Source organism: Lepidochelys olivacea (assembly GCF_965140295.1).
Source record: "Lepidochelys olivacea isolate rLepOli2 genome assembly, chromosome: 4".
In the NCBI taxonomy this organism is placed as follows: domain Eukaryota; kingdom Metazoa; phylum Chordata; order Testudines; family Cheloniidae; genus Lepidochelys; species Lepidochelys olivacea.
The window spans coordinates 95641407-95785585 of record NC_140414.1 but is presented as its reverse complement, the minus strand read 5'-3'; the positions used below and the strand labels follow the sequence as shown (position 1 = coordinate 95785585).

The 144179-nt window shown below is 41.4% G+C and overlaps 2 protein-coding genes across 2 annotated transcripts; one reads left to right on the top strand and one right to left on the bottom strand.

Moving 5' to 3' along the window:
• Positions 1–33070: 33070 nt before the first annotated feature.
• On the bottom strand, positions 33071–127324 carry LOC311519336 (uncharacterized protein; the record flags this gene model as incomplete). The annotated part of the gene is made up of 11 exons (XM_084625755.1): positions 33071–33434; positions 39076–39123; positions 40384–40451; positions 46039–46155; positions 49759–49819; positions 93114–93197; positions 94355–94517; positions 101001–101089; positions 106978–107052; positions 112615–112739; positions 127297–127324. The coding sequence occupies 11 exons, from the start codon at positions 127322–127324 to the stop codon at positions 33207–33209; spliced, it is 1086 nt and encodes a 361-aa protein (XP_084481881.1). The 3' UTR covers positions 33071–33206.
• A 2336-nt stretch (positions 127325–129660) lies between these two features.
• Positions 129661–143027, top strand: EXOC1L (exocyst complex component 1 like; the record flags this gene model as incomplete). Its single annotated transcript, XM_084625316.1, has 3 exons — positions 129661–129781; positions 135363–135493; positions 142764–143027. The coding sequence occupies 3 exons, from the start codon at positions 129661–129663 to the stop codon at positions 143025–143027; spliced, it is 516 nt and encodes a 171-aa protein (XP_084481442.1).
• Between the last annotated feature and the right edge of the window lie 1152 nt (positions 143028–144179).

Here is a 144179-nt window from a genome sequence, read left to right as displayed (position 1 = left end):
AGCATTGCCAGCAGATAGAGGGAAGTGATTATTCCCCTCTATTCGGCACGGGTGAGGCCACATCTTGGGTATTGCGCCCAGTTTTGGGACCCCACTACAGAAAGGATGTGGACAAATTGGAGAGAGTCCAGTGGAGGGCAACGAAAATTATTAGGGGGCTGGGGCACATGATTTACGAGGACAGGCTGAGAGAACTGGGTTTATTTAGTCAGCAGAAGAGAAGAGTGAGGGGGAATTTGATAGCAGCCTGAAGGGGGGTTCCAAAGAGGCTGGAGCTCGGCTGTTCTTAGCGGTGGCAGTGACAGAACAAGGAGCAACGGTCTCAAGTTGCAGTGTGGGAGGCTTAGATTGGATATTAGGAAAAACAATTTCACTAGGAGAGTGGTGAAGTACTTGAATGGGTTACCTAGGGAGGTGGTGGAATCTCCATCCTTAGAGGTTTTTAAGGCCTGGCTTGACAAAGCCCTGTCTGGGATGATTTAGTTGGGGTTGCTCCTGCTCTGAGCAGGGGGTTGGACTAGATGACCTGCTGAGGTCTCTTCCAACCGTAGTCTTCTATGATTCTATGGTTCAATAAGACCCTGGAAAATATGCTCTAACTCTTCAGTACCATTGCTCCACCACAGGAACCAGCTTGTTCAGCCCTCCTTTTTGATGTCCAGAATGTTCCTCAGCCATCGACTAGCTTCTTTCCTTTAGCTCCCAAATAATGCCACGGCATGTACCCTAACAATACGCTTCCCAAGTGAAGCTCAACATTGATGTGGAATAGATGTGGCTCACCACAATGTGGAATTCCTCTTCTAGGAAGGAAGTCATATAGCATTTACCAGATGGGCCCATGGCTTGCTGGGATGGGGTGAAATCTCTACCTCCAGTAATGATCAAGAAAGGGTTAAAAAGGCCCAGTTAGTCACATTCACTTCACCTGGAAGCAGACAGGAAGGCTGGCTCCTGTGAAGGGCTGAAGTGCTAGAGATTGTTGGAGCGTAGAGGCCTCAGCAGGACTTACGTTGGGCAGGACAGTGCTCAGAACCAGAGCTGGGGAAATGTAGTGAAACCCCAGGAAAGGGTTGAACAGATAACCCGGAAGATTAAATTGATTCTTTAGGACTACACCTAGACATTTGGTTACCCCTGAAGGTGTTTGAACTAAACACTTCTCAGACAGAGGGCTGAGTGGTATGCAAAGACAGCCACCCTGCAGGGTGCATCAGAGATGAAAACCTCTGTAATATTGCACTGTGAGACAGGTGGGTGGACTTGCAGTGAGCAGAGGTCATTACACTTGCTCATGAGGATGACTGTGTGTGATGGGATATTCAAATCACACACTGGACCAGGGTCAGAAAGGGTTACTAGTCTTCTCTGCAGAGTGTTGCTGCAGTTGGCGCTGCTGTGCAACATCTGTCATAAGTGTCCAGTCTGAAGGAATGAAATAAGCAGAAGTGGAAGAAGGGAGAAAGCGGATTTCATGGGGCTATTTTCCATGGTAGAAGTAGGAGGTCTCTTGTAGTCCTAGGAAGGATTGGATCCTAGAGCCCTGAGAACTACAGTAGAACTAGAAGAGAGTGAAGGAGCAATAGAGCTTCCTGAGGGGAAGAAGAATAGTCTGTAGCCTGAGTTTATTTCTACTGTAGATGGAATAACTGGACAAGTTTCCTGCAACAGCTGGGAAAGTCTGAGGACCAGATGTACATGCTGTTTTTCCGGAGATACGTTCACACATTTGAAAGCCCAGTGAATGGGAGAGACTTTCCCTTTCCCCAAGAAAAGCCTGGGAATGGATGAGAGGGATCATACTGATTCTTGTGTTTCTGCAGCTAGCCCCAGTCTATACCCAGCCCCAGGAGCTGACCTTCTGTTGAATACTCAGATTATCATTTTGATAAAATAGGTTTCTCCTTTAAACCTCCCCTGTGGCAAAAACTTTCCTTTTGGCTTCTGCTGTGGCTTTTCTTGTCCTAAATTTCAAACACCACATTTACCATTGGGCTGGAGGGATCAGTGTGCAGCTGCTAACAAAAGGTCCATCAAAGTATTATATGGAATCACTGAGGCTGAGGCTATTTGTGGGGTAGTGGAAGAGGATATAACCTAATATCCATATCTAATTTTGGGAGATGGACTGAGACAGTAAAAAGTAGAAATTATCTGAACTGGATTCAAGCTTTTCTTGCCATTCTCTTCCATGTATCCTACTGCCTCAATAATGAATACAAGGACTTTATAGGGAATACATTGCTTCATCTTCCCCAAAAATTTAAAAGGAGCTCTGGTCACTCACATTCACTCTCTTTTTCTCTTTCTTTCTCTCTTCCTTCCTGGAGATACAAAACCCATTCAGGTGAGGGAGACATTCTACAACTTGACACAGAGATAACCAGCTTTTAGTTTCAGAGCCAGGCTTGATCTTCCCATGTGCGATTGCTCAGGTATCTAAACTATACTGTGAAAGAGAGGTTAAGAACCTACTTAGCAGGGCTGTCTATGCTGTCAAGGCAAGTGAATATTTTGCTTATCTTTTATTTCAGGATTTCTTCTCTCCTACTGTAATTTGCCAAGAAGTAGGATCTGAATTATGACAATGTGACCAAGGGCTTGGCCACTGTTAGTGAGGGACAGTGAGTAACTGACACACTCTGGGCCTGATCAACTCTCGATGAATTGCAATTTCGATCCAATAGTAACGTAGCAAGCAAGAGGGTATGCACCACCCGGGGCATTGAGAACTGACTGGCCAAAGGGAAGAAGCCTGGTGCTGTTGTTATTTGTGCCCTTTATAGTTAATAGTCAGCAATATAGCTAAAACATGTGAGTTTTCCCTGTACGTTCTCAGTGTAGTCTTGAGGAAACAGTTCCATAAAGTTCCCCAAGATCATGTGGCTGATGAGGTCTTTTATTGAGAATACTTAGCTCAAGCTTTTGTTTAGCTAGAAAAACTCATTAATTTATAAAATGTGAATTGTGGTAGGGGAAGAGGAGGAAGGAACACTGCTGTGAACTATATTTTGCAAAGATTTGTGAACTCAGATTTATTCCGCAAACCCAATAGAACAGACAGAGGGTTGGAAAATCTTTAGGTGTTGCCATCTTTAGCCTGCTTATATTAATTACTGAAGGCAATCTCAACTCACGAACAAGCTGAGTTAACTGCTAAGTGATTTAGGACACTGGGATAATTGTACCTTCATATCTAAGAGTTTAAGTAACAATATTTGAGTTCTTATTGGGCTGTGAAAGCCCACTGACTTCAGTGAAGTTGCACTGTCCTTACTAAGAGAATTCAACCATTGGTTTAAATTCACACATGGTTTAAGAGGGTGCATCCTCAATTACTTCTGCTAAGTCACACCCACTTACGTCAGATCTGAATTAAGCTCATTGTCTTTAAGAACAGACAACCCTGTGAACAAGGAGTTGAGAGCTTTGGCATCCTATTAAATGATATCTGTTCATATTGTATTGTCATGTCAGATAGAACCTATCCTGATTGAAGTCCTAGGAACCTAAACCACATGATCAGACACATGCCAAGGATAGGGAAAATAGCACTTGCTCTGTTTGAAGAGACAGTTAAAATAAACTGGAATTGAACAACACTGATTCTTGCAATTTTATTTTTTGTTGGCTGAGAACACTGGCAGTTTGTACTAAGAGTTGCAGTATCTTTGTGAATAAATTAGGGTATTTACTATTTATGATCCATCTATGGTCAATGTTATATATACACAGGAGCAACTGTAGGTATATATTTGTACATAAAATAGAGTAGTATAATTTTGTGGACTCACACATCTCTGCTAACAGGTATATTGCTTAGAGATTACTAATAAAAGATCACTATCAGCTCTACTATTCTGTGGTATCTTAGGTGTCTCAGTGATTTCCTGATACTTCAGTGTGGTAGCAGTTGCCAGTTGTTCACTTGTTTTAAATTGGTGGTTCCTGAGTTGTGTGAAGTCATGACAGTAACATCTGTGCTGACAAAATAAGCAGACCTGAACAGAGAAAGCAATTCTGCATTACTAGAATGAGCTTTCCACTACATCTACAAACCTGTTTCTTTCTCTGTTTTCCACTCAAAGTCTCTAAAGAGATTATTAGTGATAAACAGATATGAATTTCCACAGGGTTTCATGTTATTTCCAATAAGCTTTAGTGAAAGCAAAGGTACAGGGGGAAAATGCCTCTCTTTTTTTGTCAGGTTTCAGAGTAACAGCCTTGTTAGTCTGTATTCGCAAAAAGAAAAGGAGTACTTGTGGTACCTTAGAGACTAACCAATTTATTTGAGCATGAGCTTTCGTGAGCTACAGCATCCGATGAAGTGAGCTGTAGCTCACGAAAGCTCATGCTCAAATAAATTGGTTAGTCTCTAAGGTGCCACAAGTCCTCCTTTTCTCTTTTTTGTGTGAAGAGATTTCCAAAATAGCCATAGAAGTACAAACATTTGTATCACTGTCACACTTTGGCTTTTTGTGGAATTTAGTTAGTAATACCCATTGTGGAGCTAAATGGAATAATCATTTTAAGCATGGTTTGAATGCCTTTCCTTTATAATATTAATAACCCATTTACATTTTTAACAATTTCAGTTGTTCTGTTTGGCATGGTAGGACACTAAAGACTATCTCAGATTTATAGTCTTGACTCCACAGACTAATATTCATCCCTTTTTTGATACTTTGCTTTCTTGGCACAACTGGTAAATATTTAATAATATACTGGCTACGGGACTATATTGTATGATGCAAATTAATTTCTCTTCACACTGCTTATATGGCTTTTTTGTTGTACTCTGAGGAGATACTACATACACAAATGTACAGTATTAATTTGTCAAAGTTCCTGATGTCTGGCAAGAGCTGGTGGAGCAGATGTACATAAATAACTTGGGAACATCCAAATTGGACAGCTATAACAAAGCAGACCTCATTCGTCTTTAAATAATATTTACTGACCCTCAGTGAAAGGCCTGGAAAACCTACAACAAGTTTTCTCAGTGCCAGAAGCATTACAAGGAAAACACAGCAATGATTTGTCCCTATTACACCCAGTCCTACCCAGAGTGGCCTTTTCTGACAGCAAGCGCAGAGATGTATTTCAGACAGCATTAAAAAACCTCAAACCCCTCTCTTTGATTGATACCATTTGTTTTTAACCCTATGGCTCTTCTGAAATGTGGACTATCAAAATCCACCAGGCTTGTGTTGCATCCAGGACTGTCCAGCCCCATCACTTTCTCTCCATACGACATACCCTTTTAAGAGATAAAGTTAAAAACCCCAAGTCTGTCCTGTTTGAAGTCTTTACCCTCTCTTAACAAACAAAATAAGTTGAGGTGTCTCTTACACTTCCTTTCCTGGTCTCCCCTGCCTTATTTCCCCTCACATCAATCCCTTTTATGGCCCCTTTCCCTTTCCTTATCTTTCTGTTTAGTGAATCCCCCTTCTAACTAAACCCCACTCAAAGAATTAAAAATAATTGTGGAACTAACATAATATTTCCAAACCATCCGCCTATTTGTAAGTTCTTTCCCTTTCCCCTACCCTTTGTCTGTCTTGTCTATTTTAATTGTAAAGTCTTAGGGGCAGAGACGGTCTATTGCTCGATATTAGTAAATGCATACCGCAATGGAGTCTCATTCTCAATATGCCCTTTGGCACTAGCTATAAATAAGGCCCTACCAATTTCACAGCCCTAAAAAACATGTCATGGACCATGAAATTAGCCCTTCCTCATTAAATCTAATCTCCCCCTTGCTGCTTGGAGTACCCCAGCTGGGGGGCTCCAAGCTGCAAGTTGCTGCCGGGCTGGGGAGGGGAGGGGCACGACTTGTTCTTCCCCTGAAAGGCTAGGGGGAAGGGAGATCAGACCCATCTCTGAGTACCTTTTAAGTTGGAACCATCTGAGTTAGACCACCATGAAATTTCAGATATAAACATCTGAAAATGTGAAATTGACCAATTCTAAAACCCTCTGGCTGCGAAATTGATCAAAATGGACCATGAGTTTGGTAGGATCCTACCTATAAATAGATAATAATACAATTGAGAGTAGCAGATTCCATAAGATCTCAAGGAAAATAGTGATTTTTTTCAATCTTCATCCTCCTTATATTGCTAGAACACATGTAAGCCCTGTGACCTAACGCTCTCTGGGTAAGGAGCTGTCTGCTCCCACCTGTCGGTGAACAGGGAGAATGACCACAGAACCGCTTCATCTGCATAAGTTATTTTACCCAGAATGCTAGATGAGCAGAACTTCCACGAGGGAAGGAGCTCTCTTCACCCCATCTATAAGTGAACAGCAGATGAGGAAGAGGGAAGTGATGCTGTAATGGGATATTTGCCTATCGGACATTCACACTGGCAGGTGGGGAACAAAATTAACCAACTGCCAGAGTTAGAGTGTGTGTGTGGGTGGTGACAACTCCCTGTCATTTGCAGGCTCCGAACTAGAGGCAACTGCAGTCTCTAGGCTTGGGAGCACACATCTACTGCTCCCTTTGTGTGCTTTCATGGCTTCTCCTTGCCTTGGCCTTCAGGGTAGGTCAGGCATACGGGGGAAGCAGGCTGCACTATCCGACAATGTGGTGCAATCTCTAAACTCCCCTTGCACCTTAGAAGGGATTGTTCTTCCCCACATTCCCCTGGGACAGTGTATCTTCATACTACCCCTTACTCAAGACAGTACCTAAGTGACAATCTAGTGCTTACTGTCTAAGCGTTGTTATTTATATAAGAAATAAATGCTAGTGTAGAAATTACTGCAATTTCTAGGCTATTAGGAGAAGATATACAGGACCAGTGGCATTTCTAATCTGCATAGTTCCATGTGGAGGCCCCATGCTTCACATCTGACCAGCAAGCCATAGTACTGTCTGTCCATGTATCTGCCCGAGGGGCTGCTGGGAGAAGGTGGAATAGAACTAGCATTGCTGACTCTATCTAGCCAGGGGTACTCTCCCACTAGGTGAATCCCCACCTGTGAAAGCAATACAAAGAACTTTTATCACAGGCCAATTTGGTCTTGAGAGCTGGGGCACTTCCACAGATCCATTATTTTGAAGTTTGTTATAAATACTGTACAGATACATTTCCACATGAGAGAATAAATACACACTTTGCTTTGAAACTTTAACCTACACATTTGTCAGATGCAACATTACACATCTCCACATGGCAGCAGTTAGAACCTGTAGGGCTGGAATCTGCAACCATAGGCTTCGGAGCCACTGAGGTCTGCATCACCACAAGAGGCTGAGGCTGGACTCCTGTGGCAGGATGCTTTGGAGCTGGGCTCAGCAGGAAGTACCACACAGCAGGACCAGAGTGGCAGCCTCAGACAGGTCCCTGACTGGCCAATAAACCAGTAAGTCATGAAGGGGAGCTGTCAGAGGAACAATCTAACTGCCTGCCGCTGCTGCCGACCTTGCTTGCGAGACACCCTAGATTCTGGTTTCTGACCCTGCCTGCCTCCTGATGCCTGACTCTTGGTTTTCCCTCTGGCCTACCTGGACTCTGACCTCCTGCTACCTGACTCCTAACTCTTGTTCTGACCACTAGGTCTGACCACCCACACCCTGGTTGTGACAGCAGCAGTCTATTTGATTCCCCAAGTCTACAAAAGATTTAGCCACACCTGAGAAGTTTCACACTGTAACAAATTCTTAACTTGAGTTCTTATGGACTCCTTATCCATATTTCATCTCAGAGTTCTCTCTGGATAGGACAAGTAATTAAAATGGAACAGAAATTAGAAAATTTTATTATAAAAATGTACAGGATTTGCCATCTTACAAATACGATCCCACACTGGAGATTGTAAATAACCTATGCTCATTCAGACTTTTTTTTTAATATTGTAGAAATCTTCTAAAATTTTGATGATGAAATGAATTGAGACTTACATGTAGAATAATGTGTAATAAAATCTCCTCCCCTGTGGACTCGGGGAAGACTTGATGTACTGTATGAGAGGGCATTTCAGAGATAGAGCACCTTCTGGACAGCCTGGGATGTTTTATGAGATCTTACCATTTTCCCTCATCTTACTCTTACTGTGATGGACGAGTCTAATAAATCATTCTTACTAAAATATGGGAAGTCGAGTGCTTTTGGTGCTAAATCACTGACATCAGAGCGTGAAAGCAATTCTCATGTTGCAATGACATTGGTCTGACCAACAGGCCAGTGGTGTTCTGTTATTTTCCTTGTTGGGCCTGTCCTGTAGTGAGTGATTTCTCGGTACCTGTCTCACTCTGTCAGTCTTCTTCCTCACTTCCTCAGGTGGGTATTGTAGTTTTAAGAATGCTTGATAAAGATCTTGTAGGTGTTTGTCTACATCTGAGGGCTTGGAACAAATTCGGTTGTATCTTAGGGCTTGGCTGTAGACAATGGATCGTGTGATGTGTCCTGGATGGAAGCTGGAGGCATGTAGATAAGTATAGTGGTCAGTAGGTTTCCCGTATAGGGTGGTGTTCATGTGACCATCTCTTATTTGCACTGTAGTGTCCAGGAAGTGGATCTCTTGTGTGGACTGGTCCAGGCTGAGGTTGATGGTGGGGTGGAAATTGTTGAAATCCAGGTGGAATTCTTCAAGGGCCTCCTTCCCATGGGTCCATATGAAGAAGAATTCATTAATGTAACGCAAGTAGAGGAGGGGCGCTAGGGGACGAGAGCTGAGGAAGCGTTGTTTTAAGTCAGGCATAAAAATGTTGGCATACTGTGGGGCCATGCATGTACCCATAGCAGAGCTATTGACTTGACATTTCACTTTTTGTTATGTTTCGTTTTGGGTATTTTCAGGCAATCCCACAGAACGAAGGACATATGGAAAAAGCAAAGGTCGCTGGGTTTCCTGGTTTTTCAGGTTCTGGGAGGCTTCAAGCCAAGTCACCCGCCTATGTGGTGAGGTAATGCAGTCTCTCACACTGTGCCCAAGAGTGCACCGTTATTGTAGAGTTTCCTCACAAATCCTTTCTTTTGGGGAGGGAAGTGAATGCAATGTGGCAGTTGTGGGTACTGATGTAAAGGAGGCTTGCTATCAATCAGAAGTTTCTAATGTTCCCATCTCCTTTGGCACAACCAAACAATCCTATTCATTCCCTTTAACTTCAGTTTCACTATCAAGGTTCTTTTGCCCTCTGATTTTCTCTTGGTGTTGCAATCTCTGCTGGGGTGTGTAGAAGGGCTCCTGCAATATTGGATTTTCCTTGCATTTGTCACCATAGTTAATGTGCTAAGCACCAGTGAGTGACAGCTACATAGCCCAATTTCAGTAAGGTCAATGGATATTGAATAACAGCCATTTACCTTTAGATTTGATATCCAAATCTAGTGTTTTAGCTTCTTTAATTTCCCACATGAAATAAAAATATATATTTTGTTAAAAGTGGTCAGTGTAATTTAAATATTTAAAGCTTATTATAAAACTGGCCCTTGAGCAAGCAGAATGAGTGTGGTTCATCTGTATACAAGTATATATACAACTCAATAGAATATATATATATATATAATATGAAATCTACTGAGTACATGGTTCATCTGTGTAGGCATATTATACATATAGAGTAGAACTTCAGAGTTACGAACTGACCAGTCAACAACACAGCTCATTTGGAACCGGAAGTACGCACTCAGACAGCAGCAGAGACCCTCTCCTCCTCCCACACTGCATTAACTGTAAATTACTAAAAAGAAAAAGGGGGGGGAGTTTTTAAAAAATTGACAAGGTAAGGAAACTGTTTCTGTACTTGTTTCATTTAAATTAAGATGGGTAAAAGCTGCATTTTTCTTTTGCATAGTAAAGTTTCAAAGCTGTATTAAGTCAATGTTGAGCTGTAAACTTTTGAAAGAACCATAATATTCTGTTCAGAGTAACGAACATTTCAAAGTTACCATTCCAGAGATGCTCATAACTCTGAGGTTCTACTGTATAAGTATGATACAATACTCATGTTACTGTGAGTAACATGAGCTGAATATATTCAATATGTATATTGAATAGATATATACTGTATATACTTAGTCCGTTCTTGGGGTTTGACTTCATTGGCAACATAGAAAATAAAGCTAAGCTTTCTCCCTGAATACAACTGTTCTTAGGGTGTCTCCACAGTGCCTCTGACCATACGCAGCAGATATGTTCCACCCCTCTTCTACAGCTAGTCTGGTGCGGTGCTACATGGACACACCTGATTAAACCTCAGAGTCACTCAGCAAAATTACATCTATATGTTGGTCAAGCATGTGACATCCGATGAAGTGAGATGTAGCTCACGAAAGCTTATGCTCAAATAAATTGGTTAGTCCCTAAGGTGCCACAAGTACTCCTTTTCTTTTTGTGACTACAGACTAACACGGCTGCTACTCTGAAACCAGGTTACCTTTGTATACATGTCTGTTTATGCAACCCTTCACTTAGCTCTACAGAAATATAGTATAAAGTAGAAGTATCTTATGAAAAAATAAAGTTATTTGGGAAAAAAATTGATCTAGTGTTAAACACCTGGGATGCAGTACACATTTCAGACCATATATCAATTCATGTATAAATCTTAGCTGTCACAGGCTTCAATTTTATGTAATGTGTGGGTGATTTATATCACTGAAATGGAAAATAAAAATCTGTGAACTATTAAAGGCACAGAGAAGTTCCTTCCCCCTCCCCAATAATAGGTCAATTACTCACCACTAATTAATGTATAAATGGGAAATATCCACGGCTGATAAGTCATCTAATTTCTTATTGCTTTGAAGTTTTTCAAAAGGTTTATCAAAAGATTTAAATTTTAGTCCCTAATATTAAAATCAGAGTGTATGAATGGTGCAATTTAGTATCAATGACCTTTCCTCCTCCACATTAACAGTTATCCTGTCTTTGGACCCGATTTGTGAGTGGTGGCTTTAGTTCTATGACAAAGTACCTAAATAAGAGTTCTGTGCCCCTCTACATTCCTTCACTGGTTTGGATACACACAAGCTATCCCCCAATCTCTAGGAATTAAGTTATTCTACAAATTCTGCCCTTTCAGGGCTTTACAATTTCATAGTTACTGCATAATTATCTGTTCTTTCACATTAGGTAAGTGGTTAGTAAAGTTCTCCCCATCCACCCTCAGAAGCTATTCTTGAGTCCTTAAAGGCCTTCCATCAATATTTCTTTCAGAGACAGGGTTCTAGCTGGCAGCTTCTCCTTTGAACAATTCAGTGGAATTAAATATAAACATTAGGCCTGTGATCTACACCAAGTGGCGATGTCTGTCTCCTTGAATTCTTTACTTACATTATATTATTATTTAGTGAAATAGCAGAGTGAAGGAAAGCAGCTGCATTACAGAGTTCTTGTCAACTTTTTTTTCTTAAATGTATATACCGATAGTGAATGAAGTAGGTTTCAAAGGAGGATTAGAGATGATAGAATTCAATTAGCCTCTAAAGCCTGAGGGGAAGTTGAAATGCAAATATACAAGAAAAATTATAGAAAGATTAAAAGGTTTCTGAAAGCTTCAAAATCAGCAGTTCTGCTAGTTGGATAAGAACCTGTGTGCCTAGGATAAGAAGCCTGATTTAGGCAGGAGCCATGCTCCTGATGCAGGGAGATTGAGCTGGCAGAATTTCCTGCTGAGACTGGAAGCCTGAGCTAAACAAAAACTGTGCTCCCAGGGCAGGAATCTGGGTTAAGCAGAAAGTAAGTTCCTAGGGTAGAGAGCCTAAAGGGGGGTTCTGGAAACAGAATGGTTCTTGGGGAACCTACCAGGCTAGGGAGCCTGGAAAAAATACTTCAGGACAGGGGAGGACTCAGGAGGGAGAGTCACAGTGGGCAGACAGCCCAGAGGCCCCTGCCTAGTATTTGGGATGGCCCCTTTGAGAGACCTCCATAAATCCCCATGTCAGAGGGAGACTCCACCCAGGCAGCATCAGGATACTTGAGGTGAGAACAACCAGATGAAGTACCTGGCTGGAAGGGACTACAAAACTCAAGACAGGTGACAGACAGACTGGGACTCACTGAGTCCCTCAGCCAGGAAGCTGAGATAAAACATGTCCTGTATGCCTGTGGGGGACACTGTTAAATAAAGAGAGATCCTCCAGGAAGGTTGCCCTTTAATACCAAAAGCTGGTCTGCACTTGTTCATGTTCCGCATGAAGAGAAATCAAGGCAGGACTCACCTGCACTGCCATGCCTGAATGTATGGGGATGTGCTGGTGTATGCTGTCATGTTTGAAATTTCATCCATAGCTACAGTACTCAAAGTAGACTTATCTTATTCCAGTCATGATTCTGTAGGGTTTTCTGAGTAGTGAGACTAATTTTAAAAATTATATCCAGTCTCAAGAGGCATCTTCTACTTCTAGAGCCACATTGTAAAAGAATTAGACTCCTTAAGCCTGTTTCTTCAAGTAGCTCTTTAAAGCGTTCAGTGGAAAAAAATAATTTGGCTTTATTTAGTTCTCTCTTCTTGAGTTGTGCTGTTCTATATAGAGCTACATTAGAGTATCTTGAATGTGACTTTTCTTTTTGGCCTGGCTCTTAAAATGGCTTTGCATAAAAATTGAATCTGTTTCTCAATGCTCTGACCGTGAAACACTTGGAAAAATAAATTTGACATTCTAACCCCAATAGGGCATGTTTCATTATATCAAATGTGACTGTAGAGTAGCTTCTGGTGGCTATACATTGTAAAGAGTCTGTTTCACTTGCCTTATTCATGGGGAAAAGGCATATTATAGATTCATTGTGAAGAAAATTGAATTTCACTCTTCCCTTGGTCTGTCCTTCTTTTCATAGGAGTCTGTTTTGCACTATTCTTGTTTCCAGGGTGGCAATTGCTCTTCATTTTAAAGACAGGAGAAAACCAGAAGTTTCATGTATTTCTTAATCAATGAAGTGTCTGTCTGTCTCCAGCTCATAGCCCTGGGGCTACTTGTCGCCTTTGAGGCTCAAAACTAGTCTTGAGGGGCAACTGTGTTTAGAAGAAGACTTTAATGCATTATTGCCAACTCCCAGCATTCAAAATTATGAGCTGGGGCCCCCAGAAGTCATGGTACTGGCTTAAAAGTCCCAGGGTAGTGTGTTGTAATAAGCCATAAATCCAGTGTCTCTATTCAATCCAAAACTTTTAGTGTCTAACAAATTTGTGACTTTACGCTCCCAGACTTGTCTTTTGAAGGTGTTGTGCAAGTTTCCTTTGAGGATGAGCACCGAGAGATCAGATATAGAGTGATCACTTTGTGAAAAGTGTTCACTCACCGGTGATATGGTGTTTTTATCTTTTAGCATTTTTCTGTGAATTCGAGAGTGTTGCGAGTGTCTGGTTTTCCCCCCCATAGTTATTGGAGCATTTAGTGCACTAGATGAGGTACAACACATGTTGATAGGTATGTGTAGGACTCGTGGATCTTGGAAAGGTGTGTTGTGAGGGGTGTTGATTGTTAGGGGAGATTTTCGCAGCCCAGCAAAATGCCTAGGCCATTGCCAGTGCTGGAATATTGATTATTATGCTTATTTCCAAAAGCAGCTGTAAGACCTTTGTAGCAGCCTTAGCATAACTCAGCAGGCCAGGAGGGGAGGAGGAGTGACCACGAGAACTGAGCATGATCCTGTGCCATCCTGTCTTGCTACTTTCAAACCGGTGAAGTATGTGGTTTTGGAAAGACTGGAAATCTGTCTGTATTTGGCTTTTGTTGTGTGTGTGTTGGGGCCCATGAGACCGTGGACTCTGCAAAAACACATCTATATAACTAATAGCTTGAAACTTCTTGCTTAACAAACTGCTTGCTCAGTGGTTATTGGTGATTGACAAGCTATGTGACTTTTTGAACATAAAAAGGGAAAGATCTGAGTGATTTGGATTTGACCTTCAGAATATCTCCTGGAATCTCCAGTGACAGGTGGATAGCTGGCCACTTAAACTTTGTCATTTGACCACCAAAGGCCCCTCCAGACCCTGGATAACTATTGTTTGGGGGTGCTCTAACACTTTTGCATATCTCTGTGTGCTGGAGATCTAATAAAATAGTAATTTTGGAAAAAAGCACTTTAGGTTTATGCTAATCTTAAATCAGTGGAGACATTGCCCATCCATCTGATTGATTTTCTGATACCACCTCGCAAACAGTAAAGTTACCAAGAGCTTTGGGTTGAGAGAACCCCGGATAACATTGAGCAGTGCTGATATGTCTATAGGTTTTGCATCTGTTCTGGCAGGGTGTGGTGCTGCTTGGAGTTGGTGGGTCCTGGTCTGTGGGTATCTTGCTTCTGATGGTGTTTGGGGATTGTTTGAAGGCCAAAAGAGGGGATTCAGAAAAGGATTCCTTTCAGGATGTGGTCCTCATTGAGTTTAGGTTGTAATATTTGGTCATAAACTGTATGGATTCCACTGTGGGGTGGTAGGTGACAACTAGAGGTGCGTGGTCAGAGGGGGTTTTATTTCTGTATTTTCTTGGGGTATTTGGGTGGACCATTCCACGATGCAATCTACCTCTCTGAAGGAATGTCCTTATCTAGTGAAAGCAGGTTTACATGTGTTAAGGTGTATATCCCAGACTTTCTCCTCAGCGTATATTGTCTGGTATCTGAGTGCCTGGCTGTAGAGAAGAGATTTCTCGATGTGGTTGGGGTGGTTACTGGGTCTGTGAAGGTAGGTGAGGTGATCTGTGGGTTTCTTGTATATAGTTGTCTGTAGTGTTCCAGTGCTGAAGCTGATTGTGGTGTCCAGGAAGCTAATGCTAGCATGGGATTGATCTAATGAGAGTTATATTAATGGTGTCAGTGGTTGAAGTTGTGATGGAAATCTGAGGGAGTTTAGGTCATCTGTCCAGAGGATGAAAATTCAGGAAGTTGATGCTAGTGTGAGGATGAAAAAACTCATCCTCTAGGCAGATGACCTAAACTCTCTTTTAGATTTCTACCACAACTTCAACCCCTGCCACCTATCCATTAAACTCTCCCTGGAACCATCCTACTCCCACTAGGCAGGCCACTGGCTTTATACCAGACAGTCCTCTTCTTGGCTGGTTTGTTTCCCCCATCCAGTACTAAGACAAAATTATATATGGTTTTGTCCAGTATCAGATGGGGGGACACCATTTTGAATAGTAAGCCACTCTGCCCCCACTGGTGTGACAGCATATGCACACTGCATTCGAGATCATACTGGTAAGGACAGGCACTTACGGGAATGGCACTTCTGGGAATGGCATGGGCCACTCCACCAGTGTCACCTTGTATACACAGTGTGTGCAACATCATGGGGGATGCTATTTTATATATATAAAATATAGCACACTGATAAAATTTGCAGATGACACAAAGCTGGGGTGGGGTTGCCAATACTTTGGAGGATAAAGCTAAAAATGCAGAGGGAACTTGAAAAATTGGAGAACTGGACTACAGACAACAAAATGAAATTCACGGAAGACAAATGTAAGAACCTGCACTTAGGAAAGAAAAAACAAATGCACAAATACAGAATAGGGGAAAACTGGCTTGACAGCAGCACTGCTGAGAAGGATCTGGGAGTTGTGGTGAATCATAACCTCTGCATGAGTCAGCAATGCGATGCTGCTGCAGAAAAAGCAAGTCACAGGCGGTGATAGTACCACTCTACTCAGTGCTGGTTAGGCCTCAGTTGGAGGTCCAACTATATATTGGTCCAAATTTGCTCACCAATATATAGAAAGGATGTAGCAAAACTGGAAAGGATGCAGAGGCGAGCAACAAAGATGATCAAAGGGATGGAATGCAAGCCATATGAGCAAAGGTTGAAGGAACTGGGTATGTTTTGTTCGGAAAAGAGGAGATTAGGGGGGATATGATAGTGGCCTTCAGATACAGAAAGGCTGCCGTAAAAAAATGAGGAAAAAAATGTTTTCTCTTGCCACAGAGGGTAGGACAAGAGGCAATGAGTTCAAACTACAGCATAGCAGATTTAGATTAAATTTCAGGAAGAAAAATCCTAACTGTAAGAATAGTAGGACAATGGAACAGTCTGCCTCGGGAAGTTGTGGAAGCTCCTTCACTGGAGGTTTTCAAAAGGAGGCTGGATAGCCACCTGTCTTGAATTGTTGAGACACAACAAATCCTGTATCTTGGCAGGGGGTTAGACTAGATGACCCTTGTGGTCCCTTCTGGCCCCCTCCGTTCATGGCTCAAATGTTTGTGATGGGCAAGTCTGCAGCTGGGCTCACTGGGTAAAAGGTTTGCAGTGCAATAACGTCCTGCAGAGCTGTGAGAGTTTGATTTAAAATATTCCTGATAAGAATAGGGAGGGTTTTAGTGTGAATGGAGCTTCCCCAACTGCAGTGAAGCTATTGAAGGAATTGTTTTTTTGCAAGCCCCTACTCACAAAAGGCAAATAGCTTGAAAGGCGATAACTGCATGAAATGAAAGCCCTAATGGATTACAGAGCCCAGCTCCTGGACAGTTGCATCAACTTCCCTGAAAAAGCACATGACAGAGATTTTCAAGAGCTCTGACTTGTACGAGAAGGAACAGAAAGGGAAACTTTTTTCTTCTTTCCCTACGCAACATAGTTACTAACAGACGACCCATGAGGAATGGGAGTGATGGTGAGGGTAAGCGTTGGAGGTGGTGAGGATGGGAACAGGAGTGGGAACATGAGACAGCGTCATTACAGAAAGATTGGGATTCAGAAGAAAGAAGAGGTGGAAGATGGTAGGAGGCAACTGATGGAGGCAGTGTTAGTTCGTGTTTAATGGTTGTACAACTAGAATTGTTGAGAGAAAAACTCTTAACAAGGAAGCAAATGCCCCACTTTCCAGTTCACAGTTGAGAAAGCTCCTAATATTATAGAGGAACAAACAGCAAGATAAGGATATGCCCTGGGATTGAATGTGTGGGAGTTGAGAGGAGTTGTGCTGCTGGACAAGGAAAATAGCAGAGTGGAAGTAGGAGAGAGCTGACTTGTAGTGGACATAGTCTCAATAGTCATGGGACTGTCTCCATAGTGTCAGCAGCAAGAGTGAAACAAACAGAAGTTGGGGGTAAGGCAGGGTTGGTGAGATGGTCCTTTCAGGGAGAGAAGTGAAAGAGTCAGGTTTATGAAGAACGTTATCTCCCCTCTGTAACAGGGGTGATAGGAGGTTAAATTCATTGACTGTCAGTCATTCAGCTACTACAGAGATGGGGCCAAAGAAAAGCCAATAAGTAAATTCTGTCCCCTTCTCCCCCTCAAATAAGTCCTCCAGTAATACCAAAGAACATCAGACTTGATACTGCTTGGGGAGTGAACACAGATTTCAGGCTTTGCGTGTAAGACAGTAGCAAAAAAGTGCACAAGTCCAGGCTGATTTTCTCTATTAACATCACAACACAGGCTGAGAGTTAAGTGCCAGAACTCTGTTTCTGCTGGGTCTCTTTAAACCCTGCTTTCAAGGTAATGAGCTCCAGCTAATAAGACTTAACTGACTATTGGATTTCTTCAACATGCACTTCAGGAAAACAGCAAATGCCTCGCGGGGGGGGGGGGGCACTGTAGAAATAAACAGCTTATTATGCATCAGTCAAAGCTAAACTGCTTTGTTTCAAGGCTTAACTCTGAAGAGACTTGGGACTCCTGTCAAATTCATGGGGAGCATGCAAGGAGCAAGGTTCCATGTCTGTCAGAAACTCATTGTTCAGTGCCATGTTCTGACACTTTTCAAACCAATTACACAGCCTAACTTCTGGAATACATGACATGCTGAAACTGTTAATCCCATTTTCATTGCCTCTGACTACCCTTTGGCTTATTTGTCATGTGTCCTAATCACAAATTAATCATGTGGAAAAGCACAAGACAAAGCAGCCTGGATGAGCTGGAAAATGTTTTAATGGAGCCTCATTTGGTGGCCTCGCTGTTGGCATTCTAGAGAAATGGAAATTTGCTCTCTTCCCCCTGAGATGCTTACACAACTCATCAATCTGGACAACATGAATGCTTGTTATTTTCCTAAGGATTTGTGAGATGTCCTTCAAATATTTTTTTAAACTTTCTTTCTCTTGAACTCCCTTTTAACTTTAGACCCAGTGACCATGAAAGCTTAATTTATACTCAGGCTGGTATCTATTATATCATTACTATCATCAGATGTGTTTGACTACAATGGAAAGCTCTAATGGCACTGAAGTGTTGTATATAAGTTCTTTGGGGATAGACATCTTCTCTGTAAAGTTGCTAGGTGGTGGTCACTTCCATGGCTGTTGGTACTGGCTAACATTGCACCAGCAACTATCCGATGAGATGTTGGACAATTAGTGAGTACATAAAGATCATGGCAAATACCACACGACCGCTCCTCCGTGACCTAGAACACTCCCCTCATTGCTGACTTCTGGTCTCATGACACAGCCCTCTTTGCGGGAGATAAGGATGTTCTCAGAAGATCGTCTGAAGCCTGGTCAGCTGCTAACATACCAATACAAAGAAATCTGCAAGTGCCAGGCTTCTTCTCCAAATGGCATATATGGACAGCTCTTAACTCGTATCTGCACTCAACATGGAAGATGCATATACTTACTCCATAGATGGAAAGTGAGGGAATTACTGAACTGCAACTGTTGTGTGGTGCTCTGGGCTGGATAAGAGACCTTAAGATCCACCTTTAGTCACACCACTGCGTTCACTGTTCCGCTATTGCCATACATAAAAAGAAGGTGGCACTGGTTGCATCTATGGCTCAGCACAAATAAGAAATAAGTAAATGCAGTTTTCTAATTAAAGCAAGATCACAGAAGGGTCCACACATGAGTCCAATGTCTCTACAAGTGTACGCTCAAAGCTCTCAAGTTGCTCCCCAGTGGATCGTGTCATGGTTCACATTTATCCCTGGTAAAAAAACTCCATTGACTTAGTTGGAGTTACACAAGGCATCCATGTAGCACAATGTATTTAAATAATACCGCTTCATAATGTCAATACGATGAACAATAAAGTTAGCTTAGAGTGTAAGTGTTGATGGTTCTCTCATTGTTCTACTTCTTGGTTACTCAAATTAGGAAGCATTTAAATCCATCTGTTGCAAGAGCTCCACCGTGTACAAATACAAATCTGCAAAACCTGCCAAAGTCCTTCAATACACAGTTCAGCCAGAGACAGAGCTACCTCTTCCACTTTCCAGCTCTAAGACGGTCTTCTCAGAAGAAGTGACTGAGAGTTTGGCCTGTTTTCATTTGTTGTAACTTCTTTTCTTGTGTGACTGCCAGTTCCAATCACTTTCCGCTTTCTTCCCATGTGAAATGCTTGTTTCTGGTCCCCCTCCCCCCTCTCCCCCGCACACACTTTTGCTCCATACTCACCAGAAAAGTAATAGTAATGTTTCCCAGCAATGTGCACTTGTTTTGTTGCAAGAACACCCTGCCATTAGTAAGGTATTTTAACAATATCTTTACAGTAATGCAGAGATGCTGGGATGAAATTCACCATTTCTGCTCTTGAATAACCCACAGAAAATTTCTACTAATTTCAGCACAACATTTCTGATCAAAATTCTGATTCATCTGAAATGCACCACACACTTCAGTGAGCAAGACTCACCTCAGATTGTGATAGCAATCGAGCTGAGCCCCAGCTTTGGTAGGAATGCTCCACTGAGCTCATGAAGCTGAAACACGGATTGTCGTACAATTCTCTGTGAGGTGACACCTCAGCATGGAAAGTCAGAGCCCAGAAGAAGAATGTTTGAGTGAGTGAAGACAGGGGGGTATAATACCCTTCAATTACAGGCTTAAAAAGAAGCAAATCAATAGAACAATTGTAAATTGCCTTGCAGCTGGTAAACAGCAAATATGCAGAGATACCCCCTATGTAGTTCACAACTACACAGAACATCAGCTGGGCATGTTAGGAATTATACATTTTAAAAAAACCTATACAATAAAACTAAAATTGTGTTACATTGCTTAAGTGCACACATTTTGATGAGGAAAGTTACACAGCCTTCTATCACATTAGGCAAAACTAGTACCAGTAAAAAGGTAATTTCACAAGTTTCTAGTTCTCATGGTTTTCCTTCCATTAAAAATGTCCACTGAACTGAGAAAATAAAAGGATTTTTTACAACCAAATTCCTAAGTCATGTACAAGGATAATAAACCCTTTATATTGGGCACTCTTATATTGACTTCTACTGGGACAGGTCACAGTAATTTACAAACATTAGTGACCTAAGCCTGACAAAGCTCTTGTGAAGTAGGTAAGTGATGGTTTTCCCATTTTACAGATGAGGAAACAGTCTTAAAGAAGGTGACATACCCAATGCACACAGTAAATTGTAGAGTCATGACTAGGACCTAGAACTCATGACTCTCAATCCTCCTTTTTAGCTGCTAGGCAGTGTCCTGTCAAAAAAGTACAGTATAGTCAGCTTGAATGTTCTAAACAGAGGGACAGGAATACACTCAAGATCCCAAGCTCACCTCATAACATCCAAACACTCTCCTGTCCCTATTTTTGGCACAATGCCTCCAGTGCTCCTTTTTATACTTTAACACTTAGCTACGTGTCCTAAGGGTTATAAGGGTGGCCTCTCACACAAAGTAAAGTAAAAAGCAATTAGCATGTGCTGACTTTATCTTATTTGCTTCAGACCGTCCACTGGGCAATTACTCATTGAAGAGAATTAGTCTTCACTTATCACTGAGTACATTTTCGCTGGTTCTATTTGCAAATCTCTGGAACTTGTTACTTGTTCAATTTTGGCCCATCCTTCCTCAGATGGTATCTACTAGGAAGTTAACACTTCTTTTGCCAAGGGTTCTGCTTGTGAATGACTACCAGCAAAAGTACATCTATTCCATACACACCCCACAGAGACTATTAATAGCCCTCAACAGGCATATCACACTTCATATCTTTGAAGCAGTGTACAAAGGCTACATAATCACCTCCCAAACTTGTGAGGTGATTAAGTACGATTATACTTTCCTGTACAGATGGGGAAGCTGAGGCAAAGGAGCAAAGAAACTTGCCCACAGCATCATTAGAAGTCCCAGGATTAGAACTTGTGTTCTCCAGATTCTTAACCCTATGCTCATGCTGTCATACCATGCTGCCTCCCTAAAGTACTAAATACACTGTTATACTTCCTTGTCTGGGATGGTTGTTTCTTGCAGTGGGGGTACATACACAATGCTACAAGCCCTTAAAAGTACAAGCATGTGTATAGTCAATCATCTCTTTCTGCTATGTTTTACTGCCCATAAAATCTTTATAATTTAACTTGTGATAATTCATTAATGATTTCATTTATGTATAATTTATTCTTAATTTAATAGCTCTCTAGACAAAATCCATATTAAAACTTTTCATGTATTAAACTTGTATTTTAAAACTGTCATGTGCTAATTTGTTGAGAAGATCTGCTATACTTCATAATGCATGAAATTAGTTTTTAATCCAAATAAACCTACTCTGAGGTCATGATACACATTTATTTTTATCTTGACTATAGGGCATGCAAGCACACACTTTTAAACAAACCCTGGTCCATATGGACATGTTCTTTTATTTTGTATGTATAATGTCATTAAAATTTGAGATGCAGCATCTTAATCCAATCTCATCCTACTGCAATGATAGATCACTAAAGCACACGAAAAAATCAAGTTGTTTGCCTCTGATTATGGAGAACTCGGGGTTTCTCTGCCATCTCTCACAAAAAATAGCCCTCTCGAGTGGTTTGATGTAATGTATTAACTTTGTTTTACCACAGCTGTCTTCATTTCCAAAAGCAATTATGTATTGTGCTTACACACATCAACAGTTCCTGACCCAAAGAATTCACAATGGACAGTCCTGATCCTGCAAGTTATTCTGCATGGGTGGACCCCTGCGCTTATGCAGAACCCTACTGATGTCAGTGGGGCTCGGCATCAGCAGAGATGTCCAGCTGTACAGAGCAGATAGCAGGATCAGGACCTATGACATCCAAACCCTTAACTCAGAAGGTATGAGATTCAGAACTTCAAATACTTGATATTGGCCTACTCTTCTTCCAAGAAGCTAAACCAAACTTCCAGATCTGAGCAGCACTGCATTCTGGGAAAGTTGAGATCCAGATTAAAACGTAGTGGCTATGCCTCTAACAATAAGTTTTTACTTTGTAAGCCAGTGAGAAAAATGCAGGTGGTTGCGACCAGGGGTATATTAGGGTAGACTTCTGGATCTTCAGGTTCAGACCCTATGTCTGGAAAAGGCACTGGTGCTTTTAAATGGTGCTAATAAAGATCTAATGCGGTGGGGGGTGTCCACAGAAAATGAAACCATTAAGTCTGGAAGAGTAGCAGGAGGCACAAATGGATGTTGATGTTCTAGGTTGCTGCCTTCCTGCACTTTGCAGTCCTGCCCTGGTGAGGCAGCTGAGAGTGGGCAGGCTGTTGGCACCTGTGGGAGAAGAGGTTTGCCAAAGGCAGAAACAAGCCTCAAGGAGACACAAGGTCACAGAGCCGGTCTAACTCCAATTTCCCTTTGTGTGGGGAGGAGGATTAAAAGTGCAGCAGGCAGCAATATAACCTGCCCTACCAGAAATACTCAGCTTGCCTGCAGGCTAGCTACATCTCTTTCCCCTCATTTCAAAGGTTCTGGAACTGCGTTTTCCAAATCTATTTCTCATTTTTCTTATTTCTCATTTTTTACAAATAATTTTTAGTTCCCTGTTACAGTGTCTAATTCCTACAATTCAGCATATTCACTGCATTCATTAACATCACATAGAAATTTCCTGCTTACTGCCCCCTTCCCTGTTTAGCAATCCCAGCAGCATTAACATTTTCTCCTGAGTTTCCCCAGTAGAATGGTCAAATATTACATATATCCAAACTCTTCTCTTACCTCCCATCCATGCAAAGTCATTTCATTCAATTAGATGTGCATAGCATCTCAGTCAGGCCAGCCTTTGGTTCATACCATTATGTGTTTGTATATAGTATATATGGATATATATTCTTTTGACATATACAGTGTCTATTAATAATTCTCTAGGTTCAATCCACTGAAATTCGTATACAATAACTGACCAGTGTTGAAATGATACTAAAAGGATCTCTCATTCCCCAACTAAAACCCTCTTCTCTCAAGAAACACTGGAGCATATACAGTAGATGTGTATTTGCAGTATGCCCAGATTGTCAATGCACTCATATTTGTTGGACCTGTAGGAAAAAAGCAAATTCCAAAGTCCAGAGGCCTGCATTTTGACTATCCTTCCCCAAACACCTGGGTTCATAGAGATGGTGAACTTGAGCAGTCCAGTAGATCTCAATTGGCATGGTATTGCACCAAGTGGCTGCTTCCCCAAACCATCATTCATACAAGTAGTTGCCGTCAGTGGGACTACTCACATAAGAAAATGTTTGCAGGATGGAGCCCAAAGAGAGAGGTCTCTTAGCTACTCAGGGGCAGATCTTCAACTGGTGTGAATTGTCATAGCTCTGGAGCAATGGAACTATGACAATTTACACCAGTTGCCAAGCTTCCCTCGTCACCCCAGGTTTAAGTCACAAAGGGTTTTACAGAACAAATCTAACACTTTGGAATGCACCTGGAAACCCACTGGCAGCCAGTGCAGCCACTAGAGTTGCAATATGCCTTCCGTGCACACTGCTGCTGAGTAAGTGGGCAGATGCTGTGATGGTGCCCCCCCATAAGGCTTTATGCTTATGAATATATATGACATAACTGGAATATGTTCTATGCTACATATGCCATGTAGCATATCTATGTAAAGGTTATGATCTACTGAATCTATTAATCCTATTTGTATGCATGTATCATTTTTGTATTCGAAGTTATGAATATTGGCCGTATACTGGCTTGATTTCCAAATAAGAGCATTTGGTCAGTTCCTGGAGAAAGGAATGCGCAAAGTTAAGTGCCCAATCAAGAAGCACTTAAGGAACAATGCATCTTGGAATGCTCCAATCCACATAAGTCTTCCTAGAGACATTCAGGATACCATGTGGGCAATGGCTTCTGCCTGTAAAAACTGTGAGTCATGCATGGTCATGTGACTTGCCCAGGTGACTCCAGCACTCCATCTTGGAGCTGGACTTTGCATAGGAGAGAGGAGAGGGTCTCCATCCACAAGAGAAAGTCTATTTAAGCCTGTGGGAGACCCCTCCATTTTGTCTTCAGCTGGCTAAAGAGAGAGCCTCTCCACCCCCAAGAAAGAAACTGGAACAAAGGGCAATAACTACAGGGGGTGTGAATGATTGCTGGACCCAGACTAGAAGGAGATCAGTCTGTAAAAGGAAGCTTACTGGAACTGGTGAGGTTTTGTCTGTATTCAGTTTTATTAGACTTGTGGGTTTTATTTTATTTTGCTTGGTAATTCACTTTGTTCTGTCTGTTACTACTTGGAAACACTTAAATCCTACTTTCTGTATTTAATAAAATCAATTTTTACTTATTAATTAACCCAGAGTATGTATTAATACTGGGGGGGGGCAAACAACTGTGCATATCTCTCTATCAGTGTTATAGAGGGCGAACAATTTATGAGTTTACCCTGTATATATTCCAGGAACATAAAGGAACACTTCTGTAAGCTGCTTTCAATCAAGCCTGTGGCTTTGGGGCATGTGGATCAGACCCTGGGTCTGTGTTGGAGCAGACTAGCGTGTCTGGCTCAACAAGACAGGGTGCTGGAGTCCTAAGCTAGCAGGGAAAGCAGGGGCAGAAGTAGTCTTGGCACATCAGGTGATAGTCATGGGGGGGTTTCTGTGATCCAACCTGTCACAGATGCATTTTGCACATGCTAAGGTTTGTACTGGTCAAGGATAGGTGCAAATTAAAAATGGTGCAATAATCCAGTCTGGAATGACAAGGGCAGGGAAGATTTACATTGCACTTGCAAAGCACAGATGAAGAAGGCACTCTTGCTTCTGTACCTATTTAGAAATTCAGAAGCAGTTATGGGTACAATAGGGCTCCTTTAGTGTATATATGAATATATCTATATATACCGTGGACACATGTATAGATATATGGTATATAATTAACACCTAGATTTTTTTAACCAATCTGGAATGATAAAATATGGTAATTAATGTCAGAAACAAGATCTGTGCTATTCCCCCGTAAGAGAGCTCACAGCATCACTGACATCAAACAGCAGCTGCAACTAGCCAGCATGGCAGCTGACTGACCTCACACTTCCTGCTGCGAAGAGAAACAATCATCTTCCCCAATATTTTGTGCAAGGATCTGCTGCTTGCCCAGGGAGCTATCACAACCTGTTAGCGAAAGGAGGGGTTGGACTGGACAGCTACACTTAGGCAGGAGACACAGTTGGCTTGCAGAGTCTCACAATCTTCAACACATATCACTAAGTCACTAGTGGCTCCCTTTGTATACTCCACTTATCACATCCATGACAACTGCAAACAAAAAAGGGCTCAACACTGACCCCTGATGCAGGCCAACATTTACCAGAAATTCTCTCCTGTAGCCCCATTAGTTTTGACTATGGTAGCCTTTCCATCACACATATCCTGGATAAGACAGACATATCCTTCAGGCACTCCTCTCCATCACAAACTTCACCAAACTAGCTCTCTTGGTATACCATAATCATACGCCTTCTTCAGGTCCTCACAGCCCATATTCAGTTGCCATTTCTCTTCTCTGAACTTCTCCCATGAAGATTCATAGTGGAAATATGACATAAACTGTGCTCCTTCCTAGCAGGAATCCATACTGACCCTTCCAAATTTCAACTATTCCATGAAGACAATTTTCAATAATTTTCTCCCATACTTTCATATGATGTCATAGTATGTGACATCAGCTAAATCGGGCAATAATTAGCACAAAGTGTAATATCTCCTTTGTGTTTGCAAATGGGCACCACAAAGCTTTTCCACCATTCATTTGGCATTTTCCTTTTCTAAGAATGTCATTGAACAAACTTGTAAGATATCTGATGCCTCCCTTCCCAATACCTTCACCACAGCCATGGCTAGTTCATCTGTCCCAGATGCTTCCTCCTTTTTCATTTTCCTAAGTACCTCTGCCAGCTCTTCCTCATGTATGCAATCTCTCATGCCCTGGTTTGGCTTACGTGTGCTTACTTCCTCCCTGGGATTCTCCTCATTCATCATTCTTTCAAAATAATCACTTCAAACTTTGTTGACTGATTCACCATTCATTTGCAATATACCATATTAATTTCTAATGTAAGCAAGCGATTATTCATCATTTCTCATATTGTTAAAAAGAAATCAATTTGGACTTGTGTCTTTGTGATGCAGTTTACAGACCCCATGCTAAACCAGAGCAAGGAAAAGAGCAGTACTGGGCTATAGAGGCTCCACTCAGGAGCTGCAGGGCATGCTCCAAGTGGAGGGGTAGTCTAAAAGGGCACTGGTAGCCCAAGGAAGGAGCTATAGCCTCACTTCCTGGTGCAGTCTAACTCCAGGAGCTGTGAGAAAAAAGGGAAGAAGGAGAATCCGGGGAAATACAGACCGGTCAGCCTCACTTCAGTCCCCAGAAAAAATCATGGAGCAAGCCCTCAAGGAATCCATTTTGAAGCACTTGGAGGAAAGGAAGGTGATCAGGAACAGTCAACATGGATTCACCAAGGGCAAGTCATGCCTGACCAACCTGATTGCCTCCTATGGTGAGATAACTGGCTCTGTGGATATGAGGAAAGTGGTGGATGTGATATACCTTGACTTTAGGAAAGCTTTTGATATTTCTCTTTCAGGTTATTTCAGTTACAGGGTCAATTGGGATTGTGTGTCTGGGGACTGTTTGAGCCTTTGTTCCCTGGATTATCCTTGACCAGCCTTCGTCAGCCTTGTGATCACCCTCCCCCGGTGTGATTAACGAGGGGGTAGGGCTGACCTAGGAGAAAATGCCTTAAAAGCCAGGGGCTAAGCAACCAAGGGGAACTAGAGAGGGAGTTTGTGGGAGGGAGATGTAATAGAATTACTACATTTAGGAAGGCCGCATAGCCAGTGCCAACACTGCTCCTGTCTCCTCCACCTGCACCTGTATCCAGACAGAGAACCGAAGCATGGGTGCCTCTACCCAGATCCTGGTGTGGATTTGCAGAGACTGTGGCCTGCATTTCCCACTCACAGAAAGCCAGGCTGGGGGAACCGTCCCGTGCAAAAGGTGCCTGCTGGTGAATCTCTCAGGAAGCAGGTGGGAGAATTACAGGAGGATGTGGCTAGGCTGAGGAGCATCCATGCCCACAAGGAATTCCTTGAGAGTATTCACAGGGAGACATCCAAGGCTGAGGAAGCTATCCAGCTAGAGAGGACTGCTGTTACACAACCAGGAGAGGAGGATATGGCTCTGGTACAGGGAGGACACTGACTGCTGGTTACTTCTGGCAGCAGGCAGTGCTTCAACCCTACTCCCACCCTACCCACCATGGTGATTCAAAACCATTATGCTGCCCTGGCAACAAGCAAGGAGGAATCACCTCAAAGGTGAAGGAGAAGAAGCCATGTACTGCCAAGGCTGGGAGGATCACAGCTACTACTCCCAGGAGGAAACGTAGGGTAGTGGTGGTTTGTGACTCTCTTCTGAGGGGGACGGAGGCACCCATGTGTCGCCCTGACATGACATCCCAGGAGGTATGCTGCCTGCCAGGGGCCTGTATCCAAGACATTACAGAGGGATTATCAAGGATCAAATTTGCGGGTAGCATTATTCTGCTCCATCACTGTAACAGGGGACTCACCTCTAGATCACCTCCAAGCAGCAGGGTACGGTACTAGAGTTATTTTCTTGCCCCTGGTCCCCATACAGGCTATTAGTCAATCTTGGAGAGTCAAACCACTGAAGACCCTGCCAGCCAAATCACAAAGTCCAAATGAACCCCTTCCAGAGTACTGAGTCCAATCAATAGACAATCTATTTGCCCTCATTAGGGTCTTCAGCCCTGGCTCTGGGCCCTTTAAACAGAGCCCTTTGTTCAGGCAGCTCCCAACTAAGCCCTGTCCCCTCATTTATGCCCAATTTATGCCACTTTACTTGTGGCCAGTAGGGGAACCCAGGCCCAACCACCACCCCAGGTTCCAACCTAGGGACCCTAAAACATCAGCCACATACTTGATTCAGTTCATTGCTGCTATTTCCCTGGGTCTCTTCCTGCCTTTAGCTTCACCCTTATCTCAGAGTTAAGGTTCTCAGGTCCTCTTCTCCCCTATAAACCCAGATATGCAAAATGCAGCCAGAAAAAAAACATTAGCTATCCCTCAAGCATCTTTGGCCAGAGACAAGCATCCTCCCTCATCCCTCTGTTTCCACCCAGCAACTGAACTGTTAATGCCGTGCAGCCCCTTTTATCTGAGCCTGCTGGGCTCTGATTGGCTGTCATTTGCCCTGTTAGCCTTTTGACAGCCAGGTCTCTCTAGTTTCCAAGATGGTTGCTCCAGGGAGGCCTCTTTATGGAGGCCTGGAGGACCCACTTTTTGCAACTCTTTCCCTCCCATTTTACTGCTTCCTGGGGCGGGGAGTAGTAGGGCTGTGGGGCCTCCCGTAGGGAGCTGCAAAGACCAGGTACACCCTGTTACAATCACCTTTTCATAAATAGATTTTCAAAATTTCTAGCACAGAACTCCACAAGGGATCAAGTGACAGAGTGGGAACAGTGATTTAGCAGAGCTTCTCAGGTGTTAAGCTAATAACAAAGGTTCTGATTTTGAGCCCTTTTTGTAACTTTAAGACAAAGAAAAAAATTCTCATTGACAATGTGAACATTTTCTGAGAATGTTGAATAAACTATATCACACTTATTGGGATTAAACATGTTTTAAATGACTTCATTTAGGGATAAAAATTGGTATCAATGTGTTCAAGGTAGAGCTCCATTATTAACTTAATTTCATCGCTTTTAAGGTTTGTTTTTTAAACGTGATAGATACCTACTTGTCAGCTAGCAACCTTAAGTGCTTTTCTTGAAATTAAATGTTTTGATTTTGCAACATGTTTCTGAGGATATCCCCATTGAAATTCTTATTTAAGTTCTCCATTCTGTTAGGATAACTTAAATAGAGTGTGGGGAACAAATTCAGCCCTAATTTAAAGTGGGTACCTAATACCAGGGCTAAATTTGTCCCTTCTTAATAAGATGCTTTTCCCTTTTAAAATCAGGACAGTTGCTCTTCCTGAAGACCTGCTGTTTCTGAAGGGATGGCATTTACTCCACCTCCGTTGATTTCTTCTGCTTCTGTCTCTTCCCTCCTTTTGAGTTCACTTCTGAGCAAGCATCATGCTGTCAGGAGCACTGAGGGAAGGTGCACAACAATGACTGTTGCTACACCCTCCAACAGGGTAGAATCATAGAATATCAGGGTTGGAAGGGACCTCAGGAGGTGATCTAGTCCAACCCCCTGCTCAAAAGCAGGACCAACCCTAATTAAATCATCCCAGCCAGGGCTTTGTCAAGCCTGACCTTAAAAACTTCTAAGGAAGGAGATTCCACCACCTCCCTAGGCAACACATTCCAGTGTTTCACCACCCTCCTACTGAAAAAGTTTTTCCTAATATCCAACCTAAACCTCCCCCACTGCAACTTGAGACCATTACTCCTTGTCCTGTCCTCTTCCACCATGGAGAATAGTCTAGAACCATCCACTCTGGAACCACCTCTCAGGTAGTTGAAAGCAGCTATCAAATCCCCCCTCCTTCTTCTCTTCTGCAGACTAAACAATCCCAGTTCCCTCTGCCTCTCCTCATAACTCATGTGTTCCAGACCCCTAATCATTTTTGTTGCCCTTCGCTGGACTCTCTCCAATTTATCCACATCTTTCTTGTAGTGTGGGGCCCAAAACTGGACACAGTACTCCAGATGAGGCCTCACCAATGTCGAATAGAGGGGGACGATCACGTCCCTCGATCTGCTCGCTATGCCCCTACTTATACATCCCAAAATGCCATTGGCCTTCTTGGCAACAAGGGCACACTGCTGACTCATATCCAGCTTCTCGTCCACTGTCACCCCTAGGTCCTTTTCTGCAGAACTGCTGCCTAGCCATTCGGTCCCTAGTCTGTAGCTGTGCATTGGGTTCTTCCGTCCTAAGTGCAGGACCCTGCACTTATCCTTATTGAACCGCATCAGATTTCTTTTGGCCCAATCCTCCAATTTGTCTAGGTCCCTCTGTATCCTATCCCTGCCCTCCAGCGTATCTACCACTCCTCCCAGTTTAGTATCATCCGCAAATTTGCTGAGAGTGCAATCCACACCATCCTCCAGATCATTTATGAAGATATTGAACAAAACCGGCCCCAGGACCGACCCCTGGGGCACTCCACTTGATACCGGCTGCCAACTAGACATGGAGCCATTGATCACTACCCATTGAGCCCGACAATCTAGCCAACTTTCTACCCACCTTATAGTGCATTCATCCAGCCCGTACTTCTTTAACTTGCTGACAAGAATACTGTGGGAGACCGTGTCAAAAGCTTTGCTAAAGTCAAGAAACAATACATTTACTGCTTTCCCTTCATCCACAGAACCAGTAATCTCATCATAGAAGGCGATTAGATTAGTCAGGCATGACCTTCCCTTGGTGAATCCATGCTGACTGTTCCTGATCACTTTCCTCTCACGTAAGTGCTTCAGGATTGATTCTTTGAGGACCTGCTCCATGATTTTTCCGGGGACTGAAGTGAGGCTGACTGGCCTGTAGTTCCCAGGATCCTCCTTCTTCCCTTTTTTAAAGACTGGCCTTTTAGCCTTTTTAGCCTTTTTCCAGTCATCCGGGACTTCCCCGTTCGCCACGAGTTTTCAAAGATAATGGCCAATGGCTCTGCAATCACATCCGCCAGTTCCTTTAGCACTCTCGGATGCAACTCGTCTGGCCCCATGGACTTGTGCACGTCCAGCTTTTCTAAATAATTCCTAACCACCTCTTTCTCCACAGAGGGCTAGCCATCTATTCCCCATGTTGTGATGCCCAGTGCAGCAGTCTGGGAGCTGACCTTGTTAGTGAAGACAGAGGCAAAAAAAGCATTGAGTACATTAGCTTTTTCCACATCCTCCGTCACTAGGTTGCCTCCCTCATTCATTAAGGGGCCCACACTTTCCTTGGCTTTCTTCTTGTTGCCAACATACCTGAAGAAACCCTTCTTGTTACTCTTAAACATCTCTCGCTAGCTGCAGCTCCAGGTGCGATTTGGCCCTCCTGATTTCATTCCTACATGCCCGAACAATATTTTTATACTCTTCCCTGGTCATATGTCCAACCTTCCACTTCTTGTAAGCTTCTTTTTTATGCTTCAGATCCTCTAGGATTTCACCGTTAAGCCAAGCTGGTCGCCTGCCATATTTACTATTCTTTTGACACATCGGGATGGTTTGTCCCTGTAACCTCAACAGGGATTCCTTGAAATACAGCCAGCTCTCCTGGACTCCTTTCCCCTTCATGTTAGTCCCCCAGGGGATCCTACCCATCCGTTCCCTGAGGGAGTCGAAGTCTGCTTTCCTGAAGTCCAGGGTCCGTATCCTGCTGCTTACCTTTCTTCTCTGTGTCAGGATCCTGAACTCGACCAACTCATGGTCACTGCCTCCCAGATTCCCATCCACTTTTGCTTCCCCTACTAATTCTTCCCGGTTTCTGAGCAGCAGGTCAAGAAAGGCTCCCCCCCTAGTTGGCTCCTCTAGCACTTGCACCAGGAAATTGTCCCCTATGCTTTCCAAAAACTTCCTGGATTGTCTATGCACTGCTGTATTGCTCTCCCAGCAGATATCAGGAAAATTAAAGTCACCCATGAGAACCAGGGCATGCGATCTAGTAGCTTCCGCGAGCTGCCGGAAGAAAGCCTCATCCACCTCATCCCCCTGGTCCGGTGGTCTATAGCAGACTCCCGCCACTACATCACTCTTGTTGCTCACACTTCTAAACTTAATCCAGAGACACTCAGGTTTTTCCTGCAGTTTCGTACCGGAGCTCTGAGCAGTCATACTGCTCCCTTACAGTGTCTGGCTAGCTCTATTGACTGAGATGGAAGGGAAGCCACCCCACAGTTTCTATTTCTACATCTGACCACTGAGCCAGGTGCAATTGTGATCCTTTGCTCTCCTGTCACACAAGGTGAGGACAAGCTCTTTACAGCCTTCTCTTGCCCTTCTGCACGCTGTCACAGGGCTAGACACAGGGATTATTAACTCTAGCAGGGCCATTCCTTTTTGCAGTTGCCATAGACTGGGTCTTTCCTGTGCACAAGAAATGCTATAGAAAGAGCAGAAGACAGGCCTGCAAAGGCCTTGCAGAGATAAAATTTAATCCCCACAAGGCTGAATATACAGAAAGCTGCATCTTAAGATACTGGAAGCCCTGCATACTGTATATAACACTTGATATGTTCAAAGCACTATATAAATATTCAGTAATTTATCCTCAGAACATTTCTGTGAAGTAGATTGTTATGCCCATTTTATAAATAGTGAAAGTGAGGCAAGGACGTGAAATGATTTGCTTAAGACCCTGCAGTGAATTAATAGCAAGCTCAAACTCAGACTTTAACTCCCAACCCTGTAGTCGGAATCATTCCTTCCTATGACAATAGAAAGAAGAAATATAAAGTGTATACCTATACAATGCAGAACTCCTTGTTTTATTCTAACATTAATATCAGCCTCAGCTCTACCTCTTCTATTGTTCCATCCATTTCCCCATAATGGTAAACTGGCACCACACGGTATTTGATTGTCTGCTCCCCTGACTTTTGTTTACAAGAGGCTTATCAAAGTTTTTATAATGGCATCCATCTAACATGAGTTTTTACAGTGTAGAAGAAAACTAAAATCTCCATTACAATGTGCTGGCTGGTTTGTTTGCACTGTGGCCACAGCAATGATACTCAGATACTGACTATAGCCAAACCAATAAGAATTGTGGCACACCTGGAGTGGTAGAGGAAGAGCTAGGAACTTCAACATACTATTTAAAAGAGAAGTGTAGGACAAAAACAGGTGATTTTTAGGCTCTGATCTTCGAGGGCAGCAACTCCCATTGGAATCTTTGTTGGCTCTTAGGATCAGGCCTATTGATCAGAAATACTTGCAGTTTTATACAAGGGAACAAACTTTATTTAAAAGGCATATAACATGTCTGCATTATCCTGTGTGTATATAGTCATGGACAGTACATATTTTCCCATTAGCACATGCTTGAGTATCATCATTATCTCATTCACTAAAAGAAGAAGTATCTGGCCATAAGGCACCACCATAGACACCTTAAAAAGAAAAGCGAGCTGAAGTTGGCATAGCTTGTCTCTCAAGCTGTTGTCCAATAAGCTTGGCCTTGTAAGTATTCCAAGCTTGATGCCTAGTATAGTTCTCCATAATCATGCTCTCTGAGGGGTAACTTTTCACCAGCTCGAGCGCCATCTTTCTCGACTTGACAGGTGCTTTGTCTAGAAAAAGTTTTTTGGGAATAAAAATGCACTCTGCTCCTTCACTGATCTGTGGGAAAGAAAAAACAAACAAAACCCCAGAATAACTGTATTGGTCTAGGCAGTACTAAAACTTCATACTGTTCTCTCTTCCTATATCTTCACTGTAAATTATTAATTACAAATAGGTTTATAAATGCATCTTAATTTATTACAGTGTGTTCTGTATTTATGTTCTGAAATTTAGATTAGAAATTAGACGAAGGTTTCTAACCATCAGAGGAGTGAAGTTTTGGAATAGCCTTCCGAGGGAAGTAGTGGGGGCAAAAGATCTATCTTGCTTTAAGATTAAACTCGATAAGTTTATGGAGGAGATGGTATGATGGGATAACATGGTTTTGGTAATTAAATATTCATGGTAAATAGGCCCAATGGCCTGTGATGGGTTTTTAGATGGGGTAAGATCCAAGTTACCCGGGAAAGAATTTTCTGTAGTATCTGGCTGATGAATCTTGCCCATATGCTCAGGGTTTAGCTGATCGCCATATTTGGGGTCGGGAAGGAATTTTCCTCCAGGGCAGATTGGAAGGCCCTGGAGGTTTTTCGCCTTCCTCTGTAGCATGGGGCACGGGTCACTTGCTGGAGGATTCTCTGCTCCTTGAGGTCTTCAAACTACAATTTGAGGACTTCAATAGCACAGATATAGGTGTGAGGTCTTTTTTAGGAGTGGTGGGTGAAATTCTGTGGCCTGCATTGTGCAGGAGGTCAGACTAGATGATCATAATGGTCCCTTCTGACCTAAATATCTATGAATCTATGAATCTATGTTATGTATCACATTAAGAATTCTTTCAAAATCAGTTCAGAAAGTTGATAGACAACATGTAAGAGTTGCCTAGCCATTATGTTTTTTTTCTGTAGCTCACAGATGGAAAAGACCAAAAACACTATTATCCAAAATAAAATGGTTTCCTCCTTTAAAAAAGGTTAGGTTTATTTTTTATCTTAAGGATAATGAAATCTGAGTTCACATTTATGAATGTTGTGATCGCTTAAACTAGGATTAAATGGAATTATCATACTGCTCTGGATAGAGAGTGATGCTGATTCGGTAAGAGAAATTGCTTGGATTTAAAATGATAGCAGGGAAGTAAATACATTCTCTTTAGCTTTTAAGGAAATTTGTCAGTTTTCAGGCCAAACCAGATTTGCTTATCCAAGTTCATATAGGACTTATAGTGGACACTGGCTGCAACCTTAAATAGAAAGGATATCCCTCCAAAACAAATGTCAAACTTAGCATGTGTGTAACACTGTTTTTTTAAAGCTCTTGTAGCAGGGTGGCCTGCCCCTATCAGGGTGAGATTTTTAACTAATCAGATGCAGCTGAGATAAAACTGGACGTGGTTTTGTCCAATATCAGATGCCATTCTGAAGAGCGCATTGCTCTCTCCCAGTCACTGTGACCTCTCATGCATCGTGCATCTGAGGTCATGCCGGTTGGGGCAGGGCAGTGCGCTATAAAATAACACCCTGTTCGACATGCTCTTAAAAATGGTCCAAGTCCAAATGTCTACACCACAATTAAACAACCCCTTGGCCTGAGCCAAGTCAGCTGGCATGGGCCAACTGCGACTGTGCAATTGAAGTGTAGACATACCCTTACAGCTCTCTATTCAGTTTTAACTAAGGGCTCATCTACACTGTGCCTCGGTGTGGAATATGGGAGCTTTGAAGTAAATTGCAAAGTGCATTAAAGTGTTGCATTGTAACTGCCCTGAGTGGACAGTGCTAGCGCAAATGAAGAGGTTCCTAGTTCTTGGTAACGTACTCTTTGAAATGGGACAATGAACGAGGCACCTCTTTGTTCATGCCAGCAATGTACACAACAGATAGTTACACCCACACTCTGATGCTCTCTATAATTTACACACACCACTCCACAGTCTGCGCTACAGTATAAGATGAGCGAGAACAGATTAATTCAAAAGCAGAGAAGGGGAGCACAAGCAAACAATGAAACAATACTGGTCAGCATGGTAAGCCAGTCACATAACTTCTATCTTGACACTTTTTTTTATATATTCTTAATGGAAAATGTCACTTTCTGTACTTTTCATTTTTATCTAATGTTAATCTCATAACACTACTGCCCTCACAAGCAAACATTCCTTATTTAATTTATTATCCATTTATTAATATTAAAAGCACTTGTTAACATTTTTATCTCTACCATCTCTCTCTAAACCTATCTTGTATATCTATTTATATATGTTAATGAAATTAAGAAATCTGATATTATTTTATAATGGACTAGAACCTCTATTTTCCCACAAAGTGAATGCTTCTGAGTAGCCTTTCAGTATGACTATAACCAGATCCTACTGGTTGGTTTTTCAGAGGTGTTCCTAGTAAAGTCATTGGGAGTTGTATGTGCTCAACATCTTTGAAAATCTGGCCATATAGTCTATGTATGATTTAATGGCAGCATCCATAAAACCTTGAGAAGGAGTCCCATATTTACTAGATTCATGAAAAGTTGAGCTCTTCAAAACATTGTCTTTGCTTCATTATTAATTAGCAAACAAATACCCCAAGTACTCATTTTCTTAACAACATACTGATAAATACAACAATCACAAGTAAACTTCCAACTGTGGCATACTAAAAGAAATTTGCTCATAACATAAAAACTCTACCAGTTCCAGACACTAAGAATCTTAATACAGTTGTGTGTGTTTATAGAAATGTACTGGAGAAACCAACAAAAAAAATTACTGGGACAAAAATGATGGTTTTAGAAGACAGCAAGCAAGTCTCCTTGATCTGCTGGGACAAGTCAAGCCCTGATTCTACAGCATGAATCATTAGTTGTCTCTGCATTGATGAACATGTACAACAGTACAATGCTCTGAAGAGAGCAGAAATGTCAATGCTTGCCAAGTAGGATGCAAACTGAGCAGTTAAAATCATCCCTACCTCTCCTACTCCTAGTCCCTACTTCAGTACTCAATCTGTTTTCTTTATAGTTGTTCTTTCCCAACTCATAAGAGCTTGAAGAAATGACATTTCTTTTTGTTTACAGCTCTGTATGAGTTTATTGAGCAGCTCTTAGGCCAATGAGGAGAGAAGTATCTGTGGTTCTTTCTTCAGTACACTGCTCATTATTACCAAACAAGTTTGTCTGCTAATGATGAGCAGTGCACTGAAGAAAGAACCTGACCAGGCTTGACATACTTACTACACCTAACAAACTGTTGTCATGATATATACCGAATGGGTGGCATGATATAATTCATTGGAAAACTAATAACTCACTGATCATTAATATTTTTGCATGTAGGTATGGAGTATGTACAAAGAGTTATGGATATGTGCTAGAATTATATTCTTAAAATGTGTTTGGCAAGCACTGCTTAAGCCCAGTCTGTCCTAGACAAAGGAATGAGTATTTTGTGTCTGACCTGCCTGATTGTCAGGCAGAGACAATGAAGGCACATTTACTTAGAAGGTAAACAAAGCCATCAATCTAGTGAGTGGAGGAGATAGCCTCTGGTGTATAAAGACAGGGAGTCTGAACCACTACGTGAGGAATTATGAATATTCAATGATACTATGCTTTAAAGTCTGTGACCTAACACAGGGAGAAACAGGTTTCCCCCAGACAGGTGGAAAGGCAGCTATTTACCTGTCCCCATTGAAATTAAGCAAAGTGTGACCAAAAACAATGGAAAACTCCATTTACACACAAATCAGCAGGGGGATGGGAAATCCACAGGAAGGAAAGGACAGCATGAGGTAATCCTAAGTCTGGGGACAAAACAGTGGGTTTGTGAAGATATAAGGAAAGAGAAGGAGCCATCTGGACATCCATCACTAGACAGACACAAGGGGCTGGAGCTCTTGCGAGCCTAGAAAGATGGGCCCTTCAGCCAAGGGGGTTGAAGTCTCTGGGACTGAAAGACTGCTGCGGAAACTACCTTGAACAAAGATTGCTGAAGTTAAGTCTTAGTAACTAGAAATCACTTTCCACATTTATTTGCTTGTAACCAATTCTGACTTTATCCCTTATACTTGAACTCACTTAAAATCCACTCTCTTTCCATTAGTAAACTTGTTTTACTTTTAATCTAAACTAACCCAGTGTTTGTGTTTGAATTGAAGTGATTATTAACTCCAGTTAAAGCAACACATTGCTGTTTTTGTCTCTTTAAAAGAGCAATGGACCTTACTACTTCTCTAAACATTCCTGGGACTGGACATTTCAGGGTAGACAGTTATGAGGAAATCTGGGACTGGAGGTGTATTGGGGTCACTAGGCTAGTAGTAACCAAGACTGGTGGACTCCAGAGTGTGGCTGTTGTGTAACAAACAGGCTGCTAGAGTCAGAGCTGCTGAACTAGGGCTGCTTAACACACAGACACTCAGTGCATGCTTATCTGTCCAGACAGGAAGCAAGCACAGCAGAGCATTTTAAAGCACTCAGAGTTACAGGACCAAGTGGTGAAACAACCTTTCACTGGTCTGAGTTGCACCCCAAAATGTGACACCTGGTCAATGATGATCAAACTACAGGAAACTGCACACAGATGTTAGGAGGCTTTGATAGTATTTTAGCTGTAATGCAATCTCTGTGAACTCAAGAGATGCAAAGTGCAGCTTGTTTTTGAAAACCACTGAATAGCTGAGACAATTGCTTTTTGGAATAACACCCACTTGTTGAGCTAGTATAATAGGCCCCATCTAAACAGCTATAACAACTGTGTTGTGACTACCATGTTTAAATGTGGTATAAACTCTATTATAATCTAAGCAGGTCAGACTAGTTTCACCAGACAATGTAGATGTGGCTAAAGTTATGGTTTAACCATTTAACAATCATGCTTTATCCCAGGTAGAGACCTAGGATAGAGCGTATTCTTTTTGAAGTGCTTTGGTCTCATCCAGATGTGTTTGCCAAAATATACTGAAATCCAGTTGGGCCAAGATCAAGTTTATATCCTTCTTGAGTATGGCTTGTGTAGAGAGGGCTTTTTTCTCTTTCTTTTCCCCGTGTCTTTTATTAAGTGGGATATAATGGTGTACAAACTGCAAACTATATTCAGGAATATGTTGGAGAACAAGAGCTGTCACAGGTAACCACAAGCCATAGCTTTGTCTATTTCAGTGACCATTGGTGCAGGTAATGGAGGGGATGAGGACTATTGTCATCAATTTCCTCTTTCCCAACCATTGGACCAGTCACGGCTTTCTTCTTCACATCTGCATGATCACAAAGAGGGAGAGAGCCCAGTGGTGATGCCTACAGAGCACATAAGCAATTCAAGATTACTTCAAGATTTTCTTCTTCTTTTAATTTTTAGGCTCATTTTTCTTATTAAAAGAAACAGGAACATTCAGACTAAGAACAAGTCCTACTGGAGGAATGGTAATTACCACACAGGCTTCACCTTGACACGCTCACAATTACTGGAAATGCCTATTTTTTACACATATTTTGGAACTGAATATGGTCTCAGCCCAAACTGCAGCAATTTAAGTACAGACTTACATTTGTCTAAATACAATTTTTTTAATTTCAGTGCAGAATGGCAGCTGCCTCCGTTTAAATAATACGTCCAGTTGGTTAAAATCTCAAAAAAAACCCAAAACAAAACAAAAAAAACCCAAAACCCCCAACATTTTACTACCCTCCCTTCCAATCTTCTTACCAAGCTGAACTGAAGGTGACAAAACTTGTCCATTGTTTCTCCCATACCCTACAATGATAAAGAACTTTTTAAAAAGTTAGCATGATTTAATATAGGGCCAAACTATATGAATTTTTTCTAAGTGGAAACCATTGCAATTTAGTACAGCACAAGAAAAGTATAAGCCAAATGATGTAAAAGTATAAGCCATCCTCTCTGATGGAATGTCTACTCCAGTGTAGTGCAATATTTCAATTTTTAAAAGTTGTTTTCTTCTCCTTGGTAATCCATGAGAGCTGGATAAGTGACCCTCCTCCCCCTTGCTTTCAGAGGAAGGATACAGTCACAGCAATATTTCAGGAAAGCACTTATGCATGCACTTTACTTTTAAAAAGTGCTTTAAGCCCATTGACTTTAATGGGAATTCTCATTTACTTAAAGTTAAACATATGCTTAAGTGCTCTGCTGAATCTGGGCCTATGTATGTTATCGGCATATATCACAAAAAAAACATATAGTGTAAGTGATGTATGGACTGATTTGAAAGTGACCATTACAATAATTTTTAAATATCCTGCTTGTTTGTTTTTTTGGTGGGGTGGGATAGGACAAACTGCTAAACACCAACAAAGTAATTTTCATATGACTTTAGATGTTATGTGGAGGAGAAACTTGTACCCAGGGACTAGCCAATATGGTCTCTGCCCTCCCTGTAGCTCAAGCACTACACAAAGGTTGTTGTCGGTGTTAGTGTCTTAAAAGTATGCAAGGAGGAGCTATGTAGTGTTCAAAACATGACCATTTATTTCTGCCACTGTTGCCTCATTGCTGCACTCTGTGATATGAAAAGTTCTCAGGACAACCATAGCTTAATCGAAGCTTTTGCTTATGCCACTCACGGCAGATGCTGTTTCTCCATAGAGATGTGTCTTACCACCTATTCTCTATCACTGTAGTTTTCACAGTAGTATGGATAGAAATTAAGAGTGAAGAATATGTCACACTTAATTACCTCTTTGCCTGGAATGTGTATAGAGTTGAACTTTTAAAAATATATTTTAAACATTTATTTATTTAGCTTAAGAGTTCTGAAAATATTTTGCTAAAGCACCCAGCGACTTTTGGTATGGATTGCCCAAATTCTAAATCTATTATTATTGGTATAAAAGCTAAGAGTAAATGAGGGAATGTCCTGGAATCAGGACTCCTGGGTTCCGTTCCCAGTTCTGTCAATGACTCACTGTGTCACACTGGGAAGGTTACAGCTATTTTTTAAATACACAAACCTACACACACAACTTCACAACAGATTTAATCACAGAAACTCACAAAAATGTCACCTTGTTCCAGAGCCCTTATCTTCAGGAACTGAGGAGCTGAGGAGCTGATGAAGCCACCTGCAGAGAGAAGACCACCATGAAACACTTATGACCATTAACTGGAAAGTGGTAAAGCCAGAGGTAAAATAGGAGCATGCTTGACAAAACATCTGAGATCTCTTTACACCATTAAAGATATTGTATATTGTCAGTATTATTTAGATGCTGCAATCCAAATGCATTGCTATGTTAGTTACACCAGAATATTAAATCTAGGGTTACTGATATGTATGTCTGTATTTTAAATATGTCATGTTTTGAAACAGAGTGGGCCAGATTCCCTGCAAGTGTAAATGGACATAGCTCTGTTAGCTGCATTAGAGCCGTGCTGATTTACACCAGCCAAGGAGGGTCCTGTCTATAGAGTGAATATGGTACAAACGATTTCCTTTATAGTACAAGGTAATCACCAGAGAAACTGATTTCTGTCCGAGAATCTAACAACCACTACAGACAATTTCACAGTCACACCAGTATATGAATTTAGTCTTTACAAATCCACACATCAATGTTACTTTTACAAGGAGAAACCATCAATAGTATGTATTAAATCATTTGGAAAATGACAGCTAGTATTCTTTCAGTTCAAAAGATGTATTCTTAAAACTAAACCATTAGGCATGTGACTTTCAAAGCAATAGGAGTAGCAATGTCAAGTTCTGAAGTATTCTATTAAGTTACAGCAAACTATTCTTCTGGCACAGATTTATAAAATGTTTTTTTAAAATATATCAATTACAAAACTAGCAAAATTTAATTATAGGATATTCTAGTAATTAGGGTAAGGAAAGGAATCTAGAAAGAGGAAACATTGTTTTGTAGTACTTTTGTAAGTCTCGGGCCCCATTTCTGCAAAGACTTTAAGCACACGGGTAGCCCTATTGAAGTCAATGAGGCTGCTCACTTATACAAAATTAAGCACATGCCTAAATATTTGGAACTGTGCTCTAATGGTGTCAAGAAACAACTGTACTGTGATCAGGTCACTCAGGAAGGCTGTGCTTGTAATGCAGATGGGGCTTACAGTAGAAATCGTGTTAGAAGTTTAGTATCGGGTAATAAAAAAGGGGAAGAAAATGATAAAAGCAAAAATGGGATAGCAATTTGCCAATAGTAGTTATTTAAATATGAGGTGAAGGGAAGTTAATAAGCAAAGATTTAGATTTGACTAAATTGGTGCAACAAATCCTAAGGAGGAAAATATCATTACAATATAATTAGAGATTGAGAAGGAAAATTGTGTACGTTTGTTTTAATCATCATAAGTAATAGGAAGGAAATGTCTCGGGAATGAAAGATTACCAAGAAACATATTCGCAAAAAGAAAAGGAGTACTTGTGGCACCTTAGAGACTAACCAATTTATTTGAGCATGAGCTTTCGTGAGCTACAGCTCACTTCATCGGATGCATACCGTGGAAACTGCAGAAAACATTATATACACACAGAGAATATGAAACAATACCTCCTCCCACCCCACTGTCCTGCTGGTAATAGCTTATCCAAAGTGATCATCAAGTTGGGCCATTTCCAGCAAAAATCCAGGTTCTCTCACCCTCTGTCCCCCCACACACAAACTCACTCTCCTGCTGGTAATAGCCCATCCAAAGTGACCACTCTCTTCACAATGTGTATGATAATCAAGGTGGGCCATTTCCTGCATAAATCCAGGTTCTCTCACTCCCTCACCCCCCTCCAAAAACCACACACACAAACTCACTCTCCTGCTGGTAATAGCTTATCTAAAGTGATCATCAAGTTGGGCCATTTCCAGCACAAATCCAGGTTTTCTCACCCTCCGCCCCCCCACAAACAACCGGAAAAGAAGCCCTTGAGGAATTCCACCATGATTTCAACAATTTGCATCCCACCATCAACCTCAGCCTGGTCCAGTCCACACAAGAGATCCACTTCCTGGACACTACAGTGCTAATAAACAATGGTCACATAAACACCACCCTATACCGGAAACCTACTGACCGCTATTGCTACCTACATGCCTCCAGCTTTCACCCTGACCACACCACACGATCCATCGTCTACAGTCAAGACGTTATTATCCATCGTCTACAGTCAATATTGGCGTATAATAATATTAATAATATTAATATAATTAATTATATTAATTAATATAATAATTTTATATTATTATATATTATATAATTATATTAATTAATATAATAATAACGCTCTGCGATACAACCGCATTTGCTCCAACCCCTCAGACAGAGACAAACACCTACAAGATCTCTGTCAAGCTTTCTTACAACTACAATACCCACCTGCGGAAGTGAAGAAACAGATTGATAGAGCCAGAAGAGTTCCCAGAAGTCACCTACTACAAGACAGGCCTTACAAAGAAAATAACAGAACGCCACTAGCCGTCACCTTCAGCCCTTCAACGCATTATTCGTCACCTTCAACGCATTATTAAGGAACTACAACCTATCCTGAAGGATGACCCAACACTCTCACAAATCTTGGGAGACAGGCCAGTCCTTGCCTACAGACAGCCCCCCAACCTGAAGCAAATACTCACCAACAACCACATACCACACAACAGAACCACTAACCCAGGAAGCTATCCTTGCAACAAAGCCCGTTGCCAACTGTGCCCACATATCTATTCAGGGGACACTATCACAGGGCCTAATAACATCAGCCACACTATCAGAGGCTCGTTCACCTGCACATCCACCAATGTGATATATGCCATCATGTGCCAGCAATGCCCCTCTGCCATTTACATTGGTCAAACTGGACAGTCTCTACGTAAAAGAATAAATGGACACAAATCAGATGTCAAGAATTATAACATTCATAAACCAGTCGGAGAACACTTCAATCTCTCTGGTCACACAATCACAGACATGAAGGTCGCTATCTTCCAACAAAAAAATTTCAAATCCAGACTCCAGCGAGAAACTGCTGAATTGGCATTCATTTGCAAATTGGATACTATTAATTTAGGCTTAAATAGAGACTGGGAGTGGCTAAGTCATTATGCAAGGTAGCCTATTTCCCCTTGTTTTTTCCTACCCCCCCCCCCCCCCGACGTTCTGGTTAAACTTGGATTTAAACTTGGAGAGTGGTCAGTTTGGATGAGCTATTGCCAGCAGGAGAGTGAGTTTGTGTGTGTGTGTGTGTGTTCCCGGGGGCGGAGGGGGGGTGAGAGAGCCTGGATTTGTGCTGGAAATGGCCCACCTTGATTATCATGCACATTGTAGGGAGAGTGGTCACTTTGGATAAGCTATTACCAGCAGGAGAGCGAGTTTGTGTGTGTGTTTTTTGGAGGGGGGTGAGACAACCAGGATTTGTGCAGGAAATGGCCCACCGTGATTATCATACACATTGTGAAGAGAGTGGTCACTTTGGATGGGCTATTACCAGCAGGAGAGTGAGGTTGTTTGTGGGGGGGCGGAGGGTGAGAAAACCTGGATTTGTGCTGGAAATGGCCCAACTTGATGATCACTTTAGATAAGCTATTACCAGCAGGACAGTGGGGTGGGAGGAGGTATTGTTTCATGGTCTCTGTGTGTATATAATGTCTTCTGCAGTTTCCACGGTATGCATCCGATGAAGTGAGCTGTAGCTCACGAAAGCTCATGCTCAAATAAATTGGTTAGTCTCTAAGGTGCCACAAGTACTCCTTTTCTTTTTGTGAATACAGACTAAGGCGGCTGTTACTCTGAAACCTGTCAAGAAACATATTGATTGTTCTTGTGGGAGAAGATTACAGTGCAGTAACTGACCAGACCTACAGCTATATGACTAACACTGGCATCACTTTTTAAACCTAGTCTGGGAACAAGATAATAAACTGGACTAACTGAATGATCAGTATTAATGTTTGCCGGGGTGCAGTATTAAAAGAAGAAAAAATGAAACCATTAAAATACTTTATGAATGTAGGGACTGGTACAGATATTAAGGAATAGGTTGTGTTATAGAATATATCCTGTAGGATATTAAGAATTTAGGTCCAATTCAGTAAAACTCTTAAGCATTTGCTTGAAATTAAGTGCTTGAAATTAAGCACATTAACCCTATCACTACTGAACAATGCACTTAAGTATGTTGCTAAAATTAAGCAGGCGCTTATGGGAATTGCTGAATCAGGGCCCCTCGGATTAACAAATAATTTGTCTTGTAAATAAAATTATTTTGACATTGTGATGTGTACTAATTTTTCCCCTCCCTTATTCTGTTGGTGATACCCTATGAGGTAAGATCACAGGAAAAGCAATATGAAATATGCTATGTTCTTTCCATCATTCCCAAAAGTTTGTCCCATACAGGAGATAATTCAGAAAAATGTCACAGCAACGGCAACTATAGGCTTGCACAATTATGTCATTGTTGGAAATAGACCTTTCTCCTCTCTCCAAGAATGCTATGTCTGGGAATGAGAACGTTCAAAGTAGTGAATAGTTGTAATACCAGGTTGGAGTGAGCATGGTAAAATCCCTGGTTGCTCCAATCCAAACCTAGCTATATCCTAAGCCCATTGATTTGAAATCAATAGAATGACTCCCATTGACTTCAATGAGCTTTGAAACTGACTCTGTGGGCTCAATCCTGTGAGGTGCTGAGCACTCTAGTCCCAATCCAGCAAAAAACTTAAACATCAAAGGGGCCAATACATGCTTAAGATTAAGCATATGCTTAAGCGCTTTGCTGAATTGGAACAGAGTGCTCAGCCCCTGAAGAACTTACTTAGCCATAAATTAATCAAAATCTTTTTCAGGTATGTATACATCACATATAGGGTTTGGTAGTAAACTATGCTTATTGCAGGTACAGCGTTCACACGGTGGGATTTAAAAGATGCCTTGTAATGATTCCCTGTACTGGCTTGTGCACCATTGCCTATGAATAGTTGTTAAAAGATCTGTTAAAAATTCGGGCTCAAAGTACGACAAACATTAGTCATAAATTGAAATACAGATGCTTACAGGATGATGGTAATAAAGTTAAATATTTGAATTTAACTTGCAATGTGCATAATGGGTCAAGATATTATGCTTATATGTGATTAATCCAGTGATTAAGGTATGACTTGTGTGAGAATATCCACATGAATAAAGTTAGGTATAGTCTTAAATCTTTGCAGGATTGGGCCCCATAGGGTTTGACTGGCACTTACTAAGGTCCTGTATTATAGGTGCCTAGTTTCAATATTGATAACAAAATTATCTTCTCAGTATAGAACCGAATTAGATCCCAATCCCACAAAGACTTTTGCACATGTTTAACCTTACATACTTTGTGAGTAGCCCCATTGAAGCCACTGATAGTGCGTAAAATTAAGTACATGCAAAAGTCTTTGCAGGATCAGGGTCTTCAATAGGATTACTACTTTTTGATAATACTTTAGTTATTCTATCAAATTTAATGATCATTTCTTGATAAATTTGCACATGCCAAGTTAAATAAAGATGTTGATCTTTCTTACCATCATATAGGCATCTTTAATTCTACTTTTATTTCTTTTAAAGGTTTTCTTAACCAAAATGTAAATTTCTTATAAATTTTTAACAGAGAATTGAAGTAAATTTATAAGAAAGTTTTGTATGGTTCATTTATTTTAATTTTATGTTGCAAACGTATTCTCACTTTCTCATTTAATGTTAAAAAAAACAGATTCAAGAGAAAAATGCAATATTTTAATGCCTTTTGTTTCCTGCCACCTCTCTTCGTCTCAGCATCTTTTTCACCTAGTCCTAAAAAAAAACAAAAAAAAAAAACCTCACAATCATGACTTTTAAATTCCCTTGTTTTCATAGATTCTGTGGGTGAATAATTTGTGAATTAGAGATTTTTCAGAATAATTGTTTTAAATTGCACAGAGTAGAAAACTAGCTATCGCTATTTTTGTGCAGAGAAATATTTTAAAATACAGAAAGGTACATCTACAAAAGGTAGGTGACAGCTCCACTTGCAGAAGAGAAAATTATAATATGCAGGGATAGAATTAGGATTTTGTGCAAAATAAATTAGGACAATGTGCAAAATAAAATGTGTAGATTAAACCATCATACTGATACTAGTTGACTTATTTAATATGATGTTCTGTGATAGAAGCTTTTGTAGAAGCAAATTCATCTTCCAAGAATAAAGGGATACATTTTCAAAATATTGCACAAGGTTTGTCTGTATGTTTCTCACTTAAGTTTAAATGTTACAGTAATAGTGGGGGTTGTTATGCAATATCTATCTGAACAATTGCAAAATTTACTTCCCCTGAATTACTCAGGTAGCCTGTCTGATTTCTTCACAAGTGAGTTTTGCTTGCAAGGAATATAAGTTTTATCAGACTTGCTAAAGTAACTCCAAACAAGAATGTGTTCTAAAAAAGTTCACACTGTAAAGGTAATTAAAATGCATTGTCTGTTCTACTAAGCACTAAAACTTATTTTTGACTGTTCAAATTAAACATAAGGCAGCTTTTCCAAAATAACTTTCAGCTGTCTGAAACTGTGCTAATAAAGGCCCCAATTCAGAAGAGCATTTAAACATAGTAATAAGTCAGCTATGGGATAACCATGAATGTATACCTGTGCCCCTAGACACACAACCTATTCAAATACTGATCCCCAGTAAAAAATGTTCACATCGGTGAAATACAGCACTTTGGAAAAAAAATTCACTGGATGCAAAGGGTAAATGTGTAAATCACATTACTGTTAATACCAGCTGCATTTGCAAATCTCCATAATTTGATATAAGAACGCATCTCCTTAATATTTCCTAGCAAAGTAATTTAATTATATAACTATTGGGGCAAGAACAACAGTCCATACAAGTTTTATTTTTAAAAAGGTTTTTGCCAGCATTTAAAACACAATTACTTTTGCCATTATTTATAAAAACATCAGTCCTAAAATTAGTTTCTCTTAATTTTGGTTACATAGTTCTTGCAGTTTATATCAGGCTTTCTAAACCATCTGTGGGTCTCACCTTGCTTCCCCAAACCCAGGGGGAAAATTTAACTGCTTTCCAAGTCAGGAAAATTATTTATATACATATATATTCCATGGTGTATATCAAAGCACACCAATAAATTTTAAATAAAAAGTCTTGATGTACAAGTTCTTACTTTCCACTAGGAATACACATGACATGACATTATAAAATTGGATATGAATTCCCCAGCCATAATTAGGATCAGATTTATAGTTTTCACATAACTCAAAGCTCTGTTTCAAGTCCTGATCAGCTTTTGTATGGGTTTCCTCTCTAAACTTCCAGTTAAGCAATGAACCATGGAAAAGGTGATGCAATTAGCATACTAAGGATTAATTAGGCAGCAGTCAGGCAGCAGCATGAAAAACAGTTTGCAGCACGAAAAACAGTTTGCAGCACATGAGCGTTTTTTAGACTGCATTAATACTGCCTCATTTATGAATGAATCAAAATATGTAGAAAAACAAGCCTTTAGAGGGAAAAAACACAGAGCCAGATTGCAATCCTTGATGCTCTGCACACAGGAGACCCTCCCTGCAAGGACTTCTCCTTGCCTAGCTGATAGGGGCAGGAATGCGGTTTCCGTGATACCATTCCCACCCATTTGTCCCATGCAGATTCCCCTTCACTGGACTCTGCGGTCTTCAGAGAGGAAGAGATGGGTGGTCGGTAGGGATGCAACCTGCCCAAAATTTAGAAGGCTATTTTAGCCTTTCCACTGAGTTCCTTCTGCACTATGGAGGCCTCCTTTAAAGAGAGTTCCAGTGGCAGAAGCTGTCAGACAGAAGGAAGGAAAAAAACACAGTGCGCTGGAGGGTGTTCACAGGGTCTCCACATGGGCAGAGCAGAGAAGGATTATGGCTTTGAGGGGCCCTGGGCCTGAGCAAGTGGGGGACCCTCTCCACCCCTTCTGCTTGCATTTCCCCTCTCCACGCTCCTGCCAGGGAAATGGGGTCAGGGTACAGGGGCTTGCCCCTCTCTGCCTGGTGCTCCTGCCGGGGACCCCATAGGAATGCTGGGCGGGCGGGCAGAGTGGGTTGGGGCACAGGGGTGCCCATTTTTATAGGGGCCCCCAATTGCCCAGGGCTTCTGGGGGCACAAACACCGTCGGCCCAGTAGCTAATCTGCCACTGGGGCAGACTGTCCTCCAGTGGATCTTGGGGAATGCACATACTATATTCTGGGGCATGTGGGGTCGGGGAGTTAACCTCTTTACCCCAGTGCAACAGTGTGAGGGAAACTCCACAATACGAACTTCACATACTATTCTGGCCTCCTTCCTCTCCACCACTGGTGTGTTTCCCCACAAGATGGGCAATTTGGCCTTTAATTCTTAAAGGTTTATTGTTCATTTATAAACTAAATAATACTTAGAATGTGTATGGTGCTTTGTATTTTCAAAGCACTGTACAGACATTAGCTAATCCTCACAACACCCTTGTAAGACAGCTAAGTATTATTATCCCCATTGTGCTAAAGCTGAGACAGAAAGGCTAAGTGACATGCACAAAGCCATGAAGTGAGTCAGTGACAGAGTCTGGAGCTAAACTCTGGACTTTTTGTCTCCCAAGCCTATGCTCATTCTGCCAGACCACACTGCCTTCGAATTCTGGGTTTGAAGAAAGGACTGATCTGCTAATAACATATATAGAAATACATATGTTAAATAGTGTTTCATAAACATGCAATCCTTTTAGGACAAGCCATTATAAACTGTACTCTGTGAAACCATATCCAAGATTTGAAATCTGAGAATATCATTTTCATGGTCTAGATATTTTTACAAGACTTTAACTGCTTGATTCATACGTGAATATTCTGGGCCAAGTTTTCAGCTTCTGTTTTGTGAGGCACAAAACCAATACAGGCTAAAAATGTAGCCCAATATGACTTGAGGTAGATTTCTTCATAGCTATAATGACTGAAAAATCTCTCAGACATGTAATGGATTAATAACATCTTTCAAAACACTGTCATGGAAAAACAGGATCCCCATGCTACCTCAGAATAGAATGAATTTACAGTATGTTCCTGATCCTGAGGTCCTTTCTCAAGCAAAGCTTCCCATTGTAGTCAAAGAGCTGAAAGTGAAAGGAAAGTCATTGAGAAGCTATTGTCTGAATGAGGAATGCAGGGTCAGACCCACAATGTAAACTAAAAAATGCAAGTAGCTCCCTATAGGCTGTATTCAAAGATTACATCCCCGCATGAGGCTAGCACCAGTTTTCACATGCATCATGCTCACAAAGTTTTCTTATATTCAGTTTTATTCCTTACTCTGACCTCCAGTTATCTGAGCTTTTACACCAGGAATTATAGGATGTCATTTCTGCCATATGATGTGTCTTTAACATACTTACCGATTTTACAACTACTAAGAAGTAAGAGTTTAAACTTTCTGGAACAACAGTTGTTCCTGTCCTGAAGACAACAGAAAAACGGAATAGATGTCAGTGCGTTTACAAACTCCTTCCACAGATATTCTGAAACAAAAGGGTCAGTGATGCCAATATCCAAAACTTTCTTATAGCAATTCAGTACCATGTAAGTGGACAGTGCTGGAGCTCTGGAAACAAGCCAAAAGCTTCAGTGGCTTAACATAGAATGTTTACAAAAATACCTTGTATTTTTCGCAAAAAAAAAAAACAAAAAAAAAAAACTCTTAGTTTCCCTTGTGGTAAAACTTAATGCTCATGAGTAGAAAAATACTGCTGTTCCCCTTTTTGCAACAGTGTTAGAAGTTATGTGTTATATGTTCTAGTTATGTAGGAAACTGCAGTTTTTAGGAGCAGATTCTCCATTCACTTAGCTCAAGAGTAGCTCATATTCCTAGTTACACCAATGTAAATCCAGAGTATTACTATATCAATCTTATTATTAATGTTTATACTGATGAAGTATGAAGTCCACACAAATACAATCTAATGTCTACAAATATAGATCAAAACAAACACTTCTTGAGTTATTAAAATAGGGCTACATTTGCACCTGCCTATAAAATAGCCTAACTAATTTTACAGGAAAAGTATTATCTATTCTTATTAAATTTTGTTGCATTTCCCTAACAACCACCTGTAAAATCTCTGTAGGGAGCAGTGAACAAGAAAGTCTATTTTTTCTGCTGGCCATAAAGAGAATAATGTGAGTTTCCTGTAGAGAAAGGAAAAGAGATATTAGAATTGTTAATAAACTCCTGCTCTACTTCTGAAACCCTCAGATGAAATTCTACTTTCTCCTGAATTAGAAATAAATTACTGTATTTTATTGAGACCTCTAGGCACTAGTGTAATAAAACAGTAAGTAATAATACTGAAAACTGTACTTTGTTGAACAAAAAACATTTAAAAATCTGCACAATAGCTTCTTTCAGTGCATTCATTTACTCAGCCCATCCAGTTAAACATACCAATATGTATTTTGAGGTTTTTCTTTTAACAGGTGAGGAAGGGAGAAAGAGGTTATTTGTACTGTTTGATTTTTAATTACTAGGGAGGCAATCACACACTAGAGATATAATGAGGTCCATATAAGTACCTAGAGAGAAAGACATTGCCTGCAGGCACCACCCCCGCAGCTCCCATTGGTCACGGTTCCTGGCCAATGGGAGCTGCGAAGCCAGCACTCTGGGCAGAGGCAGCACACAGAGCTGCCTGGCCACGCCTCCGCAGGGAGCTGAGAGGGGGGATGTCGCCGTTTCCAGGGAGCCCCCCAGGTAAGTTCTGCCCAGAGCCCGCCTCACCCTGTTCTGTGCCCCAACCCCACACTCTGCTGCTGGGAGTAAAGGGGAGGCGCGGAACCAGGTAGGAAGCCTGCCAGCCCCACCCAACCCCCTCACACCAGCAACAGCAGGGGTCCTGGGCCACACGCTGCCTCCCACGCCCCCTCAGCACCAGCGGGAGTCCCGGGCCGCCCCCTTCCCGCTCCAGCAGAGATCCCGGGCCACGTGCCGCTACCTGCCCCCTCCCCAGCACCTGGGACACCTTCCCCCTCCACCCACAGCCCACCGGGCAGCCCTCCCTCCAAGTTTTAGTCATGGGTATTTTTAGTAAAAGTCATAGGTCACGGGTAGTGAATTTTTGTTTACAGCCTGTGACCTGTCCATGACTTTTACTAAAAATACCCATGACTAAAACGTAGTCTTACTAATGATTTCCAAAGACAGCAACAAAATATCAGGGCATATTTCAGTGGCTCATCAAAATGCAAAAGAGGGAGAGAGAGTTACAACTTTAGTATCATACTCACAAATCTACAATATACAAGGTTTGCTAGGAAGAAGTACTTTACAGCTGAATCACTAAGATCATGTGAGATACTTTTAAGGACTAGAGGCAGAGGCCTAAATTCTGATTTATACTAGTGCCTTTTTACACACAGCTTAAATTAGTACAGCCAGAGCGATAAAAGGGGCCTTACCGTAAATAAGAATCAGACCCAGAGTGTTTTCCCCACTATGGAAGTCACTCACTCAGCCCACAGGTACTCATCTTAAAATGTGCTGCACAAGGCAAATAATTTTCATCAAGCATTTGTTCAACTATGGATCAACTAGAAGGAACTTTCTTCCCATGATTCAGGCTGTATGTTTTGGGAAACTGAATTTAATTAGTTAGTTTTAAATATATCATATGGTCAGTAGCCAGACTGATTGGTGCACAGAATTAAATACATGAAACAAGGTAACCTTTAACGGGAACTTTTAAATTCTATCCCAAGGTATCTTTCACTGTATAAACAATATCTATTTTTTCAATTTTACCAATTTTATTATACTTAGCATTTATAAATGTGTCAGAACAAAATACTATCAGTTTTCCATGTGACTGATGGATTTGCAGCCAGGCTGCAGTGCCTGGAAATTATACGTTCATAGGATAAATTTAAAGAGATCTGCAGAGGAAGGATCAATGTTCTCATAAGGCGCCTGATTCAATTTTTTAAAATGTCCAGAAGCCATTAAAAATTTAATTTTTCAGGGCTTCTGTCCTGAGAAACCCAGACATATTTTTGTTTTAAATTAAATTGGACACCGGGAAAGGAAGAAAATCTCCCAAAAAAAACTAGGCTATTATGGAATAATGATAGAAATTATCTGATAAATGATTTATGAATTCTAACATCATTATACATCTGCTGCTTAACTAAATAAAATTGCATTATAATGCATAGAGATGACAGTTCAATCTGATAATCATCCTGGTGTCATTCTTCATAAATGATTTCATACTCAACACATGTTCTACAATATGTTCAACAAGCATGTTCTACAATAAAGGAACACAATGGCACCCAATACATTAAACAGACTGTGGCAGGGCAGAAGTAAACTCTGTGAACACCCTGCTAAAAAGGGCTGGCCGCACCCTGCTTCCTGGCAGGGTGGCCAGGTACCGGGGGCCCAGGCACTCAGCAGGGTGCCCAGCTGCAGGCCCTAAAGAGGGCTGGCTCAGAGGAATAGGCTGAGCCAAGTGGAGACAGCTGTATATAAGCCCTGAGAAAAGTTCAGTCAGGACTAGCCTGGTAGGGGACAGGAGGGCTGCATTTCTGCCTCTGTACCAACTGAAGGAAGGCTCAAAGGCCAGCAGACCCTGAGAAGGGTGTGTAGGGGGATAGCAGTTGGAGGAATTAGGAGCACTGTGAGGGAGGGGAAGTCTGAGCAGACCCTGTGACATAGACATATCCCTGAATTTCCTCAAGGGCTCACTGATAATAGTAACTGTCATTATTTGTATTAACCCAGTACCTAGGAGCCCCAGTTATTCACCTGGACCCCATTTTGCTAGGCATTGTACGAACACAGAACAAAAAGACAGCGCCTGCCCCTGAAGAACTTAACTTGTAAGTATAAGACAAGACAAGGGACAACCGATCGATACAGATAGATAGTGTGCATATATATTGAAATACTGTAGGATGAGCATAAAAAGTTCAGTGATGTTTAAAAAGAATCTCCACCCCACACAGCATGAGGCAATCTTCAAAAGGGGAACAAGACCATACAATGGAGAGTTTATAATACTCTTTGGTGACACTTGTTAATACTGATGCTTTGATTAGACAGAGTTTTCAAGGAGGGGTTAAGAAATGGTGCTTACTTGTTTTATTTCAGATTATATTCGTTGTATTGCTGTTAGACTAATAATTTAGGCTCAGATTGTGACTAGCCTTTATACGTGAGGGGGATGGGAAAGAAGCCTGTAAGAAGCCTTTTTACACCCCTGACACGACGACATCTCACAATTTCATTCCCTGCATGGTCCACAAGGGGGTGAGAAGGCCTTTGGGGATAAACACTGCACACATTGGTGGGAGTTTGCAGCTCTTTGTACTCAGGACTGAGCCCTGAGATAGAAACAGCACAAAGAAACAGCAAAATATCTATAAAAATGAACAGAAAAATAGGCAGGGATTTAAAATAGTAGATAGGAAAATCAAATAAGAAGCGACACACACTGTAGCAATCAGAAAGCACGGATCAAACTAAAAAGACCAAAAAAAATATGGACAGACTAGGCTAGACAGAATAAAAGGAAAATTGGAAAATGAAAAACAGAACTCTTTTCTTTGGAAGAAGTTTTGGTGACATTAATGTGACACACTGAAAATAACTTGAGATCTTTCACTATATGTAAAAAATCTGGAAACTGTGCAGATTATTATAAAATATTCAATATATTTTAAAAAACTCTCTGGTATGAAATTTGTCACCTCCCACCCCAAAATATAATTAATATGAAAATATCAGTGGGTTCATATACTTTTGGAAATCTACAATTGATATGATAAAATATATGTAATAAATCAATATTTTTGTGAAGAGGCCAAATGATAATGAATCATGTGCTTTTGGGGCAGACTCGAAGCCCAACTTGAAATCAGTAGAAAACCTCCCATAGACTTCAATAAGCATGTCACAGTGATTGTTACCATGCAGACTTTAGGAGGATTTATGGTATGCTCAAGTAATCAGTTTCTTTTCCAGTAAACTGTGATGGTTGCCCTTGATTGGAGATTAGAATATGGCTATTATTGTGCTTGTACATGATAAATGAAAGATTTTAAGTATTCCTTGATGTGACATATAAAGGCTTTGTGGCATTTGAAGTGAAAAATAGGCTGCTTTAAATTTACTAAATATGAATTTCCATGGATAGATTGAACCATCCAAACAAGGTTTAAAAGTAAATTAAACATTTCAAAAGTTGTTAAAGCTGCACTTATATGATAAGCATATTTTTCAATGCATTTACATATCAGATATGGCAAATATTATGTTTATCAAGTAAAAAACTGTAAAAGATTATTACTTAATAGTGGAAGGACTGTAAAGACCTTAACAGAAGCTTGTATATGAACCTAAATTAACAAGCAAATTTAGAGAAATAAACACTGAAATAAATATAAGATAACACTTTTTTTGTGAAATGCATTAGACTCTTGTTTCTGTGACCATTTACCATGTTCTTTTGAACAGTCATTTACAGATAAAGCTCATTTTTTGTTTTAAAAATAAATATGTAAAACAAACACTGTCTCTTCTCATATAACTCCATCAAATAGGTTTGTTTAAAAAAAGTCGGGGGGAAAAACTGCACAAAATTTCACATGCACACACAAACTATGAGGAAAGGTTCCACAAATGCAGATTAAAGACTCAAATTCTATCATTATCTCACTCTGTTATGAGTAAGTATTCTTGCTGAGGACATGGTTAATTCACAGGCAATCCAAAAGACTACTAAAAGAAACACCTATGGTGTGAGTAATGCTGATACCCAGTGGTATACAATGAAAAATGTGTAGGATAACAAAAGAAGAGGAAGTAAGTGATGGTTTGTCAAGAGAAAGGAAGAGGGGATCTGAAAAAAGAGAGTGAAAAACACAGCTAACAATTTGACTATAACATGTTTTGTTGAGTAATTATACAAATGTTTTCCCGTTATGATTGATTGTCCCAACAGAACCACATATGAGAGAGGCAACAATGGATCAAATGGAGTCCCTGAAGACAAGATTTACACCAACAGTAAATTTAGCTCAGTCAGATTAATTCAGAATGAGATTTCAGCTTTAACTCTGCACTTAAAGTATATGAAAAAAATCCATTTTACAGAAATTCAAGGATCAGGTGGAGAGAGTATGGATATTTACCTGAATACGGACATTGTCTCAGGACATAAATGGGATAAAATGCTCAATTATTGTGAACTTTTTCACCTGTGATCCACAAGTGCTTGTCAAATTTGGAGCCAAGGAGGAATAACCCCCCAGACCTCTGAAGAACTGAGCAGAGACTATTCCTTAGGTGCTCAGATAAGATGATGGATGGCTATATAAAACACTTAAGGGTATATCTTCATTGCAGAGTTAGCCTGGGCTCTAGCCTAGGTGTCACCCCAACCTCCTTTCCATACACTTCTAACCCAAGCTTGAGAGTGCTTTAACCCTGAGCTACAGGCATGGCTGAGGGTATAGGCTTGAGCTCAGGTTTCACTCCAGCTCTGGCTGGCAACCTATCTACAATGCCATGTAAATGCAAGCTAATCAAGCCTGGGTTCTGTTAGTCTTCCAGTCCTATTCCACAATTCCACCTGGGCTGTACATTCTTGTCTATGTCCTTTCTTCTGCACTGAACTTACTTTTACTGGATCAGCATTTTAACCCCATGTTTGCCAGCTCATTTTCTGAAGCGTTTCCACAGCATTTGAACAGATGCCATCCAAGAAATCCTCCTTTCTGTGCTGCCCATTAGCCAGAGGCTGATACCAGCCTTCTGGTAAAGCTGTGGTGTGATATCAGTAAAACTCAAATTGGGGAAGTGTCCCCAAAATCATAATTTTATATTCAGTTGACAGGAAAGAAAGAGGCAGAGAAGCCAGTCAGGTACATTACAAATCGCTTTACAGTTTCCAGTCTGCATTCCCTAATGGTGTTCTCATTGAAAGTTATTGCTGCCAAACACTGTTCGCTTTCGCCTTCAGAACTGTCTGTGCTAATAAATAGTAAGTCCAGTTGGAAGTTATTTACATAAAGTATTGTTCTAATGTCATTACCATGGACAGCAGTTCCCGCTTTGGGCAGGGGGAGGGGGACGAGAGCCTCTTTTGAATGAATTCATAGAGCAGTCCAGTTTTATGCACCACTAAGAACCACGGGATATCCCACCAGAAATCCATTCAAGCACACAGGCCAGTACAGCACCACTGTGGACTCTTTTCATGCTTTGTGTGTATATAAAAAGATCTTCTACACTTTCCACAGTATGCATCCGATGAAGTGAGCTGTAGCTCACGAAAGCTTATGCGCAAATAAATTGGTAAGTCTCTAAGGTGCCACAAGTACTCCTTTTCTTTTTGCGAATACAGACTAACACGGCTGTTACTCTGAAAACTGTGGACTCTGTAATACAGGTCTGGCACAGGTAGCACTTTGCAATGGGGATGCTCCTCCCCTGCTGGGCTAGTCCTAGCTAACTTTGCAGAGAAGACATACACCCATTTGAGTCTATCTCAGGGTATTTTACATGATTGGATTCTTATTAATAAGGGGAGGGAGGTGGCAGGCAGCGGGGGTCCTCATTGTCTTTGTTTCTCCAAGGAAACCTCTTTAAGAGTGAGTAGTATGAGTCCCTCTACGAGACAACAAGAAGGAAAAAATACAGTCAATCACTATCATTTAAAGATCCAATCAATCCACTTCTTTCTTAGTAGTAATACAGTCAAGTATTAATATAATCTCAAGTCCATTTAATACAAATTATTTTTCCATGTAGCAAATAATTTAGCAGATGCATCTACTTCAGATCTGTCTATCACAATGAATTCCCTGGGTATCCATCACAATAATACCTGAGCACCAATTTATGTTAAATGATTGATGATCAATTGACATTAAGTGATTTTATGTTTAATGTCAATAAAAAATCATTAATTCCCTGATCTAAACAGAACTTCATGTCGATAATTTTATTTTTTCCTTTATGACATATTTCAGAGTAGCAGCCGTGTTAGTCTGTATCTGCAAAGAGAAAAGGAGGACTTGTGGCACCTTAGAGACTTACCAATTTACCAAGAAAAGGGTGCATAGAATGGAACATATTGATTATCACTACAAAAGTTTTTTTCTCCTGCTGATAATAGCTCATCTTAATTAATTAGCCTTTTACTCCACCTTTTCATATTCTCTGTATGTATGTACATCTATATCTATATCTTCCTACTATATGTTTCATTCTAAGCATCCGATGAAGTGGGCTGTAGCCCATGGAAGCTTATGCTCAAATAAATTTGTTAGTCTCTAAGGTACCACAAGTACTCCTATTCTATTTTTTCCTTTGTCTCCCAGGGGGGAATAAAATTGGAAAATTCCACTTAATGGAAAATATACTGTTGGCAAACTGTTATGGATAATAAGGTCTGATTGTGCAACCATGGGAGCTGAGAACAAGCCAAAGCATAGAGTTTGGGAAAATTCAATGACAGACCCACAAAAATATGCATCGTTGAGGTCTATGGAGTAAAGGAAATCCTCCAGGAACCAGAAAAGCAGAATGGAATGGAATGGAGGATTTCCAGCTGGAAATAAATCCTGCAAATTCAATTTCTGAAGTGGTTTAAATCCAGCATGAGTCAAAATCTTTCCAACTTGTTTGGGACCAAAACAGGCTAGGACCAACAAATCTCCAGCCTTGCTCCTCCAAAGAGATTATCACAATAGACTTTAGGAAGCCCCATGCTGGAATTTCCCATGAGGACTTGCCTATGAGACAGTTCCAGGGCTTGTCTAGGAAAAAAATGTATAAGCCAGGCTGTCTCTCTAAATATAAAAGGAATACAACAAGGGACAGATTCTAGGTGTTTCCTTATATAACCTCCTCTCGAGCCTAGGTATCTGAACAAACTCCTGGCAAACTGTAAGCAAACTAGTAGGGGCTATCCTTCAAAAGGTGTTTGGGGAGACTAAGAGGAAATTGATCATATCTGTGAAGCTTTTAATGAATCTTATAAGGTTCCCCAGGCTCAAAAGAGCCTTTGCAAAAAGATGAAAAAGTGCTGTGACAGGAGAAGGTTGTGGGTCTGAGTCAGAAGGACCTACGATGCTGAAGAAGAAGAAATGTGAGAGAGAACTCTTTGCCTACCTTCTCTACGTCTTCTCCAAATAGCGCTTCTCTGAAGGAGAAAGCTGCTATAACAAGGCAGTAGCCCTTTAAGAGCCAAGCTGAGTCTGGTGCAGCCGCTCTGTTCATCAAGGTCCCTTTAAGACAAGGTGTTCCATGGCTGAAAGCCCCAATGGAGGGCATGTGATGTGACAGAGAGCAGGAGACAGAACAGGTGCCACAACCCCAGTTCTGGATATATCTTCTTCCTTGCTGAAGTCCGGTAAATATATTTGGAGCCTATTCTAATGGAAATTGTCAGCGTCTCTGTTACAAAAAGCAAGGCTGCTGGATTCGCCTAAGAAGCTCTCTCTTCACATTGACAATATGGTTAAGATTATTGAAAAGATTGCAGCAAGACAATCCCATAGCATCTAGATAGTTCAGATTTCCTAGAACCTTGCCATTCTGAATACCAGCACTGAGCTGGATGCACTGGTTGACAACCTCCTACTGGCCATTAATGAAGATCAGCTGTCCATACTGATATTACTAGATTTATCCACTGCACTTGATACTACTGATCATAAAGTGTTGTTGACCCATCCGCAGACCTCCAGGAGGAGTGCATGGCATTGCCCTTAAATGGCTTCTGTCTTTTCTCTCAGATTTTGAAGAATGTCACATTGGGCTGTTGCTATTCTTCCTCTCATGTGGAGTTCTACAGGGTCCCATCATGTCCCCCCTCCTATTAAAAATGTATGTGGGGCTAGTAGAAGGGATAGTGATAACATGTCATTGTGATGCCTTCAGTACACACACAAGACCTATCTGTTTCTTTCTCTTCTGAGCCAGATGTTACAGTTGTGTACCTTTACCCAGTGCCTGGATGAACATGAGTATGGGTGAGAGTGAGTAGACTAAGGCTCACGGAGTGGTCTTATCCTAAATTTACTGATGTCAATAGGAGTCTTTCCATTGATTTTTAACATGCTTTGGAGAAGATCTTTAATTTATATTATACAGAGGGAATATTGGTGGGTTGGGGAATAAGGTGAGGATTATGTCTGTTTGAGGCTACTTGTATTTACAACTTGAGAGCCTGGTTAGATTCCCAGTTGTTGAATAGGCAGGACAACTTTCTTTTATTTGCATCAGGCTAGAAAACAGCAACCTTTTCTTTTGGATGTGGACTTCACTACGATTCATGTCCTCATTGCATAAGATTAGACTACTGCGGTGTGCTCTATTTGTGGCTACATCTTAAATCTACCAGATGCTGAATACAGTGCATAATGCAGCAGCACACAATTTGCTGTGTATAATTAGATACAATTGCTGTCCTCAATTTATATCCACTCATATCAGCAGGTAGTGTGGTGGCAATATGCAAAACCCCAGAAGATTTAAGAATGTTATTGCCTTGTGAGATCACATGCCTCTGCTAGGAATATACATAAATTTGTCCCATTTTTCTAATGATTGTGGATGGTGGTCCCTTACTTACATGATAATTTCCTTCAGAGGAACTCCTTATGCTCAGCCCCTCACAAAATGAAACACAGCTGTGTATTTTCTCTGGCTGAATTATTTCATTAGCTATTGCATAACACCATCTGGTGGTCATTTTTCTAGCTGTAATATAGAATTATATTTGTCTTAAATAATTCGATAAGCCAAAATTAGAGCTTTATTTGTTGAGAGGTGTGTGATCTAGTAGTTTGATCACAGGCTTTCCCAGGTTCTAATCTGAACAGACACTAAATTGCCACTATAGCACTAGGCAAGCCATTTAACTTCTCTGCCTCAATTTCCCCACCTTTAAAAAGGGAATACTACTACTTGTCTCCCTCTCATACTGTTGTTGAGAAGATTAGACGGTAGGTTACATTCTACTCTCAGTCTCATTAGTGTTAATTCAAAGTAACTCCATTGATTTAAAATAACAGGATTTGGACCAATGTCAGTAAAGGCCACAAAGAGTGCTCTTTGAATGTTAGGTTTCAGAGTAACAGCCATGTTAGTCTGTATTTGCAAAAAGAAAAGGAGTCCTTGTGGCACCTTAGAGACTAACCAATTTATTTGAGCATAAGCTTTCTTGAGCTACAGTATGCATCCGATGAAGTGAGCTGTAGCTCACGAAAGCTTATGCTCAAATAAATTGGTTAGTCTCTAAGGTGCCACAAGTACTCCTTTTCTCTTTGAATGTTAATTACTTTTACTGAAGGCATAATAGTTATTTTTAGAAACATTCAACAGGTAAGTTACATCCCATGATGAGCTCAGAGCCTCAGGCAAATAGGGAAAAAAGCTCCCCACCAACAGGTGTTAGTGTTACTTGAATAATATACTGTAAGTCACAACCATGTAATGCTCAGCTCAGCAACCATAACAGATGTCGTGGAAGTATTTCTACTCATCAGTGATGGAATGCCACAGCTTGGGAGTGCATACCTATTCAGTAGAAACCCTGTCATGCAACATACATTTGTTTCTCATCATGAAATATGTGGCAGGAGGGACTGGTCTTTAGCATGCCCTGTGGGCAGCCCTGCTTTGTAACACTCCTTATGTGTGGCCCATGCTGTAAGTGGGGCGTCAGTCTCTCAACAGTTAAACAACAAAATAAACTCAGGATTTGACTCTCTGTGCCTTTAAGTAAAGAAACAAAAACCTTAAGTATAAGCCCTTTGTTGCAATGCTTGAAGGCAAGGCCCTCAGTTGGACCTCAGTTTCTTGGCTAGAACTGAGAACCTCCTCCTTTGTTCCAGGTTCTCGCCAGCTCAACCACTGACGTGAGAGCAAGCAAGCAAGCAAGCCTTATTAACTGGCTTTCTGACTCTTGATTGGTTAGTATGTCCTCCAGGCCTTTCTAGGCCTCTGGAGGAGTCTCTTGTTGGGAGCCCAGTTTGAGTGGATTTTCCTTAAGTGGGGATGTCAGGGCATGGATGCCTCCAGCAGGGGGATAAAGGCGGCCTGATAGACCATGTCACAGAGTAGAACAAGAAACCAGTTGCCAAGTCAGTGGCTTTTTATTTTAGAAGAAAAAAAAAAAAAAACCACTTGCCATAGTTTTAGATTCTTCATTCATAGCTCCAAGGAAAAGTGCCTCCAATTCATGTTCTCATTTAAGCTTTTAAAAAGCCATTATAGTTAGACAGGCTGCTGGAATGACTATGCACGAAAAGGCTTGTAGCTAATTAACCATGTTTATTTGTTCCTGAGTAAAAGTAAGGAAAAGCAAGATCCACTGGAGATGAAAGTATAGCAAAGCATTCTATAGCAGTACTCCCTTGGGTTTGAACGCCAGCTGATAATGAAACAGATTCTGGCTCTGAGAGCACCATAAGCCATGCAAACCCTCCAGCCATCTGTTTTTTTGTTTGGCAGTGGCTGTTTTTTGCAGTTAATTTCATAATGTTGGGGTGGGGATGGGCGGGGTGGAGAACAGGGAGGTTTCGGTACTACTACTGGTGCAAAATTAAAGACTCAAAAAGTGTAAGCAATTTATCGTCACTCTCACTTGTTGCATTACAGAGCTCTGTAGACAAGACATTTGACCTCACTGCAAACCATTAGCAGCACCGACTACATGTGTGTAAGCACCCTGTAGGTCAGCTTCAGGATTAGAAATGGGTCAGTAATAGCAGCAACTTGATACAAATGTTCTGTCTCTCCTCAACTCTCTCTTCATTTACAATACACAAAAAGAAAAATATTCCAAGACAGCAACTATAGCACTTCTACTGCAAATGGCAGGAGCACAACACTGAGCTAAATGGACATTGTTTATTTTATTGTATCTTTTGAAAGAAATATTAAACTGCCCAAATATTTTGCAAAAAAATTAAAACTACTAAGTATTAATTATCTAAACAATTCTAGTATTATAAACCATTGCAAAAAAAAAGCAAGCTCTGCCATGTTACAGTTCTTATAAAAGAGGGAAAATATTTAAGAAAAACCTCAAATATGGCAGAAAAATCCACTTGATGAGTTTTCACGTCACATTTCTAAAAATAACCCTAACAATGCTTCATATTTTACCTCAGCAAACCTTTATTATATACCTAATCAGAGATACATTATGTACCTTAAGTCTTGAAGCAAAAATAACCTAGAAATATGATAATAACTATTAAATGCCACAGAGACACTTAGTTTACTGTCTTAGGACAGTCATGGTTCAATTCATAGTCTTGCTGGAGTTCAGAAAACTGATATTTTGGCAAGCATGAAAAGAAGTCGGCCAGACTGTATAGGGAAGGATGTTCCAGAAAAGGAACTTTATTATGACAATTGCCAAGAAATAAAGTCACTGGATAAGTGTATAGATACATTCTGATGCGTTCAGAGATTTCATAATTCTTTTGTACCAACAACAGCACTATATGGATAAGGCCCTGGGGAGACCCTGGTTGGCGAGGAACTGAGCCCAGGATCCACCCCACACCATTATCCCCCTGCTGGGGCAGGGCCCCCTCACACACATGCACATGTTCCAACCAGTGGTGACACTGGCTACTATGCTGAGTACGGTGTGGGGAGATGGATCCCAGTCCCTGCTCCATACCAGCCAGTGCTGCACTGCCTCCCCTTAGCAGGGCCAGGGCTTCTAATCACTGCATTGTTAGCACATCTGGGTAAGGAAATTGTATGGCGGGCCATGAATGCTCATGCAATTGGGTTAGGGATGTAGGAGGAGGTGTGGGCTCTGGCTGGGGATGCGGGCTCTGGGGTGAGGCCAGAAATGAGGAGTTCAGGGTATGCAAGGGGACTCCAGGCTAGGGCGGGGGTTCAGGTGTGGGAGGGATGAAGGCTCTAGCTGGAGGTGCGGGCTCTGGGGTGGGGCTGGCGATGAGGATTTGGAGCATATGAGGGTGCTCCAGGCTGGGACCAAGGGGTTCAGAGGGTGGGAGGAAGATAAGGGCTGGGGCAGAAGATTGGGGTATGGTGGGGGCAGAAATGAGGAGTTCAGGGTGAGGGAGGGGGCTCCAGGCTGGGGCAAGGGGTTGGGATATAGGGGTGGAGGGTGCTCCGGGCTAGGATCGATGGGTTCCAGGGCAGGAGGGGGGATCAGGGCTAGGGCAGGGGGTTGGAGCAGGGGAGAGGCTCAGGGACGCAGTTCCTGGCCCATGGGAGCTGCAGGGGCAGCGCTTGTGGTGGGGGCAGTGTGCGGAGCCCCCTTACTGCCCCTAAACGTAGGAGTCAGAGGGGGGACATGCTGCTGCTTCTTGGAGCCACGCAGAGCTGTGGCATGAATGCGCAGAGTGGCCCCCAACCCTGCTCCCCAGCTGGAGCACGGGAGCAGGGCCAGCCCCAGACCCCACTCCCCAGCAGGAGCTCGAGGGCCATATTAAAATCAATTGGTGGGCTGGATGTGGCCCACAGGCCATAGTTTGCTCATCCCTGAGCTATAGCCTAGTTAGGGAGGTGGAAGTGGGGTACCTGCCTCTGCCTCCCTGCTATTGCGGGTGGAAATCACATTGTTGGGCTAATTTTAAAATTTCCATGCAATCCCTGAAATTGCATTTTTCCCTTTTGCACAGAAGAGGTTACTTACCCTGTCCAGAAACAAACATCTCGAAGAGTTTTAGTCCCTATGGGTGCTCCACTTCAGATGTGTATGCACTGAGGAGCAATGGCATTGGAGGATAGACATAGAGGAGATTCCTCAATCATTAAATGAGGAAGATTTCTCCTAGAGATTGATGGCTTAGACCCCCTATCGAACAGACCTTCCAGCACTTTCTGTTGATGGCAGTGGCAAAGAGGTCTATTTCTGGAAAAAACCCAGATGAGGGAATATTTGTGTAACCCTTCTGCCCGTCAGAGTTGGCAGCAACAAGGGCCGGGTTCAATATCTAGGGGATCCATTCCAATAACACAATGCAAAACCAGCTCAAGCCCTCACCCAGTGACCTGGGACAAATATATACCACCCCCACTGAGCGCCTCCAAGAGACAATACTTCCCCTCTCGCAAGCACATAGTCTGAGTGTAGCAAAAAGCCTTTTAATAACAGAGAGAAACAATGTGGCATTATGTTGGGGAAAACACCACCAACAGGACTCATAACACAACCCATGAGCAAAAACCCACCCCAAGCAAATTTGGGGCATGCCCTTTCCCTTTGGTTCTTGAGTCCAGCAACCCCAAATCACCCAAGTCCCAAAAGTCCAATGAACCAAAAGTCTCTGTCCCTGGTCAGGGCAGCCCCAGAATTCAAAAGTTTATCTGCAGAGCTTTACCTCCCAACCTGGGTGGAGATGGGGGGGGGGGCGGGAAAGAGAGGTAAGGGGCACCTTATATGATCTGAAGCTGACCGCCCCACAGCTCCATAGGCCTTCGCTCCGCTCCACCAGCCGCCCCACGAACTGCTTTGCTTGGCTCCGCTCTGCAGCCCACAAGCAGCTCCCGCCATCCCACGAACTGCTCCGCTCTGCGTCCCACAAGCAGCTTCCACCATCCTATGAACTGCTCCACCAGCCTGTCCACAAGGCGCTCCAGCCATCCCAGAAACTGCTCCACAATATATCTTCAGGCTTCCCCACTACTTAACACAACACTCAGTGATTTCAGCTTGTAGTGGGGGAGCCTCAGTGCTGGTACACCATTAGCCCAAAGTGAATTCAGCAGCCTGTAACTAGACTCCTAATGGAATCAAAATTAGCTCTGATATTCCACAGTGGAGAGAGGAGGAAGTGCAATTAGCATGTAAGGCCCTCACCAAGGGGCCCATGCCACCGAGTATTAATACTTGTCCACAGCCTCTCTCAACTCACACAGTTTTGGAACCCATGACCCTTGCCTAGCGAGTGCTACTTAGGTGATGGTGAGTCCCTCCATCATAACAAAAGGCCCAGTACAGTTCCAAGCACAGTTCCCATAATCAGGGTAATAACAATTTACTCTTCCTGCCCCAATAACAGAGACACTGGGGATCCCACAGCAGCCAAAGTGACCATTTGGGCAGCTATGGCCTCATTCTAGGCGGGGTGGGTGTGCCTATGCAAATGAGATCGGCACCTGAAGTTCTTTTCCACAACTTGCCACACCTCACCACCAGATGTCAGGGTGGAGCTCATTCTGACACTGTTTACATCTGCTTGAGGTTGTTGATCTCCCTCTTGCCCTCGCAGAAGTTCCTGCTCAAACCATCAGCAAGACGACCCAGTAAGCCTGAAGTGCAGATGAAGATTTGCTGAGCTATGCACCAGTTCCATAGTTTTATTGCTTCTGCACAAAGTGAAGGGGATCTTGCTCCTCAACTATTTGTATAGTACGTGGTGGCTGTGTTGTCTGTCATGATGTTTCTGGACTGGCCCTTGATCATGGGAAGGAATGTGTGCAGACATATCTGATTGCTCTGAGCTCCAGGAGGTTAATATGAAGAATGGACCTTTGGGCAGTTCATTTGCCTTGAACGGTGCGCATTCAAAATTGAGCTCCCCCTCATGAGAGATGCATCCAATGCCCTAGTCAGAGAGTGGGGAGGTGGAGCGAAGGGGACTCCAGCACAGATCTTCTCCAAGTCATTCCACCAACTGAGCAACATCAAAATCTGATGAGGGATTGACACTAATTTGCAGACTGTGTGTGTTAAGAGTGTAAACAGTTCTCAACCATTCTTGGAAGCAACATAGGAGCAATCTGGCTTGAAGTGTGACAAAATTGCAGGTTGCCATGTGACCTAGGAGCCACAGACAAGGGTGTTTCTGTGCACTCATTTGAGCCTTTGAAATCTCGTTCTTCAGTGTCATAAATCTGTCAGTAGGTAAAGTGACTGTTGTGGCATCCGAGATGGCTTCTACAAACACTATTGATTGGACTGGTGTCAAAGTGGACTTTTCTCTGTTGACTTCAAGTCCTAATTTGTCAAATAATGTCATAGCTTTCCTTACTGCGGAATTAACTTCATTGCTTGATCAGCCAATTGTCGATACATGGGAAGATGATTATTCCTAATGGATGTAGTTAAGAAGCTCCTACCACCAGATCCTTCATAAGGATGCTGGGGGCAGTAGAGAGTCCAAAGACCATTCTATATTTCAAGTACTCCCTGTCTGACCATGAAGTATAGAAACAGGGCCAGATTGAGACCTTTAGAGGCCCTAAGCACTGAAAAGATTATGGTGCCCCCAATATGTAATTCAAAATAAAAATACTATACCGTAAAACAAAATTTTATTTTTCTAAATGACACAAAAAACTTACATGTATGCTGAAATTAAAAAATAGCTTCTTTCTAGATTTTCTGATTGCAAAATTCTGGATACGTTAATCGAAGCTGACTCGATGAAGTATGTCTGCTTCCATACACGACAGGGAAAGTGAATCAAGTCTGTCCTGACACATTGCTGTTCTCTGAGTGTTTTTTATTCTTTTCAGCTGAGAAAGAGAGTTCTGCAGAGCAGTTAGTAATCATCAATGTTAGAAAAATACATAATGCGATCTCTACATTTGGAAATACACACTGTATTCCATCTTTCAATATTGTGCCATGAAGATCAATGTGACTGAATTTCATTTTTCCTGTTTCATTAAATTTTGCGCACATACAACAGTGGAACTGCCATACTTCTCCATAGAGATTCACGTTCAAGTCAACAGGGTATGAGTCAACTAGTTTTTGGGAACCTTGTGAATATTGTTGGTCTGATAAGTCCATATCATTTAGAAAAGAAAATCTACTTGATACTTCTTTGTACACTTCATCTCTCTTCTCCATATGAGCTTCAAGTGTATCAATTATAGCATAGTAAATATATACATGAAATGTGTCTCTAGGATTCAATGCTGTTTCGGTTGCACTGCTATCGTTTCACTTGCGGGACTGGGCTTCTTTGTAGTTAGCATCAGGCAAGATATCTTTTGATAGGTCTTCAAATCTTTTGAAATCATTCCTCAAAGTGTGTAAGAGGTCTGCTAATGATTGACAGAGGTCTGCACATGTTTTCAAATCCAATTGTTTTTCTTGGAGAGCTTGACTTGTGTGGTAAAAAAGTGTTGTAAAATTTAATTCCACATGGTCAACATGAATACAAACTCTAGTTCTTGTGTCTTGTTTGCAATGTTTTCTGCCTCTTGTGTAGTTTCTCCCTTTTGTGATTGGTCTTCAGCTATACTTTCTAACGCATCCACAATCTTTGAGTAGGACTCCAGAATTGCACTTGTTGCCACTGCATATGCCTCTCAGCAAGTATTAGAAAGAGATTTCAACACATGATCATTGCCCAAATATGTTTTAAGAACTGCCCATCGGTGTGTTGAGGCAGAGAAAAATGTATAAAGTAACTGGACTGTTGAGAAAAAAAAACTTACTGCCACCGGACATCAACCAACAGCACTGCGGCCAACAAGATTGAGAGTGTGTGCAGCACATGGCATGAATATGGCATATTTGTTCTATTCTAAAAGCTTCGTCTGCGTTCCTTGATAACGCCCTGACATGTTGGCAGCGTTGTCATAAGATTGACCTCTGCACTTTGAGAAATCTATTTTGCAAACTTGGCACAGATAATGCAGTACTTGATTTGCCATTTCTTCACCAGTGTGACTTTTCAAATTGAGGAATGTTATAAATCATTCAACTGGTTTTCCATCTGTGGGAGGCACATATCTTAGTACAATACTCAACTGATCAATATGTGAAAGATCAGGTGTAGCGTCGACAGATAAACTGAAGTACTCAGCAGTACTTATTTCATCCACAATAGCCGAATGAACTTTGTCACTCATCAGACCAATGAGTTCATCACATATTGTCTTGGATAATTGTGATGTGTTACCTTTGCCAGCATTCCCATATTTTGAGATATGACCTGCTAAAAATGGGTCAAACTGAGCCACAAGCTCCAACAATCCCAAGAAATTTCCATTCTGCAATGATCCAAATGTGTCATTTGATTCCCGGAAAGGCAGACCACATTCAGCTAATGTTTGAACAACAGCTATAACATGCTACAAGACATGTTGCCAGTATTCACACTTCCCTTTAATTTGTTTTTCCAATTTTTGTGTCAATCCAAAGCCCTGTCTTCAATTTAAATATGTCAACATTGAATCTCTGTGAGTCGTGCTATTTTCATGTCGTTCAATTAAAACAGTATTCTGCCAGTCCCTAAATCCATCTGCAGCAAACCGGGATGTTGAAGGTTTATATGCAAAAAGTTTGCAAACAAAACAGTACACAGACCCTGTTGATGGTGAACATAGTAGCTATTCTCGAGTGTATTTCTCACCATTCGCTTTCATGTAGAAAAATATTTTTTGTGGACAATATCTTGTTTCTTTGCCATTGGTAAAAGTCCGATGTGATTTCTCAAATGGCCCAGTGTGGTGCTGACAGTCATTGGGTCCACGATCTAGCCAGTAAGCAACATCATCGGTACTGAAATCAACCCACATACCAGGATCTTTTCTCCTATTATTGACAGCATGAGCAGGTTCAGTCTCTGACACATCCACACCTTCTAGAACAATGTCTGTTTTACCACCAGGAGTAGGATGATCAGTTACAGTCTCTGACACATCTACATGTTCTGGAATGGTGTTTGTTTCACCAATAGAAGAAGGGTCAGTCTCTGAAACACCTACAGGTTTTGGAACGATGTATGTGCTACTGAGAGAAGATGTTGCTTCTGATGTATTCGCTTTGAAAAATGATGTCAGCTTTGGAAGATTTTGGAAAATTTCACTAGTTTGTTTCTTTCCTTCCGCCACTTTACATTTCTGTGCTCCACTCAGTTGGTTACTTTTCATCCTGCCCCTTATCTCAGTTATCTGAACTTAAAAAAAACCAACGATTTTTTTGTATATATAAGAAAAAAATGAATCAAGTACGTATAACTCAGAAGAATATATCAATAATAAAACAAATGTATTGCAATACATGACAGGATCTGATTTCCTCGCATTATTTCAATCTATGTTAGTAGGACGCCCCCCTGGTTTAGGTGGGGATAAGTAATAAAAAGAGAACAAAAAATGGGGGAAGAGTATGTAGTGGAGTGTAAGGAAGTCTAACAAAGTTCCGATTTTTCCCATGATGACTACTTAGGTGCTTTTTTTGAAATATTAAATAGAGATTTTTATTTGAAAAAAATTGATTTTTTTTTGTGCCCCCTGCTTTGGTGGTGCCCTAAGCACGTGCTTAGTCTGCCTATTGAGTAATCCATCCCTGCATAGAAACCTCTTGCGAGATGGATAAATCATGATACAAAAATACACATCCTATAGGTAGGGGGCTGCAAACAACTCCCCTCAACCAAGGCATCAACATTTACTTTACAATCAAGTATTCTGTAGTTGCTGTGGTTATATTTTGCAATCAGAGCTTGGTAACTGATTATTCTAAGTTGCACTAATGAAGATGAGTGACTCCTGCAACCAAATAGGCTCAGGTGTCTTTGGTCTTTATTGTGTGGGGTGGCTTTAGAATGGTGTTACCTATTATGACACTAAGCACCCCTGTATTCCCACCCCACACACTACTGTAAAAACCTTTGTACAAAATATCCCTTGTGAGGTATCATTTGAAAACTAATAACTCAGCTGTAGCTCACAAAAGCTTATGCTCAAATAAATTTGTTAGTCTCTAAGGTGCCACAAGTACTCCTTTTCTTTTCACTGATCATTAATATTCTTGTATGGTGTATGTATGTCATGGATATTCAAAGTTATGGATAGATGCTATAAATATGACTAAAGTGTATGTAAACCAGACTTGCCAGCAGGAGCTGGTAAACAGGTCTGCACTAGACAAAGGAATGTGTTTTCCCCACCTGGGAGTTACATCCAAAGTATTTTGAAAGACAGTGGGAATTTATTTACATATTGGGTAAACAAACCCATCCAGCTAACAAAGGGTAGAGGCAAACCTTACACTAACAAGTGGGGGAAAGGACAGCATGGTGTCCACACCGAACAGGATAGAGAAGGTTGGTCTGGGTTTTACTTTTCAAAGAATACATTGGAAAGGTTTACTGGTCTATAAAGACAGGAAGGACTGAACCTCAAGTGCTAAGCAACTGAAGGTATACTACATTACTGTATTATAAAAGTGTATAGAGATATCTTTCTGAAAACTAATGACACACTGGTGATTAATATCATTGTGAAATGTATGTATTAATACTACATAAGGAATTATGGATCCTCATTGATACTAGGCTGTAGTCTGCCCAGGCAGGAGGGAATGTCACAGCTCTCTAATTGCCTTCCATGTAAGTTAAGAATGGTAGAATCAGAAACAACGGAAGCCCCATTTACATAGAAATCATACAGAGAGATGGGAAGCCCACAAGAAGGGAAGAACAGCATGAGGTCATCCTGCCTCTTGAAACAAGGTCATTGAACTTTGGCATCCATCATTAGACAGACAAAAGGACAGAGCTGAGAAAGATGGGTCCTTCAACCAAGGAGGGGTAGAAGTCTGTGGAACTGAATATAGGTAAGAAACCTGTGTAGGTAAAGGTCTTTCACCTAGAAAGACAAGGGAAGCCAGTACTTTGTACTTTTGTGCAAGGTACTGACTGAGGGAAAGTCAGTCCTGGCTGGGAAAAGAATGCCTGGTGAGAGAAACCATCTTGAACAAAGCCTGTATCTTGCTAGATTAAGTTTTAGATTTTTAGAAGCATGTTTTCACTTTTATTTGCTTTTAATCCTTTCTAACTTTATTCCTGTTACTTACCATCATTTAAACTATGTCCTATTGTTAATAAATTTGTTTTATTTTTACTATAAACCAACTCAGTGTAGTGCTTAAATGAAAGGATGTATTTAACCTAGTTAAAGTTAATAAGCTGTGATGTGCTTTTCTGTCTTTACAAGAACAAACCACCCTAATTATTTCTCTGAACTGTCCAGGATAGGGCTGGACATTACAGAGCACATGGTTTGGGGAAAATTTGGGACTGGGAGCGAGCTGGGGTCACTCTACAAGTAATAACCAAGGTTGGTGGAAGCCAGAGTATACCTGGAGTGTTGCTGGCTGTCTGTTGGGATCGGAGTCTGCTGGACCAGGGCTGCAGCTATATGCAGATACCTGCATGCTTCTTGGCAGGCTATAGGCATCCCAGGCAGGGAATTAAAGTAGAAAGGCATTGTGAGGCAACCAGGGGTACACAGTAAGAGGTGACACAATCCCTTACTGGTCTGGATTGCACACTGAACCCCGTCACACCTATTAAGTTTGTTCACAGCATCAACCATGAAGGAATTGGGTGCTGGGTGTATGAACAAAAATTCTGCACTTTTGGCAGGAACATAATACTTTTTATCTACCCTTTTACAACTTGGAAGCCTGGTGACCAGGGTTGCTGGATTGTTTTGGCAGGTTCAAGTAAAGCCTCATTTATGTGCTTACCTGACCAGAGGTGGCAGCATGGAGAATGTTCAAGAGTTTATGCTGAGTCTCATGGACCTCCTCCAGGGGGATTTGGAGGGAGTCAGTGATCCTCTTCATAAGCTCCTGGAACTGCTTAAAATCATCCACATATGAGGGGGAGGGAGGGATCACCACCTCATTGGGTGAAGAGGAGGAGATGTCTGTGATGTAGCGTCCTCAGCAGCCCTTTTCTCCTGCTCCTCTAAAGATTCCTCCTGTGACAGAGATGTGGAGGGACATGAAGAGCAGATAATTGCTGCCTCTGGCACTCCCCAGTGTGTAGCAGAGTGCTCTGGAAAACTGTTGCCAATAAGCAGCCCACAGGTCCCCCCAATATGGCAACTGAGGGGGGCCATAAGGAAAAGGAGGTACCCAAGATGCGTCCTTCTTTATTCCTCCTGGTATGACTAGAGTCTGCCTGTGTTTTGGAGTTTCTCTCTCAGAAAAGATCTCAGCAGAGGTAACTCTAGGTTGGTGATCACATGAGCCTCAAATGGAAATCGTCAGAGAAGTTATGCTCCTCATAGCCCATGGGAGGGACAGTCAGAGGTGGTTTTTAGGCAAGTTGTCTGTCCTTTCTAGTGGGTACTGGGGAGCAAGGCTGTACCGGAGAATGATGTGATAATGGTGACAGATGAAGCTCTAATACAAAGAGTCTTTTGCACCCATAGCAGAGAGGACTCAGATTCATCAAAAACAAACAAGTCCCTGGATAATCTAAACTCCCATGGTACCAGGTGAATCTGTGCAGCAACCTGGAGAGGCCTAGCAGTGAGAACTAGTGATATTGATGGTGACTTTGGCTCCAATGGCACCGGTCAATCAGTTTGTGATTTCAACTTGGGTATGGTAGATAACATGGAAGAAGCAGAGGCTGCAGCCAGTACCAGTTTCTTCAACACAGAGTCCTTAGAGATCCTAGCACCACGATCCTAGCTGGCTGGTACCAGGGCTGGCTTCAGTGTCAAGCGATGCTGAGTACAATGGGACTTAGAAGTACCTGAAGCCTTAGATGAGGAGGGACCCTCAGTACCAGGAGAGCTTTGAGCCTCAGCAGTACCCTTTTTGGGATGTGAGCTCTCTGGAGCCGCAGGTCTCTGTGGTAACCTAGGCACCTGTTTCTCTCTGATGGTATCTGGAGCTCCTCTTTCTGGAAGTCTTGGTACTATCTCCCATGGTTCTCTCCTGCAAAGATCTAATGGGTGAGCAGGCTGCAGAGGTATTGTGTTCACTGGAAAACTGCTGTATAGGGGGGTATCAGGGCCTGGGTCAGAGGCAGGTCAAAGGGAGTGTACCATAATGAGAAGCCCAAGCCCAAGCCCTGTTCTTTCTAGACCCACTCATAAACCCTGAGCAAAATTTTACACTTAGATGGGACATAGGTATCCCTTAAGCAGTGGATAAAGTGAGAGTGACTGCACTAACTGGGATAGGATCCCAGCAAGTAAGGCAAGATACAAATCCAGGTATTTAGGCATAACCCAAGATAGCCTCCTTCAAAGGAAGGAGAAAAATCGGGGGAGTCTCCCAAAGAAGTCCCCCCTCAAAAAAACCTGCTAATATGGATAAAAAAACCTAGAGAGAGCTAAAAGGTAAAACCTAAAACCAACAATAGTTAAACAAGAACAGCTATTCCCTAAGGTAAACTAGCTAAGAAGAGGGCACTGCAAAACACTCAGTCTCAGGCCAAGGCTGTTGAAAACGAACTGATGGCAGTTTGTCCCACATGGCTCTGTATATCCTTGGTACAGGGCACAAGGATAGCTAGGGTGCATGTGTAGACTGAATGGGCATTGTTACCAAACGTTTCCAATCAAAGGCACATGGAGTATATGCGCACCCAAAATGGAGCACCTATACGGACATTACTTGAAGAAGAACAATACAAGGAGAAGGGGAGAACAAATACAAAAAGCATAATTTAATCTGGAAAAATTTGGAAAATAAAACAGCAATGTCCTAAAACAAACATTTTGGAAAGACTGGTCACATACCACTACCTACAAAATGAGCATCTGACAGGTAAATTAGCTCATATTACCAAAAATACATTCAAAGCAATAAACCAGAGGTTCTCAAACTGTGGTCCACGGACCACTGCTCCATTCAGGTGTTCCGTGGATAGTTCCCTCTAAGGTGCACACCTGGGCGGCCGCACATCAGAAAATGAAGGGCCACCCACCTAATTAGTGGAGCCGCGCATGGGTAGCTCCACTAATTAGGTGCCTGGACCCTGGAGAAGATGCGCATGTAAGGTGAGATGGTGGTCTTGGGGGGAATAGAGGGTAGGTGGGAGGGGGAAGTGGGGTGAGAAGAGGGGATGGGGAGGAATTTGGGACATGCAGGGCTCCGGCAGCCAGAGAAAGAGGTGACTTTCCCCTGCTCCAGGGCTCCAGCTGCCAAGAGAGACAGCACTCCTTCCCAGCCCCAGCTCGAAGGCTGCTGCAGTAGGGGAGAAAGGGAGAGACCCCCCCAGCTCCTTCCCAGCCCCAGCTCGGGGGCTGCCACAGTGGGGGAGAGAGGGCACATCCATCGCGTTAGAAAGGTAAAACAACTGATATTAAAATATGAGTTGTGTGCTTTTATTTATAGAACAAAAAATGTTTATTTTTATTAAGTTTATTTTATATAGTGCTTTTATCCAAAGTGCTTTATAATAATTAGCTAACGGGACAAACAACATTTGGAAAGCTAATTAAGTGGTCCGCTGAGACACTCAGCAATTTTCAAGTGGTGTGTGAAAAAAAAGTTTGGGAACCACTGCAATAGACAAAGCCAAAAGATAATGTTTATTCTGGAAAGAAATTAAAAACAAATGTTTTCGAACAATGGAGGGGTTGAATAAAGCCTTCCAGAATTTCAGTTTGGAGCCAGCATTTTATATTCAGTCAAATGAGTTGAAACTGCTCTGTGTTGCCAAACCAGCATTTGTCATACAACTTCTCAAAGCGTACAATACTAATAGCTTGCCTCTATACAAGCAAGACTATATTGCAGGTTCTAGCAGGGGCCTAGTAATGACAATATGAAAAGAAGGCAGACAAATGATGTTGCTAATGCATAGTCCCTCATGCAATTAGCCAAAGTAAATGACAGGTTTCAGAGTAACAGCCGTGTTAGTCTGTATTCGCAAAAAGAAAAGGAGTACTTGTGGCACCTTAGAGACTAACCAATTTATTAGAGCATAAGCTTTCATGAGCTACAGCTCACTTCCTCAGATGCATATCGTGGAAACTGCAGCAGGCTTTATATATACACAGAGAATATGAAATACCTCCTCCCACCCCACTGTCCTGCTGGTAATAGCTTATCTAAAGTGATCATCAGGTGGGCCATTTCCAGCACAAATCCAGGTTTTCTCACCCTCCACCCCCCCCCACAAATTCACTCTCCTGCTGGTGATAGCCCATCCAAAGTAACAACTCTTTACACAATGTGCATGACAATCAAGTTGGGCTATTTCCTGCACAAATCCAGGTTTTCTCACCTCCCCCCCACCCCCATACACACACAAACTCACTCTCCTGCTGGTAATAGCTCATCCAAACTGACCACTCTTCAAGTTAAAATCCAAGTTAAACCAGAACATCTGGGGGAGGGGGTAGGAAAAAACAAGAGGAAACAGGCCAGCTTGCATAATGACTTAGCCACTCCCAGTCTCTATTTAAGCCTAAATTAATAGTATCCAATTTGCTGAATTGGAATTCATTTGCAAATTGGATACTATTAATTTAGGCTTAAATAGAGACTGGGAGTGGCTAAGTCATTATGCAAGGTAGCCTGTTTCCTCTTGTTTTTTCCTACCCCCTCCCCCAGATGTTCTGGTTTAACTTGGATTTAAACTTGAAGAGTGGTCAGTTTGGATGAGCTATTACCAGCAGGAGAGTGAGTTTGTGTGTGTATGGGGGTGGGGGGGATGTGAGAAAACCTGGATTTGTGCAGGAAATAGCCCAACTTGATTGTCATGCACATTGTGTAAAGAGTTGTCACTTTGGATGGGCTATCACCAGCAGGAGAGTGAATTTGTGTGGGGGGGTGGATAGTGAGAAAACCTGGATTTGTGCTGGAAATGGCCCACCTGATGATCACTTTAGATAAGCTATTACCAGCAGGACAGTGGGGTGGGAGGAGGTATTGTTTCATATTCTCTGTGTATATATAAAGCCTGCTGCAGTTTCCACGATATGCATCTGAGGAAGTGAGCTGTAGCTCACAAAAGCTTATGCTCTAATAAATTGGTTAGTCTCTAAGGTGCCACAAGTACTCCTTTTCTTTTTCCAAAGTAAATGGTGATTCAAAACAGTAGTTTAAGTTACACACATGGGTGGAAGTGGGTCAGAAAGCAGGCATGGGTAGGAGCAACTGATATTCAAATATGGCCAATTTTGCACACTCAGTGAATACCCGATTAGTGCAGGATAAATTGCTTTATCATTTAAGCCCATTAAGGCCAGGTCTACATAGAAAATTGCATCTGTCAAACTAAAGATGTGATATTAAGGTGATTTAGTTAACCTAATGTAAAAGCATGTCTGAACATTCTTAATTCAATTTACAACTTGCTTATATTGGTTTAGCTTGCGTTGACAAAATTTACAGGCACAAGCTAAACCAAATAATCAGCTAAAAACCAATATACGTGTAACTACACAGGGGTTTGTACAAATTTAACTAAATCAATTATAATCCAACTTAATTAAACTGATGCAACTTGTGTTTTTGAAGCTAACACTTCTTTCCTGATCCACATGTACCTCAGCTTAAATCATCCATGAATCTGGTTCTATGTCTCATGGAATAGGCATCAATCGCATGCCTTTCTTGACTTCTTTCCATTTATACTGGCATAATTGACCTCAAACTCTGACCTAGAAAGTGCAAATAAAATAGATAAATGATAAAAGGATCAAAAGGGAGTAGAATGAGTATAGCAAGAAATAGGTATAACAGGAAAAGCAGCTAACAGGAAGATGCAAGATAAAATAGTCCATTTTTACATACCCCTTCTAGCTGATTTTCCCACTAGATCCCTCTTTGTGCTTCTGATGTGTAAAATACATTCATTTTACATATCCACTGAATACCAAATTGGTGCAGGTTACATTATATCATCACTAAGTTACAGCCATTTTCCAGCCCACTTACACTCTACATATAACTTGAGTCACCAATCAATTTATCCCAGACTCTTCCGTGGGATATCCAGACACTTCCAGGGGAGTGGTGCCAGCTTACCCCAGAGATAAATTTATCTCAATATATGGATGGATGATGGATCCATAAGAAAATCTATCAGCACCCTCCTGTCTGTCATTTAAGGCCTGGTCCAAAGCCCACGAGAGTCAGCGGAAAGCCTCAAATTAACTCCAATGCACTTTAGATCAGACTCAATCCATATAAATGCCAACAGGGAAAAAAAAGAAAAGAAAAGAAAAGCTAAAATACATGAGTATTTTATGAAACTCTCATGACAAAGTCGAATTGAGTCAGATACAACTGAATTCCAGACATCCCCACTACTTTATCTCCAATATCCAACATTTAGGGAAAGAAATTTTACCTTAGAAAGTTACACGTTGCACGGTACTGTTCATGTAGTAAATCTGCAAGAATACAATCAAAATCTTACAATAAAAGAGAGAGAAATGTGCATCTGAACACAAGCTACAATTGGAAACAAAGTATCAGTATCCATTAAACTAGATACAAACTGATGACAAGTTTTGGAAAGTCTTAATTAACAAATAATTTTCTTGTTTGAAGATCTTGATTTTGCAGAAGGTTATGTCTATACAAGGGGAGTGCTTTACCAGTATAGGAACACCAGTATACTTCACCAGCAAAGCCTCCTATTGTGGACATAGCTCTACAGGCAAAGCTGTATTTTGCACCAATATAATAGAACCATCCCACACACATGCAACACACACTGTGTACCAGTAAAAGCACAATTTGGCCTAAATGCATCAATACTACAGACTTCTGCCAGCACAGCTATGTCAGTCTGGGATCACCTCTCGGCATCCCTGACCCACACCGCTGTGCTGACTGATGTCTGTAGTGTACACCTAGCTGTAGGGCAAGAATTTTAAAAATACAGTTATGAGCTGTGTGAAACCTTGTTATAGGTTGGAGTTAAGATCTTGTTCATAGTGACATGTGAATATGATCCTCATTTAAGATAGTTTTCAGAATAGCAGCCACGTGGTCGCCATGCTCTAGTAAATTTGTTAGTCTCTGAGGTGCCACAAGTCCTCCTTTTCTATTTAAGATAGTTGTAAGATACAGTTACGGGGCTATACCTAAAACAAAGCCTAATAGAGTCCGCCAGAAACTAGCTCCAGGTGGGCGGAGGGTCTAACTGGTTATTTCGACTAGGTGGGTGGGTGTATGGGAGAGCACACAAAAACTTAGGTGAGGACAGACAAAAACAGAGACAGAGGTACAGGCAAAAAGTGAGAAAGCCAAACAGCAACCTGTAAGCATAGTATGTCCCTGGAAAAAGTGAGGAGGAGAGTTTTTCAGCCTGTTGGCTAAAGGGGTTTGGGGCTGTAAACAAAAAAAGTCTCCTTTTGTTCTTGGTTCCTTCTGTGTTCAGAAACACAGGAGTTTGTACTTTTTTGGTAAACAAAAAAAACTGCATTCCAGAAATACCTATCACTAATTTCTACTCCCAACTAGAACATCCCCAAGGCCCCAAAATATACTAGCCACTTGGGTTGAAAAAAGGGCAACAGTGTTTAGGCACCTAAAGATGCAGTTAAAAAGAACAAGAAGTCTGGTGGCACCCTAAAGACTAACAGGAGTCCTAACGGGATTTTCAAAATCACCTATCTGCATTTTTAGGCACCTAAATACCTTAAAAAATCTGGCCGAGGCACATGGTTAACATCCCAACTTCAACAGTACTATTCAGAGTGGACAAAAATAATCATATGCCTAAATCTTAGCACGATCAATCTAAAAAGCCAGAGCACACACCATAAGGACAAGATAAGACATACGCTTTTTTATGCTGTACCTACATTGCCAGTTTTCAGTATGCTGAAGACTTTTTTTTATTGACAATGCATAATTGCATCATGAATGGTGACAAAAGGAAGCTGAAGATTTAGGCAACTCAGTAAGAGACTGCTGGGACTTTTAGCATCTGGGGGGAAATGAAAGGCAATATGGGATTGTGGGATAATTACATTAGATGTATATTTCTGTTTAAATCACTGGAAGTGAAACACAATATGAGAGAGACTAGGTAGATAGAGATAATATCTTGTATTGGACCAACTTCTGTTGGTAGAAGGTACAATCTTTCGAGCTACACAGAGAAGCAGAGCTCTGTGTAGCTTGAAAGCTTGCACCTTTCACCAACAGAAGTTGGTCCAACAAAAGAATTACCACACCCACCTTGTCTCTTTCATATCCTGGGACCATCACAGTTGCAACACTCATTGCTACAAACAGACAGACAAAACTGACATTTAAGTATAATTATTTTGTTCCAGAATTCAACCATTGAGATGAATGGGGCAGTTCACACCTCTTAGGCTTTTATTGTAGACTGTCTTCAGATTCACAAATACAGTATTGATTCAGTTTACACACTTCACATTTTCAAGGTGCTAGAAAGTTTTTGAAAACAAATGAAAACTTAGGGGATTTTTAACCACAAGTCTGCTGAAAAAGGTAGCCAACACGTGTTCTGCAGCTGCATAATACATAGGGTCATACATAAGTGAAGATATATATTTGACCTTTCTGTGCATCTCATGGTGCATTTTGCATTATATGTCCATTTAGATTAAACACTCCTCAGGAAGAATTGTCTCTTGTTCAGCAGTCAGTGCTTAACAATAACAAACAATATAAATACTACAGCAAAGGAAATCTCAGTAAAACCTCTTAGAACCACATTTGTTAAGTGTACATATTTTTTTTAAATCCTATGGAATGCAAAGAGTCAATTACCTGTGGTAGAATGAAAAAATGCATTATTGTAACATACAGTTCTTATATGATGCTTTACATTTTCAAATGCTGTATAAACATTAAGATCCCCAGACTCCCCTAAATCCAAGGGTCTGGAAATGACATGAGTCTGCACTCAAACTTTTCTCTTCATTCTTCTACTGGGGCCATGGGAGGTTGCACTTCTGCAGAAACGACAAAGGGAGTGGTTCACACATCTAATGAGATCTCGAGAGAGCTTCCAGAGGACTCTGTCATCTCCTTAGATGCCCTGGCTCTTCGTTACCTGTAACCCACTGACTGCATGAATCCGATGTTGCTGTTTGACAGAGCCCAAAGTATGACTCCTTACCTCTCTTTCAGGTGTTGAGAGGATTAGAATGTGGATGGGGAACCTACTGAAGATAATGCTGATTCAATCAGCATTACTTGTGCTAGTTTGCCCATCCATGTGTTTGAAGGTGGCACAATGCAGTTGTGCATGACAACCACCTCCAAAACTTGCTCCCTCCTATTTCAACCCCCACCCACAGAGCCTACATTCTGCTAAATGGCTTACATGGGGTTGTGAGAAAGAGAGCATATTACGGAGCTAACAGCCCCACTATTGCACCCGGTCAAATTCACCTTTGCTTACATAGAGGGACAGGAGCATTGGATCTTAACTAATTCATCCTCCAACCTTAATGAAGTAGGGAAATATTATTTCCATTTTACAGATGATGAAATGGGCACAGAGAGATTAAGTGATTTGTCTAAGAAACAGGAAATCAGCGTTAGGGCCATGGCTAGAATTTGGTTCCCTGCCCCTTGCTTGGTCCACAAGAAAAAAGGTGCTTCTCATTACCGCTTCATTCATAACAGCAATCCTGTGCAAGCTTTTATCTTTAACATACAGTTACACTGAGCCCTGACTAGCATAACACAAGGGAAACCCACAAATAGTTAGATTGACAACATTTCCCTTAATATCCTTTGTATCAAATACATTTAAATGAGAAATGTGGTCTATGCAAAAGAATAAAGGTTCATCTACATACAAAGGGGATCCCAAACAAATAAAATGGTTTTAATTAACAAATTTATTTATGTCAGTTCAAGTGTGTGTGTGGACACACTTATTCTGGAATAAGATCACCCTTTTCAATTTACATTATGTCATTTTTGTAAATTTTATTCTGGAATATGGCTGTCCACACACAGACTTGCACCAACATTACTGAAGGTTTCAGAGTAGCAGCCATGTTAATCTGTATCCGCAAAAAGAAAAGGAGGACTTGTGGCACCTTAGAGACTAACCAATTTATTTGAGCATAAGCTCTCGTGAGCTACAGCTCACTTCATCGGATGCATTTCTGCATCCAATGAAGTGAGCTGTAGCTCACGAGAGCTTATGCTCAAATAAATTGGTTAGTCTCTAAGGTGCCACAAGTCCTCCTTTTCTTATAGCTGAAGGTGTGAATTAAAACATGATTTGGTTCCAAATTGTGCATATACTAGCCCTCCATGCTAGGAATGCCTAAACTCAAAATCTGACTCTGACTCTAGTTTTCTCTATAACCTTGGGCAAGTCATTTCATCTTTGTCTCAGCTTCTCCATCTGTACAATGGAGATAATAATTACCTGCCAAAAGGGTATTGTGAAAATTACTTAGTGTATGTAAAATGCATTGAAAATGAAAAATGCTACATTAGTACAAAATATTGGCATTATATTTAGGACAGATGCATGAGTCTGTATATTCAGACTCCATAATCCAACAAGGCCACAAAATGCAGCATTATGTCACATTGTAAGTTGTGGCCAACCATCCATTTGGCTTGTTCTTCCATTCACTAATTCACTCCTGTCATAAATATAAAGGGAAGGCTAACCACGTTTAAATCCCTCCTGGCCAGAGGAAAATACACTTTCACCTGTAAAGGGTTAAGAAGCTAAAGAGAACCTCGCTGTCACCTGACCAAAATGACCAATGAGGAGAAAAGATACTTTTAAAGCTGGAGGGAGGGGGGGAACAAAGGGTTCTCTCTGTCTGTGTTGCTTTTGCCGGGACCAGAGCAGGAATGCAGGTCAGAACCCCTGTAAACAAATCAGTGAGCAATCTAGTTAGATATGCGTTACATTTCGTTTTGTTTAAATGGCTGATAAAATAAGTTGTGCTGAATGGAATGTATATTACTGTTTTTGTGTCTTTTTGTAACTTCAGGTTTTGCATAGAGGGATTCTCTACGTTTTGAATCTGATTACCCTGTAAGGTATTTAGCATCCTGATTTTACAGAGGGGATTCTTTTACTTTTTCTTCAATTAAAATTCTTCTTTTAAGAACCTGATTGCTTTTTCATTGTTCTTAAGATCCAAGGGTTTGGGTCTGTGTTCACCTATGCAAATTGGTGAGGATTTTTATCAAGCCTTCCCCAGGAAAGGGGGTGTAGGGCTTGGGGGGATTTTGCGGGGAAAGACGTTTCCAAGCGGGCTCTTTCCCAGTTATATTTTGTTAGACGCTTGGTGGTGGCAGCAATAAAGTCCAGGGACAAAAAGGTAAAATAGTTTGTACCTTGGGGAAGTTTTAACCTAAGTTGGTAAAAATAAGCTGAGAGGGGTTTTTCATGCAGGTCCTCTCATCTGTACCCTAGAGTTCAGAGTGGGGAAGGAACCTTGACAGCTCCTTTTTCAAAAACAACAACCAGTCCTAGAGGTGAAAATACTATACACTGTAATTAAACAAAACCCAAAACCCAAAACTAAATCTTTGACTTAAGTCAAAGTGGAAACTAAATTTTTACTTCTGTCAACCTCAGTCTGTGTGCCAGGTACTAAGGCATGCCTTTGGTAAGACAGAATTCTTTACTTTTAAAATGTGCCACAAATTCTATTAGAGAAAGCATAAATAATTAAAGTTAATGCCTGGAAACTGGCACCAGCTACCAGCATGATGACTCAACCTCTTAGAGCGCCATTCATTATATTCAGCTACAAAAGCTAGAAGTTATAAAATATGTATGAATAAATTCTATTAGTATTAACACACTACTTCCTTAAATGTTCATTCTGACCCAGGTGGTACTGATAGAGATTCTCTCCCCTCAGGCATTTTTTACTTAAAATAACCAAGATTATTGTGCTGCCTCTGGAGATTAAACAAATTACTGTCTTAAAAACGTATTACAGGACTCTCCCACTTTCCAAGGCATGAAATATAGTTAATGCGAAGTTTGCGCTATGGCATCAATTGTTACACTGATTAAGAAGTGCTGGACTTGACTGTATAGATCATCTTCATCTTTCTCCTTTAATTTTAAACATTTTGAACCAGAGTCTTCAGTCTGCTAAATTCAGTCTTATGCAGACCAAACTGAACTAAATGTGGCAAGGGATCTGCACTGAAGAATTCCCCTTTAAAGGAGGAATCTTCATAGGCACAAAAAGCTGGCAGAGGCAGCTCTGTGACTTGACTCTATTTTAGGATTTTAGCAGTATCCGAGTACTTTCCACCTAAAATCAATAGTAATTGCAAAAACTCTAGTCAACTCCATAGTGTGTCTGGCACTTCTCCTTTTTCAGGATAAAAACTCTGCTTGGGGTAGGGATTTTGCTTTGATTTTTTTAGATTTCATTAATTTATATCTTGTTTTCGGTTGACTTCTTAGAGGAAAAAATATCCGGAAATTAATCCTTTCATGTAACTGGTCCGTATAGGTTACATAATAGGCCAAGACTTTAAGTTTTGAAAATCTGTGCCATACTTAATCACTGCTACCAAGGTTTAAAAGGACCCAGGTTTTTTTTGTTTTGAAAACAAATACATTTTGAAAACTCTCTCAAACATGCTGTCAGTTTATACATTGCAATTATTGTCCCAAACCTTCAAACCACTTCTCACCTCGGATGTCTCATAACAAATCTTTTATTAGCCCTGATCCTATCAGTTATAGCTTTTTTCCTCTGATGACAGCTGACATTTGTCTTTGTCTCTCCTATGACAGAATTGCCACAAAGATGGGTATTTAATGCAATACAAGTATTATCCCTTTGTTAATACATCTATGACTCAGAGGTTGTCAGTATATTTTAAATAATATGAGTCTTGTTCATGTGTATAACAGGGGTTCAAAAAAGAATGAGATAGGTCCATCGATGGCTATTAGCCAGGATGGACAGGGATGGTGTCCCTAGCCTCTGTTTGCCAGAAGCTGGGAATGAGCGACAGGGGATGGATTACCTGGTAATTACATGTTCTGTTCACTCCCTCTGGGGAACCTAGCATTGACCACTGTCGGAAGACAGGATACTGGGCTAGATGGACCATTGGTCTGACCCAGTATGGCTGTTCTTATGTACACTGTATACCAGGGATCAGCACCTTGTGGCATGTTGCCCATCAGGGAAATCCGCTGGCGGGCTGAGACGGTTTGTTTACTGTAGCATCCACAGGTTTAGCCAATCATAGCTCCCACTGACTGCGGTTCACCATTCAAGGCCAATGGGGGCTGTGGGAAGCAGCAGCCAGCACATCCCTCAGCCCACGCCACTTCCCGCAGCCCCCATTGGCCTGGAACAGCGAACCACAGCCAGTGAGAGCTGTGACAGTCCAAACGTGCGGACGCTGCAGGTAAACAAACCATCCTGGCCCGCCAGCGGATTTCTCTGATGGGCTCCATGCCACAGGTTGCTGATCCCTGCTGTATACCATGTGTTATTCTCTATACTTAAAAAAAAAAAAGATTCTCCAAAAAAACAAATAAAAGGCCCAAGCCTGAGAGTCACTGAGTGAACCTGCCTGCAAGTGCTGAGCACTCTCAATCCCCATCAAAAGTAATGAGTTAAAGGTGCTGAATATCTCAGTGAGGGTATTCAATGCCTCATCGGATCAGGCCCAAAATGAGTTGCAGGAGGGAGGGAGGGAAATTTCTCTTCTGCGAGCACTCCCACTTTTATAAAACCATACAAACAACTCTTCTTACAGCTAATAACATAATTAAAGTCATATGCCTATATTGTGCACAACCATTCATTCTTTTGGTAACCACAGCAAAAGCCTTGCATCCCACTTAATGTTAAGTAATTTTAATAAAATTATGTTTACCATAACTCAGTCTTTGGATCCAAGTACCTTACCACAACACTTCCAGCAAAGAAGGGAACTATTTAAAGTGTGGTTACAGTCAGAAAAGTGGCTTTATAACAATGACACCTTCTTATCTTATAGTACTGGTCCCATTATATAATCATGCAACACCTGATTATTGGCAAAAATAATTTTTTTTTATTGTTTACTACTCTTAGCTGAGACATGTACCTCAAAATAGCACCCTATAATCCCCATGTTCATCATTCATATATGGTTGTGATATTTCATAGAAAGCATGCCATGTAAGATATCGTATGAAAGTTCACAATCTGCTGAAACCTGTTGTTCTGTACAAATATGTATATCATCATTAGTGTGTGTGAAGTTATGAGATTTTGCTGTATGGTTGTTACTGAAATATGTTATAAATTTGCTAGTGACATACAATGAAGGCAAACAACTCCCAGGAGAGTGCTCAACGACCATTAATCAGCAGGAGAGTTGTAATCAAGGGATTTGCAATTCAATGAGGACTGCCCAAGCACCACATAACAGGGACTACTGAACTCTATGATTCAGTTGCACAAGATCACACCAGGGGGATTGTTCAACCCTGTGACTAAGCAAAGCTCACCAAGACATGCCTGGGCTAGTGTTTTCTAGGCATACGGACTAAGGATATAATATAGGGGACAGTGGCATCATGCTTTTTCCTTTCTCCTCCCCTACCTAGGCTAGAAGCAACAAGAATGCTGGGAAAACAGAAAACTTCAATTGAGGAGACTGGTCCAGGCTAAGGGAGAAGCCTGTGTATTAAGAACTATAATATCCAGTGGGCTGAGAAAATTGCTTGATCTAAATACTGTCTAGTGTAATAAGTGTGACAAAGCTCTGTCCTTGCCTCTGTGGGTCCCGCATTTCCTGGCAGATTTCGCTTGCCTCAGAGGCTCACTGTGACCCTGCATGTAACCCTTCTTTCTCTAGAGACAAGGGTCACAGTCTACTGAGCCATTTTCATCATAAGCCAGTGAGGGAGGTGAGAAGTTATCCTTCCTTGCACAGTCTCTGTTGTCTCTCAGTCTCAGTGATTAATCAGGGGGCAAAGGTCGGGGGTGGGGGGAGCCTGGGCCTACCCTCTACTCCGGGCTCCAGCCCAGGGACCCTAATAGTATCAGCTATGGTAGCTGACCTTTTAGAAACATGACATGTACAATTCCCTGGGCTACTTCCCCCACAGCAGCCCTCACTTCCTCAAGCTCCACTTCACCCTTACCTCAGGGCCTCCTTCCTTGTGCCTGATATGGTGTGTACTACTCAGCCTCTCCAACAGCACAACTTCCTCCCACAGCTCCTGACATGCACACCCACCTGACTAACTGGGAGGCTTTTACTAGTTTCAGCCAGCCCCTGATTGGCTTCAGGTGTCCCAATCAACATAGCATTCTCCCTGCCTTCTGGAAAGTTCTTAATTGGCCCCAGGTGTCTTAATTGACCTGGAGCAGCTTCCATTTCACTTAACCTGGTACCAGGGATTTGTTTAGCCTGGAGCTAATATATCTCCCACTACTTTTCTATAGCCATCTGGCCTTGTCCTGTCACATAAGACATAAGATTTAGATTGTGCGCGTATCTTTTTTCTTTTAATGTCTATCTCTGACCTTTTATGCCTACCACTTATAATCACTTAAAATCTATCTTTCTGTAGTTAATAAATCTGTTTTATATTTTACCTAAAAGGGTGTATTTTCCTTGAAGTGCTTGGGAAATCTCAGCTCAGGTTACAAAAAAAGGCTAGTATATGTTCTCTCCACACTGGGGGAGGGGTGGACTGGGTAATAAACTTACACTGGTCAGGCTTCTGACCAGGGTAAGATGGTACAGCTCTGGGGTGTAAGGCTGGGGAGCTGCATGGTCTCCATGCAGCTAGTCCCTTCTTGTCCGTCTTCCTGGGCCTAGCTGTCCCATCCACCAAATGGCTCATCTACGTAGCAAGGTGTCTTAGGACATGTCTACATTGCAATTAAAAACCCATGTCAGCTGACTCAGGCTCCCGGAGCTCAGGGTAAGGGACTGTTTAATTGTACTTTAGACATTCAGGCTCAGGCTGGAGCCCAGGCTCTGGGACACCTCAGGCTCTTGGCTGGAATCAAGGCTTCCCTTGTCAAGCAAGTAGCAGAGCTCTGCTCTCCTTCCTGGACATTTTTTGCAAGTAGTGGTGGGGTGAGGTCAGCTGGGCTCACAAGTTCTCTTCAACCCCTTGATGCCAGTGTGGGGCCTATCCGGCCCATCACAGGTGACCTATGTGAAATGAGTTGGTGAACACAGTCCATTTATTAGTCGACAATATCAACAATCACAAAGTTATAACTACACTAATTGGCATCTTTGTTGGCTGTCTCAATTAGGGATGCAATTAATTTTTGCCTCATTTCAAATCCTTTTAAACGTTGAAATTCAGACTGTTTAAAGAATTACTGGGCTCATGTTTCATTTGGAACACTAAACTGAAATGACAGTTTTGATAAATGTAAATACCACAAAATCATATACATTAGCTACACAGGAGTTACAGCTAAAATACAGGATGAAATCCTCTGAATTTATTTCAAGTCATGGAAATCTAAGCAAAATATTCAAGTACACTATACAGTGTAAAATCCCTCTTTCACACAGGAACAGATGCAACTGCACTATAAATTAAGGGTAATATTTTCTAAAGCACCTGCATGATTAAGAAGCATAAGTCCCACTTTCACGTCCCACTTAGGCACTTGAGGCCAGATTTTCAAAGGTATATAGGTACCTAAAGATGCAAAATAACAATACCATAACTCCTTACAAAGTGCTTTGCATCATTAGATTGCACAGCACTTTACAAAGGAGATCAGTAAGATTAACCCTATTTTACAGATGGGGAAACTGAGTCAGGCAGAGGTGAATTGACTCTGCCATGGTCACACAGCAGGTGAGTGTCAGACCTGGGAATAAAACCCAACCCTTGAGAGTCCCAAGCCAGTGCTCTAGCCACTGTTCCACACAGTGGTACCTAAACTGCATAGTAGCCAGGAAAAAATACATAATATTGACATAAATAGTTCTCTGATTCTGCTATCATTCAAATAACAGAATTGTCTGATATATTATCTATGGGCTGTAGTACATTACTTAACTACAGTGGAGCTATTTTTCATACACACTTTGGGACAGATCCAACTTCCATTAAAGTTAGGGGGAAAAGGGTCCCATCTATTTCAATGGGGCAGGGGGCTTCAGGACAGTCATCTACAACATATTATTACTACTAAAAATCACATATATTGCACAGTCAAATTACATTAAATGTAAAACAGAACAAAATGAAAACAAGACAAAACAAGAAAAAAAATACCCACTTCCTCATCCCCGTCCACACTCCATATTTATTTAACTAGATTCTGACATGTTCATCTGACCCATTTTCAACAAACATGACTGTGTTGCATACTACAGCATTTCCTCCAGCCTAATGGTACATCAGCTATGTTTGCTGCATCCTCTTGCTTTTGTATTTCACTTGCCTTCTAGGCAACTGAAACAGCAACAATTGTACACAAATCAATCTGAGGTGGTATATGGGAAAAAAGGTGGCTACATATGAGAAGGTAGTCATATCTTTATGTTGACAAAATGAACAACAGAGGCAAGACTTGAAGCCAGTTCTAACCAAAGTTGGAATACTATTTATAGCTGTCTGGACTGAGTTACTGGCTGAGAAATCTTTGGATGATCAGACATACTTGAACTTCTCCACATGGAGTTAGTGCCATATGACCCATATGGACAAGAGAATTCTTAGCAGTATGGAGGTTGGCCCACAGCACTGATCACCACACTCTGGTGGAATATTTGGAGTGGGAAAGTCCAGCATCAATGCAATTGTTTTTAGATTTACAGTATACAATAAGGCCTGTTGACTACATGATCACCATTGCTAAAGTACTGGAGAAGTCTATGGTTTTTGTTTCCGCTCTACTGTTTATTTGCAGTTCCAGAGGTGATAAAATGAAAGCATTTAAGAAGAGCCTCCCTCACTTTGCCTCTCTAAGTCCCAAGAGCTGACAAGGCTTTTAAAGTATCTTTTTATTTCTTTATTCCATTATTCAATTCCCCTAGGTAGACTGATTCTTATGGAGTTTAATCTTCAACCTCTTGCAATATAAAACAAAACAGAGAATCAGAAGCACTGCTGAGTCAAAGATATTAATAATACATAAAAAAGGTAGATGGGCAGCTCTATATTTCTGTATGTGACTGGCAGACACACTGTTTTGAAAGGAACCTGCAAAGTCAAAATATGCATAAATGACTTCACATAAGGTGAAGAGAGAGAGAAACATTCTTTTTAAATGGCTAGACTATTGTTGACGGACATGAATTTATAGACACATTAGTCATAGTGCAAAAGTGATAAACACATTATTATAAAATCCCAGATGGCATTTCCCTGGCAAAAAAAAAAATACGCTGTACCCAGGCCATTCCACCTCTGACTTTAGTACAAAGCACTCTCATCTTTTGTTAAATTAGGTTCTTTAATAAACTTTATTACATCATCATATTACCATATTTTCAGTGATCACACTGTAGCCTCTATAAACTCTGAAATGGCATTTCTTGTGGGGCTGGTACAAATGAAGACACCAGTTAATGTGTTTCCATTACAAAAAATGGTGTATAAACTCCTCTTGTAACTTTAAAACTATGTCTCCATGGTGAGGAATTGCAGAGTAGCTTGAAAAAGAGCTCAGTGGCTTGGGAGAAATGATCATCATCCCAACTGGAGTATGCAGCACACAAGTTTCTTCAACCCCAAGACGGGAATAATGGGCTATTTCAGAAGTTTTTTTAAGTGTAGGGTGGAGATCCAGAGAGATAGGGAAATGAACCGTCTACCCTCAGTGTAAGGTGTTCTCAGTGGCATCGTGTACGCCTCACTATTTTCAGAGTGGGGAAGAGGAATCTCTGGGCCACGGAGACTTTCTAACTAACATTTAGCCAGACAACCCAGAAACAACTCACCCTTTCTACCTCAAGGACATGGGAGGGAGGATCATTTGCATTCATTCCCATTACCCCAATTGCTATTTACAATGATCAGTCTGGGTGGACATTTTTACTCCTGTGAATGGAGCAGTCTCAAATGGCTGGGAAATGCCTGAACTAGTACAGTGGTTAGGGTGACCAGATGTCCCGATTTTATAGGGACAGTCCCGATATTTGGGGCTTTTTCTTACATAGGTGCTAATTACCCCCCACCCCCATCCTGATTTTTCACACTTACTATCTGGTCACCCAACGGAAGCATGTAACTTCTCCTGGGAGATGGGTACTTCCCCCTTTGAACCAGTATCAGTCCAGCTCCTTGACAGCTTGGGGCTAAGTAATTTGGGCTAAATAAGTATGATATCCCCAAAAAACAAATTCAAAGCAAGGAAATGCCAAGTTGTAGGAAATGCCATTCCTTAATGCTCACACAGTGTATTTCAACTGACAGTGACAGACATGCAATTTCACAAGGAACTCCCTTCTGCCTCCAAACAGGCAAGTTACATATTAATTTCCTTCACAGAGTAACAAAAAACTCTGTAATTACAACCTCAATGACATAAGCAAATATTCACTGCTAACATATGTACGCAGGTAAAGTATGCAGTTTGTGTTATGTGTTTGTGAGGAGGTCATAATTTGTGTGCTTATCCTTGTGTGGCTGTGCAATGAAACCTATTTTAGTAGACCATGGGGAGAGAGCAACACTTATTTGAACATCCTGTCTCTCATGCTCCAGAGACACAGGACTTGCCTGACCTCACTCCAGATGAGCAAAGGTAACACACCTTCTTGAAAGCTTTAAGAGCAGTTTAACCCAGCAAGTACAAAACAGATATATGGAAAACTGAGGTTTGTATGAAACTCTAAAGAGAGACTGTGGATACAGATTAGACACTGCAAATTAAAGCTGCAGCATCCCCTAGCTTGAAGTGGATTTCATTATAGACAGGGTTTACGGATTGGTTCAATGGCTCTCAGCACCCCCACTATACAAATTGTTCCAGCAGGCTGGTGATGACTGTCTTCCAGAACAACAAAATATCCATTTTCAAAAGCAGCCCTATCATACTGAAGCACATTTCTAAAAAGAGAATGAAACTAGTGGCAGTGGAAAACAACAATTGTTCTGCTTCGAAGTGAACAAACAACAGCAGTGGATAAAATGCTAATTCCCTTCATGAATAAAATGAAAAGTGCTAGCAAAAGAAATACTGTTGTATTGACATAAACAAATGGTATAAAAGCTAACATTGGGGAAAGGAGGAAGCCTTCCAGATGCAAAAATATGAACAATTTTTTTTTCATATAGGAAACTAAATCATTGTGCCTGTAAAATGCTGCTAAAACTAATTGAAAATCTTCACTGATGAGCATGTAACAACACTGTTTGGGGCACTACATATACATAACATACATAACCAACTGTTTGAATGTTTCCATTAGCACACAGTTATCATTCTTTGTAAAAAAAGGTCATTGGATTAATAGAGCTCTCTCTTTCCTTTTCTATTTTACAAATAATACAATGAATATGATATTCAAAAAGAGAAAACCACATCCAGGGCATGATTTTATTTATGGTGTATTTTTGCAGTATCGGAATACTATTTTATTACACATTAACCATTCTCACAATTGTTGCAGGTAATCAGATTCCTAGGGCTTCTGTTGAGTTTTTAAAAAATAACAATGATCACATTAAACTAATAAGATCTTAGAGTGCTAAAACAGTCAGGATATTTCCTCTAACATTTTCAAATTGAAATGCATCTCACTTGCATAGCTCTACTATTATTAGGAGCAGGAGAATATCAGCCTGATTTATCTTGGCAAATATCAAGTACGGATTTTTACATAAGTATTGACAAAGGTGTCTGGAAAAAAAAAATCTAACCTTTTTACACACATCCAGAACCATTATTTGCTTCCATTAGAGTAAACCACCACATCATGGTCTTTCTTTTCTCTCTGCTCTTTTTCCAGGCCATACTGGTAACCACACCAACACCCAAAAGCACTTTAGGGCTAGAGTCCAATGCCACAAAGCTTCCTACAGATAATTTATAATGTTCCAGAACAGCCAATGAGTTCCCCTATTCCCCCACCCTCAGGAGAGGCAAATCAAGGCTGTTACTCAAAGTTCCCTAGAGAGGGACTAAGCAATAAACTCTACAACCTGGCACATCAAGATAGATAAACTATTGTCATCATTACATCAGGAATTCATGGCCTAAACAGCTTTAGAAAGCCACGAAGAGACTTCTAGCATTAGGCGATCACCCTGCGAATTAAGACTTACTGCCTCATGAGAGGTTTCAGAGCAACAGTCGTGTTAGTCTGTATTTGCAAAAAGAAAAGGAGTACTTGTGGCACCTTAGATGAAGTGAGCTGTAGCTCACGAAAGCTTATGCTCAAATAAATTGGTTAGTCTCTAAGGTGCCACAAGTACTCCTTTTCTTTTTGCCTCATGAGATTTACCTTGTCAATATTTTTAAAATAAAAAGAGACCCAGAACCAGCAATAAAAATTGTTCTTTATTTATAATTCATCTCCCAAAAACACTGAAAAACTTAAGTTTCGGCCCTAGAGACTTATATGCCAAATTGTGATACAGCTGCCAATACAAATGTGATCAGATGGTTTTTCTCCTATAACATTAGCAGTTCATGCACCACTACATCGTATTGTAGATATGAGTCTCAGAGGGGTTCTAACTGAAAATATAAAGAAACTACTGTAACAAGCCACACTATATATTTCCTAAAAAATAATACTTTGTAGCAGCTTACCTCAGGTGCCTTTTTTCTTCATCACAATACTTTGGCTCCTGGAACGCTGTATCTGCATTATTTTTAACATCTAACGGTATCATTTTAAACTAGCCTAATACTGTTGATTATACATTCAGAGTTCATTCCTTGTAAAGAATTTGCACAACAATTTACTAATGAAATTAAATATCAGAACATTAATTGTTCAGAGATTAATTTTTAAATGGCCATTTTTGTCTTCAAAGATGTGAAATGTATTAAAAAGTATTTTAGGAGAGAATAAATTCAATTAAAGAAACCACTTATTTTGCCATTCATTTTTTTTCCCCCAAGTACCTCTTTGTTTATCACTAGAAGTTCCACATCGGATTTACATATAATGGAAGTAGATCGGTTTGTATTAGTCAGAAGACAGATTTCCTGCAAAACAAAAACAAGAAGCATAATTCTTCTTTCAGCTGTACAGTTTACTTTTATAATAAAAAACTTAAGATTGCATAGAGGATTGTACAACTTTTAATTAAAGGTATAAAGATAAATTAATAATAGTACACTGGGTAAGCACCCAGTCCTACAAGGAACTAAGTTCTATCTACTTCCATTGACTGTAATATATTGCTTTATCCTAACTGCCCCTTGCAATTAATATCAAACGCATTCTGCTCAAGGACACATTTTAAAAAGCTTGAAAATTCTAAAGTAAATGTTGGGAAAATAAAATTATTGCAGATAAAGAAATCAGAGGGCTTTCTAAATGTAAACTACCTTCTAAATGGGCATCTAATTTCAAAGGGCCAAATGCTGCCTTCTGTGGAAGATGCACACTTGTACTTTGGGGCAAAATCCAGCCTAATATTTTTAGGGTGCAAAACTAAAGAGAGTTACCACCATTTGTATTGTATGAGGAACAAACACCTTTAAAATGAAAATAGATTTAATCACACAGGTTCATTTTCCTTTAATCCCGTTAGGCAGGAAGTATGAGACAAGAACTCTCTCATAGCAGCATGTTGCATTGCTACTAGACAATCTATTGGGCCCATCAAATTAATTTTTTATTAACAAATGTCTAAGGGCCTGATTGACCCTTCCTGAAGGAAGAGGCTAAAGAGAAGGAAGGTAATCTATATAAGATTTCTTCCAAACATTCCTACAGGCTGTCACTGGAGACCAGAAACAGCATGTCTCCCTTCCCTCTGCCCCATAGAAACAAACAAAACATGAAAGCCTGGATCAATTAGAATGTACTGTGGTGTGCAGTCACAGAAAGATCATAGGACCTGGAGCCAAGTTCTCTCTTCTGCCCACCTCCTCGTCCATGCCCCACATCTGCTCCAACTTGCCCCTTTTTCCTGCACAGATCCCAGGATTCATGGAACACTTCACCTTAGGAGGAATTTTTACCACATTATTTTTAATTTCGTAAATGTTATTAAAAACTTAACAAAAGAGACTAAGGTAATAAGGTATCCAGGTTCTACTGACTTTCCTTTTGTGTCTTTGGAAATATCCCCTTTAAACATTTTAAAGCATATTTTCATTCAAATAATATTAAACTTTTAAATGAAAATATTTACCCCTACGAAGTCTCCTTCTTCAGCTTCACATAATATTTCAGAGGTGAAAGTTTGGTCTTTGAAATTTGCATCACCCCCTATGACTTTTAGTTTTCCAGATAGTATTAAGTAACATTCACTTGGAACATGTCCTTGCCTTATAACTATGGTTCCAGCTTCACACCTAGAAAGAGAATTAAAATCCCAAAAGGTAAAAGTTATGTAATGTTGACAATAAACAATGACTACAATATGCAAAATGTAAACAGAAAGATACAGACATCAGAACGTATCCTAGTAGACTGGATGAAAATTATACCATAATTAACATGACACACTGAAAAAAGTATAACCGCTAATAACAGACTAACTTGATATTATGTCAGGAGGAGAACAAAGCTGTAGAACCACAGCTGGTACATACACTTAATCTGCACCTGCTATTACCATGACTGCATAAATATCATGAGTGTGCAAGTACTGAAATGCAAATTTGAGTGCACTTTTCCTGCAACTGCATTCCTAAGTGCATCTGTCATGCATGTAAATTAAACACAGAAATGGTATATACTTTTGCACATAAACTGTGCACACAGCATTCTAAAAGTCTAAGCCTTTGATGCCAACATACTTATCAGCAAGGATCCCTGCTAAACCTTAGAGGAATTCTATCAGAGTAGTTACAACACATGATTTAGCCTGTGTTGAGACCCATCCAATTTAAAGTTTTCCCCTTCAGAAATCTCACCATGTATTTATTTTGTAAAAAGGATCCTTCTAGTATTAGATATACAGCTTATTGGTACATTAATTTTAAATATTACATGTTTTCCAGGATATGTGAAATGTAACATCAACCATTAATTAATGGTTGATTTGTTTAAGTTTCAGGATACAATAAGGATCAATCTGCAAAACAGAGAGTGGAATTCCTAAAAGATGACACAGTTACAACATAAGGTGGTGTTCTTGCACACCCATGGTAGTTACCTGTCACTATAAAATGCTTAAATCTCTGTGCATGAAAAGTGCTATTTAAATGCCAAGTACCAAACAGTAATGACTATAATATATTACATACATGAAGGAAATCAGAAGGTCCTTCTCCTGAACCACAGAATCCACTAAATAATTATCAGGACAGCTACTCTTTACCGTCAACTACCTAACTTTTCAGACTACTATCACCAAAGCTCAGACTCTAATGCAGTGGGTTCCCAACCTATTTACCATTGTGGGCCGCTTCCAATACTACCTGTATGGCCCCAAGAATGTCACATGGGCTGCAGCTGTGTGCTGATTGGGCTGCAGGTGGAGAACCACTGCCTAATGTATTCAGCTGTGAAGAGCTTCCATCCTAGTTCACTGGACAAAAACATAACTAAACCCAGAATCTGAGCTGATGTCACCAATAACAAAATAACACAGTGGAACAAAGCTACTCGCCAGCCTACTTTGTCAAAACATTTGCTGCACTAACAGAGACCTGAAAGCAGTCAGGGAGTCAGGGAAAACTGAATTCTATTCCCAGCTGTAGCAGACTTTTTCTATGTGAAATGAGGTGAATCACTTCACCTGTTTTTGCCCTAATTTTCTCATCTGTCCAATGGAGACATTAGTTACCCACTACATAGACTTGTGGTGAGGCTAAATGCACGATGCTAAGGCAACTTTACACCATCCCCACCAAGTAAAGTGGCCTTAAAGTGGGTGTACTGTTTAAGGCCCCTTTACATTGGCACAGCAGCATAAAATAGCCTTAGTGAAATGAGAATAAGACCCATTAATGTTAATAAGGCACTTTGGGATGTTAGGTTGGAAAGTGCTATATAAGCACAATATATCACTTATTATGATGCAATGGTAGGTATGCCATAGGTAAGGCTGACTTACAAAGCTCAATTTTAACAGAAGCTTTACATTATTTTGTAAAAATCTCATTGAAATGGCAAAAAAAAAAATAAAGCATAGAATATAAACTGAGTTCTATCTGGATTTTTTCATGGTGGTTTGATGAAAAATGAATTGACACAGAACAAATAAGAGCAGTTCCAAATCACCTCTTCTGGTGATTTTTTTGGTCATTGATTGTCTCACTTTCTTTGTACTCCTTTTGCACTTTAAGACACTCTGGGACTTGTCCTTTGGCATCATTGTGGCTTCTTGTGTGCTGAATCATGGAGTATGTTATACATGGGTAGTGTTTATCTATAGAGTGTTATATACCTTTTTAGTCATAATGGAAAATATGTGCACTGAGGCAAACCCACCAATATTTAATTTGACAACAAATCTGCTGCGGGCAAATGAGAGAGAAAGACACACCCCAAATACACTTGAAGCCTAAGGAAAAGTTTCTTGAGCTGGCAAAGAGGAGACCAGGTGTTCAAAACCCACCTCTTCTAAGTGTTGTTTAAATTCCCATGCATTTTACTACCCTGATTATTGATTACAATCCCAAACCTCAGTCTAAAAGACAGTTAAGGAAGAGCTAAACACTCGCCCACATTTTTAAAATAAATTAGCAAAGAGTTTATACAAGATCACTATAGGCCCAAAACTCTAACATGAGAAACCACAATCTTATCCAGTACATAACACTGCATTTTAAAGGGAGTACATCCAACTATCCTATCTCTAACCACTGTAAACCCACACTCCCTTCCAAGAGCTAGGTATAGAATCCAAGATTCCTAATAAACTAATATTTTACTTCTGACAAGTAAATAATTAAGAAAACATGTTTCAAGACCTCTCCAGGGGTTCATCTAGAGTTATACCTACAGCTCAAATAGTAAGAGCCTACATTAGGGATCTGAATCTCTTGATCTTCAGATCAGCAATAGGATTTATGTGGGGTGAGGGAATGTTTATGAGAGTTTCACAAATTGAAAAAAAACCACTTTGAAACAGATTTTGCACTTTAACTATGATATCTTAAATTATGGCGTTAATCACCAGAATACACATTTCAGTCATTTGCTAAACATTTTACTTTTGGAACCCACTAGTCAGTGTGTGTATATGTCCTACTATGCCCAATTCATAATGGATGTAAATCTGTGACAGTTCTCTACTTGTGAGCCTCAGTCCTTAGCACACTATAAAAACTTATGCTTTTAGCTCTGGGGTTTATCATTTCAATCCCTGATGTTGGCCAAGATGTCAGCTATCAGATCTGCAGGTGTCCCTCATTGGTATATTTAAAGGTTGAAAGTAGAACTGTTGATTAATCACAACTAACTCACACGATTAACTCAAAAAAATTAATCACAATTTAAAAAACTTATTGTGATTAATCGCACTACTAAACAATAGAATACCAATTGAAATTTATTAAATATTTTTGAATGTTTTTCTACATTTTCAAATATATTGATTTCAATTATAACACAGAATACAACTTGTACAGTGCTCACTTTATATTACATTACAAGTATTTGCATGGTAAAAACGATAAAAGAAACAGTATTTTTCGATTCACCTCATATAAGTACTGTAGTGCAATCTCTTTATCATGAAAGTGCAACTTACAAATGTAGGGTTTTTTTTGTTACATAACTGCACTCAAAAACAAAACATAAAACTTTAGAGCCTACAAGTCCACTCAGTCCTACTTCTTGTTCAGCTGATTGCTACGAGAAACAAGTTTGTTTACATTTACTGGAGATAATGCTGCCCACTTCTTAATTACAATGTCACCTGAAAGTGAGAACAGGCGTTCGCATGGCACCGCTGTAGCTGGCATCGCAAGAGATTTACATGCCAGATGCGCTAAGGATTTATATGCCTTTTCATGCTTTGGCCATCGTTCCAGAGGTCATGTTTCTATGCTGATAATGCTCGTTAAACAAATAATGTGTTAATTAAATTTGTGAAGCTTCAGAGGGGTAGCCATGTTAGTCCGGATTTGTAAAAGCGGCAAAGAGTCCTGCGGCACCTTATAGACTAACAGACATATCGGAGCATGAGCTTTCATGGGTGAATACCCACTTCGTCGAATGCATGTGACAAAGTGGGTATTCACCCACGAAAGCTCATGCTCCAATATGTCTGTTAGTCTATAAGGTGCCACAGGACTCTTTGCTGCAATTAAATTTGTGACTCCTTGGGGGAGAATTGTATGTCTCCTGTTCTGTTTTACCTGCATTCTGCCATATATTTCATGTTATAGCAGTCTCGGATGATGACCCAACACATGTTGTTCATTTTAAGAACACTTTCACTGCAGATTTGACAAAACTCAAAGAAGGCACCAATGTGAGATTTCTAAGGATAAATACAGCAGTCGACCCAAGGTTTAAGAATCTGAAGTGGTATTCTATTATTGTTTAATAGTGTGATTAATTATGATTAATTTTTTTCATCATGCGATTAATCGCAATTAATTTTTTAATCACTTGAGAGCCCCAAAATAAATGGTATTCTATTATTGTTTAACATCATGATTAATTTTTTTAATCACGCAATTAATCGTGATTACTTTTTTTAATCGCTTGACAGCCCTAGTTGAAAGGTTTGCTTCATAGTGGCAGGAAAGAGGGAGAGCAATAGGCAGATCTACTGGTGTAACATGTTGTTGCTACAGGCTATAGCAAAGCTATTTCTATGCCAACTTTATTAAATTTGGAACTGTAATGCAAAACCTCAACCCTCTTTTATATCGATTTTATCAACAGGAGTTCATCTGGATGTCACACATTCCATACAAGTGGGAAGTTATTGAGCTTTATCACTGTTAAGGCTCTGAGGTAGAGTGCAAATTTGATGAAGCTGTTGTGTATCTGTTGGAGATGGAAGTAAAAGCCTTATGGAGTGCTGGAAATGTGTTAATCAACAGAGTCGTAGGCCACAGGAAGGTGGAAAGAAATGCACAAGTCACAATGCTTAGCTTATTTCCACTTTTTTAAGATTGTGGGTGGGTGGGGTATGCTCTGCCACAGCCTTAACTGTCACTAAATGTAGAGGTTGTTTGCTAATTATGCATATTCCTTTTGAACAAAACATCATGCTCCCACAACGTTTCTGATACAGGACAGCATGTAAGAAGACCATATTTATAATCTGAAAATGTACTTGCTGAAGTTGCATGGGTAGAGGGATTTGTTCTCAAATTTTAATGCTGCTCATACAAAAGAGCAGATTTCATAGCCAGGATTAATATTGTCTCGGGGGTGGGGCAAGCACAAAAGAGGTCTTAAGATATCTCTGAGTCCATGTTTCACTGTTCCATGGTATATTTCACACCAAAAGGTCCAGTTTCTGCACTGCAAGAACTTGCCTTTCCCAAAAGCCAGCTATATCCACACATCAGTGTGATGTCGAGTTTATTACAGGATACAAGAGGGCCAAGACATTGAAAGGTAAGGTGGTTTTCTGGGGGGTCAGGCATGGGGGAGCCAGGACTTACTGCAGGAAGTGGTTAAATTGCTTGGATCCTGGAGAGATCTTTTAATTTAAATAGTTATGTCTTTATTTTTGTATTTTCTTGGGAGAAGCCTTTTGTATTAGCACACTGATGATCTTGCATTCCAACTGGATTTTTAGATCTCAGGTATGGAAGCTCTCCATTTCAGGACTACGGTCCAAATCACCAAATACCAGAGAAGTATTATATAGCTCTGGGTGACAGGGTGCACTCACCTTGCGCTGGACGGGGAAGGGTTAACCCTACATTGTGGGTTGAGGAAGACATGCCCACGTTACTCTACTGGGAATGCTCCAGTATAAAAGGGAGCAGTTCACCTCAGTTGGGGTGGACTGCTGTGGAAGAAGGACGCGTGCCAGCCACTCCAACCAGGGCTCAGTGGAAGCCTGGGACTGTAGGAGCTGGGGATGCCGCAGCCCAGGCAGACTCCAAGGCAACCCCAAAGGCCACGCTGGGTATGGAGATGCCGGAGAAAGGGCAGACCGGAGAACCTAAAGGTAACAGGGATGCCCAGACCACAGCAGCAGGGACGACGGCAGGAAGCAGCCTAGGGGAGTCAGACAGCGGACAGGTGAGTGAGCCAAAGCCTTGAGTCAGTGTGTTTTTGTCGGAGTCTTTCCCCGCTGACTCAGTGGCCCACGCTATAGCCACTAACAGGGCCTTGGAATGGGGTATGGTGGAGAGGGAGGGCCTGGACCCCTCTGCTGAGGGTGCAACCCCTCCCCCTGTGCCCGCTAGAACTTACTGCCCCGCTCACAATGGCGAATTTATTGACCCTGGCCGCTAGGCCTTATTGTTCTGCAAAAAGGGATGAAGTTATTGACTTGGGCCACTAGGCGCCTTACTGCCCTGCAAAAAGGTGCGGATTGACTGACATTAGCCACTAGGCCTTACTGCCCAGTTGACAATGGTGAATTTATGTACTCTGGCCACTAGGCTGCACCACCCTGCTGATAAGGATGAGTGTCTGGACTCGGGTTGGGAGGGACATAGAAGTAAGGTACATATGCCCCCCCTCCCCCAAACATTCCCTAAGAGAAGCGGGAACACTCGCCCTGCACAGGACGGGGTTTCCCCCAACCCTGTCACACTCTGCTTGTCAATATTTTATTTTAATGGGGTGAGTGTTTCTGAAGTATGATCAATATTTAATTCAAAGAGTTACAGTTTTGTTGAAAAATGTGCATGTTCTGACCTCGGTTTCTGAAGGAAACAGTAGCATTCTTGTCTCTTACTTACTCTTGGTAGACTACAGCATGGCAAAGTTGGAGCTGTGTTTTATGAGGTAAACACTGAAATGTTCTGTTCTTCTTCAGACATGTTTGTGTCTTGGAAAAAAAAGACAGCACACTTCAATTTAATAACAGGCTCAGATAACACACCAGAGAAATTGTAAACTACACTGTGGTCAAGTTGAGCCCCTGCGTGTGTGCCCAGGCAGAGGAAGAGGGTGGAAGAATCTTCCATTTCCTTGGCCCTCATGTAGGACCCAGGCACAACAGCAGTGCTTGAGCTTGGCAAGACTAGTATGCTGTTGGCTTCCATGGCCCTGCCCCATTTTCCACACCTGCCAGTATACAGGAGAGTGGATGATTTTCTCTCCTTACGGGTTGTAGGGTAGCCATGCTTTCCTTGCCCTCAAAACAGCACCAAGAAGCACTGGGCCTACTTCAGGTACTATGCCTCCAAAGGCTTCCACTAGAATGGCTGGCCTCCATCCCAGCTCCAGTTCAGGGTTTTGAGAGCCAAATTCTATACTCACTGGGGGCTCCAAGCACCATTACACTCAGTGGGAGACAGGAGCTGTGTGCATATATATTCAGGACCAAATTTGTGACTGAGAGGATACTGCTAACAAAGTCTTCTCAACCCCTTTAAAGTAGGGATCTTGTTCATAAGGAACAAAGGAAAATTGTACTTTTTTTTTTTTTTGCATCATGCTTCTTCCAAATGCATTGGGCTCTCTCTATATTTTAAGATTTTCTCAGAACATGATGGATTCTGTGTTGTGAATGTCATGATTTAGTAATCACATTATTGTATTACTGTTACCATTTCCTTTCCTCACCCTGTCTGTCTCAGAATGTGACTCTAATCTCGAGCTTGCCTGATAGACATGGGGCCAAGTTCTGCCCCTAGTTACTCTGTATTTACACCACTAGTACCTCCACAAAAGTCAGAGCTGCTTTGCATTTACACTGCTGTAGCTGAGAGCAGAGTTTGGCCCCATGATGTTACTCCAGACATAATTAAAGGGTGCCACATGCACATATCTTAGTACAGAATTTGGCACTAAGAATGTTTGTTGCATGGCAGAATCTCACTTTCAGCAGCACAACCAGATAATTTGTCTGAATTAAAAGTTATACAGATGAAAAATATTCTAACAAATTCGCTACTTTTGGGTTTTTTGTTTTTTACATTCTGATATCCACCAACTTATATTATGATAGATGGAATTTCTAGGATAGGACCATGCAATATACAAATTTGAAAGTTTCTAGCTAGGTCAAGTCTGGAAGAGAACCATGTAAGGGTAGATTACCAATGGATCCCTGTGACAGGGATCAGAATTCAAAAGTTCCAGTACTCAAGCAGTTATAGTAGCTGGTAGTGAATCAGAGAGACGCAGAAAAGCAGCTGTAGATGGACACTTCACAGCTGGATTTTGCTGGTTAGCAGCATACTGGTAGGAGACCAAATTTAGGCACAGGGGAAAAGGTAAAGTGAGCTGATACCTCTCATATCAGGAGGGCTAAAGGAGGCAACAAGCCTCTCGACTGATTGCTGCTAGCCACACACCTGATGCTGCTACAGCAGGATAATGCAAGTAAGAGAGGCACTATGGACATTGTCTCTCCTCTCAGTCTTTCAAGTCATGTCATAGCATGGGGAAGGAGATAAGGGAACAGGTTCATCATGCTCACCACACTGCCATTCTGCCTTGTGACAGTTTTTGAAGTACCCCATTAGTTGTGAATTTCACTCCATCGGTACCTTAAGGACAGGACCGGCTCTAGGCACCAGCAAAGCAAGCACGTGCTTGAGGCGGCACAATTCCAGGGGCGGCATCATTCCGGCCAGCCTTTTTTTGCTTGGGCAGTTGCACTCTCGGAGCTTGGGGTGGCAATTTTTTTGCTTGGGACGGCAAAAAACCTAGAGCTGGCCCTGCTTCAGGAGAAGACAGACTGCCAGCTTGATACTGGTTTGATAGAAAAGAGTCAGCTCTGACTGGGTCCTTGAAGTGGGAAATTGAGCAAGGACACAGTCTGTCCAGGATGGGACTTGGCAGCACAGGACTGGGCTGCCTGTGTAGGAGGAAGAGCCTGGTGGGGTTGTTGCCATCATGGGAAAGCAGAACTGAGGGACAGACAGCTGTCAGTGTAGGCAGATGGATGAAAGGGTCTGTCTGAGAAGATTCAAAAAATGAGGAGGATGAAATTTTGGTGGATCCAGGAGCTTGAATCCATCCCTAAGGCCAAGTCTCATTCTAAAGCATCCCTAAGGCCAAGCTACTGCTAAAATTCCACACAATCAACTGGAAGACACTACAGATCCATGGTCAATGAGTTAATGGAGTTTAAATCATTAGCAGATTTATCAAATTTAGAAAAATGATTTATTTTTATTATACTATGGGTAACAAGTGACTGGCAATGACTCAGATCTGAAGTGTGTTATGTGAAAGGACTCCTAGCTTCTCAGTCACCTCCACACAACTCACATGATGCAGTCTTTCAAAAGGGGAACAACTTTTGTCAATATTTGTCAGATGCTTTAGAATGAGCCTTGTGTTTACATAAAAGCTTTTTATACTGGAAAAATTAAACAAAAATCTGACCTCTAAAAGGTCATAGTTAACAAAATGAAATGTAAGTTTCTTTGTCCATTAGTACTTGAGAGATGATTACCCAATTTACTTAGGGATATTAAAATTTAAAGTGCATAAAAATATGACCCTTCCCTTGTCCCCACCCAGTTTCTAAGGGGGGAGAAAAAGCTATAATCCTATACTTGGTCTCTGAAGTATGATCAAAGTCTAAACAACTACATTTTCAGAAAAGAATTTGGTCTAATGTGGACATTCATCACCATAGTATCTAAACAGTTTTCACAGATCTTTAACTAATTACTTTACCCTATATATTTGGTATATATGTAAAGATCCACTGCAAGATTTCAAAATTATTCATAATGAAGTCATACTCTTCTCTCTTTATTGTTCATTGAGATATGTGGGTAAAGAGAAACACACTTTGTTCTTTATTTACCCTGGATAGTTCTGTGACTCGCAAGATCACACAACATCAGTATAAATAGGAATATGGAATACTCCCTAAGGAGCAAATTCTACCCCCTTATTCATGGCAGTGAAGAGTTCCCCTGTAGCAGAACTGATGTGGTTCCATGTCCCAGTGAGCAAGAAGCACTTTGGGGACGAGTGAAAGGGAATGGACACCACGCAGGGCAGTTGCCTCACTCCCCCAACAATGTAGCACAGCACTTTAATTAGATCTGGTAAAATCTGATGGGCAGTGTTTTCACACAGTGATAACTATGGTGTGGTATCTAAATCCATATTATTAGACACCTAGCTTTAGGCATCCTAGTTTGAAAATGCAGGCCTGATGCTTTTTGGAGTTTGCATTAGTGTGGTAAGTGTTAAGTATTTTTAACAGATAAGTCAACAAGTTAAACAGATGAGCTGACAATTTGTGTCAACTGATTGACATCATAGCAGCTAGAGGCTCCTTTGACTCATCAAAACTGCAGTCTTCTTGGATGCAGAGAACACCTTTTACACATGGATTACTTTTACATGCTTGCTAAACTAACTGCCAAATTTATCTCCTACATTAAACTTCTTTGTATGAATCCCTCTTCCAGGGCTGTCACCCAGGGCATTACTTTAAAACCATTCCCCTTTCACCTTTGCTGTTTGACCTAGCCCTAGAACCTTTAGCTACTGCTAACTATACAAGTCAATATATACATGGCATCAGGATAGGCCAAATGGAGCACAAGATCATGCTTTATGCGGATGATGCTTTTGTTCTTGTATCTAAACTTGAAGATTTTGTTCCTAGCCTATTAAATCTAATTAATGCATTTGGAAACCTCTAGGGATGTAAAAACAATTGGAAAAAACTGGAAATTCTGGGTATAAGTAAACAAGCTCATAGGGGAATCTATGATAATTGGAATATTAAGCGCAACCCAAACGGATTAAATATTTAGGGAAAATCATTCCCAATGAGATGGAGAATCTGGTCAAAATTAATTTAGAGTCCATTTTAGCTCAGGTAGTGAGAGATTGGGGCATATGGAGATCCCATGCTCTTAGCCTTTGGGGCAAAATTAATGTCATCAAAATGAATGTATCCTTCCCTGAACATGGTGTATCCTGAAAGGTCTCCCAGTTTCTATTCCAGTGGGTGGGAGGACAAGACTGGCTTCGTTTAAACTGCAACTCTCAATCACATTGGGAGGCTTTTCCAACTTGCAGCATTATCATACGGACTTATCTGCAGGCAGGCAGCCCTGTCACTCCAGAACATAACAGAAAAGATCACTCCCTGGGCTGCTGGTGGAACAGGAGTTGATCCATCACCTTCCATTGGCAGGAATTTTAGGTTCAGCCTACTAACATTTTGATTGTAAAATGTCCCCTACAATATTGACTACCAGACAAACATGGCTAAAAAATGTAAATTCCACCCCTTCTCATTCATTGATGCTATACTTTGGGGCAATCCAGTGCTGAAAATGATCAAGAAAATATTAATGCAGAGAAAGGGGATAGCTTGGGTCTCTTAATTGTGGATCAGTTTCTCCCATTCCAAGCACTCCAGAACCAATACAACCTACCTGATGTAGCTGCCTGGCATTACCAGCAGCTTAAGCATCTCTTGAAGGACATATTTGGTCCTGATGCGCTGGGAGCACCAGAAACTCCTGAATAGGTGTTGATATGGAGAGAGCTCCAGAGGTTCACCCAATCATCTGTAGCCTGTTATGACTTCCTGGTCCAAAAGACACTCCCTAACTTAGATTGCCTGTGCCAGGCCTGGAACAAAGATTGGCATACATACTTGAACCCTAGCCCATGGGAAAGTGCCTTGCAAAAAATTAGAAACCTCTTCTACTGATCCATGATTAAGGCTGATCCAGCAGAAAACATTATTTCATTCATTCTGGTCCTCACATAGGTTTGAGTGCCTGGGCCTTACCAAAATGGAGTGCTGCTTGAGACGGGGGGCTCCCGAACCCACCCTGGCTCACATGTTTTGGGACTGTCCCAGGATACAGTCCTTTTGGCTAGAAGTAGGCAGGAGGATTAATAAGATCATGGATACTTCCTTAAAAATGACTTCCCAGAGCTGTGATCCATCCCATCACCTTGGAAATTCTGAAACTCACAGAAAGCTTGGGTCTCTAGAGCAGTGCTTGTAGCCAAAGAGCTCAGATTGAAGAACAGACTGCCTCTAGGGATAGAAGACTGGCACAGAGGCTTGGATGACCTGGCAGCAAAAGTGTGCATAAATTTTTGGAGAAGTGGACTTGAAAAGATTTGATCTGACATTTTAGAAATCTTTGATTCCTAGCGGATGGAAAATGAGATGTCGCTCTCCTTTCTCCTCCACTCCTTTCTTTTTCCTCCCTTTCTTTTTTGTTCTTTTTTTGCTTTTTTCTTCCCTCCCCTTATTTGATACCAATCACCCAACCTACTTTATTACTTTTGAAGTATGAAGTGGATTTGAGTATCTGAATTTACCTTCATAAGCCTAATAGTATAGAATTTTTGCATAATCAAGTATACCCATATAGGTCAAGTTTCTCCAGGGCCACCCACATACACTGCTAATGTTAGTGTGTCTACATTGGAGGCCTGTGATCTGCTATCCCTTAACACCACAGTAGAAATAGTTGGGTGGAGTTCCCTCAAAATCTGGAAACTGAGATCAGACAGAATAGTCTTCAAATACTCAAGTCTGAACAGATGGGAGTAGTAATCAGTTTCAGGTGAAGCAGTCTAAACATGCAGCGCAATTACTAATTTTGCATGCTGTATTAGCACAGTTTTTTTTCTTTCTAAATTATGTTTGCATAAGTTAAATGGTTATCTACAAAAATAAAATGACATAAGAAAATCATCACTGTGCCCTAGTATCATTGGATTAATTATTTATCAAATAAAGTGCTTTATTTTCCTTACCTCCCTGAGATCTTGCTGGCTTCTCTCTTTAGGGCAAATATACAACAGACACTTCAGCTTTTCAAAATCTCCCCTCTAAAACAAAAGTAAAAATGTAAACATTAGTATATGTATTCCTGTTTACTGTATTCTACTTGTCCCTATGGACACTGAGTGTATTTTAAATAGAATAAAGGTTTCTACAGTAGTCATGGGTATCTGTTTGAGTGGTGTGTTTATTTTGGTTTTATTTTTGTTCCACAAATGCAGGCTAACATTTCCAAGACACACATTCATTAATTAACATAATTCATACATACTGTAAAACTCTTATAAGGAAATCATTTTATTTGAATGCACTGAAATATGCAAACAATTCTAGCAATAACTAGATTGTTCTGTGAAGGATTTGGCTGGGAGTTTCAACCTACTTCATTGTGACTTTGTTACAAGTATGTTCCACTCTGACCCCACTGAATGACTTGGGGTGGGGAGGAGGGGAGGGGGAAGTGTTTGAACATGTTGACAACATTCTTCTTTTCCCCATCTTTTTGAGGTAATCATAATCTATTTTAAAATACTTATGATAAATATTATATTTTCAGGTTTCAGAGTAGCAGCCATGTTAGTCTGTATCCGCAAAAAGAAAAAGGAGTACTTGTGGCACCTTAGAGACTAACAAATTTATTTGAGCATAAGCTTTCGTGAGCTACAGCTCACTTCATCGGAATGCTCATGAAAGCTTATGCTCAAATAAATTTGTTAGTCTCTAAGGTGCCAGAAGTCCTCCTTTTCTTTTTATATTTTCAGTTATCTTAAATGAGAAGTTTTAGTGTACTCAGATACATTTTAAGATTATACAGGAACAAATATCTAATTTTTGTTAGACAAAAGATACACAGGAAAAAAGCTTAACAATCCCTCATTAGAACTAGATTAATAATTGCATAAAACCTGATCCTTGCATACCCAGATGTCCCGCAGAAATTAATAGGAATTTTTGCCACAAAAATGCATAGGCACCAAACCTGCAATTTGATCTGCACAGGCAGGTCCTTACACCTGTGCAGAATCCAGTGAAGTCAATGAGGCTCTTCATGGACACACAGGTCCATGGGCATATCTAAATGCAGGATTGGGACCACAGGTACCAATTATGGCAGAGTTATAGCACAAATATCAAAAATACCAACAAGCTTAGTTGTAGAATAATTGTTGATGTTGAATAAGAGATCACTTCCAAGACGTGTCTGCCTCTTCATGTGAAATATTGCCCACTGTATTACTGGACTCTTTCCAACATATCTAGACAGAAAGCAGAGTATTCAAAAATTTTCTTAAATAAATTAAGAAAATCATTCTAAGCCCTTGATCATTTACGAATCTGCTTAAGTTTAAACATTCTGTTATTTTGATTGGACTATTCATTTGGTTAAAAGGTTAAGCAGCTTGCTAGGGCCCTAAAAGATCAAGGAAGAAAGAGCCCATGTTTGACATTACATGTACATTCCTAGAACAGTTATAGACACTCTACAATACCTACATGTATAATTTATGCCAACATGAATTTTCTGTGAATTTTTCTAAAATGTTTTTGCTTTTGGCTGGTGTGGTGAGAGCTCCCCATTAGGGTGACCAGATAGGAAGACTGAAAAATTGGGGGGCAGTAATTGACACCTATATTAAAAAAAAGCCCCAAATATCGGAACTGTCCCTATAAAATCGGGACATCCAGTCACCCTACTCTCCAACCAGTTGCAATATACTTGAATACCTTCAAAGAACATTTCACCATATATGCTGGGTTGTTAGTCTAGCCAGAGCACTGAAATAATTTATTTGTTTTTTAATTATCATTACTTGGCTGTCATCCATTTGGAATATATTGCAAAAACTGAGTGAAGGGCTGCATTGGCCCAGGTTAGGGGCATTCTTAAGGAGGTCAAAACTGACACATTTGGGGACAAGTATTTCATGATGGACTTGAGCATCATTATAAGTGATGTGTTTTAGTTTGGAAGATGATCTCTTGTTGTCTGAGGTTTTGCAAAAGCTATAAACTGCTATGCTGGAATGAAAAACAGATATGGCCTGTCTAGCCAATTATCCTTAGGAACAGGCAAATATAAAGGTGACAAATTTAAACACTTCTGGATCTCTAGAGGAAAACCAGTAGAAAAATTAGATCTATATGCTTGAAGCTATACGTGGATGCCAGATTCATCAGGCTACCGCATCAAGCATTCACATTGTTTCAATGTTTTGTCTTTACACTGTGACCTAGTAATAAAAAAATATATTGTCCATTCATTGTAATATACAATTGACATATTGGTAAAATCACTTTACACAGATACTGAGAGAGTAGGAAAAGGAAGGTGACCTGCATCAGTGATTTGCCTCTGAAATCACATTTAAATACCAACAAATTAACACAAGACAGTGCACAAGCATGTTTAACAACGTTTTTTATGACCAGGCCACCTGACCTTCAGAATGTATTGCTTTGATGGAAATATTGTTCTCACTGTCTCAACTTCTGCAGTGCTATGTTTCCCCCAACCAATGTAATCAAAGCAAGCCTATGGATATATATGCACAAAGCAAGCCTATGGATATATATGCCCAAAAGGCATTCCCAGACTCTATGCATATATGAGCAAATGGCCCAAGTGTATAGCCTTTCCAGCTCCACATTCTCTAATGACTTGAAGAGCAGGAACCAAGGAAAAACATATTCATGGGCAAAGTCATAGTTATTGCTAAACATCAACAGGCAGCACTAGTGAAGGATTAGACTAATTCCACTCTACATGATCAGATCGAGATTTTAAACCAGGTGGACGGGCGCTGTCCACAATATTTACATCTTAGTATTTTGAATTTAAAATAAGTTATTTGGTCTCACATTCCCAGATTAGTGATAGAAATTATAGAGAATGAAAGTTAGAAACCCTGGCACAATCATCCAAACTAGAACAAATAGAATGCAGAGAAATGTCCCTTGACCACCCTAGGCAGCAACAGTAAAACAACATTTTAATTTTCTTGAGCAAAAAGGCTCACAGGTCCAATAACCAAATTTGAAGTTTTGGCTGCCACTGAGCAAATAATCATTATTATTTTTATTTATGTGTATTACCATAGTGCCTGGGGTCCTTAATAAAAGGACCAGGACTCCATTGTGCTAGGCACTGTACAAACAAAGAACAAAAAGACACTCCCTGCCCTAAAGAGCTTACAGCCTAAATTTAAGACAAGCAGCAACAAACTGATGCAGACAAAGAAGAGGGAGTACAAGGAAACAATGAGACAATATTGGTCAGCATGACAGGCAGTGATCTCAGCTTGCTAGCTGCCTGTTAAGTGTTTTGTATGCAGTGTTGTTGTGTGAAGTTGGCCCCAGGATATTAAAGAGACAAGGTTGGTGAGATAATATCTTTTATGGGGCCAACTTTTGGTGGTGAAAGAGACAAGGTGTCAAGCTTACATAAAACTTTTCTTTGGGTCTTCTTTAGACCTGAAGAGCTCTGTGTAAGCTCAAAAGCCTGTCTCTTTCATGAACAGAAGTTGGTTTCACCCACCTTCTATCTCTACATTTTGTGTAAGCATCAGAAAAAGGAGAGAATTATAAGGACGGATTTGAAGGAGGACAATGAGGTAGCTCAAAAACAGAAAAGAGGGTGCAAAATGAGAAAATACTTAACACTGCAATGTTTGTTTTCATGGAAGAAAAGTAATTACAGAATAATTAACAGAGATGCTAATACAGAGCTGTTGGATACCTGCTGAAGTCTCTATATACTTCTGGGGGAATTCTGCACCACTGCGCATGTGCAGGATTTATGTCTCCCACATATTTTTTTGCTTCCCCACAGAAAAATGACTTTCTGATGGGGAAAGCAAAGGGAAGCCACCAGAGCAGTCATACGACCCTCCCCAGCAGTATGTTTTGGGTGCCCATGGCAGCTGGCAGAGAGGTAAATTGCTGTGGGGTATGGGGCAGGACTGAAGAAGACCCGGCTGGTGGTTCTTATGTTGCGCTGGGCTCAGCTGCTAGTCCCAGCTGGGCTGGAGAGGACAGGACTTCCTCTTCCCCTGCACAGTATCTGGGGCTGTGTCAGACCCACCCCCAGATTTCTCCCCTGGCTGTAGAAAGCTCTGCAAACTCTCCCCCGCCCCACGCTTCCTACACCTGTCACTCCTCAGCTGCAGGAGGAGGGATCCCTGTACAGGGAGCTGCTCCCCCATACCCCCAACCCCTGTGCATCCAGACCCCCCCCCCATACTCAGATCCTCCTGACAAGCTTCACCCGCACCCAGAACCACCACCACCCCCGGACGAGCCCTCACCCCCTCACCTGGATCATCCCAAGCCACACACACCCAGAACCCTACCCTACTGTGCCCCAACCAGCTGCACATGGATCCCCACCCTACTGAGCCCCACTCCCCCAGCATCTGGAACCTCCCTCTGAGTTCTCCACACCCAGAGCCCCCAGCCAAGCTCTATCCCCCCCACACACACCCAGACACCCCCCCTGCTGAACCCCCACCACCTTCACCTGGATCCCCCTACAGAGTCCCATTACTGTTGCACCCAGAACTCCCCAACAAGCCCCTGTGCATCCAGATCTCCCCCTGCACCCAGATCCTCCACTGAGCCACCCGCACCCAGACTGCCCCACACAGAACCCTCTCAACCCACACCTGGATCCCCCCCACACTAAGCCCCTTCACACTTGGATCCTGCCTTGCTAAGCCTGCCTGCCCGCACCTGGCACAGAGGGGCAGGGCTTTGGGGTGTTTCTGTGGCAGGTCCGGTCCTTGTGCTGTATCAGGGTTAGGTGCAACCTCGCCGCTGAGTCCATATCCCAGGGAGGAGCTGCACGGTGATCCCCCAAGTCCCACCTCCGTGCAGCCAGTGGCCTGTGCGCCCCAATGCCAAGGTGGAGCTTCCACATTTATTTGACCAATAAAATTTGCAGAATTTTAAAATATTGTGTGCAGAATTTTTAATTTTTTTTGGCACAGAAATGCCCTCAAGAGTATCTATAGCAGTAAGTTTTAAAAGACACGGCCAAGTAGTTTAGTCCTGAGTCTGAGGTCCTGGATATGGTCACAGTGGAGAATCTCTTCCTAAATCTCAGTATCTTGGTGAATGTCTCAGCAGCAGAGTGCTGCGATTTTTAGGGGAAACTGATTTTAAAATTGGAGGTGGGGCAGAACCTGACAACAGCGGCAATGATTTTTGTTATGCTGACAGACACGATCACATCACCCCAGCGACTCTAGCTGCGGCTATTACTAATTAAACGCCAGCAACGTCTGCCTGCGTACAGTGGCTGCTAATGACTGAGACAGGCGGGGCCGCGCCTGGCCGCCTCCTGCCCTCGCCCTGCAGCCCCTTTCCCGCTCTGGGGCCAGTCCTGCGCCCACGGACGTCAACGGCCAACACCCCTTTGCGCTTCGCGGGGCAGGGCTGAGCCTACATTGGGGAGCTGCCGCCGCCGCCCCTCGCTCCGGCCGCCGGGGGGAGTTGGCTGAGCTGCTCCGGGGCGAGCGGGGCCCGCTCTGTGGTGGCCGGGTCGGCCGATGGGACCGGGAGCGCCTGCGAGCCCTGTCCCCGCCGCGGGACCCGCCGCCCGGCCCACGCACCTTTTCCGCCACAAGCTGAGTCCGCAGAGATGCGCCAGGGCTCGGGCCGCCCTGCGGAAGCGCCGCCGCGGCTCGCCCGCTCCGTGGGGGCGCCAGGCACCGCTGAGCCCAGCCGCCCCGCGCCGCTCACGGGCAGCGCCTCCCTGGCCCGGCCCGGAGGCCATGAGCGCCGCTGCCGTGCCAGGGTCTGGGCGGGCTCGGGGCCGCGGTCACGGCGCGCTCAGGGTCCGGGCAGCAGCTGCCTCTCACGGTGCCCGGCCACGCTGTGGCTGCCCCCGTCCCGTCCGGGCTGGGTTCGCTGCGGGCGTCGGGTTAGCACCTGGGAAACGCTCTGCCCGCCTCTTAATTCATCACAAGCACCGCGGCTGTGCTAGGGAGCCACTCCCAGCAGCCCGCAGGCTTGCCCCTCGCCTTCCCCTCCCCTCCCTGGCACTTTAATATCCCGCTCTTACACCCGGGAAACTGAGGCACAGAGCAGGTGCCTACCCAAGCTCCCCAGCGACTCAGCGCAGAGCCGGGAACGGAACCCAGCCAGCCTGGCTTGTTGCCCTCAGTCTCAGCCCCAGCCCCTGTGCTGCCCCAGCTGTCATGGTTTGGTTTGGATCATGTAGTCATATAAGCCATGCTGGGCCTGACCATGGGGGCCCACTGCACAGATCAGTTTGCAGGATTAAGACAAACTGCCGAAGTGAAGAGGTGTTTAGGTTTACAGGAGGATATATAATCAAGGCCTAATTAGAAGCTGTCATCCTTATGCAGAGGTAGCTCCCTTTGGCAAGTGCAGGGGAAAGATTCCTATAAACTTCAATAGGAGTTGGATTGGAGTCAAATATTAGAGAGTTTGATTCTTATTTGTATAACACCATAAACATGCATGGCTCTACACAAAGCTCAGGGAGTCTACTTCTATCTATCCATCCAGATTCTCCACACTGCCTTGCACCTTATGTTGTCATCTACAGATATGCACAGTCGGTATAAAACACTGTCATTTGGATCTGATTGCATTTTATATTCACTTTGCACAGAGATGTAAATAATTTCACAAAGTACAAAATAGTGGAGAATCAGGCCCCATATCTTTCACCCAGCTTTGCGATGATGATTGAAAGAAAAACAGTTGATGCTATTTTACTCACCTTTAGAAAGAAAAGGAAGAGAAAACACACATACAGGAAAATACTAACTTTACACTTAAGAGCATTTCTCATCTGAGGATTTAAATGCATTTTATAAACATTAATCAAGCCTCATGCTTCTTTTGTGATGTATGTAGTATCTGTAAGAGATGTACAACTTTGGAGGCATGGAAATCTTCAAAGACTACTATACTGTATGATATGTGGAGCACTATGGCCACACAAAATATCCTTTGTATCAATAAGTATTTATGTATCTATGTATTCTGTTTTACTGGATGCATTTCCTGTGGAATTTGGAACCACTAGAGGTGTTTAATGCAGTCTCATACACTAAGAAATTGTTTAAATTTAAAGAGCAATATACCCCCATTTGCCTTACTTATGTGAGTAGTCCTTTGAAGCTTAACCTTCTGGGGAAAGGGACATTGTCTGGTTTCACCTGTTTCAGGAGGCTTGGGAGAACAAAGTCCCCCAATCTGTGTAAAGAGTGATCCTGAAATGACTCAGGTCCCTCAAACGGGTATGAGATTTTAACCATATGGAATCATAGAATCATAGAATATCAGGGTTGGAAGGGACCTCAAGAGGTCATCTAGTCCAACCCCCTGCTCAAAGCAGGACCGATCCCCAATTAAATCAGCCGAGCCAGGGCTTTATCAAGCCTGACCTTAAAAACTTCTAAGGAAGGAGATTCCACCACCTCCCTAGGTAACGCATTCCAGTGTTTCACCACCCTCCTAGTGAAAAAGTTTTTCCTAATATCCAACCTAAATCTCCCCCACTACAACTTGAGACCATTACTCCTTGTTCAGTCATCTGCTACCACTGAGAACAGTCTAGAGCCATCCTCCTTGGAACACCCTTTCAGGTAGTTGAAAGCAGCTATCAAATCCCCCCTCATTCTTCTCTTCCGTAGACTAAACATCCCCAGCTCCCTCAGCCTCTCCTCATAACCCATGTGTTCCAGTCCCCTAATCATTTTTGTTGCCCTTCGTTGGACTCTTTCCAATTTTTCCACATCCTTCTTGTAGTGTGGGGCCCAAAACTGGACACAGTACTCCAGGTGAGGCCTCACCAGTGTTGAATAGAGGGGAACGATCACATCCCTTGATCTGCTGGCAATGCCCCTACTTATACAGCCCAAAATGCCATTGGCCTTCTTGGCAAAAAGGGCACACTGTTGACTCATATCAAGCTTCTCGTACACTGTAACCCCTAGGTCCTTCTCTGCAGAACTGCTGCCTAGCCATTTGGTCCCTAGTCTGTAGCGGTGCATTGGATTCTTCCATCCTAAGTGCAGGGCTCTGCACTTGTCCTTGTTGAACTTCATCAGATTATGAGTGACATGTGGTAAGGTTAGTGTGGGTGTAGACTATTGTTTTGATATTATGGTTTTTTCTCTGAATGATTTTGTCCTAAATAAATCTACTATGTTATGGAGGCTGGCTAGTCAATGGTAAACCCTGTCTTGGCCCATGTTAGGCATCCAAACAGCTGGTGCTGGACTTAGGTCAGACCTGCTGGGGTAAGAACAATGAATTGCAAGGGAACTGCAACCCTAAAACTCTGGTCTGCTGGGAAAGAAATGAGGGTTCCCACACACAAAGAGGTGATAGCTAGAGGCCTGAAATCTAAGCGGGTATCTTTGAGGAGACCCTAAAGGAAGCAAAGGTGCAGTTAACTCCAGAACCATGACAGTATTGTCCCCATTTTATGAGTTGTAGCCAATTAGCTTGCATTTGGTAATATGTGATTTAGGAGTTGGGTGTGTGTGTGTGGGGGGGGATTTATTAGTAATAGTGGGAATAATAGGTAAGAAATAAGTGGGAAACCAGTACAGGGGGGTAGAACTGACAGGCATGTATTAATGTAGCATATAGATAAAATATTGAGATTAAATAGGGCTGAAACACAAGACCTACAGGCCTCAGACCTGTGAGATATTCGTTTAACCAAATAAGGCTTTTGGCATAAAAGAAGTTGACAAATTAACCACTATATAACCTTGTTAAGCGTTGATGATTAGGGAAATAAAATAACTGCAAGATACCAATTACGACCAGTTGAAATACACTGGGGATTTTCATTGAAATAAGATGTCAGCAATATATTAACCACAAGCTGCTATCGTGATTAATTGACAGGTGTTAATGAGTAAGAGAGGAATTGATAGAACCTATGAAAATTGGGGCACCAAAATTTGTGGTGTGTTGAAGTACAAATATGGGAAAGACATGACAATCTCTCTGCATGTTTATAATGCTCAGTGGATATCAGTATATCCTATAATAAAAAGGGGTCAGTGGGCCTGTGTGCTAGGGAGACACACCAAGAGATGCATAATTAACAGCCACCTGATGATCATCCATATGAATATTGTAAGGCAGTGAGGTACAGTTATTGCGTAACTATGGCAGGTTATTAAAATTCTATGCATGACTGTACTAATCAAACTGAATAGATGGCTGTGGGCAGCAGTGAAAGTAAGTTAAAGGACTTACCGGTACACCAGAGTCCTGAGTGTGGGGGGGGCATGGCCTCAACCAGAAGAGGCAGGGCCTTAAATCCCTGGGCCCTTTAAATCTTGATTTAAAGGGCCCTGGGCTCCAGCTGCAATAGTGGTGGCTGGGAGCCCCAGGCCCTTTAAATCACCCCTGAGTTACCAGCTGAGGAGCCCTGGGGACTCCTGGCTGCTACCGCTACCCCAGCGCTCTGGCAGAGCTTTAAAGGGCCCGGGGCTCTGCTGTGATAGTGGCTGTTGGCGCCCTGAGCCCTTTAAATCCCCGCCTGAGCCCTGCTGCCTGAGCCCTAGGGTAGCGGGGCTCCGGTGGCGATTTAGAGGGCCCCGGGGCCATAGCGGAGGCTGGAGCCCTGGGGCCCTTTAAATCCCTGCCAGAGCCCCACCGCCGCTACCCCAGGGCTTCGGCAGCAGGGCTCTGGCAGGGATTTAAAGGGCCGGGACGATAGCGGTGGCTGGGGTTCCAGGGTCCTTTAAATTCCCGCCGGAGCCCTGCTGCCGCTACCCCAGGGCTTTAAATTGCCATCTGGGAAAGCCGGTCCTGGTACGGTGCACTAGCTCTTGCCAGTACACTGTATCGGCTTACTTTCACCTCTGGCTGTGGGAAGAGTAAACAGGAAAGTCACACAATAGAGCAAAATAAGGACACCCAGCACAAACTTGAAATATATTTAGGGAGAGCTGTTGCTTCATGAATCCTGACTCCTTGCTCAAGCCTTGTTTTGCCAAAGCGAGGAGTCTGGACTAAAAAGCCAGTAGCTGTCTAAACTGACAGGCTGACAGAGCCTTTGGGAGGGAGTCTAAAGAAGTTGGTCTTTCCTAGATCCAGAGAATGGTAAACCTTCGGGGAAAGGCAACATATGTGTACATTCTGTTTCTATTGTTTAAGATAGTTTTCTCTGAAATGTTTTGGTGCTAAATAAATGATACTTTGCTTTAAGGAAATTGTTTGGTCACTGCTTACTGTCATTGCTCTCAGAGGGAACAGAACTGCAAGGGCTGAGCCCAAGTCAGACCAACTGAGGTAAACATGGTTAATACAAGAGGACAGACTAGGCCATAAGTTGGAGTGGGAGAATCACATGATTCTACTCAGAGCCAGGTAACAGCTTGAGACCTGAGGAAGGGTGTTCTCAGAGAGATCTGGAGGGGTTAGAAGTCCTGTTCACCTGGTAACTGACACTTACAACATTTTGAAATTGCACCATGCATAGATTCAGAGAGTGTTAAGGTCAAAAAGGACCACTAGCTCATCTAGTCGGAATACTGTATATCACAGCCCATTACATTTCACCTGTATACCCGCTATTGAGCCCAATAACTGGTGTTTGGCTAAAGTAAAGTATATAATCCAGAAAATGATAAACCTGTGAATTACTGTATAGAATAAAGTGTATTTTAAGGCAGAAGAAGTGTTAAGTGTATTGATCTCCCATATGAAAAGAGTCATAGAATTTGCAGTTTACACACAGCAGTGGGGACTCTGATCCAAGATTTTTATTTAATTTAATTTATTTATTAAAGTGGGTGACTGAACCTAGATTTCCAACTGCCAGTAGATCACCACTCACTTCGGTGCCTAAATATAGACACAGGACTTAGAGCCTAGCTTTAGACACACATATTTTTAAAATCTGTCTTTAGAAAGACCCCCGTGCAGAACTACATTTATCTACTTTAAAAGGACAGAGAGCTGAGCTGACCATACCACTATTTGATCCTGGTAATTATATAAAGGCTGCAATTCAGCAAAGCAGCCCAATTCAGCAAAGTACTTAAGCTTGTGTTAAAGTGTTTTGCTGAACTAGGACCTAAATTACTAACTTGATTTACTCCATAAGGCCCCCCAATTCTGAAAAGACTTGCATGCATAATTGGCTCAATTTGAGTTCAATGGGATTACTCATGTTTAAAATTAAGCACATTTGTAAATCTTTGCAGAAGTGAGGCCTAAATTATGCTCTACTCTAATAGATTCCATATACTTGCCACCATCTGGATTATTTTCTAAAAATGTGGGAAGCAGAGTGGAAGGCTTTTCAACATGGTAGTGTCACCATGATATATTTCTTCAGATGTAATAAATTATATTTTTCCTCAAAATATACCATAAATTCTCATATAAAACTTGAATATAGACATCTATGCACACACCCCACGAAATACCTCTATAAAAAGGATAACAAGATTAAAAAAAAAATCAAACTCAGATGTTACATCATAATATAGAAGCCCATCATGTTGTCTTTTAAAGTGTTCTGCTTTACCAGGATTGGTGAGTTCCTAAGTGAGACAGCATTTCTGCATCCATAAACCTTGTTATTTTTCCATCTCTTAACTCTTTTCCAACTTTTAACAAAATCTCAAATGACATGCTTTACTAATGCAGATAGCTGAAAACACTCTTAACCAGTTGATATCTCCTCTATAAAGTGTTCCCATATTTCTACTTCAGCAATGCATGAAACAAGTTAAAAATTACCCTGTTTAATTGTGATTTCACTATTGAAGCATGAAACAGTTTTACTTTTTATTTTAGACTTCAATACATCTAAACTACAGCTATTATTAATTCAGATACTAACCACTTACCATTAAGTAGCCATATAACGGGTAAAGGGCTTTTAGAAATAGTGGGGAAAGTCATGACTGAAAATGAATCCATGAATAAATGAGAATGGAAAAGATTAAATTAAATGACTAGTTTAGTAAAGTCCTCTTAAAATTTGTTTGGAGGGCTGAATTGAGTCAGCTCACAGCAGCACAGCTAATCAGTTTTTTTTAAAGTAAAGATTTCCATCTTGTGCTCCAAAAACAAGCCTTTTAGTTAAAAGTAGGTCTCTAGCCCTTACAGCTGTGAAGAAAACTTTCATAGTGTAAACTGATGCAGTGATGTCTGACTGCATCTGCAGACAGCCTGAAACCAATAACTGTGAGAGAGGTAAAGCCTAATGAAGATCACTTAAGGACTGGTCTACACTGGTGGGGGGTAATCTAAGTTACGCAATAATGTAGCTGAAGTCAACATACTTGGACCGGCTTACTGTGGTGTCTTCATCATGGTGAGTCGACTGCTGCCGCTCCCCCATCGACTCTGCCTGTGCCTCTCGCCGAGCTGGGAGTACAGGAGAGCACTCAGAAGTTGATTTATTGCATCTAGTCTAGACACAATAAATCGACCCCCACTGGATCGATCGCTGCCCACCGATCCTGTGGTTAGTGTAGACATACCCTAAAATGATAGTTATTCCCCCCCCTTTCAGTATCTAGGGATCCTTCATAGCTTAGACAGATTCTTGAGAATTTCACAGTTTTAATTCCTTCCTTTACCCCCAATAGCACTGTCTTTCCAAGTAAGGAAAGACAGACAGAAATCTTCAGTCTCATTCAACACTGCTTTCTAAGAACCTAGAATTTCTTCCATTAAATCAAGGGGAGTTTTTCCATTGCCTTCAATGAGAGCAGGATCAGGTCCTATATATGTAGGATTTAATATTGAGCAACAGAGGCACTCCATCCAGGCTTGAGCTGTGTACTCTCTCTGTCCCGGTCCAATTCAGGGACAAAGAACTGATCGTAGAACTCCTCCCTACCAGCACTGAATAATCACTCTAGAATATTGGCTTAGGCCAATGTTTGTTTCAAAGCTATTTGTTTAAATTACTAGACTTTTAATGTATATATTAAAAGTAATTACAATAAGCATCAGAAAAATCTGTTTTTCTTTAGCTCAGAATGAAACAAACATTCTTATTCACAGCATAATTTTGCTGCTCCATTAGGGCTTGATCCAAAACCATTGAAGTCAATGGAAGTCTTTTTATTGGCTTAATGGTCTTTGGATCAGGATCCAAGTAATCAGTTAAATGTATATACTAATGGACATTAGTAAGTCCAAAAAAGCTATATGGACACATCATAAATATCTTTTCTAAAGCTGATGAATTGCTTTTTCCCAGAACATTGCGTCTGAGAAACCATAAAAGCTTAGTACTAGAAACAATGGTTAATTCTTTTGGGGCTTGCTCCTGCTCAAGTTAATGGGAGTTTTGCTGAGCATAATTAATATATACACACAAAGTCAGATAAGGTTTGCAAGGAAAAAATAAGGCAAGAAAAGACAGTAGTAGTAGTTAATACTTGACCACGGGATTTAACATTCTCATCCTCGGTTTCCCTCATGTTTAGTAACCAGACTAAGTAAAGCACAGTAAATGGGATTGTTGATTTTACTATAAGTTTTCTGCTAGCTGGTGATGAAAGTGAACTTTGCACGGAAGTAGGAAGTCCAGAGAGTTGGTTATATTCGGGAGCAGGGCATACTTATTCGGGCCACCTCTGTAACTCACAACCACTCTCCATTCCAAGATGTGCTGGTCAGTCACTAGATATCTAAATATCTTCTTAGTATACAGATGGCTGTCTTCCACTGCTCTGGAGCAGAAGATCACACTTCCATTTGCGGATCTCCAAAACAACAATGTTCTCCACAGGTTGCCCTGCCTGAAAGGATTTAAAAACTAGAACTAGTGACTAGACTATAATTGCAAGTTTAATTATATGTAATAACTAGGGCACTACCAAATTCATGGTTCTTTCTGGTCAATTTCATGGCCATAGGATTTTAAAATGAGTCAGTTTCACATTTTCAGCTGTTTACATCTGAAATTTTAGGGTGTTGTAACTGTGGAGGTCCTTACCCAAATAGAGGTTCTGGAGGGGGCACAAAGCTGTAGTGGGGGGGGGGTTGCAGGATTGCCACCCTCACTTGTGTTGCATTCAGAGCTCGGCTCTGAAGGCAACAGCCATGGAGCTTCCTGCAGCCAGAGGAGGCTCCTGGAGATGGAGTTGGGTTCGATCTCTCCCATGCTGCTGACAGTGCCCCACCCAGGGGCTCCTAGTTGCTAGTCCTGGCTGGGCTGGGCAAGGACAAGACTTCCTCTTCCCCTGCACAGCTGCTCTCAGGTACCTCTTCTGGCTGCAGAAAGCCCTGTACACTCCCCCACACACTTGCTTCCTGCCTGCATCCCTCTGCAGCTACAGGAGGAGGGGTCACTATATAGGGAATGTCCCCCCTTCCAGATGCAATTATTAGCTTGTTTCAATAAAATAAAGAAAAGTCATGTGAACTTAACAGGATTTATTGATTGATGCTTTACAGCAGCAAACACTCATGGCTTAACTCCCTGATTAGTAGATATAGGCATCCAAGGTGGTTTTGTAGGGTAGTGATCTGATCTCAATTGGTAGCCTCAAACTTGAGAGCCACTGCCTTAAGTTAACAAAAGCAAACGGGGGAAAAAGGTTCTGGTTTCAAATATCATTAACTGAATGTCAGCATAGAGGATCCAGCGACTGTCTTTCTTCATTCCCTGTCTCTGCATTGAAAACACTTCTCTGTGTTTAGACAGAGCTCTCTCTGCATCCATGGAGTTCATTGGAACGGTCAAACAGCACTCAGATAGCCATGCTAGGTGTGGGATTCTGCCTTCCACTAAGAACATAAGAATGGCCATACTGGGTCAGACCAAAGGTCCATCCAGCCCAGTATCCTGTCTACCGACAGTGGCCAAATGCCAGGTGCCCCAGAGGGAGTGAACCTAGCAGGTAATGATCCAGTGATCTCTCTCCTGCCATCCATCTTCACCCCCTGACAAACAGAGGCTAGGGCCACCATTCCTTACCCATCCTGACTAATAGCCATCAATGGACTTAACCTCCATGCATTTGTCCATGCAAGAAAACACCTGCTGAGCACTGGCATTTAACTCTGCATGGTCAGGGTGATTTTTGTTTGACTGTGCTTCAGCCCAGAACAGTACAACCATTACTTTATTGTAAGTTTGGTGGATTGTGACTTGTTAAGATTCAAACCAAGTGATTAAGTCCATCAGTTCTGTGGTATTCTTGGCAACAAACTGAACTTCCTCATTCAGCTGAGCACGGTTTAGAAGGGTTGAAAGTTCTGTTAAATCCTGCGGTTTTGGTCTCTGTCAGCTCTTCTGAGATGAACTCAGTAGTACTTCAGGTGAGCTGCATGGTATTGTACAGTCCAAAACCAAAATTCCAATGAGTAATTACTGGCTCTGAAGGGAGTACAATTTTTTGTTCCCCGTTTTCAGTCGTGCTTGCAATATGCTGCCTATTTTGAAGTTGGCAGCTAGGGCAGTGTTTAAAGTTCTTTGTAATGTAGCTGACCTGTTTATCAACTTTACCAAAAACTTGCATCTCCACAAATCACTGACAAGAGAAATTATATATGCATTACATGTAATATGGACAGCATTTGGCATTAGACCTTAGAGAACAGATTTCAAAGATTTAGTCATGTAAGTTCCATTGTCGCTTATGAAACCATACACTCTGTCAAAGTCTGCACCGTATTTTGAAATGGTTTTAATTATCTCTTGAGAAACTGTAGTGTAGTTAACAGCATCAAAGTAAATGCTGTCAGCAAGCACTGTTAGCTTTCCTGTCTGTACATCTTTGGCCTTGTCAGAAATAAAAACCAAACAAAACATGCAATATGTATTGTCTTGCTCATCTGTCGACTCATCCAAAATAATTCCAAAAGACTCACAAGTTAATTTAATACTTCATAGTCTCAAAATGCATAGTACACACTTTTGGAAGTTAAAGCTGTTGTAACTTATTCGCACTTGGTAAGCGACCGACATTTTGTACATTCCATAGAATGAATTAATGTAGCTTTGCAGGATAAAGTTCTTCCAATGGGTATATTAGCACTTGCAAATGCATCCACAGGTTCCAGTCTAGCTAAATGACCGGTCTCAAATCTCTATAGTCTTTTTAAAAGGAGATGAAATTATTTGTTTTCTAAAAACTTTTCGTTTCCCAGCAATGCGCTATCCACAGCCCTCTTTCTGCTTCAATGGGTTTCTGAGTGCAAGTGGGACTGAACCATTGTCCCAAATGTGTGATCTAACGAAACATGGCCGCTTGTACAAAACAGTTTGTCACCATCAGCATGCAGAATTTGACTTCCAAGTTTTCACATGATCCGCAGCAGTAATGATTGTAAAGGTTTGGGATTTCCTTTGGACACTAATTTTAAAGTCATTTTACTTGTCTTTGGGTAGGCTGCCAGTTTATATCATTATGCTACAAAACTACCCCAATGTCCATATCTACCAATCAGTGAGTTGAGCCCTGAATGTTATTTGCTGCTGTAAGGTGTCGATCAAAAACTCCTGTCAAGTTCTTGACCTCTTTTTATTTTTATTTAAACAAGCTAATAATTGCATCTGGAGGGGGGGGGGCAGCTCCCTGTACACCGACTCCTCTCCCCATAGCTGTGGAGCAATGGGGGCAGGAAGTGAGGGGGGCAGACAGACATGGGCAGCAGGTGAAGCTTTGCTTGGGGGAGGCTAGCCCCGTGCCCCAGCTCTTCCAGCTGAGGACCCACCCCCAGATGCATCCGATGAAGTGAACTGTAGCTCACGAAAGCTTATGCTCAAATAAATTTGTTAGTCTCTAAGGTGCCACAAATACTCCTTTTCTATTAACAGAATGGGGTCTTGTGAACTGGGACTGAGATGGCATATTGCTTTTCACCACTGCTCAGAAGTACTGTAAATACATAAAAAAAAGTTTCATGAAAATTGTTTCAATGTTTTCCCACCCTTCAGACAGAAAAATTGTATGCTAGTGTTAAGCACTTTCTCCCTCTTGAAATGGTTCTCCTTCCCAAAAGAATTCCAAAATACAGAAAACTGTAATTTATATTTCAATGTAGTAAATGTGCCTGAGAGGTTTCAGTAAGCGTGAAATAACACAGAACTGATTAATATTTTGTACGGAGCCTGAAATTTGGCTCAAGTTCACTGACATTTCCAAGTTTAGGCCTGGATCCTTCACTGAATTGCATGAGCAGACCAGCAGTGGTCTGCACTTACAGTGAGTTGCAGGCTCAGGGCCTTATCTAACTAGGCTTTTCTAAAAAGTCTATTGCCATGATATTTAAGAACCAAAATAATACTTTCCACCCCAAGAACACAATGTGCTTCAAAATATCACTACATTAAATCTCACAACACAACTGTGAGGTAGGTATTACTGCTCTCATTTTACAGTTGGAGAAACTAAGGCACCAAGACATTAAATGATTTAATAAAATAAAGTTTTGCCTGAGATGCCAGGGGAGGAAGGATAGTGCTGGAAATCCGTATTATATGCTTAGCTCTGTTGCTCCCTAAAGGGGCCCATGAGAAATGTGTGGCTTTGACCCAAAACCAAGAATTTTTTTCAAATTTTCATTGAGTTTTGCTCAAGTGAAGCTTAAAGGAACAAGTCAGCCACAGCCACAATGGTTTTCATTCTACCTGAAAACTGAAAGTGAAATAGAGAGGGCACAAATCCAGGCAATCTGAAACTAAAAGGAAGTTTGCTGTGCCTCCTTCCAGAAGCTTATGAGTTTAGCACGGCTCTAATAATAGAGCTGTTCAGATTGCTTTTTAATATTTAATTATTTTGTTTTTATGGAGTTGTATTTTAACTGTTCAGCACCATGAATGCCTTGGCAGTGAACCTGGGTGTAATAAATAAATGAAGATTTTATATATATTTGAAGCTTTTTTTGAAAGAGCCATACATGTTTTTAAAAGGTAGTTTGTACCTATAAGCCCATGGTTTAAAAAAGTGTCACAGAAATATTGCAGGCACATGGCACGGAGTGTGCACCATGTACTGTATAGTTTCTTAATGAGGACTCTGACACTGACTATGAACCACTGAAACCTCTCATCATGACACTATAAATACTGATGGTGATGAACTGAAGTCTGAGGCAGCAGAAGCTTCAACAAGTCCTTGACAGATAGATGGATACAAAGGCTGGGCAGTAAGAGTGGGAAGATTGCAAGCTGTTTTTCCACATCACAGTTGCACTCTACAATACCTCTGAATTTGCAGATTTAAAAAAAGTCCAATCCAAAACATGGGAACAGCCAGAAAAGGGATAATAGGTACATCTGCAGAGCCAATTATTTTTTAAACTTTCCCTGAAGTTATGGGAAAGAAAGTATCGCCCTGGTCCACGCAGTGAGCATGTAAACAGCCTATCTAAGGGCTCTTGAGGAATCCACACAGTGGATTGTGACTGATATTCTGTTTGGCCTATATGCTAGGGGAGTTCTGTGCATGCAAAGAGAACAGACAATCAGTGTAAAGTTTCACCATGCAAATCTGTTAGAATAATTTTGTCAGTATGCAAGAAAGTGTATTGACAAAATCTCACTGTGCAATATTGCATATTTATTATGCATTTGCAAGCCCCATATCTGATGGCTTAATTAATATCTCAGATATTTGAAATTCCGCCTGGCTGAGAACAAAACTGTGTAAATTGTCATCTCAAAGCATTTTTAAAAAAATCTATAAACAGCTTCATTATTTGTATAGCGTCGAACATTTTTGAAACTCTTGACAAGATCTAAACTAAAACACAGATTTTTTTTAAGCTAAGGCCTTTTAATATTTTGAAACAAAAGCAATGTGTTTATTAATCTTACTATCCAGACCTTCTGCAGTCTTTATGCAGAAAAGACTGCCAGTGAAATAAGTGGACTTGAGTCCCTTCTAACAGTGGTGAGAATAAAGTAACTCCACTGAAGTCAGGTCAAGTCAGTGCAATTATTTCTGAAAGCAACATAGCTAAGGGATTTTCAATTGTAAGTTATTAATTATTATTATTATATCATAATCTCATAGTGTTCACATTATGGCAGGAGCCACTTTGTGTTAATTCTGTGTAAATACATAGAAAGACATAGACATAGACTCCGTTACAAAGAGGAGGTTACAGTCTAAGCATTAACCTGGCAGAGTTTGGGCATAGAACTGGCATACCAATCACATGAGGATTATTCCAGTGTAGGGGCATCCTCAGATAATCAAGATCAAGTATTCATGGCTCTCTTACACCAACCCATCCCAGCAGAGGAGTTATGGCCAAAGAACTGAGCACCCTTATGCCTTGCTTATCCCCAATTGCTCATACCAGCCATAGGCATTTCTAAGTTATGTCAGGGTCTGGCCTAGGATCAGGGTGGCATAAAAAGCCACCACCTTCGCACGCCTCCTAAACTATGCTGTGCTTTCCTCAGCTGTAACCGAGGATCTGGGTGTAAGAATTGTTTTTTTCAAAATTAATCGAGTTTAATGTTTCAAATCAGTCGCATATCAGGAGACCAGGTCATGGGTGATACGGCCTAGTGGTCAGAGCAGGGTCAGACCCAGAGTGAGACTCCAAATGCCAGAGCCAAGGGTCAAAGCAGAGTCAGAGCAACCAGGAATCAGAACAAAAGATCAGAACCAGATTATCTGGAGTCCGGGAGGACAGGAGCAGGGCTAGTTCTGAGGCTGGAACAGGAGGACTAGAACAAGGCCAGGTGGAGGTCAGGGTCAATGCTAGGTACAAGGCAGAAGCAAGGCAAGCACCAGGAAACAGAGATTCCACAGCAGGTACATTGAACAACCAGCAAGCTACTGCAGGGTTTAAGAACAGGCCTGCTAGCTTCCTCAGCCAATCAGGAGGGGCAGTCTGTCAGCCAGCCTAGCTAATATGGCCCAGCTTGTTAGGGCATCAGAAGACTGAGCAGGTGCAGCTGCTGGACCTTATTCCTGACATCGCAGAAATATATCTGTAGACTTAAGACTCTCAAATATATTTTCAAAAATGTGGAACAAACAAAATGCAGATCAAACCTAAACAATGCAAATGTTTTGGTTGTTTGTAGTATCCTTTCTTCTTACCCCATACTTAGGCAGTTTATTGTTAAAGCACACTAGTTTTACACTAGCATAACTTCATTGGAGTTACTCCCAATTTACACCAGAGGAAGCAAGAGCAGAATTAGGCTCTGAGAATGTAAAAGCCTATAAGTCAGTAACCACATCTTATTTCATGTCAGTGAACCACCAACTTTATCAATGATGCTACAGAATATTAGTAACGAAAACAAAACTATTTTTGAAAAAATATTCTTCAGATTCATAACTCACCTGCACGATCCTCATTGCAGGAGTCCATAGGCCAGAGGCAAAAATCAGTGGAGTTACTACAGATTTGTATCATACTAATTGAGATCATACTCTGGTATCATTTTTCCTTGCAACAGTTAGTGACATTAGAAACACAACAATCCCTGCAGAAGAGAGAAGCTGTTGCAATCAACATTATTTTACAAACTAAAATTAAAGCCTCAGTGCACAGGGAAGAAGAGCTAAGCATCTCCCACCAGGCAACAAAGATGTGTTGACAAGAAGCAGCACCAACATGATCCAGACAGTGAAAGAGGACAGTCACTTGGCAAGTTAAAAGTTTAAATGTGATCCAGAAATATGGCAGCTAAAGAGTGGACTTCATTTAAGAAAAGAAGTGAATGAAAATGTTGCCATTGAGTTTTCAAAGTTGAAAAATATTAAATTAACATACATAGGTACAATCCATGTACAGGGAAGAAGTGTGTGTGGGGGGGTCCTTTGTAAGGAAAGTATCTACTAAGGCAGTGAGATAGAAATTGGCTGTAAGTAGTGATTCGGGTGAGAATACAAGAAATGAAAAATAAATGAAGTGCTTAAATACCATGTTGATGGATGTGATATGAAAATAGAAATAATTGCAACAGCCAGCTGCTAAAGGCATCTAAGAATGGGAGAAAATCAAAGGTTGGAACAGTCTATTGCAGGTTTTGAAATTAAGGGATACTGTACTGCTGAGGAATCTTATGGAAACATCTGCTGGGTGACAAGCACAGTTAACCATAGCTCATAAGCATAGCCATACCTGTCATGTATTCTGCTTCCAACAGGGTATTTAACACTTCAGAGAATGGCTTCCTCTTTTCCCCAAAACTGCATCTGGCCAATCCTGAATAGTGTTACATGAGGACAGGCAGATTCTTTCCCAGCTCAAGCAGGTAATCAGTTTATAGAAGCATGAGGTATAACTATCCCATAATGGCAGATATTATTACTGATCATAAAACTGTCCAATCTCTTTAAAAGGTCTTGTTAACTATTTGACTTGATAGCCTCCTGAAGAAGGTTCATTGTACAGGTTGCCATGGCTGTATAAAGAACTATAGCTTTTGTTTGATTGTAATGGCCTACCTTTTAGTTTGTTCAGTTGTCCCCCCCGACTCCCGCTGTTCTCAAGGTCAACAGGATAGGGCAGACCTGATCAGTTTACAATATGCCTTCAGAGCTTTGTAAATCTCAAGTAAAACTCTCTGCTTCCAAATAAAAAAGACTTTGTAGTGTCTTCCCAGCGACAAGTTTCTGCATGCCACTTACCATGCTGTGCAAAAGTAATGACTGGACAGCTTCATATAAGTTGTACCATTAAATGAGAGTTTCACACGTGCATATTACTGACGGGTCAGCAGAGCCGTTAGTTCGTTAAAAAGTAGATTTTTTTTTCATTGCTAGATCAGAAAAGCATCACATCGGAGCAAAACCATCTATTCAAATTGCTCTTAAAAATCCATGACACCTTTCAGCTGAAATTAGCCTACAAAGACGTTTATAACCCCTGCAAACAGAGGTTGATAATGACAGATGTGTCACACCTTTAGTTGGACATGAGATCTGATTTAATTTTGAAGACAAGGGAAGGGAATGTTCATCCTAGGAGGAGATGGGTGTGAGAACTTGAAAAGATGTCTCACAAGCCACAGCAGTGATTGCTGCAAACACCTTGTGTGATAAGGAAGGGGTCAGTTTGGAAGATCAGATTTCCAACCAATAGGCTAGATTCACCCTGGTGAAAATCTGGACTTGGGCTAATGCTGAAGCTACGTTTTGGGCTGGAGCCAAGAGCTGGCTGGCACTTTGCGCTGAAGCAATGCACACGGACCTGTGGGGAAAATGAAGTGTTCAGCAGCCGCGCTGCTGTAGGAGCGGAAGGGTGGGTAGATAGCCCTGCTTCTGCCTTTCCTCTTGCCAGCGGTAATATTCTTAATGGAAGATGATCACAATCGATACCTCCAGCCAGCGGTTAACTGATGGATATATAATGGAATCAAACCGAGGTCGTGGGGCTTTATTGAAGGTTTGATATTAAAAATGCCTGTGCAGGGTAACAGCCCGGGGGCTATATACGTCTGCAACACCCATATGCACGAATATGCCCCCCCCCCCGCACTCACACACACTCCGGACAAGCCTCAGAAAGTCAGTGCTGGGCGCTGAAGAGTGGCGGCAGGCGGCTGCTCGTGTCAGGAGGCTGGGAAGTTGGAGGTTTGTCTGAGGCCTGATCGGGGTGTCTGCAGAGACCGAGACCCCCGGGCACCTGCTCGGGAGCCGCGAAACGGGGCAGCAAGGGACCCTTGAGAGAGACCATCAGCCTCGCCTGCCGCGAAGGACATGTCCTCGCTGGTGAAGGAGGACTTGCAAAAGAAGCTGTTTTACCCCCTGGGGCAGAGCCTGCGGGAGTTCATAGAGATCGAGTGCTCCGCCCACGACAGGTTTTACCTCTGTGCCGCAGGTAAGGCAGGGGCGGCGGGGGCAGGTGTACCCGTCTCTAGGAAGGAGCCCCGGGCTCTGCGAGCAAGCGGCGGGCTCGCCCTAGCCCACGCGCGTCCGGGCTGCGGGCTTCTAGCGAGCCTGAGAGCGATGCTGGGTCCCGCTGCTGGCCCCGCTCTGGCTCTGATTTGCGTTGGTCACTAGGCGCATTCCAACATCTGCATTGCACATCGGGCTCTTACATTAACGGCAACGGTGCCAGGCGCTGGAGGGGAATGTTTGCCCTAGTTTTGTGACTCAGGGGAGTCTTCCCACAGCGCGCTGGCCTGGCACCTGACCTTGCACCTTCCCGTTTCGCGGATCCTGGGCTACTTGCGTGTGGAATGTGCATGGGTACTAGTCTGATGAAGAGTTATAATGCATCCGATGAAGTGAGCTGTAGCTCACCAAAGCTTATGCTCACATAAATTGGTGAGTCTCTAAGGTGCCACAAGTCCTCCTTTTCTTTTTGCGAATACAGACTAACACGGCTGCTACTCTGAAACCTGTTATTTTGCAGTTGTATTCAAAGGGCTTTAATGCAGGCTCTGTCCCCCCTTCCCGGGGGGGGGGCCGCCGGTGCCTCTCAGAAAGGTTTTTAACGAATGATCCTGCGTTCAGCTTAGCCTTTTGGCCTAGTGTAATTGAAACAAAAGCGGCGCACTTCCCCAGGGCTGTGTGTCTCAGGGGCTAAGATGGAACGAAAAATAGTTTTGATATTAAACCAAGTGTAGACACAAGTAAAGAAGATGGCACAGAAGCCTCCTGCACGAGACCTTGTGTGTGGCTCTCTTCTTGCTGCAGTGTAGCTGACAGCTACCTTTGCTCCGCTGCGTGCCAGACTCCTAACCTTAAACCCGAGGAGACGGGTGTCTGGGGCCTCGATCCTTTATGTATGGCTGTTGACACGAATCTAGCCCACATTTGACGATCGTGTCTGCGCCGCTGTCCATTGTCTGGAGGATCTTCCTTTGTTAAATGGAAGATTTAAAGCGTCACTTTCATGAATTCACACAGCATGTGCATCAGATTATAATTGCACAGTAAGAAAGAGCCGAGATTTCCACATGAGGATGTTTAGGAATAGCCTATAAGCACACTGTCATGCTGTTGTATTTAGTAAGTGTGGTAATAAAGCGAGTGACAGTGTAGAACAGTAACTGGATAGCCCCTTAGCCACGTGCATTTTCCAAGTGCATCACTGAGATTGGGTATAAACTGTTCACAGAGCGGGGAGAAGAGGGAGAGAGTAAAATTTGACCCTCGTTATAGCAGGGCATCCCCACCGAAACCAATGGTTTGAACAAGAAAAGGGCAAATCAGGGAAGAATTTGGTTCTATGATATAGGGCTTTTTGATCCCGCACGATCAAATGCGGGCATAACTCCCATTGACTTCAATGGGAATGTTGCCTGAATAAAAGGTAGCGGAGCCTATAATGCGAGATTGTATTTGAAATAAGTGGCGAGCAACTAAACTGCAACACTTTCTGTCGCTGTAGTTAATGGCATTAAATGGGTTGGAATCTTTTGGGACAGGCGAGTATGTTGCCAGATTGCTGTCTCTGCTGTCAGTCTCAATCAAGCAGTTCCTTTGCGGTCTTCAAATGTGGACATACATAAAGCAAGAGGAGCCTGAAACCATTAACCATGTCTTAAGTGTCTCTGTGTTTCTCATTTGTATCTAGTTCGGGGCATTTCCTTGTCTACAGCATGAAACCTACTGCATTGCTGAGAATCCCAGAACTTTTGAAAAGTTGTAGGCAACATATTTAGGATTTTGAAAATAGGGTTGGAAAAGAGCATGCATTTCCTCCTACTTCAGAACAGTTCTGACAGGCACCAGATACATAGCTGTTTATAATACACAAAGAAACGAGATCGTCAATACAAAATGTTAGAAAACTATTCACAATTTGCAAGCATATTTTGTGTAGCTAATTTGCCTTTAAAAGACTGATGCTATTTTATGCGAATTGCATTTTTATAATAACCATAACATTTTTCAGTAAACATTTGTTCTCTTTGTCTTTTTTTAAGTGTTTGCAGTCCCCATCCCCTCAATGTGTTGAAGTATAGTTTCTTGTTATTCACTGCCTGAAGTACATCTTAGTTTAAGATAAGGGATTGTGAATGTTTATTACTATAATAAAGTAAGATCGTTCAGGGTGGCACAACCTTATTACTTGAATATTTACCAAAAAAATCATTTCAGATGTGTCTGCTATATAACTTTATTAAATAGGCATTGACAAATATCATCTAGTAAAATACGTTTAGAAATCCATGAAGTTGTATTGTTTTTATACCCCTGAAAGCTGTTCAAAATTAGGGAATTTATAAATATTATGATTAGTAGGTAGAAGTGAACATTACTTTCCAGTCCCTTTTTGTCCTTGAGGTTCAAACCATGTGCTACATATGGACTTCAGGAATTTTTGTGAAGGTTGATAGTTTGTGCAACGATGACAAATATAAAAATATTTGTTTTAAAATCAGACTAAAGTTCTGTTATAGAACATTCAAAGGGAAAAGGGAGCAAAAGTACCTTCTGAAATATTTGAGTGTTGTTTCCACAGAATAGAAAGAACAAACCAGTGAAGAAATCATCTAAACAAATTAATCTAATGGAGAATCTCTGCAGACATAGTGGAAAATATACTGAAAATTAAGAATGGAGAGTGAGTGTGTGTGTGCATGTGTGTGAGTGTGGTGTGTGAGAGAGGAAAAAACCCCACTCTAGCATAGTTGGGTAAGCGGTGGGCACAGATTAAATCTGATCCTGAAAGCTGGTGAGCATCCTCCAATTCCTACTGCAGTCACTGGCAGTTCAAGTTGCTCAGCACCTTGCAGGATATAGTCCTTAATCCTGACCTAAATAGCCCTTTCTAATCCTGGAAGTTTCTTGAATAGAGTACCAGTTATATCAGATAACGTCAGAATGGGTGACAGCTTTGTGCAGTATCAATAAGGGATTAGGAGGAAAGGAGCCCAAACTTGCTTTACTTTTGACTGAGTTTTCTATTTTAACAAATTCTGTGAACCCTGAAAACAGGTTGGTATTTTTGTGCATTTAGAAGATGTACAAATATCAGGCATGAAACCTTTAAAACAAAATTGTTACTGTTTTAATATAATTTAAATACAGCCAAATGTTTCCTAATTCTTCACAAGTGGCAAGTATATATTCTAGCAGCATAATTAGTGTAAGGTCACAACAGTCTAACTAAAATCTTATCCTTGCAATGTAGTCTCAATTTATTCTTACTGGTTAACTTGTATTATGCCTGTCAATAGCTTGTAAGAAAGAGAAAATATTGTAAATAACCAATATTTGCATAGATGCAAACAGAATCCTTTAGAGCCTGTCCCATTTAAAGCTATACTACAATAAAACCACAATGTGGGTAGATAAATGCTGCTATTTCCATGCCATATTCCCAATATTGTCTCTCTTCACTTTCATAGGGGCAAATGGTAAAAGTCTGGAATGAGAAAATTACTGCCCATTAGTACTCCCCTACATTGAATCACTAATCAACCCAATTGGTGGCAAAACTGAAATGCAGAGATGTGTAGCCAATTTTAGCAATTGTGTTTTGATGTGGTTAGGAGGGATTGCAATGACATCTTAATATAGTCCATTGGAAAATACAAGCATCCCCAAACTGCATTTATTTTTCTTCTATAAAACACCCCAGGGAACAATTTAAACAATCCAAGGCACTATAATGTCTCTCCTCTCCCCCAAGAAGAAATTTCAAACCTAAATTAAATGGGAAATCTGAGAAATGCTGATGTTATACAATTTTTGTCAAGGGAGTATGAGGAATAGGAACTTGGATAACCTAAACTACCAAAGAAGTGAGGACATATTTTAGATGAGCTAGGACTTCACTATTTCTAGGACTGTTTCTTAACACACGTTCTTCTCAGACGTCATACGATTTCAACTCCTAGATGGAGTCTTGAGCCTAGCACTAGAAGAAGCACTAATTAGTTGGGTTTCCCAACAGACAGGACCAGGAAGAAAAAAAAAGCAAGCTACACAGTTTTTACTGTGCATTTGCTGGAAAATCTGTATCCAGTGTATTTGTTGTTTTGGGTTTGTTTGCCTCTGTATTTCAGGATGAAATATGGGCTTGACCCAGTAAACCCTTGCGCATGGAAGTAATTGTTATAGGAGTAATCCCTCTTGTGTAAATGGAGTTATGTGCCTCAGCTAGGGTTTGCAAGATCAGGCCCTACACGTGTTTTTTGTTTTTTTTAAATCTGTTTCTATTATTTTTTTAAAGTACAGTAAAATGATTGACAAAAAGGGTAAAACTTCGTCCATGAGGACTACCAATTTCTTGCTAACAAGGCAAGGCAAAAGAAATTTAGATAAGAAGTTATTGCTAGGTGATGTCTAGGAATTCCATTTAAAAAACATACTGTGCCCCTGAAGTATGCTGTGCCTCTGGTACCTGATCTTCACCCTTTTTCTACAGCCCTCTACTCTCGGACCAGACCACTCTCCCAGAGGGTATGTGATGATGTCCAGTGATGAGGTCAGGCTGCAGTCGCAGGGGAAGAATGGTTTAGGAGTACTAGGCTGAAGAAGCAGGCTGTTAGGTCAGAGGTGTACCACTTCTCAGGAGGGTGCAAGAGTTACAAATCTCTGTGTGAAGCCATAGACACCAGCTGACAATTAAAAAAGAGAAAATAAAATAAACCTACCTAATATAGGTGTTCAAATTCCAGTGCTTTCCCCACTAATTAGCATGTATATTCCATAATACTGATCTCCTTTTCCATGCTTAATGCAATTAACTAATATTGATGAGGATTATGAAGAGTTTTTCTATTCTTCTTCCACTTGCTCCCCATTAGCAGGAAAATGGTAACTTCCATGAAAGAAAGTGGTGGGTGAAATTCTGTGGCCTGCATTGTGCAGGAGGTCAGACTAGATGATCATAATGGTCCCTTCTGACCTAAATATCTATGAATCTATGAAACCTAGAGATAACCACAGATAAGTTGGAACTTCAAGTAGTGTTTCTTAAATACTACATGTTATTTTTGTTATGTATTATATTAATATTTTATAGGAAAACACAGATCTTCCATTCACGGGAAGTATACAAACATTAATGTAAATGCGCAGACTCAGAACTGATTTTGGTCACAGTCCAACAACTCAGTGGACCCTTGCATGTGCATGGTGCAAAATGAAATAACTAGGATTCCAGACCCATGGGCGTCTACTTGCACAGATCTAAAGGCAGGATCAGGGCCTTAATGCATGTATTCTTTAGTAAACCCAACAACAAAGCTTTCCCACAAACAAGATTCGCCTTTACAGGATGGGTTAGGGTTAAAAAAAATAATCTATTAAAAGCAAATAGACTTTATAGGCTGCAAACATTGGGCTAAATTCTGCTCGCTGTGCAAACAAACCCATCAAGTTTCATATAGCTCTAGTTTTTAAACTATTGTTTAAAATGCAGCTTGATGAACTATTTCATTTTCAGATATTTTGGAAAGCAATTATCTGTTTGTGTAAACTATTTTTTTGTCTTGCAGTGACTAAAGATGGAGAAGTAGAAATATCTATGGTGAAACACTTCAGAATAGATCTGGATGAGAAATATGAAATGGCTGAAAAGTGGTTTTTGAAAGATCTGGAGATGATTGATGGAAAAGAAGCAGACACTGTAAGTGCTGTATTTTATTGTAAGTTTCTATTAACACAATGCATTTATGTTACAATTTGTGACGTAACAGATGAGGTGCAATTCTACTAAGAAAAGAGATTCTGTAAAAAAAAAGATGGCATAATGGGGATACAGATTTATCATTTGCCAGAGACTCCAGATCACATTTGCTGTGCTTACAATATTTTTTTTGGCAGTTCTGTAAACTCACCTTAGATATGAGAGTCAAGATGGCCTATTTCTTGCTTGTATGTCATTGCAGTAATAGAGATTATCCAAGTCACTTTTTGACTTCAACTCCACCAGTGTAAATCTGGAGTAATTCAGTAGATTAACATTGGTGTAACTAAAAGGAAAATTTAACTCAATGTCTTCCGTTGAGTTGCTTACGTATAACTGAGGGCAGGATATTTGAACTTGGAATTTCCTGAGTAAAGATGAGGAAAATTCCAGAGTTTCAAGTTGCAGAACTTTATATAAATTCTGCAGAATGTGGGAACAAAATTATTCCTATCAGTGGAAGCAGCACCTGGGGATTCTGCCCCCTTAGCTCACAAATTCTGAGGTACACATGGTCCTCAGCAGCTCTTCAGGATGCAAGAGCATCAGCCTACTGCTGTGCTGCCAGGGAATCCCCAGACCATGCCTAGTCCCTGAACATTCCCAAGTGTTGCAGAGTGGAGGAATAAGTGGCACAAATGTATGTGCACAGAAGGGAGCCTGCACCTATAGATATGGAGTGGGAACATGGACCTTTAACTAACAAATCTGTTGATTTAATCTTGCTTTTTAAAAATTAAAAAAACTAAAATAGTGTTTATATACAAACACACTGGTTTAACTAAATCAGTTTTAAAAGATTAAGTCCATGTGCATCTAGACAAGGCCTAAGACACTTACCTTTTAGTGATGTACTCTTTTTAAATAGATGTAGTGACCATACACTATTTTATTACACTGGAGCTTTCCCATGAAAACCCCCACAAATATAATGAAAAAGAGGTGGATCCAAAAACATGGAGCTAGCAACTGCATTCCCATGAACAGCAATCTTGAAATATTTGGGACCAAATCTTGTTCACATTACTTGGTTCCTCTGAATGTTTTTCATGAGTAAAGTAAGCACGATTTATATATCTTTGTTACTTATACGGCCCTCATTACTAATCTGAGCACCTGCCAATCTTTTAATGTATTTATCCTCACAACACCCCAGTAAGTTGGGGAAGTACTATTATCTCCATTTTAAGATACAGAACTGAGGCACAGAGAAGCTAAGTGACTTGCCCAAGGTCACACACAAAGTGTGTGGCAGACTAGGGAGACCCAGGTTTAATTTCAAAGTCCTAACCTAGTACCCTAATCACTGGACCTGCGGCTAACAGATTCAAGTCAGAGTAGTAATTCAAGTGTAACTATGGAAGGGGAAAAATTGACACTAAAAACAGACATAAGAACAACCCCAGAGATAGAATTAAATTAAATTTTACGGAAGATGAAGGTGCATTGAGGAAAATACCTTATTGCATTTACAATACAAGATTTTAAAAGGCATTCAGCCAAATGAATATAATCCAAGTAGAAATACAGGAATAAATTCTACATAAAAATGATTTCATCCAGAGTTCTCAAAGAAAACTCAGTGCAATTTTCTTCCAAGAAAAACAAACCTTGGTCTGAATCATTCACCCCAAAAAGATTGGTTTCAGAGTAGCAGCCGTGTTAGTCTGTATTCGCAAAAATAAAAGGAGTACTTGTGGCACCTTAGAGACTAACCAATTTATTTGAGCATAAGCTTTTGTTAGCTACAGCTCACTTCATCGGATGCATTCAGTGGAATCCAAAAAGATTGTCCCTCTTCACACCTATTTCCCTTCAATGGAATGCTAAATTGTATTTTACTGTTCAGCCACTAGATGGCTCTGTGTGTGAAATACAGTACTTCGTTTAAAAAAACCTCAGCCATACCTGGCAGAGCATTAAAGGATCTTATGATGAATATATCTTGTGTTTAAAGGCAAGCTCTATAGCCAGTCCATATCTGATACAGAACAACATGACATGGTATCAGGAGTAAACTAAGAATAGAAACAGAAGGAAAAAGGCAACACAGGTTGCAAACAGAAGAAACAAAGCAACAAAGGTTGCAGGATCTCATCAACATGACACTCTTCAATGCCCCAGAGAACTTCAGCTTCGACAAACCTTCAGAGTGGACAGACTGGAAATAATATTTTGCAAGATTTTGCATGGCAACCAAGCTGAACAAAGAAACTGGAGATATACAGCTATTGTCTTTAATTTATGCTATGGGGAAGCAAGCAGAGCATATCTTTAAGTCCTTTGACTTTACTAAAAATAGTCATAAAGATAACTATGAAAGGGTTCTGCCTATGTTTGATGCATACTCTATACCTCATAGAAATGTGGTTTATGAAAGAGCATGTTTTCACCAGGGAATTCAAGAACCAGGGGAAAACGTTGAATGTTTTATAAGAGCTCTGTGTACATTGGCTGAAAACTGATTTTAGGGAAGGCAAGACATGAAAATGAAATCAGAGACAGACTGGTAATTGGGTTAACAGATAAAAACCTGCCACAGCAGCTACAATTGCTGAGAAATTTAATCCTAGCCACAGCTAGACAGATAGCAAAACAGTCAGAATTAGTCAAACAGAACAAAAGGCAGGAGCAACTTGAAAAGCCTGAAACTAGCTTAGACGCTATAACAGACACTTGAGTGTTAAAAGTCATCATAATAAAACCGCTGTGGGCAAGGAGAGAGAACTCCCAGTCTAAGAAGAATAAATTCCAGCCTACATGCACAAGGTATGTGTCACAGGGTCTACTCACAGTGGCACCTCCTGCTGGCCATCCTCGGGATTAGTTCTGCCAGATGGTGCACTCTCTTCAGGTGGTGCCTCTCCCATTGTCCTCTCCTTCTGCAGACCCACCTCACTCCAGGAACCATGGCAGCCTCATCATGACTTAGCCCTCCGGCCAGGTCACTAAGATCCTCACCTTCCAGGGAATTCATAGCCTTTCCAGACCTGCTGTCTGTCTGGCATCTCCAATGCCCCAGCCTTCATTAACTTTTTCAGGGCAAGTGTGGGGTGAACACCCCATCACAGGATGGAAAAAGTCATATCCCAAGAGATGATGTATGTCCAGCCGAGGCACATGGTGTAATAATTGTACAATATACGGACATTTTGCATCTGTTTGCTGCACCAAAGCAGTCAGGGAGTTGATTCATATTATAGATAATCAAAAGTCATTGTTTCTGGAATCTGTCACTTGTGATGACATAAAGCCTGCCTGGAGAGTGAAACTGAATATTCACGGCAAGACTATTCACTTTAAAACTGACTCAGGAGCTGATGTCACGGTCATCTCAGAAGGGATGTACAATCACTTGAACCCCTCCCAGAGCTTAAGTCACCAGACACAGCTCTGAGTAGCCCTGGAGGTATTCTGAACTGCATGGACCAGTTCATCACAGAAACAGTTTACAAAGATAAAATCTATGCATTCATAGAAAATCATAGAATCATAGAAGATTAGGGTTGGAAGAGACCTTAGGAGGGCATCTAGTCCAACACCTTACTCAAAGCAGGAGCAACCCCAACTAAATCATCCCTGCCAGGGCTTTGTGAAGCCAGCCCTTTAAAACCCTAAGGATGGAGATTCCACTACCTCCCTAGGTAACCCATTCCAGTGCTTCACTACCCCCTAGTGAAATAGTTTTTCCTAATATCCAACCTAGACCTCCCGCACTGAAACTTGAGACCACTGTTCCTTGTTCTGCCATCTGCCACCACTGAGAACAGCCGAGCTCCATCCTCTTTGGAACCCCCCTTCAGATAGCTGAAGGCTTCTATCAAATCCCCCCTCACTCTTCTCTTCTGCAGACTAAATTTCTCAGTAATCTCTCAGCCTCAGCCACTCCTTGTAAGTCATGTGCCCCCTATTCATTTTTGTTGCCCTCTGCTGGACTCTCTCCAATTTGTCCACAGCCTTTCTGCAGTGGGGGGCCCAAAACTGGACACATTACTGCAGATGTAGCCTCACCAGTGCTGAATAGAGAGGAATAATCACTTCCCTCGATCTGCTGGCAATGCTCCTACTAATGCAGCCCAATATGCCACTGGGCTTCTTGGCAACAAGGGCACACTGTTGACTCATATCCAGGTTCTTGTCCACTGTAATCCCCAGGTCCTTTTCTGCAGAACTGCTGCTTAGCCAGTCGGTTCCCAGCCTGTAGCAGTGCATGGGATTCTGCACTTGTCCTTGTTGAACCTCATCAGATTTCTTTTGGCCCAATCCTCCAATTTGTCTAGGTCACTCTGGACCCTATCCCTACCCTCCAGCGTATCTATCTCTCCCCCCCAGCTTAGTGTCATCTGTGAACTTGCTGAGGGTGCAATCCATGCCATCCTCCAGATCATTATAAAGATATTGAACAAAACCGGCCCCAGGACTGACCCTTGGGGTACTCTGCTTGATACCAGCTGCCAACTAGACATCGAGCCATTGATCACTACCTGTCGAGCCCGATGATCTTGCCAGCTTTCTATCTACCTTATAGTCCATTCATCCAATCCATACTTCTTTAACTTGCTGGCAAGAATACTGTGGGAGACAGTATCAAAAGCTTTGCTAAAGTCAAGGTATATCACATCCACCGCTTTCCCCATATCCACAGAGCCAGTTATCTCATCACAGAAGGCAATCAGGTTGGTCAGGCATGACTTGCCCTTGGTGAATCCATGTTGACTGTTCCTGATCACCTTCCTCTCCTCCAAGTGCTTCAAAATGGATTATTTGATGACCCGCTCCATGATTTTTCCAGGGACTGAGGTGAGGCTGACCAGTCTGTAGTTCCCTGGATTCTCCTTCTTCCCTTTTTTAAAGATGGGAACTATATTTGCCTTTTTCCAATTGTTCAGAGTGCCTAGGATCAAAGACCAACAACCTTCTCAGCTGCAATATGGCAACAATTATGGGCTAGTGAAAGAAATTGGAAGAAACTGATGGTAGAGATGATGATAGGGGACTTTTGAAAGGAGATCCAGTACAAATCAACTTAGAAGACAATGTTGAACCATACAGTATACAAACATACCTACCAAAGAGACCTTGGAAGAGACTAGCTGCCGATTTATGCAAATTCAGAGGACATCATTATCTGGTCATAGTGGACTGTTTTTCCAGGTATATAGAAATAATGTACTTGAAAGACATAACGTGTCATAGTGTTACTGAGAAATTGAAATGATCTTTTGATCACTTCTGTATTCCAGAAAAACTAATGACAGACAGCAGACCACAATTCACTGCAGCAGAATGTAAGTCATTCTGAATGAAATATGATTTTGATCATATTATTAGCAGCCCACATTACCCACAAGCAAAAGGAGATGCTGAGAAAGCTGTACAGACAGCCAAGAAAATCCTACAGCAGGAAGATCCATTCCTTGCTCTTCTGAGTAACAGATCAACACCAATAGCAGCTACTGGATACAGTCCAGCAAAACTCCTGATGGGAAGACAACTCAGGTTCTTTTCCAAAGCTTGAGCAGTAGATCTATCTCCAACGTGGCCAAACATGAAAAAAGTAGCCCAATAGACTAAAAAGGCTAAAAAAGCTTATGAACACTTTTACAACAGATGTCACTTGGTTAGAGAACTGCCAGATCTAGAACCTGGCAACCATGTTTCGTCAAATTGGATGGAGAAAAGGGATGGACAACTCCAGCTGTTGTAAAGAAAAAATTCAGCGCCACGATCATATGTGATCGAGACCAACAGTGGAGAGTTCAACAAAAACTGTCAACATCTACAGTTTGTTCCTCAGAAAGAACAAAGAGCTGAACAAACTCTACAAATGGCCAATGCAGAACGTGAAGACAAACACTCAGATTCCAAACCGACCAGAGACAGTCACTGCAACTAATGACCAAATTGTTATGTGTTCAGGTCATGTAATTAGAAAACCAGCACAATTCAGAGACTTAACAGACTGATCCGTACTGAACATCAAAGAGTGTGAAAGTGTATATATTGTAAATGGTGGGAATGTAGAACTTGAAGGGGGAGATGTAATGGAATGCTAAACTGTATTTTACTGTTCAGTCACTAGATCTGTGTGCAAAATACCTTATTTAAACAAATCTCAGCCATACCTGGCAAAGCCTAAAAGGATTTTATGATGAACACATCTGGTGCGTATATGCAAGCTCTGTAGCTCATCCATGTCTGGTACAAGAACATGATTCTCCCCTCATGCCCACGAGGGGGTAGAGTCAGTCCCATTCCTCTTCCCATACTTTGAGTACTTTATACACTCTCTGTGTTTATGGTAAATCTGGGTGAATGAGGCTTGGGGGTGGAGGATATGTCCAACCACTCCCAGCCCCTCCTGGCTCCATGCAGCTTAGGCCAAAAAAGTAACAGTTTAGGGCTGATTTATCTTTCCTCTGGAACTTTTCACATCCCAGAGCTCCCACAGCCATGTCAGCCAGAAGGACTTGATCATAGCATGGCTACAATGAACTTCACTCCCATAATACAATGATGTGATGGAGCTATCCCCTGAGGGAATCCTCCCAGAGATTTCCTATTCCAGAACCTCCTCCCACAGATTTTTTTCATAAGAGCGTATGATCAAGGCTTGTCTTATTTCTGATGAAAAAACATTTAATCATAAAGTCATTAACATTAGTATAAATGGTCATAATAAACTACAGCTAATGACATTCACGAAGTTTAATTTAACAGGTTTCATTTTAAAGCCATTGTTAGCATTAAGCAAGCAGAGGAGCCTGTAAACATAGAGATCTGCAATATAAGCAAAGAAGGCAATCAATAATCTTAATTTGATAGGGGAATTTATTTATAATAGGAGATAAGTGCTCTTCATACAGTACATTTTGGACAATACTACAGTCCTTGTACATTTTAAAGTTGTGTCTTATAATTGTCGTAAGTTGTAGTGTGCTCATTTGGCCAAATCCTGAAGCCCCTGCTCACATCGAGAGTTCTACCTGATTAAGAACTACTGTTTTAGGGCCATTCTTGGTAAAAATTTAAAAGAACCACCCCTGTAGGACTGTCTATGGATTGTGGAAATATTTCTGAAGTCCAGTGCTAATATTTTATGAATCCATTACAATGAGACAACGATTACAAGGCGGCTAAGCATAAAACAATAAATGTTGCTGTTCTAGTTCCTGTAAAGCTAGTAATTTCATTCTCTCTTCATTTTTAGGATAATCCATATTTTGATATGCACTTTGAGAAGGTCTACAGTTGGGAAGCACATAGCTGTGCATCTAAATATGCCTTTGCTCGAACGTTAAACAAATTGAATTACATGTACCTTAACAAGGACTTGAAGATTGTGAACTTTGATATAACCTACATAAATGATGATTCACTCTGGTCATCCAACAATGGGGACTGTTTAGTTCTTATGAAGATATGCTTCTACGCTTTCAACCTTTTGTGTCTGTCCCTGTGTCCTATGCCATAAAGATGGATTTTATAACAGTAAGGGGACTAGCTGACTTCCAGTGCCAGATTCCAACAAATCGTCTGATACAAAAGTTAAGTGATATGCAGTATTTGCTATTTAATTTTACATATCAGCCAAAACCAGAAACCTCATTTTTATATAAACAATGAACTGTTTCTTTCAGTAAGATCCCAATCCTGCAAACTCTTACACACCTGCTTAGCTTTCAACACAATAGTAATAACTGAGTTCCATGGGACTACTCATGTGAGTAAAGTTTAGCACATGCACAAGTGTTTGTAGGGGCCCAAATTAGTATACATTAATGACAAAAATATTTTAAAATTAATATTGCCAGCTAATTTGTGTCTTCAAAGAAGGTGTGTGTGGGGGGGAGTTTGTGTAGTTAAGCAATGCAAAATTCAATTTCTAAATATGTTAAAATATTGGATTCTTTTAAAAAGATCATATCTAGATAAATACAGAAGCTGAAATCCTGGCCGTATTGAAGTCAATGGGAGTTTAGCCACTGGGTAAAATTCTGGCTTCATTGATGCCAACATGGGTGTGACGGGTTTTCCCCAGAGTACCACTGATCCCCCTGACCCACAAGCCTGGGCTCCCTCACACACTGTATTGCTGTGACAAGCTGCAAAGCCCTCCAGCCTGCACTTTTACCAGCTTTCATACAGGTAGTGCCACATCAGCTGCAGTTACATGCAGGCTCTCTGTCCAGTCCCTGCAGTGAACCAACAATGGAAAGGCTACAGCTAAGGCAACTCCCAACTCCCCAGGCACACACCCACTCTGGAGTGTAAACTGAAAATTATATCATCCTGCGCTGCACAGGAAAGTGTACAGCGTAAGCTCATAAAGCTCGCCCCCTCCCTCAATGTGGAGAGGAATATGCAACAGCCTTTGCACCTTGAGCTAAAATTCGCACATACTTTACTCCAACTCACTGGTTTAAATAAAGCAAAAACAAGTTTATTAACTACAAAAGATAGATTTAAGTGATTATAAGGGATAGCAAACAGATCAAAGCAGATTACCTAGCAAATAAACAAAAAACACAAACTAAGCCTAATATACTAGATAGATTGGATATGAATTAGCAGATTCTCACCGTAAGAGATTATACAAGCAGGTTCTTAAGGGGCAAGCTGCACT